The sequence below is a fragment of the Pogona vitticeps genome, chromosome 6 (assembly GCF_051106095.1).
Source record: "Pogona vitticeps strain Pit_001003342236 chromosome 6, PviZW2.1, whole genome shotgun sequence".
Lineage (NCBI taxonomy): Eukaryota > Metazoa > Chordata > Lepidosauria > Squamata > Agamidae > Pogona > Pogona vitticeps.
Genome location: NC_135788.1, coordinates 122,005,865 through 122,139,877, shown reverse-complemented (window position 1 = coordinate 122,139,877; position 134,013 = coordinate 122,005,865). Strand labels below are relative to the sequence as shown.

General features: G+C 52.2%; 11 protein-coding genes, 1 long non-coding RNA gene and 2 other non-coding genes across 31 annotated transcripts in view; 8 read left to right on the top strand and 6 right to left on the bottom strand.

The window, feature by feature from the left end:
* Positions 1-31,112: 31,112 nt before the first annotated feature.
* On the top strand, positions 31,113-37,864 carry GAL3ST4 (galactose-3-O-sulfotransferase 4). 2 transcript variants are annotated; one of them, XM_020790471.3, is made up of 4 exons: positions 31,113-31,252; positions 33,560-33,682; positions 33,921-34,230; positions 34,646-37,864. In XM_020790471.3, exons 2-4 carry the CDS (start codon positions 33,567-33,569, stop codon positions 35,459-35,461), a joined length of 1,242 nt encoding a protein of 413 aa, XP_020646130.1. In that variant the 5' UTR covers positions 31,113-31,252; positions 33,560-33,566; the 3' UTR covers positions 35,462-37,864. The 2 variants fall into 2 exon arrangements, with proteins under 2 accessions (XP_020646130.1, XP_072833456.1); XM_072977355.2 differs by lacking the exon at positions 31,113-31,252 and having other exon boundaries at positions 33,021-33,682.
* A 1,266-nt stretch (positions 37,865-39,130) lies between these two features.
* Positions 39,131-46,090, top strand: TRAPPC14 (trafficking protein particle complex subunit 14). Its single transcript, XM_072977354.2, has 11 exons — positions 39,131-39,907; positions 40,033-40,128; positions 40,223-40,352; positions 40,520-40,606; positions 40,914-41,034; positions 42,318-42,465; positions 42,717-42,799; positions 43,739-43,902; positions 44,234-44,388; positions 44,741-44,934; positions 45,127-46,090. Exons 1-11 carry the CDS (start codon positions 39,458-39,460, stop codon positions 45,278-45,280), a joined length of 1,782 nt encoding a protein of 593 aa, XP_072833455.2. The 5' UTR covers positions 39,131-39,457; the 3' UTR covers positions 45,281-46,090.
* A 1,468-nt stretch (positions 46,091-47,558) lies between these two features.
* Positions 47,559-50,694, bottom strand: LAMTOR4 (late endosomal/lysosomal adaptor, MAPK and MTOR activator 4). Its single transcript, XM_072977360.2, has 4 exons — positions 50,538-50,694; positions 50,159-50,242; positions 49,302-49,419; positions 47,559-47,849 (listed from the first exon to the last, which is right to left on the bottom strand). Exons 1-4 carry the CDS (start codon positions 50,607-50,609, stop codon positions 47,752-47,754), a joined length of 372 nt encoding a protein of 123 aa, XP_072833461.1. The 5' UTR covers positions 50,610-50,694; the 3' UTR covers positions 47,559-47,751.
* A 1,464-nt stretch (positions 50,695-52,158) lies between these two features.
* LOC144583717 (transmembrane protein 272-like) lies at positions 52,159-58,007 on the bottom strand. Of its 2 annotated transcripts, none has more exons than XM_078378189.1 (5): positions 57,893-58,007; positions 54,589-54,678; positions 54,452-54,502; positions 52,843-53,034; positions 52,159-52,488 (listed from the first exon to the last, which is right to left on the bottom strand). In XM_078378189.1, exons 1-5 carry the CDS (start codon positions 57,903-57,905, stop codon positions 52,268-52,270), a joined length of 567 nt encoding a protein of 188 aa, XP_078234315.1. In that variant the 5' UTR covers positions 57,906-58,007; the 3' UTR covers positions 52,159-52,267. The 2 variants fall into 2 exon arrangements, with proteins under 2 accessions (XP_078234315.1, XP_078234316.1); XM_078378190.1 differs by lacking the exon at positions 57,893-58,007 and adding an exon at positions 57,613-57,772.
* Positions 58,008-58,017: 10 nt separating this feature from the next.
* On the bottom strand, positions 58,018-65,684 carry MBLAC1 (metallo-beta-lactamase domain containing 1). Of its 5 annotated transcripts, XM_020790447.3 has the most exons (5): positions 62,111-63,310; positions 61,518-61,583; positions 61,014-61,174; positions 58,907-59,114; positions 58,018-58,244 (listed from the first exon to the last, which is right to left on the bottom strand). In XM_020790447.3, the coding sequence occupies exons 1-5, from the start codon at positions 62,291-62,293 to the stop codon at positions 58,230-58,232; spliced, it is 633 nt and encodes a 210-aa protein (XP_020646106.3). In that variant the 5' UTR covers positions 62,294-63,310; the 3' UTR covers positions 58,018-58,229. The 5 variants fall into 5 exon arrangements, 4 of the variants coding, with proteins under 4 accessions (XP_020646106.3, XP_078234314.1, XP_020646098.1 ...); XR_013537637.1 differs by lacking the exons at positions 58,018-58,244; positions 58,907-59,114 and having other exon boundaries at positions 61,118-61,174; positions 63,305-64,750; XM_078378188.1 differs by lacking the exons at positions 58,018-58,244; positions 61,014-61,174; positions 61,518-61,583 and having other exon boundaries at positions 58,998-59,114; positions 63,305-64,750.
* A 27-nt stretch (positions 65,685-65,711) lies between these two features.
* On the top strand, positions 65,712-74,288 carry TAF6 (TATA-box binding protein associated factor 6). The gene is made up of 14 exons (XM_072977353.2): positions 65,712-65,978; positions 66,328-66,414; positions 66,835-66,988; positions 68,518-68,574; positions 68,754-68,873; positions 69,557-69,699; positions 70,633-70,710; positions 71,840-71,941; positions 72,062-72,244; positions 72,339-72,413; positions 72,516-72,641; positions 72,916-73,089; positions 73,218-73,454; positions 73,535-74,288. The coding sequence occupies exons 1-14, from the start codon at positions 65,820-65,822 to the stop codon at positions 73,952-73,954; spliced, it is 2,115 nt and encodes a 704-aa protein (XP_072833454.2). The 5' UTR covers positions 65,712-65,819; the 3' UTR covers positions 73,955-74,288.
* Positions 74,289-74,772: 484 nt separating this feature from the next.
* On the bottom strand, positions 74,773-76,395 carry LOC144583718 (uncharacterized). The gene is made up of 3 exons (XM_078378191.1): positions 76,154-76,395; positions 75,801-75,861; positions 74,773-75,249 (listed from the first exon to the last, which is right to left on the bottom strand). The coding sequence occupies exons 1-3, from the start codon at positions 76,253-76,255 to the stop codon at positions 74,882-74,884; spliced, it is 531 nt and encodes a 176-aa protein (XP_078234317.1). The 5' UTR covers positions 76,256-76,395; the 3' UTR covers positions 74,773-74,881.
* Positions 76,396-77,118: 723 nt separating this feature from the next.
* Positions 77,119-90,785, top strand: LOC110077413 (paired immunoglobulin-like type 2 receptor beta). Of its 2 annotated transcripts, XM_020790437.3 has the most exons (6): positions 77,119-78,648; positions 83,694-84,089; positions 84,441-84,545; positions 88,565-88,592; positions 89,389-89,453; positions 89,604-90,785. In XM_020790437.3, the coding sequence occupies exons 1-6, from the start codon at positions 78,591-78,593 to the stop codon at positions 89,795-89,797; spliced, it is 846 nt and encodes a 281-aa protein (XP_020646096.3). In that variant the 5' UTR covers positions 77,119-78,590; the 3' UTR covers positions 89,798-90,785. The 2 variants fall into 2 exon arrangements, with proteins under 2 accessions (XP_020646096.3, XP_020646097.3); XM_020790438.3 differs by lacking the exon at positions 84,441-84,545.
* A 620-nt stretch (positions 90,786-91,405) lies between these two features.
* Positions 91,406-95,580, top strand: LOC110077435 (2-acylglycerol O-acyltransferase 2-B). Of its 2 annotated transcripts, none has more exons than XM_072977357.2 (6): positions 91,406-91,571; positions 92,344-92,522; positions 92,812-93,016; positions 93,206-93,380; positions 93,736-93,935; positions 94,892-94,932. In XM_072977357.2, the coding sequence occupies exons 1-6, from the start codon at positions 91,478-91,480 to the stop codon at positions 94,915-94,917; spliced, it is 879 nt and encodes a 292-aa protein (XP_072833458.1). In that variant the 5' UTR covers positions 91,406-91,477; the 3' UTR covers positions 94,918-94,932. The 2 variants fall into 2 exon arrangements, with proteins under 2 accessions (XP_072833458.1, XP_072833457.1); XM_072977356.2 differs by lacking the exon at positions 94,892-94,932 and adding an exon at positions 94,975-95,580 and having other exon boundaries at positions 91,411-91,571.
* Positions 95,581-103,420: 7,840 nt separating this feature from the next.
* Positions 103,421-110,856, top strand: MOGAT3 (monoacylglycerol O-acyltransferase 3). 7 transcript variants are annotated; one of them, XM_072977358.2, is made up of 8 exons: positions 103,421-103,594; positions 106,456-106,621; positions 107,008-107,115; positions 108,160-108,230; positions 108,580-108,784; positions 109,294-109,465; positions 109,949-110,151; positions 110,563-110,856. In XM_072977358.2, the coding sequence occupies exons 2-8, from the start codon at positions 106,552-106,554 to the stop codon at positions 110,715-110,717; spliced, it is 984 nt and encodes a 327-aa protein (XP_072833459.2). In that variant the 5' UTR covers positions 103,421-103,594; positions 106,456-106,551; the 3' UTR covers positions 110,718-110,856. The 7 variants fall into 7 exon arrangements, with proteins under 7 accessions (XP_072833459.2, XP_078234313.1, XP_072833460.2 ...); XM_078378187.1 differs by having other exon boundaries at positions 103,421-103,606; XM_072977359.2 differs by lacking the exon at positions 103,421-103,594 and adding an exon at positions 103,795-103,845.
* An 819-nt stretch (positions 110,857-111,675) lies between these two features.
* TRNAT-AGU (transfer RNA threonine (anticodon AGU)) lies at positions 111,676-111,749 on the bottom strand. Its single transcript has one exon. It is a non-coding gene; the product is annotated as a tRNA-Thr (tRNA).
* A 1,179-nt stretch (positions 111,750-112,928) lies between these two features.
* On the bottom strand, positions 112,929-113,000 carry TRNAW-CCA (transfer RNA tryptophan (anticodon CCA)). Its single transcript has one exon. It is a non-coding gene; the product is annotated as a tRNA-Trp (tRNA).
* Positions 113,001-116,361: 3,361 nt separating this feature from the next.
* On the top strand, positions 116,362-118,169 carry LOC144583707 (uncharacterized). Its single transcript, XR_013537628.1, has 2 exons — positions 116,362-116,889; positions 116,975-118,169. It is a non-coding gene; the product is annotated as an uncharacterized LOC144583707 (long non-coding RNA).
* Positions 118,170-127,910: 9,741 nt separating this feature from the next.
* NAT16 (N-acetyltransferase 16 (putative)) overlaps positions 127,911-134,013 on the top strand; it is a 13,778-nt gene continuing 7,675 nt past the window's right edge. Inside the window, exons 1-2 of one of the 4 annotated variants that reach the window (XM_072977349.2) lie at positions 127,911-128,087; positions 131,885-134,013. The exon at positions 131,885-134,013 is cut by the window's right edge and continues 1,526 nt beyond it. The gene's annotated coding sequence lies outside the window, so the exon portion shown is untranslated. The other 3 variants (XM_078378184.1, XM_072977351.2, XM_078378185.1) reach the window with 3 other exon arrangements.

The window sequence follows — 134,013 nt, the reverse complement described above, 5'->3', positions numbered from 1 at the left end:
GGGGGGGAATGTCCTAGCGCCCTCCTGCTTTTAAGGGGACTGTTCCTATGCTCCAGCCCAGCTCCTCCCAAAGAGGACATGCAGAACCCAGGCAAATAAAGATTGGGGGCAGGGCGCACAAGGGAGATGCCCCAACTGTGGCCGTCCTCCCCCCTCCCCGCTTGCCTCCCGCCGGACTGAAACCATTGGCAAGGGTGCTTGATTTTTAAGTTTAACACTGGAAATTTTATTTTTAGCCAGGAGGGGCTCCAGAATCACTGTCCCCTTGGAAGTTCAATAGTTGCTCCTCATGGTGTTGCCATGGATAATGAAACTGGAGGAGTGGGGAGAGAAAAACTAGGAAATCTATTTTTCCCCCAGATTTTCTGTTGAGTTTGCAAAAGCTGAGTAGCCCAACTGAGGAAGGGACATTTTGGAGGCTGGTTATTCAAGGGACCACCATGAGCCCTGGTGACTTGTAGGCACAGATACCTTAGACAGTCAGAAACCCACATCAAGCATGAACTCTTCCTAGAAGCAAAAATGACTAAACTGAAGCTGTCCTAGTTTGAACACATTACGAGAAAGCAAAACTCACTGGAAAACATAGGACTGCTAGGAAAAGTTGAAGGCAACAGGAAAAGAGGAAGGCCAATTAAGAGATAGCTTGACTCAACAAAGGAAGCCACGGTCTTGAGTTTGAAAGAACTCAGCAGGACAGTTATGAAAAGGCTTTCTGGAGGTCACTAATTCTTCAGGCAGCTGGCTAGATAGCTCAACGAGTTGGAGATCTGGCTGCAGGGCAAGAAACTGGACGTTTGAGTGGAGGAGGCTGAACCTGGTCAAGATGGAGGTCTTGTGGGTGGGTGCCCCTAGTGCCTATGGTTTGAAGGTCTTCTTTTCTTGTGTGTGTGTGTGGGGGGGCTACTCTATCCTCTAAGGATAAGGTTTGCAGTCTGGGCATACCTTTAGACCCAGCACTATCAATGGAGTTCCAGGTGGCAGCTGTGTTCCATTCCACCTTTTTCCACCTGAGGTGGATAACCCAACTGTATCCCTACTTTGACACCGGGTCCCTAACCATGCTAGCCCATGCGCGGGTAGTAGGCATCCTTCAGTCTCAAGAGACTATGGTATTGTGCCTGTATGGAGGACTTGGAACAGCGTCTATTGTGGCTGAGAAGGCCAATTCAAGAGTGACAATCTCTTCCACACTGAAGACAAATCCAATCTGTCCCCTGTCCAGCTCCCTGGTTTTGCTGCTTTTGTGACTTCCTCTTTGCCTTGGCCTGCTGGACAAGGGTCTCTTCAAATTGGGAGAGGCCGTGATGCAACAACGCCTGCGTCCAGGCTGAACGCTCAGATGTCAGAGTTTCCCATCTGTTGAGGTCTATTCCTAAGGCCTTCAGATCCCACTTGCAGATGTCCTTGTATCACAGCTGTGGTCTCCCTCTGGGGCGATTTCCCTGCACTAATTCTCCATACAGGAGATCCTTTGGAATCCGACCATCAGCCATTCTCACGACGTGCCCAAGCCAACGTAGACGTCGCTGTTTCAGTAATGTATGCATGCTGAAAATTCCAGCTCGTTCTAGGACTACTCTATTTGGAATTTTGTCCTGCCAGGTGATACCAAAAATCTGTCAGAGGCAACGCATATGGAAGGTGTTCAGCTTCCTCTCCTGCCGTGCACGAAGGGTCCAGGACTCACTGCAGTACAGGAGTGTGCTCAGGACACAGGCTCTATAGACCTGGATCTTGGTATGTGTCGTCAGCTTCTTATTGAGCCATACTCTCTTTGTGAGTCTAGAGAACATGGTAGCTGCTTTGCCAATGTGTTTATCCAGCTCGACATCTAGAGAGAGAATGTCAGAGATCTTTGAGCCAAGGTACACAAAGTCATGAACAACCTCCAATTCTTGTGTGGAGATGGTAATAGAGGGAGGTGAATCTATGCCCTGGCCCCTGACTTGTGTTTTCTTCAGGCTGATTGTTAGTCTGAAGTCTTGGCAGGCCTTGCTGAAACGATTCATGAGTTGTTGGAGGTCTTCAGCAGGGTGGACAACAATGGCTGCATCATCTGCGAAGAAGAAGTCCCGCATGCATTTCAGTTGGACTTTGGTCTTTGCTCTCAATCTAGAGAGATTAAAGAACTTTCCGTCTGATCTGGTCCGGAGATAGACACCTTCTGTTGCAGTTCCAAAGGCATGCTTCAGCATGACAGCAAAAAAGATCCCAAAAAGTGTTGGTGCGAGGACACAGCCCTGTTTCACTCCGCTTCGGATGTCAAAGGGATCTGATGTTGAGCCGTCAAAAACTACAGTGCCTTTCATTCCATCCTGGAAGGACCTGATGATGTTAAGGAGACGAGGTGGACATCCAATCTTGGGAAGTATTTTAAAAAGGCCATCCCTGCTAACCAAGTCAAATGCTTTTGTAAGGTCTATGAAGGCCACTAAGAGTGGCTGTTGTTGTTCCCTGCATTTCTCCTGCAACTGTCGGAGGGAGAATAACATGTCAGTGGTGGATCTATTAGCTTGAAATCCACACTGTGATTCTGGATAGACTCTGTCTGCAAGTACCTGGAGCCTCTTCAGGACAACACGGGCAAGTAGGTACCCTACAACGCTAAGAAGAGAGATGCCACGGTAGTTATTGCAGTCACCCCTGTCTCCTTTGTTCTTGTACAATGTGACGATATTTGCATCCTTCATGTCCTGTGGTACTCCACCTTCCCTCCAGCAGAGACAAAAGACTTCATACAGTTCGGTGGTGATGATCTCCTTACAACATTTCAGCACTTCAACAGGGATGTTGTCCCTTCCAGGTGCCTTGCCGGAGGCGAGGGAATCCAAGGCCGCTTTTATTTCTGCTAAGGTTGATTCGCTGTCCAGCTCTTCCAAGACAGGCAGGCACTCAATGTTATTTAATGCTTCTTAGGTTACTACATTCTCTCTGGAATATAGCTCAGAGTAGTGCTGAACCCAGCGTTCCATCTGCTGTGCTCGGTCCTGGATGATCACACCTGTAGCAGACTTCAATGGAGCAGATTTCTTCTGCATTGGACCTAAGGCCTGCTTGATACCATCATACATTCCTTTGATGTTACTTGTGTCCACTGTTATCTGTATTTGAGAGCAGAGCTGAAGCCAATAATCATTGGAGCATCTCCTGACAGCCTGTTGCACTTGGCTACGAGCAGCTCAAAGAGCTTGCAAGTTGTACTCGCTAGGACAGGCTTTGTATGCTGCTAGAGCTCTTCTTTTGTTCTCGATGGTTGGCATCAAATCCTCCGAATGGGCTTCGAACCAGTCAGCCATCTTTTTGGTCTTCTTGCCAAAGGTGGACAGGGCAGTGTTATACACAGCATTCTTAAAATGTTCCCATCGTTCGGGTGCATTTACATTAGCTGGACCTGGAAGGATTTCCTCAAGGGCTTGGGCAAATTCCTTCACTTTTCTTTGATCGCGAGTCTTACTGATGTCAATACATGGTCTTCCTTCCTTTCTCGTGTGATACAATCTCTTTGTTTGCAGTTTTACTCTACTACACACCAGGGAGTGACCAGTATCGCAATCAGCACTCTGGTAGCTGCGTGTGATCGTAATACTAGGAAGGCTAAAACGTCTAGTGAGGATCAAATCGAGCTGATGCCAATGCTTGGATCTTGGATGCCTCCAGGAAACTCTGTGTTGAAGCTTCGTATTAAAGAATGTGTTGCTGACACAAAGACCATAATAACAGCAAAACTCCAGCAAGCGTTGGCCATTTTCGTTCAGCTTTCCAATGCCAAAACGGCCTAGACAAGTAGGCCAAGAATTGTGATCAGCACCAACTCTAGCATTAAAGTCTCTAAGGATGAACAGTGCCTCTCTTTCAGGGACTTTTTTGATAGTAGCTGCCGGATCATCATAGAATTTGTCTTTCACTTCTGTAGTGGATAACAGTGTTGGTGCGTGTGCACTAATGAGGATGACTGGTCCTGCTGATGAGTGGAGCTGCAGAGACAGGATTCTTTCACTCCTCACAGTAGGTAGAACAATGCATCTCAGCAGAGTATTTCTGACTGCAAAGCCAACACCATGCTCCCTGGTCTCATTGGATGGTTTTCCCTGCCAGAAGACTGAGAAGTTTTTTTCTTTGACAGATCCCGAGTCTGGCAGTCTTGTCTCTTGCAGGGCAACAATGTCCATCTGCAGCCTACTCAGTTCCATGTCAATGACAGCTGTCTTGCGCACATCGCCTATTTCTTGCAGGTCATTAGGAAAGCCGTAGTCAGGAAAGCCAGGGGTCATTGTCCGTACATTCCAGGTGCCCAGCTTTAGGGCAGAAGTTTTCTTACGATTGTTGCATGGTGCACGGTTATCGATCTGCTTGTCGGGTTTGACCCTAAACCCCACGCACCCCGTGAGGTTAACAGACCGTGGTGAGGTAGCACCTTACTGGCTGGGGGCTGCCCAGCTTAAGGCGGGCGGTATCTACCTATTGAGGTGCAATGACCTCTCCCACCGTCAGAAGTAGCCCCTGGCGTCATGCTCTACGCCAATTGAGCAACGACTTATAACTGGTAACTGCTACTTCCCGTGTTGTTTCGACGCTGTACGCGAAGCTGGAGTGTCCTCTCCAGAGCACGAAGCCTGGGTAAGATAATATGGAGGATAGGCTGCTACCCAGGCAGCAAATCCCCCCTCTCCACATCACTGAAATAGTCCAGTGGAAAGACAAGAGCCAATACAACTGGTTCCAACGATGTTCGCAGGAGTTGGCAGAACAGCACGAATTACCTCCGGGACTCCAGCTCCGGATTTTTCCTCGAGGTTGACTCCTGAAGCCTTTTCCATCAGTGGATATAGCCACAAGGCAGTGGAGGTTTGAAATCAGAGTTTTCCTTCTCCTAGATGGGCTGCCTTCCAGGGCTGACGAGCCCCACCTGCCCGGCCTGATCTCTAATAGCACAGAAGTATGATCTGACCCTTTAAAAGTTTCCTCCCCCCAGGTGTGCGCAATGCTCATTGGCTTTCCTGTTTTCCAAATTAGGGTCAAAAATGGAATTAAGGATTTTCGTGCGCCGTTAGGCGCGCGCTCCTGCTCCTACTCCTTCAAAGCTGAAACAATGCCCTCTATCAGCCCATGTGCTCAGAAAAGAAAAAATAAAGGTCCGCCTAGAAAAAGATTCCCACCAAAACATCTTCCCAGACATACCAGCCTTAGCTTCTTCAAGGGGGGGGGGGCTTGGAGCTACTGCTCCTACTCCTTCAAAGCTGAAACAATGCGGCATATAAGTTAAATAAATAAATAAATATTGAGGACATACAAAATAACTCTGAAACCAAGCCTAGTTTAATAACATCTGGTGATTGATTCATTTCATTTTTTAATATTCTCTCTTTTTTTCATGTTTAATGCTACAATCAATGTTATATTATAAAGTTTATGAAGTAAAAAACAAGAAAAAAGCAGCACCAACAAATTTGGGGGCCTGGATAGCAGCTATTCCTTTTCTCAACAGCAGAGAGCAGTGCTGCAGCAAAGAACCAGTAGCACTAAGCTTAATTACAGTACTGTATTTGTGGCTGAGAAGTTGTTACCAAGCTGCCTCCGACTTATGGTGACCTTATGAATGAGTAATCTCCAAAATGATTGTTGTAGGATTTTCAGGCTGTTTGGGCATGTTCTGGGTGTTTTTCTTCCTAACGTTTCGCCAGTCTCTGTGGCCGGCATCTTCAGAGGACAGGAGTCAGAACTCTGTCAGTGTTCTGGTATAGTGTGTGGGATAGTTGAGTATTTGTAGCTGTGGGATCAGCTTTTTGTCCTAGTTCAGGAGATTGGGTGACAAAATGCTGATCCCACAGCTACAAATATTCAACTATCCCACACACTATACCAGAACACAGAGAGAGTTCTAACTCCTGTCCTCTGAAGATGCCGCTTTCCTGCTGCTTCCCAGCATCGTTATCTTTCTCATAATGTGCCCAAAGTAGGACAGCCTCAGTATCTCTGATGCTTCAAAGAGTTGCCATATGTCGGAGGTGGCTTGATGGCACATAACGACATAGCTAGAAAGAAAATTTAGTAAGTGGGTCCTAGATCAAATCAAGCCCGAACTATCTCTGGAGCCTCAGTATCTTATTAAATTTTCTGCCCATCTGCTCTAGGGTATCTGCAAAGCTCTCCTCCAGCACCACATTTCTAATTAATCAATTTTTTCCTGTCAGCTTTCTTTACTGTCCAGCTTTCACACCTATTTGTGGAAATGCAGGAGTGTAGATGATCTTTCTCTTGGTCTCCAGTTGCGCATCCTTACATTTGAGGATCTTTTCTAATCCTTTCATTGTTGTCATTCCCAATCCCAGTCTTCTTCTGATACCTGGAGCTTTTCCCCCCTAAGTTTTGATCAAAGTGAGTTTAACACAATCCCAATTTAACGTAATAAGACACACAAACGAAATGGTGAGCACTTACTTTAACAAGAATTGTAGTTAAAGTGGAACCACAAAGTAGGCATCTAATTTAGGCAGTGCAAATTCCCCTTGTTTCTTAAAAATTCCACCTGAGAATCAATTAATGTTTCCTTTGCCATTATTATTGTATTGCATTTAATTGTGTCATAGCTCCGATGTTCAGGAGAAGCCCCCCTGAGAAGGAGAGAGCAAAGACAATGCTCATTAACTACCCAAATGACCTGAAAATGGCAATTGCATCCTACCAACACATCATTTGAAATTCTGCCAGTGCCCATAGATCAGGAACTGTTCTGGTAATCCTTATAACATCCCACACACATTGATTAGGCATCCTTCAGTCTCTAGAGACTATGGTCTCCCCACACATAGAGAGGTAGCAAACAAGACTAATATTTTTTTAAAAAAATCAAAATTAGCAATAACACACATACAAACACTCATACCTGCATTATGGCACAGGAAGCAAGATGATGCCACAGTGTCCTGCACTGCTTCAGCCCTGAGGCACTGCCAGAAGGGCCTGATACAGGTGCTGTGGCTTGGATCCCTTCATGCTGCTCACAAGCACCATCCTAAGAACACAACAAACAAAAGGGAGAGCTACAAAGGATCCACAATAGTCCCTAGACAGAGTAGGTGCTGATGGCATACCTGGCTCCCTTCATGAAAGGTACATTGAGCTGAAAATTTGCTGTAAAAATGTATATGCCACTGCATGAATGACATCTCATTAACTTTGTGAGACCCATAAGTATAGAAAGAAGCTGCATCTTGCCTCCTCTACTTACCAGCTTATTGTTCTAAGAGTAGCTTAGCTGATAAGGCTCAAATGTGCTGAGCTGGAGAAGGAGCTTGTGCCAGCATATAATAATTTTTCTTCCCTGGAGAGGAAGGCTATGAGGTTTCATTGCTCCCTGTCAGTTTCAGTGTAGGGAAACTAGGCTATAAAGATTCTTGCTTGCCTAGCTCAAGGATTAGCCTCTCAGCTGTGAGACTAAGGGCTATTCCTCTGTGCAGTACTGTATCATGCCTCAGTAGGGACCATGCCCAGCTGGATTCTGGGGCCTCCTCAGTGTGTGAGGGCCTTTGCCTGCTTCCTTTCACTACCATGCTGCATCCCTGCCAACCATCCATGTAATAAACCTTCTAAGACATCAGAAGCTTTCTGTGCTTATTGGGACTGAAAGAACAATTGCTCATTGGAGTTCTAACTGACCTAAAACTGCTGATTTGCAGCAAGGGTTCAAGACCCATGGTCAAGGACCAGACACTGTGTTCTTGAGACCTTGACAAAACCTAGTAGTGCTGCCACTAAAAAGGTATCTCAAGGTGGACAAGATCCACCCACTTTAAGTCCTTTCAAAATGCCCTGTGAGAATACAGCCAAAGTCTTCTGATTCTTAGAAGCTCAGAGTTCATCACTAGCTGTGTCCCTTCATGCTGGGAATTACAAATCCAGTAGCTCTGCCCTTGTGGAATGAACACCAAACCTGCAATGTAAAATACAATCTCAGGTAATATAAATGGTAACAAATGTTAGCATATCCATCTGCAGTCTAAGGTAATTGAATTTAAAAGCAAGCAACCCAACCGCCAAGCAAGAAATATACCATGAGGATATTTTATATTTAATTTCAAAAATAAAGGAAGGACAAACCTAATTGAGAAGAGCAAAATACTTTTAAAACAACAACAAAAAACCAACTTAAGTAAAAAAATCACAGATACAAGAATCACACACCCATCCATCAAGGAAATAAGAAAGCTAGCTTAGCCTATGCTTAACACCAAAGCCTAACAGTGTAACCCAGCAAGGTTACTGAGCTAGGGCTAATTTTACCCCCACAACATGGCATGCCAGATCTCCAGGTAATGAGTCACATTGCATGGAGGCATTAGCCTAACATTACATTCTGTTGGGTGGGCTCTTGGCTGACTCTCCTTGGTGAATCAAATTAAGATTTCTAATGAAGTTTCAAGAAATTATGTGGACTATCCTGCACTTTTTCCCACATGTAGCTAGGGCAATTTACAACTTCATTTTGAAATAATTTCATCCTTAAATTCAGTGCTTATATTCCTCCATCTTCCTTTCCCTTCACAAATGTTTAATCCACTGTCCTACTACTCATGGTATCAAGAGAAGGAATGATGAATCCTTTTGGGGCCAGGACACAATCAGTTACTCCTTTGCTATTATCTAGAGCTATTCTCTGGAATGTTTCATGCCCACCCAGGGAAAGAAAGGCAGTTTGGGGTGGAGCCACATCTTTGGCTTATTCTCTTGAGCTGGGAGATGGCAAGTGAGAGACCAGAGTTTTAGCCTGTTCCAGACCAACCTGATGAGACTCTGTGAAAGGGGCCTTCTGAAGATATATTTATCTAGAAAGAAGTCAAGAGAGGAACAGTCGGTGGCCTCAGCCACAAAGAGAAGGAATCATTGTGGAGACTTGGCGGTGAAGCATTCTGCCTCATGTGGGATTCAGACCACCCCATATGAGAACTGTACCACTAGCCACTCAATCATTCTGCTGGAAATTCCAGCAAGTTAATGGTTTTCTTACAGTGGAACCAGAGCAGTGGGATAACTGTTTTTGGCTGTGACATTAAATAAATCAGTGAACCATGAGTTCTAATTCTTTGTGGTGAAGAGGAAAGAAGAGCAGATGGACTTTTGCCTGTGGTTGACAATATAACAAATCAGAGCCCCACCAGCAATAACAGAACTCACATTTATCCACAGGAATAGGTTAAGGAAGCGCTCAGGACTCAGACCCAAGCTGCAGGGTTATCTGGAGGTGTTCCCGAAACAGAAGCCCCAGGTGTGTTGTCTGTTCAAAGCAGAGGGCCTACAGGATGAGGAGCCCTAGCCAGGCAGAACAACAGAACAAATCCACTGTTCCCACATAGAGTATAATTCCACAAAAGTAAAAGTGGGGAGAAGTCTCTTTCTCCACCCCACATCACCCTGGACTTCCTAGGATGGAATATCTCTGCAGCTCACTGGGGAGCCAATGAGGAGCAACAGCATTGAAGAATGAAATATCTTTGCAGATTAAGTGTCGCTTCTGTTTCTTGCAGAAACACAACACAAAACAAAGCTATAATAGGACCTGTGGCTAAAATTTGTATGAGTGTTATATAATCTTGTGGGTTTTGGAGCTCTCTATATTTTACAAATGCAAACTTTGTGAAGTCTGTTGTGCCTGATACCTTGACTACTCCCATGACAAACTGAGGTGCTCTGTGATCATCTGAAACAACAACAGCAGCAACATCTGCTCTACTTACCTTGTTCTGAGTAATATTTTGCTAATTTCCTTACTGGAACTCTTACACAGTGGAATGGAACTATCCATTTTGGTTTATGATTGTATGTTTATGACCTAGTTTGTTTTTGGATGTTCAGTACAGTTCAGATTGTAGTCTCCTTAGCAATGGTTTTGTGGTAAAAAGAATTTCCGAAGAACTAGCTTTTCATTGCTTTTGTGCATCTAATAAGAGATTTTCCTCACTGATTCTCCTGTGGCCTCTTCACAGGCCAGTTGTTCCAATTCTGGGTGCCACATAATTAAAAATGGACACTGCCAAGGGTGTGGTGGTGGGAGACAAATTTCACTCCTGGTAATTTCCAAGGCATCAGGAATCAAGCATGGAGAATGAGAATGATTTGAACATCATGCATTTATTTTGGATCTTGGCTGCATTTTTGGGCTGCCTGCTTCTTTCTCATTATACACATCTTGGTTTTCTTAAAAATTGTAATATTCTTTTAAAAATATATTCAATATCTAATTTATGGATTTTACTGAGTAATCTTTGCAGATCAGATAAATTGTCAGCTGGTAATACAGTACTGTATTATCTGTATATTGGGTGTTGTTGATTGTCTCTCAATTGACAAGGATACCATCATTTTAATTGACAAGTGGTTCTCTGAAGATGTCCTCCAAGTACAAATAGAAAAATGGTAGCTAGAGAATACAGTCTTGTCATGCTCTTCTTTTCTTGGTTCCAATTATAGAATCACTAGAGTAATGAACAACATTAACAGTGCAGCATTTGCCTTTAAGAAGGGAACTTTTTGGCTACAGAATAGGATCATTCTGATACTGGCTAAGCCTAGAGTGACCATTTGGCCTCCTTTAGGAAGGATGGTCCTTTTATTGAAGAGCTCTCTACTCTGACCATTAAAGTGAGTACCCCCATTCTCCTAAGGGAGTTTCCTTGGCTAAGCAGGAATTTGAACCAAAGACTCCTGATTCTGCATCTGATGCTCTATGCACTACACCATACTGCAGACCTGGGCAAAGTGTGGCCCGCGAGCTGCTCCTGTCCAGCTCTCCGGTCGTCGCTTCAGTCCAGCAGTAAGCAAAACTCACGAAATTCGATGCTGGGATCTTGCGAGTTTTGACTGTTACTCTTGAGCCACAATCTGCAGAGCCTGTGGCTCAAGAAGCCAGAAGCGATCTTTGTGCAGGTGATATGATGACACATCACGTCGCCTGCGCGGGATAGAAGACAGTCGGAGAGGATGGCCGTGGGGGAACGGAGGACAGGTGAGTTAGCTCAATGTCAGGGTTTTTTTTTTAACTCCCCCCCCCCTGTGGTGAACAAATTACAACTTTGTTTCGGCCCCCAAACACAGTTCAGATTTTTCATGTGGCCGGCTATAGAAATTAATTGCTCACCCCTGACATACTGGCTATCAGATGATACCTTTATTTGTTGTTGTTTAGTCATTTAGTCGTGTCTTCATGACCCCATGGACCACAGTACGCTAGGCCCTCCTATCTTCTACTGCCTCCCAGAGCTGGGTCAAATTCATGTTGGTAGCTTCTGTGACACTGTCCAACCATCTCATCCTCTGTCATCCCCTTCTCCTCTTGCCCTCACACTTTCCTAACATTAAGGTCTTTTCCAGGGAGTCCTCTCTTCTCATGAGATGGCCAAAGTATTGGAACCTCAGCTTCAGGATCTGTCCTTCCAGTGAGCACTTAGGGTTGATTTCCTTTAGAATGGATAGGTTTGTTCTCCTTGCAGTCCAGGGGACTTTCAAGAGTCTCCTCCTGCACCACAATTCAAAAGCATCCATTCCTTGGCGGTCAGCCTTCTTTATGGTCCAGCTCTCACTTCCATACATTGTGACTTGAAAAATCATAGTTTTGATTATGCGGGTGTGATTGGGTTCATCTTCTGCTGAGGGCGGCCCCTGAATTTGTGCGGGAAGGATAGTCGGAGGCAGTTCTGTATTTTTAACATTTTTCTTTTTATTATTAAATAAGTTTAACTCAACAGTCTTGAATGGGTCCATCAAACTTAACTCGGGTAAAATTCTGTAACTTCTTACTTTTACATCAGGCATCCTCAGGTCACTCCTTACAGAGGGGCTGGACCAAACTGCTCTCGATCTGTCATTGACCTCAGCGGGGTGCTCCTCATGGCACAGATTGTCCCACAACATGGGTGTCTCGCCCAGTCCCCTTCGCGCGGTTGATGGAGTAAAGAGGGACTGGGACGGATCAGCCTCCTCCCCTCACGCTAAATGGTTGGGTACACAACCATAGTCCATTCTATGGGTTCTAGGTCTTCTCCTCTTGCGCAGCAGTCCTTGGGGTCTGGCAATAGTCCTCCCCCAAGCTGGAGGTTCGGAAAGTCCTTCAACAGTCCATGCAATTCCTCTTGCCCATAGCTTAGCTCTGTCTGCACCGTTTGGTCTCTTCTCTCGGGCTGTTCTCTGCCCGTTACAATTCTGAAATTCTTTACAACATCCTCCCAGACAATCAAGTCCAGCTCCTCCCCCTTCTCATCAGCCAGACACACCTCCAGTGACCCCTTCCATTCCTCACCCTCCTGATCTATCTCCACTAATACGCCTTCTATGCAGCCTTGACTTCCCTCCAGCTTCTGCTCAGTAGAGGACAGCACACTGGCCTTCTCACCTTCACAGTGGGCCTTTGTCAGCAAGGTGAGGTATCTGCTTTTTAAGATGCTATCTAGATTTATCATCACTTTCCTCCCAAGAAGCAGACGTCTTTTAATTTCGTGGCTGCTGTCTCCATCTGCAGTGATCAGGAAGCCCAAGAAGGTAAAATCTGTCAGTGCCTCCAGATCTTGCCCTTCTCTTTGCCAGGTCTTCCATCAAACCCACTGACCGTTTTTTCACCACAACCACACATTCCTCTCCAGTGCTTTAATCCCTTTGAAGGATTAGATGATGCAATTAGAAAGAGATCAGCCATCCAATGCCCTGCAAAAAAGTGGGACTAAAAAAAACCTTGCTGAGCAGAAGCCCTGTTGCTGTCCTGTTCCGGCTGCATAGCAAGCAAAGCACAACAAGGCAAGTCTTGCAGTGGGGACTTTGGGGCAGTTGGTCGCTCACAAAAGCTCCTCCAGATGGTAGAGCATCTCTGCTTGCCCCTAAATCCAAACTCTAAACTACCGTTGCCTCGCCTCCCTCCTCCTCCTCAGCTGCAGTCTCCAACTGTCTTCACCACGGCTAGAATCCATTTTCACCAGGATGCCATTTTCATGACAGAAGTGGTGGACAAAGAGCTCTCTGTCTTTGAGCCAGCTGCCTGGGGTTGTTCTCCATTAAGACAGACAGACAGAAAGAAAGAAAGAAAAAGAAAAGAAAAGAAAAGAAAAGGGAGGGGAGGGGATGTTTCGTAGGGTAGTTTCAAAGGCAGAAGGATAAGGAGCCAGTCTGGCCAAAATGGGGGAAGAGAGGGGACCTAAACAAACCATGCCATTCCAGTAGAAAGAGCCACCTATGGTCAGATCCCCAGGGAGGCCTGAAACAACTTGCAAGCAACTGTCCCCCCCCCCCCTTCCTGACTCTCATGGCTGAGACAAAACCCAGCTCTTTTGGGGCCTGTCTCTTTGTGCTGAGTCTAAAATGCGGAGAAGCTTTCCCCCACACCTTGGCCAGAGCATCATCAGTTACCTAGAAAACCGCTGGCTCAGGGCTCTGAGTGGCTGGCACAGGCCTCAACTTGTTCCAACTTGTTTGAGCTGTGGGAAGCTGGATGTGGTCAAACAGGAGATGGCAAGAATCAACATCGACATCCTGGGCATCAGTGAGCTAAAATGGACAGGAATGGGCGAATTCAATTCAGTAGATTATCATATCTACTATTGTGGGCAAGAATTCCGTAGAAGAAATGCAGAAGCCCTCATAGTCAACAAAAGAGTGGAAAAAGCTGTACTGGCATATAATCTCAAAAATGATTGAACAATTTCAATACAAATCCAAGGCAGACCTTTCAACATTACAATAATCCAAGTTTATGCACCAACCACCAATCTGAGGAGACTGAAATTGACCAAATTTATGAAGACTTACAACACCTTCTAGAACTGAAAACGAAGAAAGATGTTCTTCTCATTCTAGGGGATTGGAATGCTAAAGTACGGAGTCAAGAGATAATATGAACAACAGGGAAGTTTGGCCTTGGAGTTCAAAACAAAGCAGGGCAAAGGCTAATAGAATTTTGTCAAGAGAATTGGCTGGTTGTCACAAACACTCTTTTCCAACAAGAGTTGGATCCATCTATTCTCTTCTACTGATATGACCATCACTCCAGAAAAGGATCGATGCATCTTAGTCCAGTGTCTCACTTGTGATCATTCACCTTTGGGTGATCTTGCTAGACTTCCAGACTCATAATGGAGTGAAGCCTCCTGATGGCGTTGCTCTCAGCTCATCTGACTTCTCAAACCCTCTCATCATGTTAAGGTGTACATCCAAGAGAGAGATGCCTGATAACGAGGAAATAAGAGAGTCTAAAATCAGGACTATATTTGAATATTAATAAGACAAAAATCATGACTGCAGAAGAATTGCATAACTTTAATGTTCACAATGAAGAAATTGAAAATGGTAAATGCTAAAATCCAATAAGTTAAAACTAGAGTAGGTTCACTGAATCAGTGTGGATTTTGTGAGTAAACTTCTCCATAAATTTCCACTAATCCAATAAGCTTACTCCAGTTGCAACTTATTACTGGATTTCAGCCAAAGATTTTGGTGTACCTCAGTTCAGTTCTCTAAAAAAGAGAGTGCAGCCAACAAACTAGAAGACTGACACTTGTAGGGGCAGCAATGAAGGAACTAGAAAAGATCATTGGGTGTAAGGATGGGTCCCTGTAGGAGACCAACACCAAGATTATCCACACTCTTGTATTCCTCATCTCCATGTACAGGTCTGAGAGCTGGATAGTAAAGAAAAGTAACCCAAGGAAAATGATTCATTTGAAATAATGGTGGAGAGCTTTGCAGTTGCCACGGACCCCCAGAAAGATGAACAAGTTGGTCCTAGATCAAAGCAAGCCTGAACCCTCTCTATAAGCAAAAATGGCAAAACTGTGGCTGTTCTGATTTGGGCACATGACAAGAAGGCAAGATTCACTAGAAAAGACAATAATGCTAGAAAAAAATGGAAGTGCCTGAAGATCAGACATGAGATAGATTGACTCCCTAAAGCAGCCATTCTCAGCGAGGTCCATATGGTCTTCTGGGGGACTCTGGTACATTCAAAGGGGCCACAGACTGGAAACAATCCTTCACACACCACCTGATAAGGTTCATAATCTGATTCACACAACCCTGATCTAGCTTATATTTCTTTCATACTGTGTCTATGGCCATGGTCCAAGAAGTTGAGAACTGCTGCCCTAAAGGAAGCTGCAGGCTTGAGTTTTCAAGATCTAAGTAGGGTTGTAGAAGACAGAACATTCTGGAGGTCACTTATTTATAGGATTGCCATCAATTGTAGGTGACATGACAGTACATAACAACAGTGACGACAGCCACCCCAATTATAACCATAAGGTTAAGTTAGAAGCTGAAAGTTACAGCTCAGCGCATAAGTACTGGCCTGACACATTGGTTGAGACCCGCTGTCCATCTATGTTAGTCCTGCCAATGCAGTCTGGCTGTCCCTGGGCTTTGCTCAATTACAGAGCATGCAATTGGCATGCCAAAAGGCTCAGCTTCAATCCCCAGCAGCAGCTTGAGGGGGGAAGGGCAGCAGCAGCAGATGCCTAGGAAGCAGGTGGTGTGCTGTTGGGCAAGGACTTCCTTCCTTCCTTCCTTCCTTCCTTCCTTCCTTCCTTCCTTCCTTCCTTCCTTCCTTCCTTCCTTCCTTCCTTCCTTCCTTCCTTCCTTCCTTCCTTCCTTCCTTCCTTCCTTCCTCCCTCCCTCCCTCCCTCCCTCCCTCCCTCCCTCCCTTCCTTCCTTCCTTCCTCCCTCCCTCCCTCCCTCCCTCCCTCCCTCCCTCCCTCCCTCCCTTCCTTCCTTCCTTCCTTCCTTCCTTCCTTCCTTCCTTCCTTCCTTCCTTCCTTCCTTCCTTCCATCCATCCATCCATCATTTCCTTCCTTCCTTCCTTCCTTCCTTCCTTCCTTCCTTCCTTCCTTCCTTCCTTCCTTCCTTCCTTCCTTCCTTCCATCCATCCATCATTTCCTTCCTTCCTTCCTTCCTTCCTTCCTTCCTTCCTTCCTTCCTTCCTTCCTTCCTTCCTTCCTTCCTTCCTTCCTTCCTTCCTTCCTTCCTTCCTTCCTTCCTTCCTTCCTTCCTTCCTTCCTTCCTTTAGGAATCTCTGCACACCTGGTATTCATCTTATGCCTTGACAGGTTCTACAAGGATGGAAAGAACTGGAAAGAACTATGCATGCTGGCATCTAGCCAGTCCACCTGGGAGGAGGATCAAGCTTCTAGGAAGAAGATGGGTGCTCCTGCTTCAGAAATATCCGTGAATCAGCAGACCCTGGAGCTCCTGCCACCACTGGCATTTGCTCCCTGGGGCTTTAAAGGTGGCCTCATCACAAATAGTGTAGCACTTCAAAGATGAACAATTCTGTTTCACCGTGACCTTTCATGGATCAAATTTCACTTCCTCAGACAGTAAGAGCAAATATATGAATGGTATATTTAAACATATCTTCATAAGGAGGTAAGGATAGAGTTAATAGATAAAGAATAGTGGCTCAGTATCTCTACTCAAAGACCTTTTTTTATCCAAGATACACTGATAGCATCTTTAGCATCTTGACCTACAATAAGGAATCACTGTAGAAATTCCACCAGAACATCAATACCTTTCATCCTTCTATAAGGCTAAGCCTGGACCAGCCCACACAGGCACACTTTGTCAATGCACTTGGATAAGAAATGTATCAGCACCATATTACATCAAAAGCCCACCAATTGTTACTTATACTTCCATGCCTCCAGCTCCCTGCCCCCAAACATCCCCCCATTCCATTGTCTTAGGCAAGCCCTTGAACAGAACAGCTCTTGCTCAGAACCACATGACAGAGTCTAGAAACTCATGCAGTTAGAGGAAGCATTTCTTAAACTACAACACCCTTGTAACATAGTGAAACTGCAAATTGACAGATTCAGACTGGTGCCCAGGAGCAAAATGCTGCAAGAAAGATCTAGTAGAGAGAATGACAGAAAGCTACTAGTGGTCACCTGTAGCTCCCAGCAAAGAACACTAAGATGTATCATCAATGACCTGTGGCCCATTCTAGACAACTATACATTCATCTCTCTCCCAGATTTTGAGGGGCTGGTCCATATTTGCCTATCCCCTAACCTGAAAGAACTACTGACACACATCATTTTTATTTATTTATTTATTTATTTTATTAGATTTATACCCCGCCCATCTAGACAGATACTCTGGACGGCATTAAAAAATTTAAAAACAATAGAACCAATGAACATGCAAAAATGCAAGATGTAAAAATGTAAATATTAAAAAACAGCAGGAGGGAAAGCCTGCCTAAATACCCATGCCTTGTTTACTTCTAAAGACACCCAGAGAGGGAGCCAGGCGGATCTCTATGGGCAAGTTGTTCAGAGCCGAGGGGCCACTGCCAAGAAGGCCCAGTTCCTCATTCTTTCCTTCTGGGCCTCCCTCGGCATTAGGCCCCTCAATCGCCCAGCCTGGCTAGAACGAGTGTCTCTGGCAGAACTGGGTGGAAGAAGGCGCTCTGCCAGACATCGAGGTGGTGATAGGAGCAAGACTCTGTCACAGACCTAGGTAGGTGTCCATTGTTTCCCCCATATCTGCACTGACAGCACCATGAAAGCCAAAGAGTAGACTTTGGTCTAGATGGGTGGGATATAAATTGAATCAATGAACGAACGAACAAACGAACAAATGAACGAACAAACAAATGAATAAATAAATAAATAAATGGGCTGCAGCAATGTCAGGGGCCAATTGACTTCCTCCTTCTTTCTTGGCTTCCATGCCATCTTTTAATGCTTACTTATAAGGCCCTAAATGGTTTAGGACCTCGATACTTGGCGGAATGCCTACTTCCACCAAGGTCTACCCGGATCACCCGCGAGAGTCAGGAGGTGAGGCTGAGGAGCCTGACGCCGAGAGAGGCCCGGAAGGAGAAGACACGAAACCGGGCCTTCTCGGTGGTGGCTCCTCGCCTTTGGAACAATCTCCCTCTGGGAATTCGTGCGGCCCCTACACTGGGCATCTTCAAAACCCAATTAAAAACATGGTTATTTATTCAGGCCTTCCCTCCAGCCAATTCTTGATTCTCTTCTTCTTATTGTCCTATTTTTTAGTTTATTCTAGTTGTTTTGTATTAGCTATGTATCTGTTGTATTTTATTGTTTAATTTTATATTGGAAGCCGCCTAGAGTGGTCCATCGGTCCAGATAGGCGGGGTATAAATCAAATTAATAATAATAATAATAATAATAATAATAATAATAATAATAATAATAATAAGAACAACAACAACAACAACAACAACAACAACAACAACAACAACAACAACAACAATCATCATCATTATCATCATCATCATCATCATCATCATCGGTCAGCAGTGCCTCTCCACCTTTTATTTAAGACAAACAGGACAAATGAAGGGACACAAATCTCACAGTGATGGTAACATGGAGAGTGAAATCTGAGGATGTTGTCAGCCATGGCAGTTTTTAGGGAATCTTCTCCCAAAGGTCCCATGGAGTCCCTTTCATCATCTGGAAGCACTGGGGACTGCAGGATGGGAGAGGGCAGTCTTTTATTACAAAAAAATAATTGCCACTAGTAAAGTTATTTTGAGGACAGTGGTTTTCAATCATGAAATTAATGACCCAGCTTTCTGTAATATTTACAGCTTGACAGTCGCATTCCTGGGTTAATGAAGCACCACCACTTTGTCTATTCTTTCTATGTCATCAAACAGGGGAGACGTATAAACATACCAGTCATGAATTTGCCTCCTATTCTCTGGAGACTTTGATCCATTAGAACTCCCACTGAAACAAAAATAAATCTTGGTCAAGAATAGATATGATCTGGCTATCTTCAGAATTAAAAACTGAAATACAGGAAGTAGAAATAGAAACTAATACAGTGGTGCCTCACATTACGATGTTAATGCATTCCAGCGAAATCGCTGTAGAACGAAAACATCGTAAAGCGAAATTTAAAAGCCCATAGAAACGCATTAAAACCTGTTTAATGCATTCCGATGGGCTCAAAACTCACCGTCCAGCGAAGATCCTCCATAGGGCGGCCATTTTCGCTGCCTGTCTTGCGAGGAATCCGTCCCTAAACACAGTGGGGAGCCATTTTATTTACCTGGCAGCCATTTTGAAACTGCCAATCAGCTGTTGGAAAATGGTCATTTTGCGAAGAATCAGTTCCCGAAGCAGGAACCGATAATCGCAAAGCGAAATTCCCCCATAGGAAACATCGCAAAACGTTCATCGTAATGCAATTTCGTCATTAAATGAAGCGATCATAATACGAGGCACCACTGTATTTGGGCAGACCATAACCCAATGAAAATGCGGTGGAAAGGAGAGAGTAAAGAAAAGACAAGATGGACCTTAAACCAGGGAATATTGAAGGATAAAGAATTTGTGGAAAGAACTAAAAAAGAAATGGAACTCTTCTTCAAAGAAAATAAAAAAGAGGAAACATCCCTGCAAACAATCTGGGACACAGCTAAAGCATACTTCAGAGGATTGGCCATATCATATATAGCCAAAAGGAATAAAAGCAAAAAACAACAACTTACAAAACTGAAAGAACTTACAAAACTGGAGCTAGAGTTACAAAAAGAACCGCAGAAGAAAACTCTTAAAAATCAGATGGAGATAGTGAAACATAAATTAAACTTAATAGAATCAGAAGAATTAGCTCAACAAGTTAAAGGAGCTAAACAAAATTTCTTCAAGAATGCCAATAAACCTGGAAGACTGATAATGAAGCTACAAGATCAAAATGGAGACCTCCAATATCAAAAAGAGCAAATAAAAAAATAACTAAGGAATATTATGCTAATCTCTATGATACCCAAGAAATTTCACTTGAAAAGATAATACAATATATCAAAAAAGCAAATCTCCCTAAAGTACCAGAAAACATTAAAAATCTCCTAAATGAGAAAATAATAATGATGGAAGTAACAGAAGCAATTAAAAAAGAAAAAAATGATAAGACTCCAGGACCAGACGGACTACCAGCGGAATTTTATAAATCCTTCCAAGATATAATAAGCTTTCCAATAAAAGAGGTCTGCAATGAAGTTCTACTAGAAGCTAAAATACCTAAGACATGGCTAGAGGCAAATATCACTTTAATACCAAAAGAAGATGCGGACTCCACACATATAAAAAATTTTAGACCAATATCACTGTTGAATGTGGACTATAAAATTTTTGCAGTAATTATAGTGGAAAAACTGAAAACGTTTCTAATGGAGTTCATTCATTCAGACCAAAATGGATTTTTGCCAAAAAGACAACTAAGGTACAACCTAAGGATAATCACGGAATATTAGAATATTATGAGGTACATTCAGAGGACCAAATAGCATTAATCATTTTGGATGACCAAAAAGCCTTTGATAATATGAATTGGCAATTTATGATACAGCAAATAAAAGCTATGGATTTTTGCAAAAATTTTATAAATGTAATTGAGACAAGCTATAATGAACAAATACCTAAAGTAATTGTAAATGGTGAACTGACGGATAATATTAATATAAAAAAGGCACAAAACAAGGATGTCCGCTGTCTCCATTGCTATTTATATTAACTCTGGAAGTATTAAATAGGAATGTGAGGAATGACCCAGAGATTAAAGGTACCAAAATAAAGGACTAGAGTTATAAACTACAAGCATTTGCAGACGATTTGGTGTTTATATTGGAAGACCCACTGGAAACAACATCGAGATTACTGGAGAAAATCGATGAATTTGGAAAAGTAGCGGGATTGAAGATAAATAAAGAAAAAACTAAAGTTATATTCAAAATCTTCACAAACAAGCAAAAAAATCAACTCTCAAAGACGTCAGATTTACAAATAGTTAAGAAAGTCAAGTACCTTGGAATATATTTAACTGCCAGATGTGTAACTATAAAAGAAGATAATTATATGAAACTACTTAACCAAATAAAAATAGATCTAGAAAAATGGAAAAACCTGTAACTATCACTATTAGGAAGAATTGCAACAATCAAAATGAACATTTTGCCAAAGCTACTTTTTTTGTTTCAAACTGTGCCAGTAAAAGAAAGTGTGATGGCAAGAGGAGAAGGGGACAACTGAGGATGAGATGGCTGGACAGTGTCTGCGAAGCAACCAACATGAATTTGACACAACTCCGGGAGGCAGTAGAAGATAGGAGGGCCTGGCGTGCTCTGGTCCATGGGGTCACGAAGAGTCAGACACGACTAAACGACTAAACGAAACGTGCCAGTAAAAATAGAGAATAAATACTTTGACGATCTAAATAAAGTGATATTAAAATATATTTGGCAAGGGAAGAAAGCCAGAATCAAATTAAAATGCTTCAAGAATCCAAGGAAAATGGAGGATTTGGTTTACTGGACTGGAACTTATATTACCAATCATCTGTTCTAACTTGGCTGAAAGAATGGATTACACTGAAAAACAAAAGACTTCTGTATTTAGAAGGACATGATCTACAGTTGGGTTGGCATGCCTTCTTATGGTATCAGAAAGCTGAAATTCATAGGTATTTTCAAAACCATATTAGAAACTCCCTGTATATAAATGGGAAAAAAGAAAAATGAAAATGTATACAAAAATACCAGGATGGGTTTCACCCATAGAAGCATTTGTCCATCCCAACCTTTTGAATATTGGAAAATATTTGACTTATACAGATATTTTATACATAGATAGGAGATTAAAGCCAAAATAAGATCTTATAGACCAGGGATTAGATGCATCATGGTGGTCTATAATGCAAATAAAATCAAGATATGAAAGGGACTTTAAAATGTATGATTTTTTTATAAAGAACAGACAACTTTTGACCAAGTAATGTTAACATCAGATGATAAACTAATTAGGAAAATATATAAATGGAGGACGAACAGGTCAAAGAAACGATGGTTCAATGGGCATAAAATTTTGGATACAATATTGACTTTGAAAATTGGCAAGAGCTGTGGTCTAGAAACTATAAGATGACAATGGCAACATCCTATAATGAGAATTTATATAAAATGCTTTATTGATGGCATTTATGGCCTGACAGATTGTCTAAGATGTATTCTAATAGGTCAAGTAAATGTTGGAAATGTCATAAAAAAAACTGGAACCTATTATCATCTCTGGTGGACTTGTGATAAAGCAAAAAACATTTGGAATAAAACACATATATGGCTTGTTAAAATAATCAAAAAGCATGTAGACTTTAGGCCAGAGCTCTTTCTGTTAGGTATAATACCAAAAAGTATTGATAAATAAAATGTATATTTAATACTGCCTATTTTAACAGCCACAAGGATTATATATGCACAGTACTGGAAAAAGGAAGAAACACCTACAGATCAAGAAACAATTAAAAAGATATTGGACTGCGCCGAAATAGATAGACTAACACTGAAAATCAAAGGAAAAGAAGATACAAAATATTATCAAACATGGGACTTGTTCTATCAATGGTTAGCAGGACGTTGTATAGATTAGGAGCATAATATGTATGATAGTTGTTTTAACAAATGATTATAAGCTGTACCCAGGTGGCACGATGTTAAATAAACATGGATGGATTTTATATAATTAAAAAAAATGCTGTTGAGGTTTGTCATCGCTTTCCTCCCAAGAAGCAGGCGTCTTTTAATTTCATGACTGCTGTCACCATCTGCAGTGATCATGGAGCCCAAGAAAGTAAAATCTGTCACCGCCTCCATGTCTTCCCCTTCTCTTTGCCAGGAGGTGATAGGACTAGTGGCCATGATCTTAGGTTTTTTGATGTTGAGCTTCAGACTGTTTTTTGCACTCTCCTCTTTCACCCTCATTAAGTGGTTCTTTAATTCCTTCTCACTTTCTGCCATCAGAGTGGTATCATCTGCATATCTGAGGTTGTTGAGATTTCTTCTGGCAATCTTAATTCTGGTTTGGGATTCCTCCAGTCCAGCCTTTTGCATGATGTATTCTGCATAGAAGTCAAATAAGTAGGGAGACAATATACAGTGGTGCCTCGCTTAACGATTTTAATTGGTTCCAAAAAATTCATCGCTATGGGAAAACATCGCTAAGTGAAACGCGTATTCCCATAGAGATGCATTGAAAACCGGATAATCCGTTCCAATGGGAATGGATTGCCATCCTCAAGTGAAAATCACCGTAGGAAACATCGCTAAGCAAAATGCGGTTCCCCCACTGGAATGCATTGAAACCTTTTCAATGCATTTCAATGGGGGAGAAAAAAAATCACCAAAAATTCAAAAAGAGTCAGAACGAAGACAAATTTGGTTAACAAAGGGTTTATTAAGTGCACTAACGATTTCAAGCACTCTAAACCCTTTTTAAACAATTTAACACCTTTTAAAAATAGCAAAAACGGAGCTGTCAAAAACATTGCTAAGCAAAACAGGGGGACCTAAACTGTCATCGCTAAGCAAAGCAAGGTCCCGAACATCGCTATGTGAAATTCCCCCATTGGAAACATCGCTAAACGGAGTGCAAGATCGCTCCTAAAACCTCATCGCTAAGCGAATATATTGTTAAACGAGGCAATCGCTAAGCGAGGCACCACTGTACAGCCTTATTGTACTCATTTCCCAATTTTGAACCAACCAGTTGTTCCATATCCACTTCTAACTGTTGCTTCCTGTCCTACATATAGATTTCTCAGGTGGTAAATAAGGTGGTCAGGGACTCCCATTTCTCTAAGAACTTGCCATAGTTCGTTGTGGTCGACACAGTTGTAGGCTTTTGCGTACTCAATGATGCAGAAGTAGATTTTTTCTGGAACTCTATGGCTTTCTCCATAATCCAGCACATGTTAGCCATTTGGTCTCTAGTTCCTCTGCCACTTTTAAATCCAGCTTGTACTTCTGGGAGTTCTCGGTCCACATACTGCTGAAGCCTATCTTGGAGGATTTTGAGCATAACCTTGCTAGCGTGTGAAATGAATGCAGTTGTACGGTAGTTGGAGCATTCTTTGGCACTGCCCTTCTTTGGGATTTGGATGCAGACTGATCTTTTCCAATCCTCTGGCAACTGTTGAGTTTTTGAAACTTGCTGGCATATTGAATGTAGCACCTTAACAGCATCATCATTTAAGGTTTTAAATAGTTCAAGTGGAATGTCATCACCTCCACTGGCCTTGTTGTTAGCCATGCTTTCTAAGGGACACTTGACTTTGCTCTCCAGGATGTGTGGTTCAAGGTCAGCAACCACACTATCTGGGTTGTCCGGGACATCCAGATCTTTCTGGTATAATTCCTCTGTGTATTTTTGCCACCTCTTCTTGATGTCTTCTGCTTCTGTAAGGTCTCTACTATTTTTTTCCTTTATCATGTCCATGTTTACACAAAATGTTCCTTTAACATCTCCAATTTTCTTGAAAAGATCTCTGGTCTTTCCCTTTCTATAATCTTCCTCTATTTCTTTGTACTGTTCATTTAAAAAGGCCGTCTTGTCTCTCCTTGCTATTCCTTGGAAGTCAGCATTCAATTTTGTGTAACTTTCCCTATCTCCCCTGCATTTTGTTTCCCTTCTCTTCTCTGCTATTTGTAAGGCCTCGTTGGACAGCCACTTTGCTTTCTTGCATTTCCTTTTCTTTTGGATGGTTTTGGTTGCTGCATCCTGTACAATGTTACGAGGCTCCATCCATAGTTCTTCCAGCACTCTGTCCACCAAATCTAGTTCCTTAAATCTGTTCTTCACTTCTACTGTGTATTCATAAGGGATTTGGTTTAGATTATATCTGACTGTGTGTTTAGTCGTTTAGTCGTGTCCGACTCTTCGTGACCCCATGGACCAGAGCACGCCAGGCCCTCCTGTCTTCTACTGCCTCCCGGAGTTGTGTCAGGTTCATGTTGGTTGCTTCGCAGACACTGTCCAGCCATCTCATCCTCGGTCGTCCCCTTCTCCTCTTGCCATCACACCTTCCTAACATCAAGGTTTTTTCCAAGGACTCTTTTCTTCTCATGAGATGGCCAAAGTACTGGAGCCTCAGCTTCAGGATCTGTCCTTCCAGTGAGCACTCAGGGTTGATTTCCTTTAGAATTGATAGGTTTGTTCTCTTTGCAGTCCAGGAGATTCTCAAGAGCCTCCTCCAGCACCACAATTCAAAGGCATCAATTCTTCTGCGGTCTGCTTTCTTTATGGTCCAGCTCTCACTTCCATACATCACGACAGGAAAAACCATAGCTTTGACTATTCGGACTTTTGTTGCCAAGGTGATGTCTCTGCTTTTCAAGATGCTGTCAAGATTTGTCATCGCTTTCCTCCCAAGAAGAAGGCGTCTTTTAATTTCAGGGCTGCTGTCTCCATCTGCAGTGATCATGGAGCCCAGGAAGATAAAATCTGACACTGCCTCCATATCTTCCCCTTCTATTTCCCAGGAGGTGAGGGGACCAGTGGCCATGATCTTAGTTTTTTTGATGTTGAGTTTCAGACCATTTTTTGCACTCTCCTCTTTCACCCTCATTACAAGGTTATTTAATTCCTCCTCACTTTCTGCCATCAGAGTGGTATCATCTGCATATCGGAGGTTGTTGATATTTCTTCCGGCAATCTTAATTCCGGCTTGGGTTTCTTCCAGTCCAGCCTTCCGCATGATGTATTCTGCATATAAGTTAAATAAGCTGGGGGACAATATACAGCCTTGCCGTACTCCTTTCCCAATTTTGAACCACTCAGTTGTTCCATGACCAGTTCTAACTGTTGCTTCCTGTCCCACATATAGGTTTCTCAGGAGACAGATAAAGTGGTCAGGCACTCCCATTTCTTTAAGAACTTGCCATAGTTTGTTGTGGTCCACACAGTCAAAGGCTTTTGCATAGTCAATGAAGCAGAAGTAGATATTTTTCTGGAACTCTCTGGCTTTCTCCATAATCCAGCGCAAGTTAGCAATTTGGTCTCGAGTTCCTCTGCCTCTTCGGAATCCAGCTTGTACTTCTGGGAGTTCTCGGTCCACATACTGCTGAAGCCTACCTTGCAGGATTTTGAGCATAACCTTGCTAGCGTGCGAAATGAGTGCAATTGTTCTGTAGTTGGAGCATTCTTTGGCACTGCCTTTCTTTGGGATTGGGATGTAGACTGATCTTTTCCAATCCTCTGGCCACTGTTGAGTTTTCCAAACTTGCTGGCATATTGAATGTAGCACCTTAACAGCATCATCTTTCAAGATTTTAAATAGTTCAACTGGGATGCCATCACCTCCACTGGCCTTGTTGTTAGCCAGGCTTTCTAAGGCCCACTTGACTTCACTCTCCAGGATGTCTGGCTCAAGGTCAGCAACTACATTGTCTGGGTTGTCCAGGATATCCAAATCTTTCTGATATAATTCCTCTGTGTATTCTTGCCACTTCTTCTTGACGTCTTCTGCTTCTGTTAGGTCCCTCCCATTTTTGTCTTTTATCATGTTCATCTTTGCGCAAAATGTTCCTCTAATATCTCCAGTTTTCCTGAACAGCTCTCTGGTCTTTCCTTTTCTGTTATCTTCCTCTATTTCTTTGCATTGTTCATTTAAGAAGGCCCTCTTGTCTCTCCTTGCTATTCTTTGGAAGTCTGCATTCAATTTTCTGTAACTTTCCCTATCTCCCTTGCATTTTGTTTCCCTTCTCCTCTCTGCTATTTCTAAGGCCTCGTTGGACAGCCACTTTGCTTTCTTGCATTTCCTTTTCTTTGGGATGGTTTTCGTTGCTGCCTCCTGGACAATGTTACGAGCCTCTATCCAAAGTTCTTCAGGCATTCTGTCCACCAAATCTAGTTCCTTAAATCTGTTCTTTACTTCCACTGTGTATTCATAAGGGATTTGGTTTAGATTATACCTGAGTGGCCCAGTGGTTTTTCCTACTCTCTTCAGTCTAAGCTTGAATTTTGCTATGAGAAGCTGATGATCAGAACCGCAGTCAGCTCCAGGTCTTGTTTTTGCTGACTGTATAGAGCTTCTCCATCTTTGGCTGCAGAGAATATAATCAATCTGATTTCGATATCTGACTAGGCCAGTGGTTTTTCCTACTCTCTCCAGGTCTTGTTTTTGCTGACTTTATAGAGTTTAGTTGTTGTGGGTTTTTTTGGGCTCTTTGGCCGTGTTCTGAAGGTTGTTCTTCCTAACGTTTTGCCAGTCTCTGTGGCCGGCATCTTCAGAGGACAACACTCTGTGCTCTTTATAGAGTTTCTCCATATTTGGCTGCAGAGAACATAATCAATCTGATTTCAGTATTGCCCATCTAGTGATGTCCATGTGTAGAGTTGCCTCTTGTGTTGTTGGAAAAGGGTGTTGGTGATGACCTGCTTGTTCTCTTGACAACACACTATTAGCCTTTGCCTTGCTTTGTTTTGAACTCCAAGGCCAAACTTACCTGTTGTTCCTTTTATCTCTTGACTCCCTACTTTAGCATTCCAATCCCCTATAATGAGAAGAATATGTTTCTTTGGTTTCAGTTCTAGAAGATGATGTAAGACTTCATAGAAATGGTCAATGTCAACCTCTTCAGCATTGGTGGGTGGTGCATAAACATGGATTACTGTGATGTTGAAAAGTCTGCCTTGGATTCATATTGAAATCATTTTATCATTTTTGAGATTGTATCCCATTACAGCTTTTCCCACTCTTTTGTTGACTATGAGGGCTACTCTATTTCTTCTACGGGATTCTTGCCCACAGTAGAAGATTTGGTAATCATCTGAATTGAATTGGCCCATTCCTGTCCATTTTAGTCCACTGACACCCAGGATGTCAATGTTTATTCTTGCCATCTCCTGTTTAACCACATCCAGCTTACCAAGGTTCATAGATCTTACATTCCAGGTTCCTATGCACTATTTTTTTTTTTTTTTTGCAGCATTGGACTTTCCTTTCACTTCCACACACATCCGCTGCTGAGCGTCCTTTCGACTTTAGCCCAACCACTTCATTAGCTCCAGAGCAACTTGTACTTGCCCTCCGCTCTTCCTCAGTAGCATATTGGATACCTTCCAACCTGAGGGGCCCATCTTCCAGCATCATATATTTTAGCCTTTTGTTTCTGTTCATGAGGTATTCTTGGCAAAAATACTGGAGTTGCTTGCCAATTCCTACTCCAGGTGGATTGCGTTTAGTCGGAACTCTCCGCTATGACCTGTCCGTCTTGGGTGTCCTTGCATGGTGTAGCCTATAGCTTCTCTGAGTTACTCAAGCCCCTTCGTCATGGCAATGCAGCAATCCATGAGGAGACCCCACACACACATATACAGCAATAGAAAATAGTGTTCACCAAACAAACATGACCAAAGATGCAGAGTTATAACACGGAGGAATCAATGTGGCCATCACAATTGTTCTTTCCTTGGTTTTCTGAAATCCAGCACTACAGATAAAAATGACAACCTGCCTTTTTCTCCCCCCACCCCACCCCAAGGACAAACTACTTTCTCCACCTGCCCATCCCTCACTTTCCCTGTGGATGTGATTGTCTTCAATAGTCACAGCAACTGACAGAAAGAGGAAGAACTTTTCAACTGTGGGGTCCCACGGGGGTCAGTCATTTCCCCAGTGGTGTTTAACATCTATATAAAGCCACTGGGAGAGCTCATCAGGAAATATGGAGCTTCGTGACCTCAGTATGTGGATGACAAGCAGCTCAATATCTCCTTTAAATCATCTGCAGTGGATGCCATCCAGCACCTAGAGGGGTGGGCAGGTGCAAAACTGGACTGGTCTAGAAGGAACAGGTCAAAACTGCAACCAAAGAAGAATGGCTATCATAGTGTCTGTGTGTGTGGCGGAAATCCCTCTCCTTGTCTGAGGTGTTTCCCCCAGACATGATGGATTTGTCCTTCTGTTCAAGAATGAGGTGCACAGTTTGGGCATAATTTTAGATCCAGTGCCAACCATGGAAAGACAGGTCTCCTCTGTGACACATCCTGCATTTTTTCAACTTTGAGGTATTGCATAGCTGCGCCCCCATATAGATGCCAGGTCCCTAACAACATTGGTCCATGCACTGGTAGCCTCAAAAATTGACTACTGTAATGCACTCTACATTGTGTTTCCCTTGAGGCTGACACAGAAGCTTTAAGAGGCCCAAAATGTAGCAGTAAGATTCATTACTGGGGTGAAAAAATATGATAATATCACCCCAGTGCAGGCTAGCCTGTATTGGTTGCCAACCTGCTTCCATGCCAGATTTAAGGTGTTGATTCTAACTTATCAAACCCTGAACGTCTTCTACCAGGTTCGATTGCCTGTCTGATCAGAATCCATGCACCTATGTCTATTAATACCTTAAGAAGCCTGGAAAACAACAGCCAGAAGCCAGGCCTTCTCTACTGGGGTACCTTCCTCGTGGAATGTGCTGCCACAGGAAAGATGCCAGGCGCTTTCCCTCCATGCCATTGAAAAACAACGGAAAACAGAACTTTTCAAGGAAGCCTCTGGGGAGGTTCTACTCAATGGAGTGAATGTGCAGAGGAGAAAGGTGTGACTTTCTCAGCCATTTAACACTTTCTTGTCATCTGCCTTTTAATTTTTTTTTAATTTTTGTATGTTAGAACAAGGTTTCTTAAATTTTTGCTTTACTTTCTGTACACTGCTCAGAGTAGCAATTTGCTAGACAGGTGGTTTAAAAATTGAATGAATAAGTAAGTAAATAAATAAATGAAGGCAGCATGCTTAGTCCAGTCACTTCTGCTGCCTCTTTGCTGACTGTGGCTGGAAGCAATGGCATGGGCCTCGATGCTTCCTGCCTCTGGAGCATTATTTGGGGGAACCCTCATAAACACTGGGGGGGGGAATGGGTCTGGCAGCAGCCAAGGCCACCATCTGTTTTACACCCTTACCAGATGAGGTTTGATCCTTTTGCCTCTGAGGGATGACAGTAACATCATCCCAGGCTGACTCATGCAATTCTACCCCCCCACCTCCCTCTGGGTTGATCCTCCTACTCCCTTGGCCTGTTCGCCCCTTGAAGCAGGCAAACAGCTGGCAGGAGTCTCAGAGGAAGGGAAGCCACCAGTTTGGAGAGCCAAACAGGGCCTGAAAGGTCAGTGAAGAATACGCAAGGGCAGGGGTGGGGGAGCTGAGTCTGACTCGCAGGAGAAGGGGCAGATCCCTCTTTGGCAGGTCTTTCCAGGCCATGCAGCTGCAAGCCTGTTGTGCACCATATGGGGGGGTGGGGGCGGGGAGAGCAGCCTCTGAGGCCGCCGGCATGCCTTTGCTTGCAGAGATAATTTCTCCTCAAACATAGTTCTTGGGGTGGCTGTTTTCTGCAGCTGAGAATGAAATGGATGGTGGGGGAGGGGGAGGAAATGATGGCTTTCCCTCTGGTGTTTCATTGTCTGGTTCTGTTGCAGAAGTGTCTGTCTACTGGCTGTTCCCCCACCCCCAGGAGTTCAAGGGGCTACCAATATGAGCAGGCCAGAATGGGTTGAGGCAAGGCAGAAAGAAGGTGAAGCAAATGGACACCAGCCCTGGAGACACAAAGAAAGCTCGCCATCCTTCCCAGCATTTTCCCCTGGCAGCCGGGCATGGAAACACCTTAACCCCAGGAGGCTGCACGTCTTCAACAGGACCTCTCTGCCTCTTTCCCTGAACTTCCGCAGCCCCCAGAGATGGGATGGGCCCAAAGAGCGCAGGTGTAGAAGTAAAGAGAGGGGGCCGAACTTGGCTCTAATCTCTCGCTGCTCGGAGAAAAAGTGCTTTTCAGGACGATAAAATGGGTATCGCGGAGCCTTAGCAAAGGCTTCTTCGACGGGGGCAGCGCGCCCAGGCAGCAAGGAGCGCGCGTTCGGAAGGAGAGCGCCAGCGGGGAAGGAAAGCGCGCTGAGTCAGGCCGCTACCCCCGCGGCCGCCACCAGACCCGCCTGCGGTAGGACCGGGAAAGAGGCGCCTTCGGGCAGAATGGAGGACGGGGCGGGGGCGGGGGTCTCAGTGGTTGCTCTGGACGAGGTTCCTGGGGAACCTCGGCCCAGCCGCCTCGCCGGGCAGGGAGGGCGGGTGGGAGCGGGGAGGGGAGGGGGCTGGGGCGCGGGGCGGCTGAGAGAAGCACACAAAAGGCCGCGAAGGGAGGGCGGGAGGAGGAGGAGAGAAGAAGAAGGGAGAGCGAGGGGGGAAAGTTGGGAAGAACGAAGGGGCGGAGTAACCGAAGGAGGGGAAAAGTTGACCAGAAGAAAGGAAAGCAGTGGAAGCGGGGCCCCGGACGTCGCGAGAGTGGGCCCTCCTGCCCTCCTCAGATAGACCATCCCCGGAGGGACCAGGGGGTTCCCTGTGCCTTTCCATGGAACTGGTGCGCCGAGGGAGTCACGGGGGACGAATCTGACGGAACCTCCTGACGCTTCTTGGGTAAGTCCCTTTCGGAGGGCGGCCGGCTTCTTGCCGCTATAGGATGGGGAGCTGCCGTTGGGGGGGCGGCGGCGGCGAATGTCCCCACCTTTGGAGGATGGAGGGAGCAAATGTGACCTTCGCTCCTCGCGGGGAGCCGTCGGTAGCATCCCCGAGTTCGCAGTGGACCGGGCCGGAGCGAACAGGGATGGCGATGGAGGCGGGAGTGGCGGAAGCCAACGCGCAAGCTGGGGCTGGGAGTGAAGAGGGCCCCGCCTCGACCAAGGCGTTCCAGGCAGGCGGGTTGGGGGGCCAGATCCGAATTTGTTCAAGAAGGGGCTAAGACCCAAGATGGGGTAGCTGGAACCCTGACGGAGCCTGAGCGAGAGCGGCGGCACTCTGCACGCGCCCAGAGGGCTCCCCACGCACCTACGACTCGCCGTCTCTTTCTTCTTCGTAAACAAGTCCTGGCGCTGAGGAGGAGAGCGCCCGAGCAGCCTCGCCACGGGAGCGGAGAGGCAGGAACGGGCTGCTGGCCCAGGCAGGCGGGCGCGGATCCAGGCCCTTGGAAGACCTGGTGCTTGCAGGACAGCTGACCAGCAGCTGTTCTGCTCTGCCTGCCAGGGAAGCCGCAGCGATGGAGCCACGTGTGGGACGTCGGCCTGCCGCCCCTCCTCCGCACCCGGGTCACCCCGCGGACTCTGGGCAGGAGGGGCAACGTCCTCCCAAGTCCAGACGGTTGCTTCGCGGCTAGGAGGGGAGAAGGACTTGCCAGGCGGAGGTGTTTCCTGGGGGGGGGAGGGTTTGGGGCCTGGGACAAGGTGGCCGTAACGGGGCGAAGTGCGGGAGCCGGCCGGCCTGCCTGCGATCCTCGCCCCCTCTCCCGCAGAAGACAGCGCTGGAGCCCCCCGACCCCACCCCAAGAGCCGCGAGGGAGTAAATGCAGCTCGGTCAGCTGAGGGGATGGATGAATCGATGGGGCTTCTTCCTCCCGCGACGTCGATGCCCGCCCCCCCCCCAAATATTCCCTCCCCCGCCCCCATGCATCACTGCAGGGCTCCGCCATCTGGTGCCGGGCCTCCTAATCCGTTTGGTTGCTAATGAGGAGCGGCAGGCGCAAGGAGGCGAAGGGCCAGGCTTGCAGCCGGAGGCGGAGGCGAGCGGGGGAGAGGGCCGGAGGGGACGCCCCACGTGGTGCGGAGGCGGGAGGGAAGCCCTCGCCGAGAGCTACCCTATTCAGCGCTGCCTACCTGGCTGGGTTGGTGTGCTGATGCCTGGGGCAGGCTGGCGTGTGGCGGGGGGAGACGCTTCTTTCCACCCTGCCCACGAGTAAGGCGTGCGGGGGAGCCTCACGGGTGTCTGGGGAAGGGCTGAGCTTGGGAGGGCAGGGGCGGTGTGGTGTCGTGGAGGAAAGCTTCCCCTCCCCGGCGCGGTTCAGGACAGAGGACCGCGGAGGAGGCTGAGAGAGGCGCTTCTCTGCGCCCGGCTCTGCCTCTGCCCGGATCCGTCTCTCCTGAGCTCCTGACGTCACTCTCATGATTATGGGTAGGGTTAGGGTTGGGCTGTGTACAGTGTAATGAGCGGGAAGGGGAACGCTTCCCCTTGCGGGCCAGCCAGCGGGTCAAGGAGTGGCCGGCAGCTTCGCTGACTCTGGGCGCAGCAGGGCACGGGAGCGGGCGGCTGCTCCTCCCGGTCCTCTCCAGACCTCTCTCGCCTTGAGGGCAGCACAGAAAAGTCCCGAAAAGCTGGGATGGCTGGAAACCATGAGGCAGTGGGGTGAGGAAGGGAGGCAGGGAGGGAGGGAGGGAGGGAAGGACCTACGGTGCCTGACTGGATCGTGATTTTGGCCCTGGAGCCCCAGGTTCTAGTTTGAAAACACACAAGATCCTATCCGGCCTTTCACAGCAGGTGGCAGGCGGCAGGCAGGCAGGCAGGCAGGCGCCACACCCTTTGGGAACAGAGGACTCGGTCAAAGGGCCTGAAGGAAAGAGGCCTCCATGCCTTGAGCAGAGGCAGTTCCCTTGGGCCTGACTGAATGAGGGCTGTTGAGGGGAACATCCACCCACCCAAACACCCGCCCACCCATGAACAAAGACTCCAAGGACATCCCTGGGAAAATTGCTGAGAGAACACCAAAGCAGCTACTATTTATTCTTCGAGGTGGCCAAGTCATCATTAGGCTTTGGGCAGGGCAAGGGTGCTGGCTGGCTGCGTGATCTCTCGAAGCCATAGCTGAAGGGCAGGCTCAGGACAGGTCCCACCTTCAGGTTCTGAGTTCTAATCCCATGGCCTCTGCTTTTTTCCTGTTACACTGCTCCTTTTGCCCAGCCAAAGGATGAAGGCCCTCTCTGGATGCTGCTGCTGCCGCTTGCATGTGCTCTGGGCTGCTGTGGCGACGTCCATGACCATTGGCTTCACCATCCAGCTCTTAGGGGTCTCCTTCCAGAAGAGGTAACACCCTTACTGCCCAATGCTCTGTGCCATCCCTGATATACACAGGGCGCCACAGGGTGCCATGTGGTCAGCAGGGCCACACTGTGGCCAGTAATGATGAGGGAGGAGGCAAAACAAAACTGCCTCCACCCTGAAGCTTTTTTTTGGGGGGGGGAACACCAGAAGGGAAGAATTTTCTGCAGCCGCATGGCTACGTTCTCCCTGCAGTGCTGATGCCTTTGCTGATTTCCTCCAGGGCTTCTTTGTCTCGACTTCTCCCAGCCAGAGCTGAGGCCACCACAGCAGAGGGAGACCCACCCAACCGGACTCTCCTATGTCAGCCACGGCAACACCTGGTCTTCCTGAAGACTCACAAGACAGGAAGCAGCACCATCATCAACATATTGCACCGCTATGGGGAAGAACACGCCCTGCGCTTTGCTCTCCCTGCCCGTTACCAGTTCAGCTACCCTAATCTTTTCCAGGCTCGGAAGGTGAAAGGTTGGCACCCCAGGGGACGTCCCTTCGACATCCTTTGTCATCATATGCGCTTCAACTTGCTTGAGGTGTGTTGGGGGGGCAGTCAGGAGGAGTAGGGATGAACATGGTCCTGAAGAAGGAGAATCTGGGCCTTTAAAATCCATCTAATGCTCCCTAGATTTCTTTGCTTCTTTTTCATGACCAGGGCATGGGTGGGCAGGGGCATAATGCACAGCTCTGCACTCTGTTCAACCAAGATCATTTCAAGATCAAAAAGAGTAGAGGCAATTATAATGAGTTAGAACATGTGCAGAGACATGCTCCTTGGCAGCAAGGAAACTCTACCACAGACCCGTAAGACTCAGGGAAGTCTTACATGCCCTGGCTTCTGGAGAAGCCTGTGCCACCACCCCCCAACTCTGAGATTAAGAGGTAAGGAGTCCACCTTTTTGCACCCTCTGACGATGGTGTCCCAGTTCACTGCCATCTCTCCCTCACCAGGTCCAGAAGGTGATGCACTCTGACAGCTTCTACTTCTCCATTGTGCGGGACCCCGTTTCCCTGGCTGAATCGGCCTTCTCCTACTATCGAGGTGTGGCCCCTGCTTTCCGTCGTGCTGGCTCTCTGGCAGAATTTCTAGCCTCCCCACAGCGATTTTACAGGTTTGGTGAGCGAGGCAACCACTATGCCCGCAATCTGCTCTGGTTTGACTTTGGTCTTGATCCGCCAGCAGTTCCAGGGTTGGCCCCTATCAAGGACGCCCTGTTGGAACTGCAGCGAGTTTTCCATCTTGTACTGCTGATGGAATACATGGATGAGTCTCTGATCCTGCTACGTGATGCTCTTTGCTGGAGCCTCGAAGACGTGGTGGCCTTCCGACAGAACCTCCGCAGCCCACAGGCTGTGCGCACCTTGGAGCCTTCTGATGCTGTTCGACTCCGGGCGTGGAACAACCTGGACTGGCAGCTGTATACACATTTCAACCAGACTTTCTGGGCACGAGTGAACCACTTTGGCCGTGCCCGCATGGCCGAGGAAGTGACTCTTCTCCAAAAGCGCCAGGCAGAGCTCATGCAACATTGCCTTCAGGGCGGGGGGCCGCTGGAGCCTGGCCACATCACTGATGAGCGCATCCGTCCCTTCCAGTTTGGGCAAGCACCAATCCTGGGCTATGCCCTGCGGCCCAGCCTAGACCCTAAAGCCCGGGAGATGTGCCAGCGCATGGTTACCCCTGAACTACAGTACAAGGACATACTAGATGCCAAGCAGTTCCCCCCACTCCCACCAAGCAATCGGTCTCAGAGTGGACTGAGATAACCAGGAATGGCCCAGGGCCTCAGTGGGTGGCATAAAAAATGCCAGTTCTGCAACGGCTTGTGCATGGTTGGGGAGAGGGGCTTCGACTACTGGCTCTTGACCGTATTGTATTGTTTGAAGCACTCAGGAGAGGACTATGCACTGGATGCATACAGAGGGTAGAATATGAGATGTTCCATCCAATCAGCTTTTGCTAACTTTTTCACATTTTGACTTTTTAAAAAGTCAGATCTGAGGAGGCTGAAAAGAGTGCTAGAAATATTTAGATCCAGAAAACAGCAACAACATTTAGTTAGGTAAAGGTAAAGGTTCCCCTTGACAATTTGTCCAGTCATGTCCAACTCTAGGGGATGGTGCTAATCCCCATTTCCAAGCTGTAGAGCCAGCATTTGTCCATAGACAGTTTCCATGGTCACGTGGCCAGCGCGACTAGACACAGAACGCCGTTACCTTCCCATTATGGTGGTGCCGATTTATCTACTCACATTTTTACATGCTTTTGAGCTGCTAGGTTGGCAGGAGCTGGGACAAGCGATGGGAGCTCACTCCGTAGCGTTGGATTTGAACTGCTGATCTTCCATCCTTGCAGTCCAGAGTCTTTGCAGTTTAACCCACAGCACTACCACGTCCCTAACATTTAGTTACATGACACTATTTGCAATGGGTCTAACTCCCAAAGCAGAAGGTTCAGAATTAGATGACCATTTGGTTCCCTACACCTAAATTTGGTGGAGAATTTCCTGTGGCTCTTCCAGGGAGAAGAGGGGCACTATGAGATATTCTTTCGCACAGCTTGTGCTGGCTTCCTTTCCAACTCAGCCCTGGCATTGCACCAAACCTTAAACAGGGGTGGTGCTAGTCCCAGGCTGCCTCCTGCTGGAGCACAAGGTTTCTGCAAGAGGGGAGACGTAAGTGTTTAAATGGCAGCTAAGAAACGGCACCATGACGAGAGTCCATATTCTTGAGACTTTGCTTGCTAAACGTTCCCTGGTGCTCAGGGTGGTAAAATACCTTGCATACAAGTATGCACACATATACAAACCTACATGGCAACAGCTATGTCCCCTTGGAAATGGTTTGTGCTCAGTTCTGCTTCCTTCAGAGGCTTCTCTCCATTTGTATTTGTCCTGTGGTGCTCACATGTCCTTTTTTGCCCAGGAGAACCTCTCCACACGGAGGTTGCTGGCCAGGGATGTCTCCACAGCCTCCCCCGATTGGAAGAACACTTCAACTCATGCAGAGTGCAGGGAAGCAGTCTAGCAGGCTGGCCTGGTACTGTTTGTACAAATGCCTTGCCAATAGAGGCGCACGGTAGCAGCCTTGTTCTTGCCTTCCCTCAGCTCTGTTGTTCACAAGGAGCAGTCGGTGCTCCATGCTGCCAATTTAGTGCTGTGTGTCCCAATCTCTGTCTCGCCACCTCATTCTCAGTGACAATCAAATCACAAGGAAAACGTATGCTGTATTTACAAAGTCGCCAACAGTATGCAGATCCCGGGGGAGGGGGGGAGAACTCCACGGGCTCAGCCAGGCCTAACTGGGAGGGGAGAGAAGGTGACAGGTCTCTGTGTTCCAGGAAGATGCATGTAGGCTTAAGCTGCAAGAGGGTGAGCCCGAGTGGCCAGTTTTGAGCTTTTCCTGGGCCACAGATGTGGATGTGGCTAGTGCTTCTCCCAATCTCAATCTGTTCTTCCACCCCACTCCCATAATATGGCTGCTTCACTTGTAGGGCTGTTGTGACGTTCATAGAGATAGCCACTGAGTCCTTTTATGGGGAGAAAGGGCGTTTATAAATGAGACTTTAAAAAAAATACCGTAATTAAATACATGGAAAATGTCTTGTGTTCCAAACAACAACAAAAACAACAAAACAAACCTGCCTGAGTGGAGTTGGGAGGACAGGCTAATTCTCACTGTGAAGAAAAGGGGTGGCCTTGGAATGTTTCTGCATAAATTGAGAAGCATTCTCAGTGTCTGGAGTACCAAAACCTTCAAGAACCACAGCACTAGTGAATGAACAATCCCTACTGAAAAAAGGACCGTACAGGGAATCTAGACTAAAAATCATTTTGTATATTAAGCACACAGGACGAGAAACCAAGTAACGGAAGGCCCCCTGTCCTCTGAGTCTCAGCTATCATCAATCCCCTCACCCTCGCCATGCAGTGGCCATTGAAAAAACTGGCATCTGGCCGCATGGTGGGGAAAGGCCTGCCTGCAAGGACAATCAGTACTTACAGAGGTGAACGTGTGGAGCTCTGTGGAGCCAGCACTAGGCATCGGCACCTTCTGCCAACCTGGGCCCATGAAATCTCCAATGGCAAAACGTTTGTGTTTGTAAAATAATTTTATTCTTAATTTTTTTTAAAAATATATTTTAATAAAAATGGATGAATTAAAAACATACCAACTGCTTGGTACATTTTTGTTTTGAATTTTTAAAATGCATATCTATGCATTTCAACTAGTTTAACCTGAGATTTGGAAACAGGTTAAACATCATGGTATTTTCCCCTGAAAACTTTTAAATATTTTATTCTGATTTTAAATGCCCAGAAACGTATTTGGTTCTTTGGCCACTGACAGAGTTAAAGAGGAAAGCGAGTTAATTGAAGTGATGACTTACCAAATATGAAAATGACATAAAACAAAAAAACTTACCAGAAAACCCAAACCCCGCAGAATCTTGAGGCGCAGCACAAAACCGGAAAGCTCCCCGTGCCGGTCGGTATCAGGTCACAATGACTGGAAAGGCCGTTGGAACGACAGGAGACGACGTGGAGGTCTTTGTCCGGCAAGGAAACGCAGCACGGTTCTGGGCGAGGGCCGCTGGTCGCTCGCTGCACCACCGCCGGAAGGCCCCAGGATCCCTAGAAGGCACGTTCCTGGGAAGGCCCGGGCCCTGCTCCAGCTGGAGGAGGTGCCCGGAAAAGGCTGGATCCCTCACCCATCGCTGTGCCAGTCGGGCCCGGAGGGCGATCGAGGGCCACCGTGGATCGAAGGACTTACCTACGGACACCCCGCTGACGGTCCGGGCCGAGCCCAAGCGGCGCCTCCCGCCCCCGCCCCGGGGCTCCAAGGGCCAGCCTGCGGCCCGCCTGCCCGCCCGCCCGCCAGCAGCGGAGAGCCAGGGAGTCGTCCCCGGCGGGTCCCCGGCGCCCGGGAGCCTCGCACGCTGCCTTGACCGCTGCCCTCGGACCCGGGCCGGGTCTGGTCCACCCAGGCTCGCCCTCCAGACGCACCCCAACCTCGACCCCGCTCAGCTTCCAGAAGGAGGCGGGCGGGGGCGGCTCTTCCCCGGGAGAACCGCAGCCCCCGGGCTGCTCTGCAGAGGCCCGTTGCTTTCTTGGGGGGCATCGAGGTGGCCATGAAGGGGACCGAGGAAGTCACCGCCCTCCTCCGCGCACCTTCCGAGGCGGGAGGCGAGCGCATCGCATCGCAGCGCCCGGTCAAAGGGAGCCCCAACCTGGCGGGCAGCGGCCACCTTGCCCGTCGGTGACTCAGGAGGGGAGCCCGCGGACGGGCAGGCGGGCAGGCGGGCAGGCAGGCAGGCAGGCGACTCTCCACGCAGCCCAAGGGGGAGGGACAGAGCATCCCTCCTCCCTCCCTCCCTCCCTCCCTCCGTTCCTCCTTCCTTCCTTCCTTCCTTCCTTTTTTCTTCCCACACTCCGGGCTCGCTCCGCCCCGTCCCTCCCCTCCCCGCCGCCGAGGCCAACGGAGGGAGGCGAGGCCCTCGTCCTCCGCTTCCTCTCCTGCTGCGGCCTCCCGCCCCCACCCCACCCCACCTCGCCCCGCGTCGGCGGCCCAGGCGCCCCTCCAGCACCCCTTCCCGCGCCCTTCCTTCCTTCCTTCCTTCCTTCCTTCCTTCCTTCCTTCCGCTGGCCTCCTCCCGGTCCCTCTCTCTCTCTCTCTCTCAGGCTGCAGCCCCCCCTCCGATGCCGGCCCCCCATCATCCCCCCTTTGAGCCCCCACCCTCTCGCCGCCGCCACTGCCACCACCATGGAGTCCCAGTGCGACTACTTCATGTACTTCCCGGCGGTGCCTTTCCCCGCTCGGGAGGTGCTGCTGGGCGAGCCCGGCCGGTACCGGGCCCTCCCTCGGCGGAACCACCTCTACCTGGGCGAGACGGTCCGCTTCCTCCTCGTGCTGCGCTGCCGGGCGGGCGGCGGGTCCCGCCCTCCGTGGGGCGAACTGGCGGGCTCGCTCTCTGCCCTGGCCAGCGTCAGCCCCGGGGGGAGCCTGGCCGCGGGCGGCGGCGGCGGCGGCGGCGGCGGCGGCGATGAGGAGGAGGAGGAGGCGCCTCCCCCGGCGGGCCCCGGCGAAGCCGAAGGAGACGCGGAGGCGCCGGCGGACGGGGAAGGCTCGGCGGGCCCCAACGGGAGCCGTTTCCGAGATTGCCGGGCCCTCCTGACCCACGGCCACGGACCTTCCGGGAGGCCCGCCGCAGGGGTAAGGATGGCCGGGGGGGGGGGAAGAGAAGGGGCTCGAGGCCGAGCTGCCGAGGGGGCTGCGCCTTGACACACACACACACACACACCGCCCCGCGTGTTTCTCTTGCCCCCCTCCCTTCGCAGGTGCCCATCGAGGAGCCGATCGTCTCGACCGACGAGGTGATCTTCCCCCTGACCATTTCCCTGGACAAATTGCCCCCCACGACCGTCAAAGCCAAGGTGAGCCTCCAGCGGCCGGGCAGGATGCGGGGGGGGGCGGGCATGTTGGCCTAGGGAGGAGGCCCTGAAGGTGAGGCGGGCTTTCTTTCCCCAGATCGTGGTGACGGTATGGAAGCGAGACCAGGAGAAAGCGGAGGTGCGGGAACGCGGCTACCTGAGCATCCTGCAGGATCGAGCTCCCTCCCAAACCTTCCGGGAAGAACAGGGGGCCTTCAAGGCTCAAGGTGTGCACCGTGCCCGCCCTGGCCCCAAGGCCAGCCACCCCACCTCCCTCCCTGGGCGAGGCTTTGAGGAGGGGTTGGCAGGCATGTCCCAAGCGGGGTCGGGGTCGCGGCGGCAGCCGTATCAGTCCCTCCTGGCCTTATCACCTGTGCTTCCCTCCCACCCCCAGTGAGCACCATGCTGACTGTGCTGCCACCTCCGGAGCTAAAGTGCCAACAGCTCAACGTGTCGGGAAAGCACTTGACGGTACTGAAAGGTGAGCGAGGGAGCTGTGGGGGGGGCGCAGGGCAGGGGGCCTCCCCTGGACAGACAGACAATACGGTAGGTGTGGAAGGAAGCTTGTTGAAGGGACCACATGCATCCTGAAATAGTGGCAGGCACCCACGGGCAAGGTGTGCTGGGAGCTGTGCCAGGCTGGGTGTCTGGCGCCTTTCCCTTTCATGGCTGCTCCCAAATGGGAAGCAGAGGCAGCTGCCTGACTCCATCCAGGAGGAAGGGCCCAGGTGGCTTTGGGCTACGTGACCTTACCCTTCATCTTTGCCCACTTCCTTCTTCCCTTCCAGTTTTGAATGGAGCTTCCCAGGAGGAACTCTCTGTATGGGATGTACGGATCCTTCCCAATTTTAATGCCAGTTACCTTCCCATGATGCCTGATGGGTCTGTCTTGCTTGTTGATGATGTCTGGTAAGGAGAAGGGGAGCCAAGAAGGGGACGGTACTACATTTCCACACATGACCTACTGCTCTGAATTACAGGTTCTTGTGCTTAATTCTGGGCTTTCTAGAATGAAGAAGGCCTTCCTTTTGTCTTCTTCTGGGTGGTGAAAATGGGTCTCAGCACAGGTAAAATGCCTTTCCCCCCTCAATCCCTTAATCTGGCTTCTTCTGCAGCTCTCTCCTTGCTCTCCTTCTTTCTGAGCTGAAGGGCATCAAGCACTGTGGCTTTTTTTTTCCATTGGGGAGTCATGCATTGACCCCTTTTTTCTGTTACCTTCCTCCCCTGCCAATATGTAGCTTAAAAGCTCTACACAGTCGAGCAGGTGCATTCACACTGTCAGCTGATATAACAGCTCGACAATATGGCCAGTTTTAGTTTTGACTTTGTTGCTGATGATGCCCCAAGCAGAATTCCTCTTTTCTTACAGCCACCTCTCACATGGTCAGGGGTCCCCCCCCCCATCTGTGACTTTTTGACTACAAATCCAAGATCCCCTTTTTGGTCAGTTGCTAACTCAGACTGACATTGTTATATAATGTTGACTCTGGGTTTTCTGTCTTTTGCTGAGTGTCCATTTTCACTTGCTTCTCTTAAATCACACTTCCCTCCCACCCCCAGTGAGCACTTTTGTGAGTGGGCAGTCCCTGGCAGCTCTCCAGGTGTGTGGTTCCTGTTCGTATGCATTCTTGTCCTGCTTCTAAAAATAAGATCAGGCTGGATGGTGGACAAAGGCCAGGAGGGGAAAGGGTTACAGAGAGTGCTATACGCAGCAACACTGTTGTACGTGTGTTGCCTTAGCAGCCTTGTGAAGCCAGCCAGTGAGATGGTGCCCTTGATCTGGACAAGGACCTGAGGCAAAGAAATTTCCAGCTGAGAGGGAGGGAGAGCTTGAGAAAGAGAGAGGAGTGTGTGCTTGAATGCATGTGAAAGAGACAGAAGGCTCACATAGATATCTATACACCTCTCAAGTCATACAGCTGCAATAGGAGAGGAGAGTGAGGCGAGGCACTCTCTTGCAGGTCTTCCTGAAAGGTGATGGTGATAAGGTGCTTCAAGCAGTGTGTGGGGGGGGACTGGGACCCTGCAGAGCTCTGCAGCAGTGCCTGCATCTGGCCTGACTTTTCAGCTGGCCTGCGTGGAAGACCCCTCAGTGAGACACTGGCAGAGGAGAGGGCTCAGAAGGCTGCCTGGGTGGAGGGTGCAGCTTCCCTCCTCAACTCCTTGCTGCTGTTCTCCTCCTCCTGCCACAGCCACCAGTCAGGTGAAGTCTCCATGGCCTCCTTTTGCCGTGTCCCTTCTGCAACCTCTTCGTGCCCATGTGCCCTTCGTGCTCTTGAGGAGCAGAACTTCCTCTTCCAGCTGCAGGCACCAGAGCAACCCCCAGAAAGTGCCAAGGAGGTAAGTAAGGCTTGTGGGGAAATGCCTGGTGCATCCAGAGAGGGCAGGGCTCAGGCCCTGGTTTGCATCCACACAGGACAAGGCCTGGTGACGGCCCCGTGGGCAGAGCAGGGGTGGTGGGGTGGGAGGGAGCCAAGAGCGATGGAAGGGCTCCTTCAGAACCCCAGGTGGCCAGGACTGCAAGCAGAGACATGACCGGGGTGGAACCTGGGCAGATGTACCTGTCAGTCCCTCTTAATTGCCCATTGCAGGGTCTAGAGGTCCCGCTCATTGCAGTGGTCCAGTGGTCAACCCCCAAGCTGCCCTTCACCACCAGTATCTACACACATTACAGGTGAGCTAGTCCTGGTTTTGGCTGCCCTCCCCCCAAATACTTCAACACCTCCTGCTGAAAACAAGCCTCCTGCCCCATGAGCTGCTCCTCAGGCAAGTGTGGTTGATCCCACATAGAGGCAAAGTGATATGATGGGTGGGGGGGGGAGGAGAGCAGCATTTGTGAGCCCCATGTGGCTTGCTTGAGACCCCTTCAGCTCTCTTGCAGCTCCCAGGTGTGAAGGAGGACTTTGTGCCATTGGCCAGGGGTAGGAAGGAAGTCAGGCTCCAGTCCGGTCACTTTTTGCCCATGCACTGTGAGGGTCAACTTTGCTCCTCCTCAGGCACAACTGAATGCTTTGGCTTGGCTGTTTTCAGACAATGGCAAATAGTGTGGGACTGCGCCACTTCCTCTCGACCTGTGACAGGAGGCATTCTGAGTGGATGCTGTGGCTGGACAGCAGGCCTTTAGCATAATGCGGATGTCTCTCCTCGGGTTTTCTATCACCTCCTCCCTGGTGGTGTTCTGGGCAAGAGCCTGCTGTATTCCCTTGCACAGAGCTCAGCCAGTTGACCCACTTGTGATCCTCCCTGTGGAGGCTCTCAAACCCAGGAGGTGCTGGTTCAACAGAGTAAAGCAGGCAGCCTGATGGGGGAATCTGTCCCTGGACTCCATGGGTGCATGTGTGTGCACAGACACAGAGCCGTCTTTGGCTGGAGCGACGGAAGCTGCTACCCTTTGCAGGCACCAAGAGGGTGTGGCCCTCTTGCAGCAAGGAGGCATTTCAGGAGCAGAAGGGTGCCCTGCAGCTTGTGGTGGATGCTTTGGGCCTTTAGCTCATTCTCCCAAGCATAACAGGCCGGGTGTGGAGCATTTTGTTGTGTGTTGTGTCGTTGCTTACATCTACAGGAAGCCAAGAGGGCCACCCAATCTCAAGACTTCCCTCTCATTTCCCCGCAGGCTACCTAGTATCCGCCTGGCTCACCCCCGGTTTGTGATGACCGCAGAATGCCCCTCGCCTGTCACCCTCCACCGCCGCTTCACCGTTACCTACACCCTCATCAATAACCTGCAGGACTTCCTAGCTGTACGTTTAGTGTGGACCCCAGAAAGTGCTGGTGCTGGTGAGTGCTGGTAGGGGGAAGGGAGGTGGATCGGACTGGAGGAATTTGCTGCTCCTGGCTACAGGAGGAGGTGTGGGAGAAGAGAGAAGGGCTGCTGCCAGAGAAATCTGACTCCTCGGTGGGTGCCCATACCGAGGAGGCAAAGCCTACTTTCCCTGTCCTGGGAAAAGTTGCCTTTTGCTGTCAAAAGGCACAGCGGGGAAACACCATGGGTAATGGGGCTACCTGTGCCCCTGCTCCCCAGGCCTCTGCTCGGGAGGGAGGGAGAGCGCAGCCCAGAAGGACAAGGAGGGGCTCCTACTTCCTTCCCTTTTGCTTCTGGACCCTCCAGGCAAGAAGCTCTCCTGTGAGGAACGGCGTGCCATACAGGACACCCAGGAGGCAATTGTGTGCCACACCCCACTCAACAACTTGGGGTTCTCCCGCAAGGGCAGCGCCCGCACTTTCCGGGTCACATTCCAGGCTCTGCGTGCTGGCTTATACGAGGTAAGACCCAGACCCACGCCTCCATCCCCTTTCCCTCCATGAGTGCTGGTGTTTCTGGCTTTCACAGCCTGACTCCCTGCCCAGCTCCCACCGCACTCAAAAGCCTGCTTCCTCAAGCCTACAGGAGGACGGCCTCCTTCTCAGTGGCCAGAAACGAGCAGGCCGGAGGAGACTGCTTGGGCCTAGGACTCTGCCTGGAGGTGTGCACCCTTTTTGGGTCCTGCACCGTGAAGAAACCAGTCCCCCATCGCCAAAAAGGGGTGGGCAGCCAGGGGACACAAGCGGCCGCAGCAGCAGCAGCAGCAGCCTGCCTCAATTTCCTTTCTGCGCTCTCTCCTTCCCTGCTCCCAAGTTGTCCCAGCACATGAAGCTGAAGCTGCAGTTCACCGCCAGCGTCTCCAACCCACCCCCCGAGGCCCGGCCCGTCTCCCGCAAGAGCAGCCCCGGCAGCCCTGCGGTCCGCGAACTGGTCGAACGCCACCAGGCCAGCCTGGGCCGCTCCCAGAGCTTTTCTCACCAGCAGCCGGCTCGTGGGCACCTCATGAGGTGGGTGCTTTGGGAGCGAGCTGCCTCCCTGTGACTTCTTGGGGGTGGGTGGGGGGAAATGAGAGTTAGCCCAAGGGGAAGGTGCCACCGCAGCAGGACAAGTGTGAGGGGGAGGAGAGAGGCTGGGAAAAGGCTCGTGGCCTGAGCTTCCTCTGAGGTTTTCCTTTCCTTTCCTTTTTCCATCCCAAACAGGTCAGGCAGTGTAATGGAGCGCCGAGCCATCACACCCCCGGTGGGGTCTCCAGTAGGGCGTCCCCTTTACCTTCCTCCAGACAAAGCAGCTCTTTCCCTTGACAAAATTGCCAAACGAGAGTGTAAAGTGCTGGTGATTGCACCTGGAACATGATGGTCTGGGGAGAGGGAACCCCGCCCTTGGAAAGGGAGCTGCTTCCTGCCCCACAGCAGAACAACTGTCCCCCAGCGCAACTCTGACTGGCCCCCGTGAAAATGTCCCTTGGCTGCTGTCCCCACATTGCCCTCTCCAGCCCATGGTGTGCCTGGCAAGCAAGGATCTTTCTGGGCATGGCAGCGGTTCACTGCCCTGCCTGTTGCCCACCATTCTCCACTGCTCATGCCAGGGAGCTCAAAGTGGCTGGCACCCACTGCCAGGAATTCTCCCCCCCCCCATCCCCACCCTCACCCCGCATCAGCTCTGGCACCTCTTTTCCTTCCATTCTTTTGGGTTCAGAGCAGGAATCGGCACGGAAATGGAAGCGCTTGGCAACTTCTTGTCTCCTAGACAGGAAGAACAGTTGCAGCTACATCCTGGTGGGATCCTGGACTGGACAACTGGGCTGCTCCCTGCTGGTGAAGGGACTGCTTTGCTCTCCTCTCAACCTGGATTGCACCACTTTCTGCGACTGGAAGGAACCAGGCTTCTTCCTCTTCAGGCTGAGCAACCGTTCCCTATGCCTGACACGGCTGTCTATGTCCTCCTCCTCCTCCTTCCTGCCCCTACTGGAATCCAACCCATTCCATGGACGGAAAGATCAGGCTGACCTCCTAGCCCTTCGCCACCATCTCAGGCCAAAGTGCCTCCATTGCACTTTATTTAATGCTTGTTATTTATATATGTATATATTTAATTTGCCTCAGAAGCAGCTCCAACAACCTTTTTTGTATGTCTGTGAATAAACTGGGCTGGCTGGAAACCGGATTCAGATATCTGTGACAGTACCTCTTCAGGCACTCAAGGAGGTGGCATGGGAGTGAGACGAGGAAACTCTAACCCACCTCCACTTCTCCCCATTCTCTTTGCTTATAAGACACTGAGCTTACCAGCCTCTGACTCTGGAAAGGTACCGGGCCCCTCTGCTCCTCTCCCTCCATTGCTGGTCAGAGTTTTGAGTGACTATGCTAGGGATGCTTAGCAGAAGTTCTCCAGGTCTTAGCAGTGCCATGCAAAGGAAGCCAGTGGTCAGTCACAGGTATGATTTCCACCTGAAAAAGTGAAAGACGGCACCCAAATGTCCTGCCCGTTAATGTGTGCGTCTTCCAGGCACAGCGACCTTACTTGCTACTACTACCACCACCACCACTACGTTGGGCATGCTGGACCAACAGGCTGTTCGGACGTGTACAAAACAGGGGAGATTGGGTGTTCCTTCCCCCAGGTGATGAGAAAGGGCAGCAGTGAAGTTAACGAGCAAAGCACAAGGAGAGGCTGGCCTTTGGGAGTAAGTGACGCAAGGGATGCCCAGATGCTCATGATGTGTCAGTGAGGAGAGGCCCCCAGGTGCCCTGCAGCCCCTCCCAGGAAGAAACAGCAGTTTATCAACTTAGTCAGGCGGACACATTGCATCTACGCTAAGGGGAGACAATGGAAGGGGAAGGAACAGTCTGCAATCCAATGTGATGGTGGGCGGGGTTTTCTAGCAGTTGGACTTTCAGATATCAGCAACAGGAAGGATGTTCTTGAAGATGGGGTGAGGTGCAGCTTCGTCTGTTCTCTTCTCCACCCACCCCTTATACTTCTTTCCTTGGCAGAGACACCAATGCTCAACCCCCTGGGGGAGAGGAAACCTTGCTTTCTGAAGAGTTGAATTGCCATCAAAGCACCCACCCACCCTTTTTGTGCCCGAGGAAGAACCAGGTGTCTGTGGCATGCCAGGAAATGGCAGCCATGGCAGGAGTTTTAACACTGAATCCTTTGTGCTTAAAAACCAGGCTTGAGGCTCTGAGGTCCATGCAGATTTTCCCTGATGGAACAAGAAAGGAGAGGGTTTACCCTCTCATCAGCCACAGATGACCTAGCTGTTTTATAAATCTCCTTAATGGTGCTAAACAAGCACTGTGTGCAGCTCGTTATGCTGCATATTACCCTGTTTTCCTGAAAATAAGACTTAACCTGAAAATAAGACCTAGTATAATTTTTCGGGATGCTTGTTATAGACGCTCTACCCCCAAAATAAGCCAGTTAAGTGAAACCCTGCCCTCCACCATTGTGCAGCAACCAGAAGATGAGGACATGACTGTATTTGAATAAATGTAGCTTGTTGTACATGAAAATAAATAAATAAATAAAACATCCCCTGAAAATAAACCCTAATGTGTTTTTGGAGCAAAAATTAATATAAGACCCTGTCTCATTTTCAGGGAAACACGGTATGCAGCTGACAGAAGACTATAGTTTAAAAAAAATGTTTATTCCACATGATACAGGTCTATGTCTTTAACTTATGAGTGCAAATGTCTTCCACAGTAAGGAAAACACGAACCATTCAACCATCAGCCCCATCCAGGAGGAGCCCTGCCCACCAAAGACAGCGGACTGCTCCTTCTCTCCCTGTTCCAGCCACTGCAGCAGGTGGCTCTGCCTCAGACCACCAGAGGTTCCCGGACACTGTTCTGTCTCTTCACCACAAACAGCTTCTGTCCTGAGACAGTCACAAGGAAGGAGTGTTCCCCAAACACCACTGGGGGATAGAGGAGAGAGAACACATCTAAGCAGGTTGGCAGAGAGCAGGGAGTGTGCGAGGAACCCATCTGTCTACTTCGCTGTTGCTCCCCACTTGAGGGACTGAGCCATCTAGGAAGCCACTATGAAGCTAGTAAAGCTCTGAGATTGCACCACAGCTGTCTCAGAGGACCCCTGAAGCTGCCTCACACCCAAGGACCACCAACTCCAGCTCTCTGTTCCCACCATGGGCAGCCATGGGAAGCCCACCTCCTGCCCTTCTGTGGTTTGCAGGGACAGATATTGGCACACACACTGTTCTGGCTGCTGAAGGGAACGCATGAACAGTAACAGCAGCATTTCAATTTCTGTATCCCTTCCTATGGAAGTACAACAAACATACAACTAAAACATCAACATACAAAGTCAGAAACACAAACATTAGGCAATATAAACAGCTATCAACTAAAATATCTGAAACCTGAGCCTCTAACAAGAATTGCCAAACTGGGCAGCATAGTCAGTTTGGGAAGCCCTGTGAGAAGAAGCAGAGCTTTAACAAGTGCCTAAAGCACAGCACAGCTCCTGAATACTAGGGGTGGGGCACCAGGAAGAAGCTCCCCTTCTCAGTTGCCATCAGATGGCTTCTCTGCAGGAGATCTCCTCCTCTAAGTAGGAGGCCCCTCCCTCCATGTCTCTGCAGTGTCCCTTGATCCTCCCTTTTCCTTCCACTGCCCTGGCAACCTCCTAAGGAACGGAAGAATGGGAGGAGGCCTAGGGTACACCAGATGAACCTTGAATTCAGGCCAACTTGGATAGGATATTTAGGAGACCAGTGCCATATAGATTAGGGAAGAGGAGCCCAATCAGGAGCCCTAAGGTAAATCAGAACTGCCCACAGCTGTAGGTGCTTTGGGGCAAAGAAAAGAAGGCCCCTCCATGGTCACAGAGAGAGAGAGGAACAGATTCCTTCTCTCCTTCCAACAGCTGGTAAAGCACATGAAGTAAGGAGCATCAGCTTCTCAATGCCCTCCTTACAGTTGTTTCTTTCAGTCTTTTCAATACTATCTGCTGCTCCTCCCTCATTTGAACTAGTTCTTCTTCTCATAGACTGCAAAATGGCACTGGATCCAGGGATCTGCAAGCAGTTGCCCCCTCCTACATGGCAGCCTTTGGCTTTACTTTGCAGCCCCTTATGAATGAGGGAAATGCTGCCTTCTCAACTAATCCCTCCTCCACAAACATAGACACTCAATACATCTTAGACTACCACATTTCATTACACTGCCCTATGGTGTCCTTAGCAGAGGAATGGCAGCTGTTCCGGGGGGGTAGTGGGGGGAGTGTTTTTTGTAGGGAGGGGGCACAGGAATGCATTTTAAAAACTGAATACTACTCTCAATACTTGATCTGTAAGGGCGAACACCTGTAAGGGCGAACACCTTTCAAGGTTATGAAATCTTGGTCTTACCTGAGATGCGTCGGAAGGGCACCTCTGCACAGCGGGGCAGGCGGAAGGCATAGGCTGTGTTCACCAGCTCTGAGATCACCCCAGCAGTGCGCTCATCATTCTCTAGGTCGCCGGCAGACTGCAAAGGACGTAGAAAGAAAGTTCAAGGTGTGTGGGGCCATAGCCTGCACCCTGCAGGACCTATCCTCCCCTCCCCCCACTCCTCTCTTGCAGGAAGCAACCTACAGCACCCGCCAGAGGTTGCCCTTTCCTTAAAGACAAAATACTTCCTCTGTCCATCCAGAAGTGGCAGCTGCTCCTCCCTCAGTCTACAGAGAGGAAGAGTTCCAAGTAAAGAAACAAACACCAGTCTTCGCGAATACATTAAACACCAGAGAACTCTGAAACAGGCCTATGCGAGTGCCTTTGAAAGAGAAATCTCCGCTAAAGCAAAGGCAAGGGCTTCATCTCTTTGTGTCAAGTCAGGACTCACCTTTGGCAGCCCTAGCTGAGGTTTCAGGGCACCATTTTACTACTTTCACACCCTCGAATTTCTAGGGTCGACCAAAGAGCTGGCGACAGGTTTGCCCAGTCCGAATGACGGAGGCTCCGCGGGGAAGGGAGGCTGCCGAGGTCCAACCGGCGGGGGGGGGGGGGAGGGAGCCACGCCTCCTTCCCAGAAGAGACTCTCTCTCTCTCCCGAGCGAGGCAAGCCCACAGCCTCGGCCTCGGCTTGCCCGAAGGAGAAGCACCGGAGGGTCCGGGCAGGCCGAGCGCGGACCCTTCGCTTGGCATCCCGCGAGGCCAACCGCGGAGGCGGGAGTCCCAGCCAGCGCTGCCCCACCCCCACCCCCGCGCGTGCCCTCGGACCCACTCACCGCCAGGACCGCCCCGTCGCAGATCACCAGGTAGCCCGTCTGGTCCGGGACCCGCTCCAGCCCCTGCGTCAACGCCATGGTCGCCTGCGGGAGGAGGAAGCGGGGCAGCGGCTTAGGCGCCGCGGGCCGGCCCGGGCCCCCCACAACGGACGGCGTGCGGGAGGGGGCGGTCGGTCCGCTGTCGCCCCCCCCCCCAAGGGCCCGCGAATGGCCGCAGCACTCAGGCTTGGGACAGAGGGCGGGTTTGGGGGGCCGCCTCGGCTCCTCCCTCCCCCCCCCCCCCGGGTTCCGACAGAGGCGCTTGGAGGGGGGCAGGCGCTCTCGTCTCTCCGCCCCGCTCCCACCCCGAGGGGCGCCCCTCCCCGCCGTGCGGACCCACCATTTCTCTTCGTTGCTCCAGGAAGCAGCGGCCAGAGAAGCTGCAGGGCACGTCACGTGACCCGGCCCACATGACGAAGAGCAACAGCGCCGACCCCCAACTTCCGGCTAACTCACACAACCATTCTAGGCTTCTGGGACTCTATGGTAGCAGTCCCTCCAAAGCGGAAAGGAAGAAGAGGGGCTCGTGAGCCCCGTCACACCGGAAGCCTTGGTCTCCGCGCGCGGCCGGCCGTAGGAGCCAATCGCTCCCTGAAAGCCCGCCTCCCTGCTCCCATTGGTCTGCGTTCTCTGCGGAGGCGTGGCTGACATAGCCTGGGACTCGGAAGGTCATGTAGTAGTGGTCCACCCCGAGGGCGGGGCCTGAGGCTGAGCTGCTCAAGCGCAGGCGGAAGGCCGCAGCCTGTCGCCAGCTCTTTGGCCGTCTTGCCAGCGGGCGCCTCCGGTGGCCGCGACGGAGCAGATCCCCCGGGCAGGGCCTCCCGGCGGCTGCGCCCTCGGGGCTCCTTCGCAGAGCAGAAGCCCGCGGCCGGGCCCTGGCTCGCCTCCTCCGGAAGCCCTGAGCCGGCGACGCCCAGCGGGGCAGCTCTCTCCCGCGGAAGGGCCCACCGGGCGGAGGAAGGCGCCCCCGGCCAGGCAGGAGCTTTGGCCTGAGCCCTGGAAGGCCCCGACACCCTCCTTTCCTAGCCGGAGCCCACCTCGCAGGGAGGGCGGGGGTGAGGAGCGAGAGCCGGTGGGCAAACCAGGACAACATTTCTTCTCCTCGGCGCTCCAGGACCAAGAGCAACGGGAGTGTGGCTGGATCTGGTGGGAACGTGAGATGGCAAAACAGCCTCTCCGTGCCCCCTTGCCATGGCTCTTACAGGTGGATTGCTCTACGGGACCTGCAGGCACGATCCAAATAAATGGAACTAGAGGCAGGCATTGAGAAGGCTCTGGGCTGGAACGGGTCGTGCTCAGAGCAGGCCATGTCTCTGTCTAGGAGGGCCAGATATCAGGGACGGGATACTCGATGGGTATGATTGCAGTTACCCCATTTAGCACAATTCAGACTCCCAGTACTTGAAGCTCATGCTTGGGCCAGGCAAGGGGAGAGAGCAATGAAAACCGTCTCCTGGAGCAACAGAAGGCAGCCCGCCAGAAGTTCTGACTTGGACTGCGTCCAGGAGGCGGAGACCCCAAAGCTTCAACCCAGCCCTGAAAAGTGAAAGCATGCCCATCAGCCTTCACACCTACAGGGCAGTCATAAGTGGAAAAAGATTTCTACAATATACACTGTCACAGCATATGTTGCTCGTGTTTCTTTTCCAGGGAAGAAATTAGGAAGGGAGGGTGGTGGTGGCAACCAGAAGCCAAGGACGGAAAGATTCGCCCACCTCTTCACCCCTCAGCCGCAGAGCCCTGCTCTCAAAAAGACATCAGCACTCTTGCAGCAGATTCGTCAGGGCTGGCCACACTTCTTCATGCTGGGAGGTCCATGGGAGTGGTGACAACCCGGGAGAGATTGAAGAGCAGTGCACACAAGGGGCTGTGGCATGGCCCCAGCACTCCAGTGGGGCAGGATTGCCCCTGAGGTCTCACAGCTGCCCCTGCTCCACCCCTGCCAATATTGGAACATTCCGTGCAGCACAATCCACTTTATTGACAAAATGCCCCAGCATCAGTACCAAAAAAAAACAACCAACAAAAAAACACCGCCAACGACTACCCACCCATGTTGCACATTAGCTGCTATGGGCCCCCACGACTGCCATGTCCACCATAGGGTAAGACAGCCTTGAAAATGAAGATGCCCACAAGGATGCTGAGGGCAAGCAGAAGTGCCAGTGCCAAAGCCACATGAAGGGTGGTAGTGACCCCAAAGGCGAAAAGGAAGAGGGTGCGGTGGCAGAAGCTCGGCTGTCCAACAGACTCGTAGTCAGGGGGATAAATGGAGTAGACCCACACGCTGCCTAGGGAGCAAAAGAGGCAGAAATGTAGTGAGAAGGGGGATGTCCACAGCAGATCACAGCCCGGATCACACTGGGTGGGGGGAAGTTGGAGGTTGCCCCCCCCTTTACCCTTCTCCCTCCAGCTGTGCAACTACACACAGAGTGGAAGAGGCTGTCCAGGACAAGGGTAGCCCAGCAGCTCAGGGCCTGGTGAACTTGAGCTGAGGTATAAACCCCGGGGATGTTTGTGCTAGCCCCAGGCCTCCCCCAAGTCCCATCACAAAGGGCAGCCTTTGGGGTTCCCTCGGATGGTTCCCTCAGATGGCTCAATAAAAAGAGTAACCCGCAGGCCGGAGGGGGGGAGACGGTGGTCACCTGCAATGAACCAGGCACAGAGGAAGAGAAGGGTGACGGCCCGGAGGTGGCGGGTCAAGGCGCTTTGCTGATCTGTGCCATTCCCACAGGGAACGCAGCTGAGGCCAAGAAGGAGGAGCACAACAATGCTCAGAAGCATTAAGTAGATAGGAACGAGAGGCTGTCGTGGACATTGGTCAAGATAAACGGCTCCTGTTGGTGAAGGAGCCAGAGAGCAGGTTTAGTAGCTTGCGTTGCTGGTTCCCTTCCCACCCATCACCCAGTGGCTTACCCTCTCCTGGACCTGCTTGCCCATCGCCTGAAGGCCCTGCCATACCAAATCCCAAAGAACAAGGCTCTAGATCACAGGGAACCCCCCCCCAACTTTTCCTTGTGGCAGGAAAGGAATCCTTAGGGGAGCACAGCACCAGGCCACCAGCTTTGAGGCACCTCTGAGGCAGGAGTGGCAGTGGCCAGAAAAGGAACCGGGAGGGAGCTTGAAGTTAGCGAAGTGGGACCAAAGTTCTGTGTGGGAGAGTTGTTCCTAACTCAAATAGGAGATGCTCACGTGACAGCAGGGAGACTCGGGCTGACCGTGCCTGCTTTTTGTTTCCATGCTTCTACTCTTCCAATTGGCAAGAAGCCAACTTGGCTTCAGCAGAAGAAAAGAAACAGCCATTTGGGCAGCAAGGAGGCACCGATGGAAGGACCACGACGAACCTCAAGCTGTTCCCCAACCCCATCGGACAAAGGAAGGAAGAGGGGGCAGCTACCTGCATGTGAATTTTAGGCAGAAGGTGATATATTACTGCTTTGACTGGATTTTTAGTAATAATTGTGTTTTCCATTTCTCAGAGTGACTTTTTTAAAATGTTTGTATACTTATTGATCTTTGCCTTAATATTGCCTGTTAATGATAAACGATGCCTCCTTATTCATTGTTTGTAGTTTTAAATACTGTCCCTTAATGATATTAACCACTGTTGTATACGCACTGTTTTCAACTTTAGCTATTGCCTTTCATTGTTGCAAGCTGCCTTGGGTCCTTCTCAAGGAAAAAGGTGGGGTCAAAATATTTTAGACAGTCACAGACAGACAGACAATCAGAAAGCTGTGATGAAAGCCAGTGGCAGGACAAGAGCTTTCACCCTTTCCAGATGCAGGTCAGCTCCAAGAGTGAAGCATTTATCAGCAAGGGATCTCCTCCTGCCCCTTGCAGTTCCTGGATCTTGGCCGCTTCGAAAGAGACCCCAAACACCCTGAAGACATTCCAGAGAAACTGAATGGAAACACCTCCTTTTAACCTTGTTGTAGTTTGGTATTTAACCCTTCCTAGTATTTGTATACTTACTGTTTTTTTGTTTTTTTTGCTTTAGATATTTATTGTCTTTTAAGGATGTAAGCCACCTTGACTCCTTTTTAAGGAGAAAATTGGGGTAAATATATTTTCAATAAATAAATAACTTTAGAGCAAGAAGAAGATACCATTTTACTAAACAGCTGGGCAGGGAAGAAAATCTCTCTCACACACTTTCTCTCTCACACACACACAAAACAAAACACACAAAACAAAACCACAGTTGGAGCACCGTTGCCCTGCCTGTCTCCCCTCCCTTCCCCTCCTACTCACCAAGAACGATGCCAGAAATGGGCAGCCCAGCAAACAAGGTCTTCCCCAGGACTAAAGGAAAGAGATTTTGAGAGTGTTACAGCGCAAGAGTGGAGCAGCACAAGAGCAGGACTGGAGAGGGAGGGGTAGCAACTTACCCACCAAGAGGGAGTGCATGTAAGACTCCTCCTCTGTGGCTGGCAGAAGCGCCTCCGTGGCCACAGGCTCCTGGTCCTCTGACATGGCAACTGTGGATGGGTGGGGTGGGGTGGGGAAGAGAGGGTCAAGTCAGGGGCAAAAAAGAGGAGCTGGAAACATACCTCACCCTTCAGTCACTGGCTGTTCCCCCCTGCTTAAATAGTCTTTGCCTCTTAGCATCCCCTCACACCCAATGCACAGCTGTGTCTCTTTCCCTGTCTGTTCCTGAGAAGCTCCATTACGGGCTTGGCAGGACCAGGGCTCTGGGTTTCTGCCTGCACTGAAAGGAACGAGCAAGTGGGAATGGGGAGTGGACCCTCCCTCCTTTCTTCAGAGGCACCTGCTCAAAGGTGAGGGAATGAAGGACATGTTCCAGGTGCGCTTGGGACTGCTGTTGACCTTGAGCCCCAGTGCAGGGAGGACAGCCTGTTTCTTACTAGGGATAGTGTTTGCCCTGCAGCATCCCAGTGACCTGTATCACAGGAAAAATATATATATATATATATATATATATATATTTTTGAGGGGGAAGGTACATGCACTCTGCAGATGCCCCTATTGCCCTGGTTGTGGTTATCCTGCACAGCCAGTCTCCAGCCACTGCCTGGCCTAGCCTACCAACTCCATTGGAGCCATGGCTGGCCTTCCCAACTGACTCTGTTGGGAGACCCTGGAGTGGGGTGGGGTGGGGTAGGGTTTGGATTAGCCTAAGCCTCCTGCTTGAGGCAGGAGATAGCCAGGCCTGGGAAGGGACACCAGCTTGGCCTGGGGATGAGGGGTGGCCAAAGGTTCCCCAGTGCAAGCTGATATTCCCTCTTTTCTCACTCCACCCTTCTTGGGAAGAGAGACGTAAGGGTGGGAGGACACCATGGATGCTGGCAAGTCTTTGGGTCTGAGTCCCAAGTCCAAGTCCAAGTCCAGAGCCTTTGGATCAAGTCTCAAGTCCCAAAACCAAGCCTGAGTCCCTATGAAAAAGCAAGGTTCCCCCCAAGGTGGTGGAATGGGTTCTGAGTCATGAGTCAAGTCCGGGTTCTTGGGAGGGGGGAAAAAGTCAAGTCCCCGTCCAATTGCCAGTGTGACCTGAGTCCGACTTGACAACAAGTCTCAAAACGCGAGTCCCCATACCTGGAAGACACACCTGGAAGAAAGGTCCCCCCCCCCAAGGATGGCTGGCTGCTGTTGCCGTGTCTTTGGGCAGAATTCCTTGACTGCAGAGAATGTTTGTGTTCAGAAAATAAAATATGGGCTGGTAACAGTAACGAAGAACAACAGGAAGTATAAACGGCAGCTTTTGTTCCATGTGAAGGACGTGACAAAATCTGACAGGAACGGCAACTTCCCATCTGTCAGGACTGGCCAGTGGCATCTCTTGGCTTACTAGGGCTGGCCCACTCCAGTCGAACTCCCCTCCATGGGGCCTGCTGTATGCTGGGGCCGCAGCCGTGGCCCTTGCTGGCTGCGAGGGCCCCATCCATGCTGAGTTCTCTGGCTGACATTGCCTCCCCCTCTCCATAGAAAGCTCTCCTTCCCAATGCAAATCCAGCGTGTGAAGGACAGGCAGCTGAGAGCAGGGGGGGGAAGCGGGGGTGGCACTTGAACCCCCCCCCCCAAGCTGGTTCCACTACTAACAAGAGCAAGATTTGTCTCCAGCTCAACAGAGCCACATCACGAAAGGCTCTCCTTATAAGAGGATGGCCACGCTTCCGGGCAAAAAAAGCAGTCACATCCTCCCGCACAAGGTTGTGGAGAATCCACAGACTGACTGGCCCCCTCTGTTTGCCACAGAATTGATTTTATAGCAAGCCTCCCTCATAGGGCTTTCCAGGTAAGTGAGACAGGTAAGGAGTGGTTTTGGCAGCCCCCATTCCATCCTGTGAATCTCCAGGTCAACCACGGATTCAAACTCAGATCTCCTGAGTCCAAACTCAGATCTCCCCACCTCCAAACCTCTTTGGCATGACAAGTGCACAGGAGCTACACAGGTGGGATGGAAAGTAACCTGTGGCTTAATCTGAGGCAGGGGCCCAGCTAGGAACTGCATCTTACATGTGGAACAAGAGAGCCCTAGAAAGACAATTGGCTGCACTTCCTGAGGTGAAACCTGACACAGGACTTAACACTAAACTCAGGCTTGAGGCTCACCACCAGGGAACTTTGCTTTAAGCTACGAATCCTCTGGGTTCAAAATCCAGCCAGGACGGTTTCTGGATGTCTTCCTTTCTCCCCGCACGGCGCTTTGGAATACGCAGCCCTGCGCTCACACTCTCTGATATTTATGGATCAAAGCACATGGAAAACGCAGTTACGACTGTTCGCTTCACAGGCACAGGACTCCGACAGTCTCTCCTTCACGCGGCGTGACTGAGCCTTTGCTTGCAAACAACTCCTAGCAAGGGCCCCTGCCTGAAATTATGGCACCAGTTACTGCCCACCAAAGCTGGGTGACATAAGGAGGTGGCCTGGTGGGTGGGCATCGAGTGAGGAGGCAGTAGCACAGGGTACAGAAAGAAGCCCTCTTTCTGTTTTTTGTCACAGAAGGGCGCCACAGGAATGCCTTCCATTTTATATGGGGTGGTGGTGCATATGAGGTGGGAGGGAGAGATAATGACCAGAAGCAGTGAGGGGTGGGGCTGTTGTTAGGTCAGCATGGCTGGAGAAATCATCATGGGGAGGAGGCAGCAGGCCCCTTCCCAGAAAAGGAAGGGACCTCCAAATGCCAGAGGCAGGAGAGGGGTATCAGGCGACAGGTATTTCATTGTCTCGTGTGCTCCCAGAGGCATCTGGTGGGGCCACGGTGAGATACAGGGAGCTGGACACTAGAAGGGCCCTTGGCCTGATCCAGCGCACGGCTCTTCTTCTTATGTTCTTAAGCCAAGGAGAAGCTGTAACAAGGGAAACCACCAATACAATGCCAGAAAGTGAGCCCAGCCCCACACTGCAGGGAGGGCCATGTGGGGGGGGGGGGGCGAGGGCTCTCTCCTTACCTGCCTTGTGGAAGTTCCAGTCAGCGGGACGGAATCCCACCCAGACTCAAAGGCTGGGAGCCGAGGTCTCTCTTTGTGACCCCCTCCCCAACTCTTCTCCTGTGCTTGCAGAGGAACAAAGGCCTCCCCACTTCCTGCCCGTGATGACGCCTTCCATGGGACCAAAGTCCTGGCCAGGAGGCCGGGCTAGCCTTGGGGAGGGGGGTCCCCTCTGGGAGTCAGAAGCTCCCATGCAGCTGCAAGCATCACCCACCCTCCCTGGGCTCCCATCAGCACTTGCCTCTTATCTTCATTGGCCTTCAGGAAGCAAAGGGTGAATCATGGCCATGTGGGGGAAGGTGCATGTGGGGGAGTGTGTGTGTGTGGGGGGGGAGGGTCCAAAAAGCAAAAGAAGCCACCCAGAGAGAGGGAGCAGGAAGAGGTTTATTGCTGTGGCTTTGCCTGGGGGGGGGGGGGCTAGTACAGAGGCGGCAGTTTTCAGGCTTCTTCCTCTGATAGGGGAGAATCTTCTGAGCAATGAAGGCATATCTCGAGATGAGGCCGCTGCGTGTGTGCGCAACCACAAGAGGAGCACCAGGGCAACAAGGCCTTGAGAGGAGGAGCAGGTCTCCACGGACTCAGTTGTAGGTTTGCTAGGGAGAAGATAAAAACAAGGCAAATACTGTTGCCGGAAAAGAAGACATCACCCACAGGGCTCAGGGGGCAAAATGCCTGGAATTAACCTGCCTTTGCAAATCAAGTGCTGGCCTTAGCTGGGTTACATAGATAAGGGGAGCTTTGTATTCATATCCCCGGGGATAAGGATACAAAACTCCTGTGTCTATGAACCCCCCTGTAATGCTAGCCAGCGGAGGGCTTCCCCAAGGGCCCTTGGAAAAGGCCAGAGTTAGGGCTCTCTCCATCCACCTACAGACCTTGCGCACCTGACAGGCTTTCCCTCTGGTGCCAGGAGGTCTCCAGGGCACATTAATGCCTCCCTTAGCCCCCTTAGTGGAGAAAGAGTGGCGCCAGGCCACCAGAGGGCTAAAAAGCCCTGCTTCCCACACTGAATGCCCAGAGGTGGCAGCAAAGGGGCCAGACTTCTGCCCTTGTTCCAACACAGGAAGGAAGGAGGGAAGGAAGGAAGGAAGGAAGGAAGGAAGGAAGGAAGGAAGGGAGGGAGGGAGGGAGGGAGGGAGGGAGGGAGGGAGGAAGGAAGGAAGGAAGGAAGGAAGGAAGGAAGGAAGGAAGGAAGGAAGGAAGGAAGGAAGGAAGGGAGGGAGGGAGGGAGGGAGGGGTGGGGAAGGCGGCTCACCGGGGCCCTTTCCTCGTTCATCTTGTCCTCCCTGCAGGTCCCACAGAGGCACCCAAAGAGCCCGTTGAATATCTGGATGAAGCAGAGGCCAAGCTCCACCAGGCTGGCACAACCAATGAGGGAGAAGAGGATCACGTTGAAGCGCGTGACTCCAGGAGGGTCCAGGCAGGTGTCCCACAGCGACGTGTCAAAGAGGTAGCTCTCCTGGCTGGCCGGGGGAAGGGGAGAGGTAATAAAAGAGGCGGGCTGGATCTGGTGAACCTTCCAGATGTTAACTACACACACATGTGGCTACATGACTCTTCCCACCCATGGGAAGCCTCAAGAGCTGCCAAATATGCAAGCTGTGCTCTCCTCTCCTGTGCACACGCAATGTGTCCTTCTGCCCTCCCCTCCCCTGGCACTCCCTCTCTGAAGAGATTCCCCAACCTCACGGATGATGACCTCTGCTAAACACCAGCTTGGCTGTCATGAAACCCTCTATATGGGTTTGCTTGGAAGGAAGCAGCAGGCTAATCTCCTATGCATGGCTGGAAGCCGAAGTCCATCTGTTTGAGGCTCCTGGGTTTTAGGGGCTCTTCTGGATTACCTTTTTAAAACTAACTGCGCTGATATCTACCTCTCCCAACACTTGAGTCTCCTTTCCAGATATGTGGGGTTTTTTGTGTTTCGTTGTGCATAGGAACGGCTTTGTGGGAGCTCAAGAGCTGAAAAACCGGACAGCCACCTCTCAAGGGTGCAAACTAGTCCAGCCTTCATGGCAAAGTGGGCCTCAGGCCAGCCCTGGCACTTCCGGAGCCTGTGGTATGAGATGCTGGGGCCTTTTGGCTTGGAAGCCCCACCTCCAGAAAGGATCGGTTCTTGGCGGAATTCCCAGGCTGGCCAGCTGGAGCCCTGCTTCCTTTCATAACACCAGCTCTGACAGGGGAATATTCTCTTTGTAAGGAATGCCAAACTGCTAACAAGAAGCATTCGAACAAGTGTCCAGCTGGACCGTTCCCCACCTCACTGGTCAGATGGCTTGCTGGTTAATCATGGGGGATGGGGAGATTGGATTTGTGACTGATGGCCATTTTAAGGGAAAGCTTCTCGATGGGGGGAGAGGAGTCACATCCAAGAGGTCTTTGCCTCCACTGACACTCTTGACTTTGCCATAGTCTCTTGAGACTGAAGGATGCCTAATCGCTCTTGACAGCTTATTTCTAAATACGTACTTCCAACACTGGAAAAAAAAAAAAGACACATTGCCAGAGTTGCCCTCCAAAGGACACCATCCAGCCTCACGCCCCCTGCATAGAGGACTTCTAGCTGCTCTGAATGACTAGGAAGGGCAAGCTGGCTTCCCTCAGGACAGAGAGGAGGTGACTGTGAGGGTCCTGACAGGAAGCAGGGGGAGTGGGCTGGAGTCCTGGCAGCTGTTCTGCCGTCCCCAGATGGACAGACTGGCAATGGACCTTCACCGCCGGGGCAAAGACCCCTACCCCCACCCTTGGAAGGCGTCCTGCCCCAATCCGTGGCAGGAGCCACTGGGCTGTCACCCAATTCAGGTGCCCTCTCTTCAACTGAGCCTTTCCGAACGGGCAAACCTGACTGGTTTGAGAAGCTTCTTTCCAGGCTCTGACCTTCCAGATTCTAACCGACCACCACTTTAATTGATGACCTAATATTCTGTACACAGTATTCCAATGGGGCTCACATTTTTAAACCTTAAATATGTTTATCAAAAGCATTCTCAGAGACAGCACTACCAAAAATAACTACAAACTGGTGGTGACTACATTCACAGTAACCATGGCCACCTACGCACCCCTAGGATACCCCATTTCAAGAAATCCGTACCTCCTGAGGAACTGGGGCGGGGGGGGAGACATGCAACAAAGCACTCAGGTGAAGTCCCCCCCCAGTTCTGGATCCCCCCCAACCCCCCCTCGCTGCCCCATCCCAACACATTTGCTTAATCTTTGCCAGGCAACCAAACCAAGCCTACCTGCATTGTTCTTCCTGCCCCTGCCCGGGACAAAGCCCCCCCACCCACCCACCCACCCCAGCGTCCTCTTTTCTCTCTCCCCTCCCCCCGCTTTGTGGCCTGCAAGTGGCCCCCTCCAACCTGGAAGACTCCTCGTGGTGCTCGAAGGGGCGGCCCCACACCAACAGGGTCCCATTCAGGTACTGGCAAAAGGGCCCATGGACGAGGCCGAGCATGGAGACCGTGAGGGCGTACAGCGCTCCCAGGACTCCCACCGCCGCAAACAGCACAGACAGGAGCATCTACAGGGAGGGAGGGAGGGAGGGAGGTGCCATCAGGAAAGCGAGGCGAGTGCAGGGGAACCCCAGAAAGATCGGGAGAGAGAAGGCACTTGACAGCTGGGGCAATCCCCTGCACAAACACACACACCCCGCAAGTGGAACATGTATGGGTTTGCAAAGGGGCAGCGTCGGAAGAGGCGCCGAGAGGAGACCTGGGTCTTGGTGGAGATTTTCTTGCAATAGCCATGCTAGCTGGCCGGCCTTCTCTGGCGTTGCCCCAGCCCCACACTGGCATGTGCAAACAACCAGCAGGGAAAGGGTCAGAATCCAGGAAAAGTACTGAAGGGCTTGCCCTCCACCTCACCCCGCAGCGGTTTCCACAGCAGCCACGGCGTCCAGTTGCCTGGATGTGGATCGCTGGCACGAGGACCTGTGACAAGAGAGGTGCCCCTCAGCACATGCAGGACAGTGCCTCTGTGCCCTAGACTGGCCCCCTCCCTCCCCCAAATGCAGGGGCCCCTGACACACTTTCTTGGCTCCCCTCCCAAACTGGCAGCCCTCTTGCATTCAAGCAGAGATCGGGGCTGAGGAAGAGGGACACGGACATGAGGAATCTGGCTTCCCCCAGTACTGTACTGTATGTGGACCTTGACCTTCCACAGAGAAGGTGGTATGGATGGCCCACCTCACAGAGATGCTGCTGTTTAACTGCATACGGATTCCCTTCCATGTTTATTTTCTTTAAGCCATCTCCTTCCAAAGGCACATAACCTCCTGGGCTAGTTTACCATCTAAAGCCCACAACAATATCTACAAGTAGACGGTAGTGGGAGAGTTTCTCAGGGTCCCCCTCTCTCCCTTCCAAGCTACAGGGCTCCTGGAGTCAGCCCCCCCAGGAGTCTCTGCCTGGCTTTCATCCCCGTTCGTTATCAGATGCCAGCCAAGCTGGATCCTTACCATGACGCCGCCTCCTACCAGCCCCCCCAGGTACAAGACCTCAGGGGTCAGGCGTTTGCCCCAGCCATGGACGTATTCAGTCTTCCAGTCTGGAAAGGCCAGGAGGATGTTGGCCACAATGCCCAGGAGGGCCAAGGGCCAGAGGGCAGCCCCCACCACTCGGGAACAGGTCCCCGTGCACATCCTGGCAGCAGCTCTGTCTGAGGCTCTGCCGGGCTAGGAGGGGCTTATAGGGGGAGGCAGGGAGGGGCTCCGAGGCAAGGGGGGGCTGGGAAGCGGTGACGCCAGGTCTCCTTGGGACTTCTTCTCACTCATTAGCCTGGCATTACTCACCTCATGAGGCCCATAAACCCCACCTTTGCTCCCAGCACCAGCAGGTGGGATGGATGAGTGCCAGGGGCAAGGTATGGCTAGGCGGGTCGAGGTGCAGCCCGGCACCCCTTGGGCCAAGACGTGGACCCACCGGGGCACACTGTGGCTTCAGAGGAACAGAGCTGAGCTCTCAGCCGGCCACTTGCCAGAGAAACATCAGGACTCAAGATGGCACAGCCTCCAGCCTGGCAGCAGTTCCTCTCCATGCCTCCACCCTCCCCTCAATACGCTGGTTACGGAAGCTTCCACCAAAGCAAAGCCCAGAACAGCCTGAATGCTCTGCCCGCCCCACATGGCCCCACCCTCTGCCTTCTGTGGGCAAGGCACAGGCCACAAAGCGGAAAGGTGCCCTCGGCAAGAGATTTCAAGTGAGACTGGGTAGCTCAGTGGTTAAGGCATCCAGCTGCAGAGCCGAGCATCGAGAGTTCCCCACGGTAGTGCTTCCTTGACATGGGCTGGATTCAATGTTCCTTCCAGCTCTGCCGTTGTGAGGTCATGAGGGAACGTGCAAAGCCATGCACAGAGGCAGGAGATAGCATGTGCGTGCACACCCAGGTTTGGTCAGGACGATCAATCTGGACCCCAGAGAGTCGGAGGGTTGGCCTTCTCTCCCTAAGCAAGGCTGCTGGCCATCCCTCTTCCCCAAGTGGGCTCAGTTCCAGCCCCCTCCCCTGCTCCTCAGGTGTCAGTGCATGGCTGGTCCATCCAGCAACTCTTCAAGTCCCAAATGGCATCCAATCCGGGGTGTCCTCCTCCAGTTCTTCCAACATGCCTGTCCCCTCCAGCCACAAACCAATCCTTTCCTCTCTTCATCACACACACCTCTCAAGGGGCATCTGTGTCAGGCAAAGAGGCTTCCGATCTCCTCTGTGCTTGGGGTGGCGAGGGCTGATCCAAGGCGCCTGGCCTAAAGACCTGGAAAGCCGGCCCATGCCCAGGCACAATGACATCTGCCACGGCCAAGGCACGAGCCCTGCTCTCTGCCTGTCGGGCCGGGTCTTCGCTGAGAGGCTGCCATTCTCCATCATCTTCACAGTGCTCAAAAAGGTCTCCAGCCACCAGGACATCCCCCAGGGTGGTGCCGCGCACCAGCAGGCTGACATCGTTTCCCGTGTGACCGGGGGTGGGCAGCACTTCCAGGTGCCCAGCATGGAGTACGTAGGGACAGCCCTGGCGCAGCCCTGTAGGGAGGTACAGCCCGTCAGGCTGGCTGACATCCATGCCCACCAGCAGCTCCGCCTGGGGGAAGAGGTTGAGATTGCCCACGTGGTCTGAATGGCCATGGGTACAGACAACATGCCGGATGTCACTCGGAGACACCCCTTGCTCTGCCAGCCTTGCCAGAAGCTGCTCCCGGCCCCATGGCCCCCCTGTGTCCACCAGGGTGAGGTGTGGCCCTATAACCAGAGACACTGTCCCATCTGCCCGAGTGGTGCCATCTGGCAACTCTGTGGAATAGCCCTCCTGGAGGACCAGCACTGAGTAGGGGGAGCCTGGGATGAGTGGCTGGGTCAAGGCAGCTGTTGATGATTCAGCCAGTGGGGGGGAACAGGCCATCCTGAGCAAAGCCTGGCATTCAGGGGCTCCGCTGAGGTCCTGGACAAGAACGGCTTCCGCCCTGTCCTGAAGAGTGAGGAGGCAAAGTGAATCCAGGACTCCAGGATACCCACGTTCCAAAAGCCTTCAAGAAAGAAAAGACAAGATAAAGTGAGGCTGCAACAGAATTATGCTCCCTCCTGCTGCTCCACTGCTATCCATCACCTCTGCCTTCCCAGGGGGGCACATGGGCAGGGGGGTCGATCCAGAAGGAGCTCCCCCCCCCAGCCGGAAAGTCCAAGAGATGGTTTCCTGGCCTTGAAGGTGGACGTGGAGGGAGGAGCCTCTTTCATCCTCCTGGGATGCAAAGAGGTACACGTGGCACTTCCTCCCACAGAAAGAGAGACTGAGGTCCCCCCCCTCCTGTCCCTGGTCATCCAGAGAGGTTGATCTCATCTAAAACCAAGGCACACTGGCAGAACAGGAGAAAGGGCAGGCAAGAGGGTCCAGGCACACAAGCCAGTGAGGGCGGCCGGGTCCAAAACAGAGCAGCCGGAATGGCCCTGACACATTTCTACATACGCATAACAAACATTCAGGTCCTGCTCCTGCCTTCTTGGTAGCTCTCATGTCTTCCTCCAAGACTGAGCAATTTTGCCTGGGCCAAGGCCTGCCCTGGGCGGCTGCAGCCCATTCCCAGCCCCTTAAGCAGGGCGCCAGCTCCATGGAGGGAGGGAGGGAGGGGGGGAGGGGGGGGAGGGGGGCCCCTTTGGCAGCCCAGGACGGCGGGGGGGGGAAGCTCCCCTCAGAATGACCAGTCCTGCTCATTATCCTCCTCCCATGGGAGGGCGTTGGGCTGAGGCTGGGTGATTGGGGGGGGGGTTTGGACTGCCACCCCCACCCCAGCAATCCACTGCTCAGCCACGGGCGTAGTCGCGGCCAAACCCCTTCCCCGGCAGTTAACGGGCACAAGCTAACGGGCAAAGGGCCATGGGGTGGGGGTGCTGGACCGACCGACCTCCCTCCTGGAGGGGCCCTCCCCCCTCCCCCCCCCACCCCCGCGCTCAGCATCCGGAGGGCTGCCGAGGGGGCTGCCGAGGGGGCTTCAGGCCAGCCGGCCGCAGCCACCCTGGAACGGGCCTTGGAACGACACGTTACTTAACGCGTTCTCCCAGCTGGCTACCTCGTTCATAGAGCCCTGCGGCGTGGGCGGGCTCCTACCTCCGGCGGGACGGGGGCCTGACGGGGACCTTCCCCTTCCCTCCCCCGACTCTACCAGGGGGCCTCCGGGACGCGGGTCCCGCTCTTTCCGGGCGTAGACCCGTGTCTCGGCCAGCCAGGCCCCCTCGTTCACACGTGCAAGCTGAGCGAGCAGGCTCTTTCCAAGGTTCAGGCGGCCACGCTGCCCTGCCGGCGCGCTCGGGCGTGAGCGAGAGAGCCTCCTGTTCCCTGGGAAGCTGCAGCAAAGACTGCCGCGAAGGCTGCTCAGCCCCCGTGAAGCCCCGGCGGGCGGACCAGGGGAACGAACCCCCCCCCCACACACCCCCCAAATCCCACGGCAGGCGCCGAAGCCAGACACCTTGGTGCCGCTCTAGGAAGCCCCAGCGTGCTTCCTCTCACTGGTCGCGGGTCCCGTCTTGCCTCCGCAGGTCCTGGCAGGGGATTGGGGGCGCATGCGCGGAGAGAGCGCTGGCCGTGTGGACGCTCTTCGTGTCCCTGCAAGGACCTGCGGCCTCAGGGTCGCCGGGAAAGCGGGTCGGCGGGCGGGTCGGCGGGCCGCCGGAACAGCCGCGCGTTCGCGATGGCGGAGGAGAAGAAGGCCAAGGCGGGCGGGTGCGCGCAGCTGCCCACCGAGTCCATGAAGGCGATGGCCGAGGCGATGGGCATCGGGCAGGTGCCCGAGGAGACCTGCCAGATGCTGGCCGACGAAGTCAGCTACCGGATCAAGGAGATCGCCCAGGTGGGGGGGGGGCGCGCGGGGGGGCGGGGGCGGGGGGGGACGGGCCAGCCTCGCCGGGGGGGGGGGGAAAGGGCCCTGCCAGGTTGCGCCTCCCCCCCGCCCGCCCCCCACGGGGAGCAACCGGCAGGCGGGCGGCCTTCCCTCTTCAGGGCGGGGGGGCCGAGGCACACACACACACACACACCCGGCACCCCCCTCTTTTCTTTTTACCGCACCTTCTCCCCCCCCCCCCGACGTGGTCCCTCGAGGTGGGGCCGCAAGGCGTTCCAGCTGGAGAGCCCCTGGCAAGCCCCGTTCTGACCCCGTGTCGTCGTGGCTTCTGCCCCCTCCCTCCCCCCACCCCTTTCAGGATGCCCTGAAGTTCATGCGGATGGGGAAGCGCCGAAACCTCACCACGGGGGACATCGACTTGGCTCTGAAGCTGAAGAACGTGGAGGTGGGTGGGCGGGTGGGTGGGTGGGTGGGGAGGGAGGGAGGGATGGCTTCCCTCCCGGACCTTCCCAAGGGAGCCTGCCCTCTAGCTAGGCTCCTCTCCGGGAGGGAGGGAGAGAGAGAGAGAGAGAGAGAGAGAGAGAGAGAAAGAGAGAGAGAGAGAGAGAGAGAGAGAGAGAGAGAGAGAGAGACACACACACACACACACACACACACACACACACACACACACACACACACACACACACACACACACACACACACACACACCGGGAGTGGGGAAGGGAATGTGTGTGGGGGGGGTCTCCGTGTGTCAATCCCTTTGCTTGGGTCTGACAGGAAGGGGAGGGTCTGGGTTGGACAGTGGGGGGGGTGCAAGGAGGCAGGGAGGTCCTTCACCACGTTTGCTTGTTTTCTCTTGCAGCCACTGTACGGCTTCCACACTCAGGAATTCATCCCTTTCCGTTACGCCAGCGGTGGGGGCCGTGAGCTCTATTTCTATGAGGAGAAGGAAGTGGACCTGAGTGACATCATCAACACCCCACTTCCCCGCGTCCCCCTTGACGCCTGCCTCAAGGGTAAGAAGAGTCGGGGCTGGGGACTTTGGGCCCAATAAGGCTAGACCTAAGTGGAGCCCCCAGGCCCCAGTATGGCTGAGAGGAAGGGAGCTCCACCTGTCCAAAGCCCCCCTCCTGCAGAAGGCTGCTCTCCTTCCATTTGTCCTGGTGGGGGCAGGCCAGGTTTCTCTGCAGGGCCCCTCGGAGTCTCCGGAGGTGCCTTCTCTGGCTGGTTTGGGGGTCTTTTTGCAGAGCCATGAGCCAGATTGGGCGGTCCCGGCTTGGGTGGACAGAGGGAGAGGGCCAGTAGCCTGAGGAAGCTGGTTCTGCTCCTCAGGGTTTCTCTGGGGCTTGCCCTTGAATCTTTTTTTTTTTTAATATTTATTTATTTATAATTAAAAAGTACAAAAAATAATAATAAAAAAAACCGAAAAATACAAAATACCTACTACTACAAAAAAACAAACTGTAAATTACGAGACTATAAATTACAAAACATAACAGTGAACCCATCACCCTCAGGACTAGCATTACACTTCTTTCCATCCATTTTCATTCCAAAATTTCAATGTTTCTTCACTTGGTGTATACCCCCTCCCTCTCCGAAATACATGTTCTAAAAATACGTTCCATATTTTTTTAAAGTCATTATTTTTCATTTGGCCCCTGCTTATTTTCATATCGCATGTCAGTTTATCATTAATAGCCATATCCCACAATTCTCTATACCATTCCTCAAGGTTAAATTGATTTTCATTTCTCCAATTCCTTGCCATAATTATCCTTGCAGCCGTAATCATTATTATTATTAAATCCTTATTTTCATTCATCAATTGCTCTTTACTCAAATTCAATAAGGCTGTTATTGGGGACATTGAAATATTCAATACCATAATTTCAGTTATTTCCCTAAATATTACTTTCCATTCTTTCTTTCTTTTTTCTTTTGCCCTTGAATCTCGGAGAAAACCAGTTATTCTGCAGTGTGGCTTGAGGTGCAGAGGCCAACACCCCATCCCTTCTGAAATCTCTCTCTGTTGCAATATACCTGTGAAGATTCTTGGTCATCCAGATGAGCTTATTCTTTCTTATTAGGTTGAAACGTTTGGCTACTCAACCAGACTGAAGAAGCTACCTGTAACTGGATGAGTAGTGAAATATTTCAACCTAATAAGAAAGGAATCTAGTTGCCGTGATCCAACTTCCAGGAGACTCTCTCTGTTGCCTTTGAGAGGCCACACACACACACACACACACACACACACACACACACACACACACACACACACACACACACACACACACACACACACACACACACACACACACACCACCCCCAATATCAATATAAGATGATTGTATGAGTCTCTCTGCAGGAGACCGAGCACCCAGGAAGGACCATTGTTCCTTCTTGTTGCTGCATTCTATGCTTTTTGCTCTGTGGTGCTGAGGACTAGTCTCTTGAGGCTGAACTGCAGCTCTTGAGACGCCTTCAAGTCAGTGGGTTGGGGGGCTGAGACGGATTCTGCCTGACTCTGTTTCTTCCTCAGCTCACTGGCTGAGCATCGAAGGAGTTCAACCTGCCATCCCAGAAAACCCACCCCCAGGTGAGTGCTGAGCCTGTACATCTGCCCTCTGGGTTATGAGGAGGGGGGAAGCAGCTGATGGACCTACAGCTGTGCCAGCACTCCTGAGCCCACACCCACTCATCACCCATGCTTGTCAGAGGGCAGAACAGAGCTAGCTCCTGTCTCTTTTTTTTCTCTCCTCCCCACTACCCTGACAGCCCCCAAGGAGCAGCAGAAAGCCGAGGCCACAGAGCCCCTGAAAGCTACGAAGCCTGGCCAGGAGGAGGACGGGGCCCTCAAGGGCAAAGGGCAAAATGCCACAGCACCTGAGGGCAAAGGTCAGACACTCCAGAGGCTGGGGGGGGGGGACAGCACCTTCTATCAAATGCAGGGCTATAGTGTCACATGGGGGGGTTGGTTAGCTGATTATCTGCTTAGAGCAAGGTGGCAGTTTGGAAGCTTTTGCAGACAGTGGAACAGATACTTTGAAAAAGCAGTAGCAGTGTCTGAAACTGGGCAGGAAGACTGGCTGGCTTCTGAATGGAGAGGAGGGTGGCCAGGGGGTCTCTGGTTCATGCCTGTGGCTACAGCAGCTTGTCCTTGAGAGCAGCCTTGCAGTAGCAAACGGCAGCTGCTGGCCCGTCCCACGTGTTGACTCTGGCTCATTTGCGTAACAAGGCCTGTCTTCAGCCATTTGTCATTGGTAGAGTGACACGATGAAAAAGAAAACATGGGTCCTGTACCTTTAATAATTGTGCAGACCAGAAACCTTCAGCAGATGTACCTTGCGTTAAAAGCTGCAGGTGCTGAAAGTTTCCTTTCCTAGCCACCTGCTGAAAAAAACACACTTTTCTGTTTTCTGTTTGGTTGTCCTCGTTGTGGGTGAACTGTGCGCCCTCTCTCGGCTCCGTGATAGCAGATGGACAAATCAGAAGAGGACAGGTGGGCTGCAGTCAGTAGGTGGTACGGGGACATTGCCCTGTTGTCACATCACTTGCCTGCCTTCCTCCCACCCCTGCAGGGAAAGAGAAGAAAGGGCCCCTCTTGGAGGGAGCCCCCCTGAAGCTCAAGCCACGCAGCATCCATGAGCTCTCGGTGGAGCAGCAGCTGTACTACAAGGAGATCACGGAAGCATGTGTGGGCTCCTGCGAAGCAAAGCGGGCGGTGAGGAGCCAGGGGCCTGCAGAACTCTGCCTCCCCCAAACAGACAAACAAACAAGCCATTGCTGGAGCCCAGAGAAGCCTGTCTTAGCTGGCTTGGCCCCATCCTGCTCCTGCCTTCTCCCCACTTGGGTGGCCACCTTAAGCAATTCACACAGCTCTTGGGGCAGGGAAGGGGCTGGGCCTTGCCTGGCATGAAGAAGGACCCAGGGTTAGTCCCCAGCAGCTTTCTTAGGTAAAGGTAGGGAAAGCCGTCTCCCTGGCCCACTGGGCCTTTGGAGGCCCTAGAGAGAGTCACTGCTCTCGGTCTGTCTGAGCCAGACTGCGTGAGTCAGACCCCTAGAGTGGCTTGGTGGAGAGCAGATACCTGAACGTCCTCTTCCTAGCGATCTACCCCTGTGCTGCAGGCAGTGAGTCTATTTATTTATTTACTTATTTAAGCTGCTTATATCCCACCCTTTACCTATGAAGCACAGAAGAATGTGAGGTGTATTGGTAGCACCTGTTTTTATGCATAATGTCTTGTGTTTGGGTGCCATCTGTGCAATTATTTGGTGCTCCCACATTTTTGCAAGCTTGTGTTCAGAAAGGAATCCTTAGGTATCCCCTAAGGGAGGATGGGTTTGCACCCTGCTGTAGAGACCCAGCCTCTGGGGCATGGCCAGTAAGTGCTGTGCTGTGCTGTCGCTCGCTCTCTGGTGACTGGCCTGCCACCAAAGCCACCTAAATGAGTGGCTCTCCCCTTGGCCAGCCGGCCTTCTCTCTCCACCCTTCGTTGGAGAACCAGTGCTGACCTCCTGGCCTGGTTCTTTCGCTCAGGGGTGCTGAGGCTGGTGGCTGGCTGAGGAGTGACACCCCAGCTCAGCTCAGCCCCCTCCCAGCCGCCTCCTTCAAAGCCACAGGTGCTGATCTGCCTTCTCTCTCTCTCCCCCCCAGGAAGCCCTCCAGAGCATTGCCACTGACCCTGGCCTGTACCAGATGCTGCCCCGCTTCAGCACCTTTATCTCTGAAGGGGTAAGGAGAGACAAAGGGGGCGCACTCTGCAGGGTGGCCGAGGGGAAGGTGCCTGCTCCAGAACTGCTCTCACCCAAAGCCCCAGATGGCCGCACAGATGCCCTTCACCAGAATGGACCTGCCGCTGGACGGCTTGCTGGATAGTTTGACCTAGTGGGGAATCCTTTCCAAGGCCTGGAAGGTTCCCCTTCAGCTTGGCTCATGTTCCTTTGGCTCCTTTCCTCCCTCCCTGTCCAGAGACCCACTTCGCCCCTGGCTGTGCTTCCTCCACAGCCCTGTCTTAAGGAGGCTCGGTTCCCACCAGTGGGGGCTCGGCCATCTCTTCATCTTGTGCTCCGAGGGAGGAAGAGAGGGAGGGGGAAGGGAGGAAGCCAGCCTCTGTCATAGCCTGCCAGCCCCCCCCCTCTTCCCGCCCCACCCCTGAAAGGCTTTTGGCTCTTGGCATGTAGCACAGCCACAAATGGCTTAGCGAACTGAATGGTGCACCACTTTCCACATGGGAAGTGCGTGTTGCTCCCTTGTGGCTGTTAAAGTTTTCCGTTTGGCAGCTGGTCTCGAAAAGACTCAAGGCAGCATTTCTTTGAGTAATTTGTTTATTCTCCAGTAGACATGGAAATGGGCAGAGCCGTGGTGCAGCCCGAGGGCACGCGCCACATGGAAACAAACCCATTTCTAAAACATGTCAGTAACACGCAGGCTCACCCTCAGGTTTCCAGGAACCTGAAAAACCTCCCCGTGTGCAACAACAGCCGAGGGGAACTGTCCCACGGACAAGTTAGGGTTCAGGAGCTGCTTTGAGAGCTGTCTCTCTTGACTCACAGTTGTGGTCACCAGTAGCATTTAAGAAGCAGGAGAAATGTTTAGACAGCATTTTGCTCCTGCATATCCTGGATGAGACGCGATCTCAAGCAGCGCTTATCGCTTCCTATCTTTTGCCGCATCCGTAGAGCTAGTTATTGCGGACCTCTTTGTTCCTTTTCATACGGTGGACGCAACGTCTCTGGGGACAGTTTCATCATCTAGTGTAGCTCCCTGCTGATCCTTTGTAAACTTAGCCAACTCTCGCCCCTTGACTCAGCCCCATCCCTTTTTCTTGTCTGGATCTGCACCCCTCCTCTTGCCACCCCAGGTGCGTGTGAATGTGGTGCAGAACAACCTGGCCCTCCTGATCTACCTCATGCGGATGGTGAAGGCCCTGATGGACAACCCCACCCTCTATTTGGAGAAATACGTGAGTGGACCTGTCTGGAGGGGGAGGGGGAGGGCCGTGACGTGGGGCCCGCAGACTGACGGGGCTGCTGCTCCTGGCCCTCCCTGACCCTCCGCCTGTGCCGCGCTTTTCCCTGTGAAGCTTCATGAGCTGATTCCTGCCGTGATGACCTGCATTGTCAGCCGGCAGCTCTGCCTGCGGCCAGATGTGGACAACCACTGGGCCCTCCGCGACTTTGCTGCCCGTCTCATCGCCCAGATCTGCAAGAACTTCAGCACCACCACGAACAACATCCAGTCACGGATCACCAAGACTTTCACCAAGGTGAGCATACGGGATCATGAGTGGCAGCGAGGGAGCCCCTCGGTCTTCCTCTTGCTCCCACGGGCCCTTCTCTTTCCTCTCTTTTCTCCTCCAGAGCTGGGTGGATGAGAAGACCCCGTGGACCACACGGTACGGCTCGATTGCTGGCCTTGCAGAGCTTGGACATGATGTGAGTGGTTTGCCGTGGCCAGGCCAGGCCAGGCAGCAGCTTGGGGCTAGCAGTGGCTAGAGCTGGGGCTGAGTCTTGGCTGGCCTGTGTTCTCTCCCCCAGGTGATCAAGACACTGATCCTGCCTCGGCTGCACGTGGAAGGCGAGCGCGTCCGCGCTGTGTTGGAGGGCCCTGTGGTCAGCAACATCGACAAGATTGGGGCTGACCATGTCCAGAGCCTCTTACTGGTGAGGGGAGGAGGGAGTTAAGAGCCATCCTGCTCCTCTTGGGGAGGGGAAGGGGTCAGCCCAGATGGGCCAGCCTGGCAGGATGCCTCTGCACAGCACCCAGACTCTGGGAGGGGGTGGCCCGTTCCCCTGCGTCTTCTGTTGCTAGCCTGATGGTTGGGGCTTGGACTTTAAGGGTGAGGGAGGACAGGAAAGAGGCCTTTCGGTTTTGCCAGCATTGCCTTACCCTCCTGCTCTCTGCCACACACTGTCTTTCTTTCCCTTCCTTCCACAGAAGCACTGCGCGCCAGTCCTAGCCAAGCTGCGCCCCCCACCTGACAACCAGGAGGCCTACCGGGCGGAGTATGGGTCACTGGGCACCCTCCTCTGCACTCATGTGGTCAAGGCGCGGGCCCAGGCTGCCCTGCAGGCTCAGCAGGTGAACCGTACCACCCTGACCATCACTCAGGTAACCACACCTGACCCTCCTTTCTGCCCTGCACCCCACCCCACGGCACTCCCTTTGTGGGTCAAGGGCCCCTTTCTTTCCTGAAGGCAAGCTCTAGAGTGGCTGTCTGTCTTTCTGTCTCCCTCCAGCCCCGCCCAACGCTGACTCTCTCCCAGGCTCCTCCAGGGGGTGGCAGCAGCAGCAGCAGCAGCAGCACCTCCTCCTCCTCCAGAGCCCCCAGCATCATCAAGGTGCCCAGTGCCATTACGCTGCCAGTGCAGACGCTGGTCTCAGCCACTCGCCCTGCCACTCCGACACAACCCTCCCCACCACCCACCAAGTTTATTGTCATGTCCTCGGCCTCTGGCACCTCCACCTCCCAGCAGGTAAGGAAGGTGGGGCGGGGAGGCTCTTCCTCCTGGGGCTGGGGGAAAGAGCTGCCCTGTGACTTGCGCCTCTTTTGCAGGTAATCACGCTTAGTGGGGGGCCCACCAGCACCTCCACCTCCCCAGTCACTACGACAGTCCCCAGCACACAGCCCCTGGTGAAACTGGTCTCGGGTGGGCAGGCAGCCCCCAGCCCTCCGGTCTCAAGCAGCGTCCAGAAGTACATTGTTGTGTCCCTCCCACCAGCCACTGAAGGCAAAGGGGGAAGTGCACAGCTGTCGCCCTCCTCGTCCTCCTCTTCCTCCGCTTCCACCCCACCCAGCCTGGCCCTTCCTGGCAGCGGCAGCAGCGTCAAGCAAGAGCCGAGCGACAGCCCCCAGCCCCTTGGGAACAGCACAGCCGCCAGCATCACGGCCACCACAGCGGCCACGACCTTCCTGGCCAAAGCGAATGGGGGCCCCAGCATGCTGCCCCCGGGGTCACCTCAGCCCACCCTGTAAGGAGCCAGGAGGATCAGAGCAGCTCTGTGCCAAAGGCCAGGAGGGGACCTCCCTTCTTCTGACATGGCTTCTTAACACCTCGGCAAAGGTGGTTTGGGAGAGGGCCAGCAGTACGTGGGCTCTGTGTTCTGTGGAATCCCTGCCGCCGGGCCATGTTGGACTTGGGCGTGTGTGGCAGGAGCCCCACAGCCCTGTCTGGGGGGGGGGGACAAGGGACAGACCATAGGGGTCTCTGGATACTGGACATCTTTGTCTTGCAGAGCACAGCAAGAACATCACCCTCCCCTTGCATATCTGAACTTGTCAATAAATGTAAATAGATGTTTTCCAGAAATGGGGCTTTTCCATTCTCCTTGCTCACGGGGTTAATAGTGGGGTTCCTCCCCTCCTAAACAGCCCATGAATGGGGCCCGTTGCTTCTTCAGAGCTCCTAAGGGAGGGTGCTCCTGTTGTAATGCTGGGGGCTGAGCACCCACGGAGCCACAGCCGACCTCTGCTGGTGCTGGGGGGCAGGCCCACGGCTCCGATTGGGTGGCAGCTCCCAGACCTCAGGGTGCAAGGAGGCCCGGGCACCCACAGGCAGCTCCCCCAACTGCTCTTGGGCAAGCCCCAAGTTCCCCCTTTCCCAGGAGGAAGCAGGGAGCTGGTGGAGTAGATGAATGAGCGGCAGGGGGGAAAGGCTCAGGTCTTCCTGGGGGAAGAAGGAGGCCCAGAGGCGCTGCTGGCCAAGGCAGGGGCAGGGAGGGCTCTTGGGGGGTGGGGGACCAGCACCCCCAGAGGGAGGGAGAGAGAGGAGCAAGGAGCCCAGGCACAGTCTCTTAAAAGGGGTCGGGCCTCTTTAATAGTCTCTTCCGCTGCCGCCTCTTTGGGGGGGGGGGCGCCTTTGGAAGGCCAGAGCGGGATGCCGGCCTCCAGCTGCCCTCCGGGCTAACGGGCTAACGGCTTGGCCGGGGCCGCCCGACCCACCACACAGCGCAGCCTCCGGACATCGTAGAGCACCTGCCCCCGAGCAGGACCGTCGGGGTGCTGCATGGCGGCGCAGGCAGAAACCGGAGGCCGGGCACTCGGGAGCACCAGGCGGGGCGGCGCTGCTTTCTTCGGGGCCGCTTGCTCGCTTACCGGCGAGCCAAGGCAGTGGGCCGGGCGCCCCTCGAAGCGCGTGGGGCTGGTCGGCTTCTCGCGTCGCTTGTCCTCCTCCGGGCTGCCCGCGCGCTCCCACCGGGTCTTCGCCGCCGCCGCGGCCCTGGAACCCGGGCTGGCGGGGCGCTTGAGGGCGCTGCGAGGGCGCCGGTCTTCTGCAGGGGGGAGAGGGGCGCGCTGGAGAAACCGAGGGCTCGCCCCCTTTCCCGGCGGCTCTCCTCCCTCGGGCAGCGCCCCGCGGACTCTCGCTACCCGCCCTCCTCGGCGAGGCGAGGCGCAGCTCGTTGCGCGGCCCTGCCGGCGCTCGCAACTCCCGGGGCTGCTGGGCGGCTCCTGCGGCTGCTTCCCACTCGGGCTAGGAGCGAGCGAGCGAGCGAGCGGGCAGGCCGTCGGAGGAGCCGGAGCCCGCCCTGTTCTCTCGCCGGTGGGGAGCCACTCTTCCCTGGGGGCGGGAGGCGAGCCGGGCTCTTAAGGATTGAAAGCGCGCCGGAGGCTTGGGAAGAGAGGGCGCCTGCCTGCCTTGCGCACAGAAACCGGCCCCGACCACCCCCCACCCCCCCTCGACCAGCCTGGAAGGATCCTGCTGCGCGGAAGAGACGCGCGCAAACACGCAGCTCCGCCGGCCCGGAGCCGCTCCCTGGGCGAAGGCGGCTCCTCCGGTTGCCCCGCCCCCCCCACACACATAGCGCTGCCCCCACCGTCCTACCTGGGCTGCTGGCGGGCTCTGGCAGGCGGCTCCCGGCGCGTCTGCTGCAGCGAAGGCACACCTGGACGGTAGAAAGAGGTCGCGCGTCAGGGCGCCCAGCTCGCAAGGAACGCGCCCGGCCGAGGGGAGCTTACCCTCTCGGGGACTCGGAGGAGAGGGGGCGGCTGCATCCGAGGAGAAAGCGGGTGCGTGGGTGGGCGGTCGGCGATTCCACCGCCTGCCCCACGCGTGCCAGCCGTCGAGGGGCCGCTGTCTTGGAAGCGGGTGGTGATGCGAGAGCGAGCCCCTGCGATCCGGCCCCGGCGAGAGAGGCCCCGGGCACCCCCCTCCCCAGGCACCCCACCCCGGCTCACCAGAGAGACGGCGTTGGCGGCCACGCAGAGCAGGGCCAGCGCGCCGAGGAGCTGGAGCGCCAAGTTGCCGACTTCCTCGCAGGAGGCTGGCACGGAGCTCATGGCTGCGCGGCGGCCGGAGGCGGCCCTCGGCTCTCTGCAGGCCGGCAGAGTCGCGGTGAGGTGGGCGTGAGCTCACAGTGAGGCGCGAGGGGGGGGCATCTCTCGGGGGCAAAGGCGCGTGGTGGCGGTGGTGGTGGTGGTGATAGGGGGAAGGGCAGCCCTTCTGGGGAACAGCCTGAGGCTTCCCTGCTTGTCCTTAGGGTTCCAGAAACTCAAGTGTACGTCCTCGCCCCCCCTAACCCTAGCCGAATCCTGTCTCTCGCCCTGAGCTGAGAGTTTAGTTCCCCTCCAGGAACACCAGAGGCATCCAAGCTGGCAATGGAAGGCGGAGCTGTGCTCAGAGCTAGCCTACTTCCAAATGCCACAATCCGCGGGGAGCACATTCTTTAGCTTCATGGCTGTTCCCTCCTGGATGTACCAGAGGCTTTGTGTCAGCCATGGACGTAGGGCGGGAGGGGGCAGAAGCAGCATCAGCCAGTGGGGTTGGGACCCTCCTTTCACTCTCACCAGCCGCATGGCCCTTCGAACATCCTTACAAACTGGGACACGTACATGAGGCTAGCTAGGGCGTATTTGTGCCTCCGCCCAGATCTCTCCTGGGAGAATCTCACCAGGGTGTCTTTCTACTCCCATAAGAGGGCAGAGAGGGGACATCTAGCTCTCCCCAGCCCCACTCCCTCCAGCACCCGATGCCTACATGAAGGCCTGCTCTGAAGGCAAGGAGGTCAGCTCCTGCATCCGAGACACCACCCTCAGACCAGACTTCAGCTTCAAAGCCATTTTCTGTCATTGGCGCCTCTGCAGACCTATCCCTGGGCACACGGACACAGACAGACTCAGGCAGGCACCCATCCTCTCCGGCCCTTTGGGCTAATGTCTCAGTCCGCTGCCTCCGATCAGCTTAGATCTGCCCAAGGATGCTCCCTCTCTCCTCCCTCTCCTCCCTCTCAGCCTTCCCTCCCATCCACCCGGCCTGTCTTTCTGGCCCAGACTTCCTGATCTCCCCTTCCCTGCGGGCTCTGCAGGATCAGATTGCAGCCACTTTCTATGCTCCCCTCCTGACCTTTACCCAGGCCAGGTCAGGGTCACGCATTTCTTGAAGGTCAAAGAGTCAGCAGAGGTCCCCAGGCAGAGGTGCTGCAGCTGGAAGGAACCCCATTGGGAGGCTGTCCCTTGGGCTCCGTTGTGGTGGGGACGCAGAGTAGCGCCAACATCCTGGGTGGGTGAGAGGCCCCCACTTGAGCAGGAAGGAAGATGGGGCCCACTCAACCTCAGCACATCCTTCAAAGCTCCTGTCCTCAGCAACAGTTCCTTGCTCAGTTGCCAAAGAGTGGCCTCCATCCAGAAGGAGGTTTCTGTGTGCCAGCAGAAGGAGGTCAGGGGGTTGGCCAGTCTAGTCTCCCTCAGCAGGACGTTCTGTAGGGAAGCCCTTCTTGCAGATCGTCACCAAAGACATGCCAGAAAGGCAGTGGGACAGAAGGACAGCCCGCCCCACCCGCCCTGATCTTAAAGCCTGGCCAGGCTTTACTGGCTGGGAGGATCACGTCCTTCGGGGAGCTGAGGTGAGAGTCCTGGAGGGCTGTAAAGGTGACCATCAGCCCATAACTAGCCCTTCGAGTGGTGTCTGGAACCAGAGGGATGACCACTGAAGCTGAGGTTACGCAGGGCCGTGGTTCTGTCTGCTGCACGCCAGCTCTCCTGGTCAGCAGTCCGGCTGCAGCGTTTGGGGCCAAGAGAAGGTCCCCAACCGCCCAGGGTGCCCAGGAGGAAATCCTGCAGCAGGCACACCTAGCTCACAACCCTTGCCGTGTGTGCCCCACTGGGAGCAGCCTGGGTGGTGCCTGTGTGTGTGTGTGTCTCTGTGCTCAGCCAAGGGCCGTTCCGGGCCGACACAGAGGCCCCAAGAGTCTGTGCTTACCACCTGGAGGCTGTCTCAGCAGGTAGCCCCCCATGGCACACTGAGGCAGGAAGAGCCCCAGAGACATCCTTCCTCCACAGGCATCTCTTCCCCTCCCCCCTTTTTTTTCTTTTCTTTTCATAGCAGGCTCTACTTCCTCAGTCTCGGGACTTGCAGATACTGGGGTGGTGGGTGGTGGAGGGTGAGCGGGGGAGGAAGGATAGCCAGACTTCCCTCTTTCACGCCCATTGCCATTGCTCAATTTCCTCCCCCCCCAACACACCCCAACCACTTCCCTGAAGGCTGCACCCAATCCCTGGCCTGGCAGTGTTGCATTTGCTCACTCCACCGCTGCTGGTTCCTGGGGTGGGGTGGGGGGCCACCCTTTTCCCCTGTGGTGCCCAGAGAGTCCTTCCCCAAAACTTCAAAGCCCAAGAGATGCTGCCTGCCTGGGTGCTGACCCTCCTGCTTCAGGCCCTTCTGTGCCTGGGAGAAGGTAAGAGGGCTGGGGTGGGGCTGGGGCCAAGGTCTGCTTGCTAGCAGCTAACCCTAACCCTAACCGCTCCCCTGGTCCCCGTTTCTGTAGCCAGCTGTCTTGGAAGCTGCAGGGCGTATTCTTCAGTTCACACCTGCCCATGCAGCCCCACGAGGGGAGCCCCCAGCCTTGTCCTCTTTCCAGAAGACTCCCCTTAAAAGAAAGGGGGGCGGAAATTGTTGCTCCCTGTGTCCTCCGAGTTAAACACCCTCCTTGGGGGAGTATGGTGCGGGGGTAGTGGTTAAAGCATCACACTCCAAAGCCCTGTGGCCCCTCTTCTCCTGCCGCCTGGTCAGCTCCTAATCCCACATGAAACAGAGGGGACTGCTCAGGGGGAGAGGGCATCGGGTCTGCCACCCAAGGTCCTTAATGGCATGAACGAATTCGCTGCCCAGAAGGAACCCCTCTTCCCTGGTGAACTGACTCGGCTCTGCTTTGATGGGCGTCTCAGTTAACCTTGTGTGACTTGAGTTTCCTCTTGCCCAAGTGTCGCAAAGGGCAGGTGGCGGCGAGGGGTGGCAGATGCCCTCAAACCCCTGACCAACAACTTGCCCACATTCAGAAGATGGCAATATCGGGGAGGGGTGTTATTATTTGGGGAAAAGTTGAGCTTAAGAAGACTGACTGCTGAGCTGCAGTAGCTCATGGGGGTGGAGCCAAGGCTGGGCGATGGAATCGTCCTCAGTGGCCTCCTAGGGAGGGGGTTTGGCAAGCTCTCCCCCAGGGCATGTGGCTGACCACCTGGACAGCCCTGGGTAAGCTGCAGAGGGGTGCCAGAAGGTAGGACTCTGAGGCACTACTTTACACCTAGGAAGCACTGGGAGAGCCAGCATCAGCTGGAATCAGTTTGATGGCACATCATTATTATTACGCATAAACAGAATTGTGATGTGTTCCTCACAGCGGAAGCTTTTCCGGATTAAGGGTCTGCATCTTCATAGCCAGCAAACTTCTCCAGAAGCTTAAGCCTCTCTCCCTAGGCCGGACATGAGCCAAGGGGCTTTTATCCTCTCAAGAGCTACCAACTTGCTTGGCGACAACACAAAACCGGCTCTCTCAGAGCATCTTTGTAAAGGGTCGCTGTGCTCACATTGCCTGCCTGAAGTCTCACCCCCGTCTGCCTATTTTTCATTTCTGTTGGCTTTGGCTTCCCAGCTAACCTGACACACCTTGCACTCTGCCAGTTGGAAAGATTATGCAAGGCATCTGGCTGGGGCTGTCTTGTCCTCATACACTGCTACCAGAACATACGTTTTTCTCTTTAAGGTTTGTCTTCCTTTTGTGGCAACAAATTAATCAGCTGCCTTTCCTGGACTGCCTCACTGTGGTCATAAGAGTACATGCCACTCCTTTTGCAGTGAGGCAAAAGCAAAACGAAATGAAAAAAAATAGAGGAGATAAAAGTATTGTGGCATCTTAAGAGAGTAACTCCATTTCTTCAGACATGAGAGTGGAACTGCATGGCAAATATCTATAAAGTTATACAGGGCCCCAAAACAAAGACACATAGTGATCTGAAGAAGTGGACTTGATCCACAAAAGCTCACATTAAAATATAGGTTTGTTATTAAAGGGTCCCAGGACTAATTCCTGTTTTTTGCCTATCTCTGACACATTAATCAATCAGCCAGACAAAGAGAGATTCAATAGGTGTTTTTCTATTTTGAGCTGAAAGCAAGCAAATAGGCGCAAACTTCACCTGCAGAAAACATGCAGAGAAGAAGCGTGCCCGCGATACAAAATGTATACATTTTTATAAGGCATAAATAACATGAAAGAGGGGCTAAAGGGGTTAGGAGAAGTTGGAGAAATGGGAGGGGTTTCTATAATTGGTAGACATTCCTGCATGTGGGCAATATTTCACTTCTCCCTGTCAGACACTCCTGCTTCCCAAGGGCAGACTTCTCATTAAGAATTACCTTTATTGTAAATTGGAAAAAACGTGGATGGACACCCCCTCCTCCTCCTTTGTTCATTCTTGCCTGCCTAAGCAGAACATCCATGTAGCAAAACAAGTTACAGAAAGCAAGATGGTTACAGTTCTGCTAAGATATATAAATATATTTTCATATGTATTAACTGGACCCCTTTAGTACTCTTTGGGGTGATAATGGTTTTTGTTTTGTTTTGTTTTTTTGCTTTTGCCTGACATGCTAGCACAGACTAACATGACGACCTCTTCTAAATCTACAACCTTTAAAGTGAGGGGTTTTTGTTTTGCTTCCCGGAAGAAAGCACACAAGAAATGGGATGCCCTCATCCCCAGCCTTTGCTCCATCGTACTGTTGACTGGATTTTGTGGACAGAGTGCCTGAAGAACTATGGATGGAGCCTCGTAACATTGTACAGGAGGCAGCAACAAAAACCACCCCAAAGAAAAGGAAATGCAAGAAAGCAAAGTGGCTGTCCAACAAGGCCTTACAAATAGCAGAGAAGAGAAGGGAAACAAAATGCAAGGGACACAGGGAAAGTTACAGAAAATTGAATGCAGAGTTCCAAAGAATAGCAAGGAGAGACAAGAGGGCCTTCTTAAACGAACAATGCAAAGAAATAGATGAAAATAACAGAAAAGGAAAAACCAGAGATCTGTTCAGGAAAATTGGAGATATTAGAGGAACATTTCGTGCAAATATGAACATGATAAAGGACAAAAATGGGAGGGACCTCACAGAAGCAGAAGACATCAAGAAGAGGTGGCAAGAATACACAGAGGATCTATACCAGAAAGATTTGGATATCCCGGACAACCCAGATAGTGTGGCTGCTGACCTTGAGCCAGACATCCTGGAGAGTGAAGTCAAATGGGCCTTAGAAGGCTTGTCTAACAACAAGGCCAGTGGAGGTGGTGGCATTCCAGTGGAACTATTTAAAATCTTTAAAGATGACGCTGTTAAGGTGCTACGTTCAATATGCCAGCAAGTTTGGAAAACTCAACAGTGGCCAGAGGACTGGAAAAGATCAGTCTACATACCAATCCCAAAGAAGGGCAGTGCCAAAGAATACTCCAACTACCGTGCAATTGCACTCATTTCCCACGCTAGCAAGGTTATGCTCAAAATCCTCCAAGGTAGGCTTCAACAGTATGTGGACTGAGAACTCCCAGAAGTGCAAGCTGGATTACGAAGGGGCAGAGGAACTCAAGACCAAATTGCTAACATGCGCTGGATTATGGAGAAAGCCAGAGAGTTCCAGAAAAACATCTACTTCTGCTTCATTGACTATGCAAAAGCCTTTGACTGTGTGGACCACAACAAACTACGGCAAATCCTTAAAGATATGGGAGTGCCTGACCACCTGATCTATCTACTGAGAAATCTATATGTGGGACACAAAGCAACAGTTAGAACTGGATATGGAATAACTCATTGGTTCAAAATTGGGAAAGGAGTACGACAAGGCTGTATATTGTCTCCCTGCTTATTTAACTTATATGCAGAATACATCATGCAAAAGGCCGGACTGGAAGAATCCCAAACTGGAATTAAGATTGCCAGAAGAAATATCAACAACCTCAGATATGCAGATGATACCACTCTGATGTCAGAAAGTGAGGAGGAATTAAGAAACCTTGTAATGAGGGTGAAAGAGGAGAGTGCAAAAAATGCTCTGAAGCTCACCATCAAAAAAAACTAAGATCATGGCCACTGGTCTCATCACCTCCTGGCAAATAGAAGGGGAAGATATGGAGGTAGTGACAGATTTTACTTTCTTGGGCTCCATGATCACTGCAGATGGTGACAGCAGCCACGAAATTAAAAGACGCCTTCTTCTTGGAAGGAAAGTGATGACAAACCTCGACAGCATCTTAAAAAGCAGAGACATCACCTTGCCAACAAAAGTCCGAATAGTCAAAGCTATGGTTTTTCCTGTAGTGATGTACGGAAGTGAGAGCTGGACCATAAAGAAAGCCGACCGCCGAAGAATTGATGCTTTTGAATTGTGATGCTGGAGGAGGCTCTTGAGAGTCCCCTGGATTGCAAGGAGAACAAACCGATCCATTCTAAAGGAAATCAACCCCGAGTGCTCACTGGAAGGACAGATCCTGAAGCTGAGGCTCCAATACTTTGGCCATCTGATGAGAAGAAAAGACTCCCTGGAAAAGACCCTGATGTTGGGAAAGTGTGAAGGCAAGAGGAGAAGGGGACGACCGAGGATGAGATGGCTGGACAGTGTCTGCGAAGCGACCAACATGAATCTGACCCAGCTCCAGGAGGCCGTAGAAGACAGGATGGCCTGGCGTGCTCTGGTCCAGGGGGTCACGAAGAGTCAAACACGACTAAATGACTAAACAACAAATACAATAACAACTGTTGACTTAAGGCACCTGTGTTTTAATTCATTACAAGGTGAAATTCATTTCCAGGACTCAGTCCACCACGTTTGCCCTCATACGGGCCCTCCTCTCACCACCATCTGTGCATAGCTCAAATATGGGAGGAGCAAGGAGACCCCACCTCCACCTCCACGCAGGCCTTTCCGTAAGTGCCCTGGCTTTTGCCACATGGTGCGGATGGGAGAGCTGCAAACCGGGCCGGGAGCGAAGGTTCCTTCTGGAGGTCACCAGGGCCTTGGCTGAGGAGGAGGAAACATGCCACCAGGAAAGCTTCCCCATTAGGTCATCGGTTGGGATTGTGAGGTCCCAGCTCTGTTACGTTTTGACAAAGGCATTCCTCCCACTGATTCCATAGGTCCAGATGGTTTTTTCTGACCAGCTCTGTGTTGATGTGGCTTTTCTCTCAGAGACACTGAGTTTCGAATGAGAAGCTGGGCTTTTTCTCCAGTAGAGTCCTGTTGGCCCTCTCCATGCATATGTGGCCAGGTTCAGACCGTGTAGGGCTCGGTAAACGTGGCTGGGCTGGTCCAGGATGAGGGGAGCTGCAGTCCCACAACAACCAGAGAGTCACAAGTTGACCTCCCTTGTGCTTGTACACCCAGAGGGCGAAGCTGGCTTCCTCCTCTCACCTCCTCTCTTTGTTCCTTTTCTCCCCTCCTCGCTTTCTTCCCAGAATGCGGCGTCGGCACCATTGGAGACACATTTTCGATCTGGCAACCATGTCACCTTTCTGCACAGGCCAAGGAATCGATCACCCTCCCTTGCAAATTCAGCTACTCCTGGAAGGTTCCCCCAAATCCAGACATCTGGGTCTACTGGCGTTTGGGATCGTTTCACAGCCAGACCTACCTGTTCAATCACACGTCACAGAAGCTGTACACCCACAAAAACTTCTCAAGACGGGTCTCTCTGGTTGGAGATCCAGAGAAGAAGCATGAGGCTTCGATCCAAATTGGCAGCCTATCGGAGTTGGACAGCAATATCTATTTCTGCCGTATTTCTGTACAGACGGAAAAAAAGAGGAAGACATGGCAGTCCATCAAAGGAACAAACCTCACAGTCACAGCAGGTGATTGCATACCACACCTTGATCTGGACCCCCCCTCTCTATGCAGCCCCCTGCCACTCTCTCCATAAGTCATTCCCAGAAGGGGCACTTTCCTCCCAGGCCAGTTGGCTTGAATCCCAGCCTGAGAGGGTGGGTGGGTGGGCTTAGGGAGCATGTGTAAGCTGCAGGTCTCCCCACCCATCTGAATGGGCCAGCTGTTGGAAAGAGAGTAGAACTGACCCTTTGGTACCATCTGGATGCCTGGCACTGTTTTGGGCTGTAGGATGGAAGATGCGTTTTCTCACACGTTATGTTGAGTAAGTCCTGGTTTTAGTTTGGCTTGCGTATGTTCTCTCTCTTTCTCTGTTCCAGCTGCCCCGACACAACCCTACAGCATTCTTGGTCTGGTGGTAGGACCAATTCTCTCCATAATGGCTATCTCTCTTGTGCTGATGATGTACCTCAGCTGGAAAAAAGGTAGTACAGACACAGTCACTGGGAGACATAGAGAGAGCGGGGATTGGGGTGGGTGGAGACTCTGGTCCTGGAAATCCTTGTCCTTCTGACCTGGACTTCACAAGAGAGCTCTTCATCCGGAGCAACATGTCCTCATCACCAAGAGAAAGGTGACATTAAAATGAAATAAATACAAGTCTGCTTGGCCCCCCCAGACTAGCCATAATAGACTAGAGTGGTCTGGTAGTCCAGATAGGCGGGGTATAAATCAGATTATTATTATTATTATTATTATTATTATTATTATTATTATTATTATTATTATTATTATTATTATTATTATTATTATTATTATTATTATTATTATTATTATTATTATTATTATTATTATTATTATTATTATTATACGAAAGGTTCAGCCTTCTTCGAAAGAAGGCTCTACATCTGCTAATATCTGAACATGGAGCTGCTATTCTGCCCACTTGCTTTGTGAGAAATTAGCCAGTTCCCATCTTCTAATGTTTTAATTAATGAACAAATTCAGAGGAGTGCCTGCCTTATTCAATTATTTATTTACAATATTTGTTCCCTTTTGACAAAGTGCCCCATGATATTCTGATTAGCAGGCTAACTAGGTATGGACTGGATAGATCAACTGTCAGGTGGATTCAGAATTGGCTAGAAAATCTTACGCAGAGGGTGATGATTAATGGCTCCTTCTTTAACTGGAAGGAGGTAACAAGTGGGGTACCCCAAGGCTCAGTACTGGGTCCAGTGCTCTTCAATATTTTTATTAATGACCTGGATGAGGAAGTGCAAGGAATGCTTGTCAAATTTGCAGAATATATGAAATTGGGCAGAATAGCTAACAACCTAGAAGACAGAAACAAAATTCAAAATGATCTTGATAGGCTGGAGTATTGGGCTGGAAACAACAGAATGAAATTCAACAGCGATAAGTGCAAAGTACACATGGCATCCTTCAGTCTCGAAAGACTATGGTATTGAGGACTTGGAAGAGCGTCTAGTGTGGCTGAGAAGGCCAATTCGAGAGTGACAATCCCTTCCACACTGAAGACAAATCCAATCTGTCCCCTGTCTAGCTCCCTGATTTTGCTGCTTTTGTAACTGCCTCTTTGCCTTGGCCTGCTGGACAAGGGTCTCTTCAAATTGGGAGAGGCCATGATGCACTACCTGCCTCCAGGCTGAATGCTCAGATGTCAAGATTTCCCATCTGTTGAGATCCATTCCTAAGGCCTTCAGATCCCGCTTGCAGATGTCCTTGTATCAAAGCTGTGGTCTACCTCTGGGGCGATTTCCCTGCACTAATTCTCCATACAGGAGATCTTTTGGAATCCGACCATCAGCCATTCTCACGACATGCTCAAGCCAATGCAGACGTTGCTGTTTCAGTAATGTATATATGTTAAAAATTCCAGCTCGTTCTAGGACTACTCTATTTGGAACTTTATCCTACCAAGTGATACCAAAAATGCATCGGAGGCAACGCATATGGAACATGTTCAGCTTCCGTTCCTGCCGTGCACAAAGGGTCCAGGACTCACTGCAGTACAGGAGTGTGCTAAGGACACAGGCTCTATAGACCTGGATCTTGGTATATGTCGTCAGCTTCTTATTGAGCCATACTCTCTTTGTGAGTCTTGAGAACATGGTAGCTGCTTTCCCGATGCGTTTATCCAGCTTGACATCTAGAGAGAGGGTGTCAGAATATGTCATGAGTGCATCCGAAGACCTGGAACCAGCAGGGTTAACTGTGGCTGAAGAGAATGCTGAGAGATCAGAAACACCTGAACCGCCTCCAGATTCTCCTTCCACAGCAGACAAGCTTCGGGCCAGGCTTCAGGAAAGACTTAGGTCAAGGAGATCAGAGGATCGCTCGAAGGCTGTCCACAGAAACCTACGTTCATCTAGTCCTGAGTATTAACAGGATAGAAAGCTTTCCAGCAACTCAAGGAGCTGTTTTACTATAAAACAGCTCCCAGTGAAGCCAGAAATTCTGTGGAAGCAAGGAGTCAAAACCTTGGCTTGCATCCATGCTTCTTGAACCGTGTTCCTGACTCTGGACTCTGCCCCTGGACTACACTGGTATTGGACTTTGGACTCTGACCCTGGACTATGCTGTGTATCAGACTCTAGACTTTGATGCTGGACTTCATTCTGTGAGTTGATTTATGGACATTGGCTTTGCATTCTTGGTATTCTTGACCCTGGACTGGTTTATTGGACTTTGGCTGTTGTAACCCCCGGGAACGTGACAGAGTACTGCAAAGTACTGCACCTCAGAAAAAGAAACCAGTTGCACAGTTACAAGATGGGGGATGCCTGGCTCAGCAACACTACAAGCGAGAAGGATCTTGGAGTCATTGTAGGTCACAAGCTGAATATGAGCTAACAGTGTGATGTGGCTACCAAAAAAGAGAGAGAGAGAGAGAGGAGAGAGAGAAAGGCAAATTCTATATTAGGATGCAGTAACAAGTATAGTCTCCAAATCTCTATTTGCCACTGGTTAGGGCTCACCTTGAGTACTGTGTCCAGTTCTGGACACCACAATTTAAGAAGGATGCTGACAAATTGAAATATGTTCAGAGGAGAGCAACAAGGATGATCAGGGAGCTGGAAACCAAGGTCTATGAGGAAAGGTAGAAAGAACCTGGCATGTTTAGCCTTGAGAAAAAAAGACTGATGGGAGATATGATAGCACTTTATAAAGACTTGAAAAGCTGTCATATAGCGGAAGGGCAGGATCTGTTCTCAGTCATCCCAGAGTACAGGATACACAAGAATGGGCTCTAGTTACAATAAACCAGATTCCAGCTGAATATCAGGAAAAATGTTGTAACTCTAAGAGAGGTACGACAAGGCAACCAATGACCTCTGGCAGAGGTGGTGAGCGCTCCAGCCCTGGAGGCCTTCAAGAGGAATTTAGACAACTACCTGGCAGATATCCTTTGATTTGTATTCCTGCATTGAGCAGGGGGTTGGGCTTAATGGCCTTAGAGGCCCCTTCCAACTTAATCATTCTATGGTTTTATGATTCTACCCCATCTTTCTTGTTAAAAAAAAAAGGTGTCAAGGTGGCCTTAAGCCTTGTCTGCAGGAACATTCTCCTTCATTTTGATCCCTTTTAAACCTTTGTTTGTTTGTTTGCTGGCTGGCTTTTGGGTCTGCCTTGGAGATAAAGCGCTTTGCTTCCCCGTGGAAAGCCACTTCAGGGTTTGTGCTGGAGGTCATCCCAACATTTTGTTCCCATAACAGACCGTTAGGTCTTCCCTCTATCCTGGGAAACCCACAAGCGGGACGTCAGCAAGTGCACACTCCTGGTCGTGTCGCTTTGTGACCACGCTCAGAGAATGGAAGCACGGTTCGGTCCCCATGACTCGTGGCTGTGGACATCTTGAGGCAGGAGAAAGCCGGGCTTGGTCCCCTCCCGTGTGCCCTGACCACCACCATCTTTGGGGGGGCCCTGAACTCTTTGGGGTCCCATGGTGCAGTAGTAGCTAAATTGGAGTCCAGCCTCTGTTCATGAGCTGAGTTTGATCCCTGCAGATTCAGGTAGCCGGCTCAAGATGGGTGCGGTGTCCAGAGCTGGCTTGCTGGGTGTGTGTGTGTGTGTGTGTGTGTCAGAGCTCTTGTTTGTAGAATCGTGCTCCCAGATTCTACATCTTTAGTCCGATGGGGTCCTAGAGTTGTCGAAACAACAATGACTCTGTAGTCATGCGTGAGAAGGAAGGAGGATGAGGGACGGCCTTCTGCCTACCCATTTTCTCAGCCTCAGGCACCCTTCCATTCCTGAGGGTTTGCACTGCTTCCCTGAAGAATCCCACCCCCACCCAACCTTGGGGCTTCCAGTCAGGGGGTCCTCGTAGTGCCCCCTCTTCATTAGGTACAGGTCTTCCAGGGCAGCGGGGGGGGGGAGAGAGAATGGAGTGCCTAGCCTGCCCTGCAGCTCCTTGGCTCTCCACCCCCCTCCCCACCCAACCGTCTCTCTGACACAGACCTTCCCCTTTCTCCTTTTCCAGGTCATTGCCCAGGCTGCCTTCAAAACACGTGAGTCCTTGCCCATCTGGCCTTGCTGCCCTCCTCGGTTCTCTGAAATGTCTCTGCTGGCCCACCTTCCCACTTGGATCCCGCACCCTGTGCTGTTGTGGCTCAGCCCTCCAATGCTGGGTTCCCGAGCTGTGGAAGCTCACAGGCAAAGCACAGGGCAAGGATCAGCCCCGGCCCCACTGTTGGGTTGGGCTGGCTGCCATAGCAGGACACAGGGGCCACGGCTACTTTCGCCTGAACTGGCGCCCTTCCCAGTGTCAGGAGTGGCTGCAGACGTACAAGATGCCTGAGTGAACCTTCTTCCTTTGAGCTGGCCATGCAATGTGACCAGGTGAGGCAGGAGGCAAAAGGTGATACGCAGAGCTGGCATCTGAAGGTACAGGCAGAACTTCAGGCACTCAAAGCCCTGGAGTTGGCATGTGGTGGAAGGAAGGCATCGTTTGGCCTTTGCTCCAGGAACAATCTGGCTGGGCCGGCCAGCATTCTTTGAGTTTTTTCATACCTCTATGGCCTCTCTGGTACACCCCCACCCCCACCTGCATGGTTTTCCAAGTTGTATTTCATTCTCCCACAACTGTCCTGCACAGAGTCACCTTGCGGGCAGTGCTGGAAGCAAAGGTGGTGAGCCACCAATGGAACTGGATGGGTGGGGGGCAGTTGAGGTGGGGTAGTTGCCAAGATGCCACCTGGTTCCAGTGGCAAATCGAAGCTCCGTGTGGGCGGGCAGCTCCAGATGACCGGTAGAGGCGGCTTTAGCAGGTGCCAGTCTGAATGTCTGTCTGTTTGTTTTTCCCAGGAGAGTTGCAGGCAAAAGCAAGAAGAGACCAGGGACGATGGAACATAAAGAGGTTGGCTTCCAAGGTAAGCCTGGCTGGGCCTTTCTGCCCACCTGTCCTTGGCCAGCCAGGAGGACTTCCAGTGGAGGGGGAAGGGTGTGGGGCTAGCTGTGAGGGTGGCAGCTGTGTCCTTCCTTCTCATGGATGAGTGTCTCCTCAACTCTTTGCCTTCCAGAAGTCAGAACCCCCCACCCTGGCCCTCCTGCTACCCCCCAGTCTCCACCCTGCCCACTTAAACCCCCTGTGGAGCCAAATCTCCTCTATGCCACCTTAATGCTGCCAGATGCCAAGAGCCAGACCCCAAAGCCACCACGGAACAGGCCAGGCCACGGAGGCCAAGAGACAACATATGCCGTCATACGACACTGAGGAGGGGGCCTGCCATCAGCGGAGCTGGGGAGGAGCCTGCTTGGCCACCTGAAGCCTGGACCCAAGGCCCCTTCTTGGGACAGCAGCCTCTTGAGAGGGCACCCAACTGCTGTATCTAAGGGCAGTCCTCAAGGGCAGTGAAGCCTGCAAACGGTGACCTGCTGGCTCTCCAGAGGCTTTTTGAAGGTCGCCTCTGGGAAAGGGTTGCCAACCTTGATCCTTAACACGCTTTTGCTTCCACAGAAGAGCCTCCCAAAGAGCAGCCGAGGTGATCAGAACTCTCTCCAGGGGAGGGCTGATTGGCCAGTATCAGGCAGGGACACAGGTTCCTCGCCTCTGGAACAATCTACCTCCGGCGATTTGCGCGGCTCCCTCACTGGGTATCTTTAAAAATCAACTAAAAACGTGGATGTTTCGGCAGGCTTTCCCTCCAGTTAATCCCTGATGTTTTCCTTTCCTCTCTTCCCCTACTGTTTGCCTCCCATCTTGTGGAATGTGTTCATTACATAATAATTTTTTCCTTTTATACATTTCCTGTGTATTTTTATGATGTAAGCCACCTAGAGTAGTCGTAACTGACCAGATAGGCGGAATATAAATAAAATAAATAAATAAATGTGGCAAAAGAGGAAGTACAACTGGGGAGTCCTGGAACCAGAGAAACCAGGAGGGGGGGGGGTGTAGGCATCTTCCCTTCTGTATCCCTTCTGTATCCCAAGTACCAGAGGGGCTGGAGAGCAGGGCTTGGCAGGGCTTCTTGGCTACTCTTTCCTCCCTCCTCCCCCCTCTGTCCTTTGCTCCCTTCTACTTTTCCCAGACTCTCAGGAGGAGGTGGTTATTACCTTGTCACCCCCTGACTTCCTTTCTTCTTGCCTCTCCTTCTGTCAGGTGGGCTCCATCCCCCACCTTCCTTTTACAAAGACATAGGGCTGAGGATGTTCTGTACTAAGTCTAACTTTCTCAATAAAGTTTGTTGTTTTTGTTTTAACTGCTTTATGTATATTTCCATGTGTCTCCTCTGGGACTGAGCGCTGATTTAACTCTGCCAAGCTAAACACAAATAGACAATGGGGCGGGGGGGGGGTCTGGGGGAAGGAAGCAGGAGACGAAATTCCCCGCCAACCTCCTTTTGGGGGGAGCTCTGGAGGGCCAGAATGTGGGCAGCGACCATCAGCGTCCGCCCCGAAGCCGCTTCGGCACCCTGAGCTCTGCTCCTGGATGGAGGGGAACCGTAGAGGGAAAGCAAGCGGTCTTCTGGCCTGCTCCTGCAGCGTGCCTTTCCCTCACCCCCGCCTGCCAAAGAGCTCTGGCCGAAGAGAGCACGGGACGGTTCTGTTGTAACCGCTGGGACGCACCGACAAGCGACCCGCCCGGGACTCTGCTTCCCATCGCCGCCGTCGGGTCCAAGGCCAGTCGGCAGCGACCCGTCGGAAGAACGCCTTCGAGCCTCGCGCCTTCCCGGTCCCGCACAGCTGCCGGCCAGGCACGCGCCCCACGCGCGGCCCTGGAAGGGAGGCAGTACCGGCTGAACGTCTGCCTTCCTCACCTCCGCCTCCTCGGCGTGGGGGACGGAGAGAGCCGGGCGGGGCCAATCCGAGTGCGGGGCGTGGCTCTGCCGTGATAAGCTCCAGCGCTCGGCGAAGGCTGCCAGGCTGCGGTCTCGGCCCCGCTGCGCTCGCCATGTGGGTTCAGTTCGCCCCGCTGCGCTTGCCCCTCCGGCGGCGTCTCCAAACCGCCGCCGTCCTCCAGTGGGTCTTCTCTTTCCTGGCCTTAGGTGAGGAAGGGAGGGAGGGAGGGAGGGAGGGAGAGGGGCTCTTTTTGGGGAGGGGGAGAAGAGAGCTCTGGCGGGGGGAGGGTATGGAGGGTCAGCCCAGGCGCCTGCTTTCCTCGAGGACAGGCCTTGCGGTGGGTCCCCACGCATCCCTCCTCCTCCGATGTCAGCACGAGGGGCTCCCGAAGGCGAGCAGGCGCGGTTCGGTCCTTTCCTTTCGCGGTGCCGCACTTTTTCTCCCACATTCCTTGCTTCCCCCCCCCCGCCCTACTCCGAAGAAAGCCTAGCCTAGCGGCAAGGAGCGAGGGCTTCCCTGGGGCTGCCCTGGTAAGCGAGCGTGTTGGTCTCCGACCGCCCTCTGCTCGTGGGCCGCTCTCGGCGAGGGCGGTTTGCCGAAGCCAGGTCGCGCGTGTATCTTTTGGGGGCCAAGCGGGTCTTTCCTACCCAGCTGTGTGTGTGTGTGTGTGTGTGTGTGTGAGAGAGAGAGAGAGAGAGAGAGAGAGAGGAGGACCCCTAGCTTGTGGGGCCGAAATGGGCTGGAGGAGAGGTCTGCAAACAGGTTCGCTCTGAAGAAACACATCTACCCCAGTGCCTCTGGGCGTGTGCAGAGGGGAGGCTGCTCAGTGGGCGCTGTGCAGTGTTTCCCCGCGCGGAGAGGGAAGGCGCGGCCCGGCGACTCCTGTCCGGGGTGAGGGACCGTGGAGGGTCGCGAGTAACCCAGGCCCGCCGGCGTCTTTCTCTGCCCCCTTGTCTCTCTCTCTCTCCCCCCCTCCAGCGCAATGCTGCTTGGTGCTGTACCTGGTGCTGCTGCTGGGCGAGGGCTGGGCGCTGGCCGTCCTCTACGCGGCCTGGCTCTACCTGGACTGGGACACGCCGGCCCGCGGGGGTCGCCGATCGGCCTGGGTGCGCCGCTGGACCCTCTGGCGCTACTTCCGCGATTATTTCCCTATCACGGTGAGAGCAAGTGTGGGCGGGGGCGGGGGAGCTGCCTGCCTGCGCCTGAGTAGGGAGTGGCGGGGGGGGGGGGGTCGCAAGGACAGTCCTTGCAGGGCCCCGCTCCGGCAGGCTCCTTTTTCTGCCCGTATTGCAGGGAACAGCAAAAATGCCCTCTCCCCTGCATTCCCCCCCTCGTTCTCCAGCGGGGGGGGGAGGAAGGGGAGGACCTGACAGTTTCTCTCACCATCTGCTTGCGTTTTTGGGTGTTTGCTTTAACCTGACCTCTTGTCACCTCCTGCTCCTCCAGCTGGTGAAGACAGCCCATCTGGATCCATCCCACAATTACATCTTTGGCTTCCACCCACACGGGGTGCTGGTCGCTGGTGCCTTTGGGAATTTCTGCACGGAGGCCACGGGCTTCTCGGAGCAGTTCCCGGGCCTCACCCCCCACTTGCTGATGCTGCCCTTCTGGTTCAAGGTGCCTTTCTTCCGGGACTACATTATGTGTGCAGGTGAACCTTGTGGCCCTCTTCCTGATGGGAGGGATGGAACTGGAGCCCCCCAGCCACACCTCTGTGGGAGCAAGGCTGGCAGGAGCCCCGTGGAGCCCCTTGGAGCTGTGTGCAAAAGCCCCCCCGCCCCTCCCTCGGGGCCTGGGCCTGCCGCAGCCCTGAGCCCACCTCTGCGCTCTCTCCCCTCAGGGCTGGTTTCCTCAGAGAAGGCCAGTGCCTGCTACCTCCTGGGCCAGGAACGCCGGGGCCAAGTTGCGGTGGCCGTGGTCGGAGGGCCCCCAGAGTCCTTGGATGCCCGCCCAGGCGCTCTCACCCTCCAGGTCCTCAGCCGCAAGGGGTTCATTAAAACCGCACTGCAGCAGGGGTGAGCAGAACAGCTGGATGGGAGTGAGTTCTCTCTGGGCAGGATTGAAGCACAGCTGGATGGGAGGGACTGATGGCCTCCAGGGGCATCTCTTCTGCTTTGCCTCTCTCCCTCACAACACCTTGCACCTTGGGGTGTTGGGTGTCCGCGGCAGAGTGAAGGTAAGGGTTACGGGAGGAGAAGTGTTGCTTGAGGCAGCTGAGAACTCAGGCTGCAGGTTCCACGGGTGAACGGGTTCAGCCCCGGGGTGTCGGGAACAAGAGTGTGAATTCTGAGAGCACAGCCCCCTCCCGACCCCCCGACTTGAATGCCTTCTCTTCTCTTCCCTTGCTTCTTGCATCCCACCTTCTCCCAGAGCTGCCCTGGTCCCTGTTTTCTCCTTTGGGGAGAATGAGCTGTTCCACCAGGTCTCCAACCCCCAAGGTTCTGTCATCCGTACCATCCAGGAGCGGCTTCAGAAGGCCATGGGGCTGGCCCTGCCCCTCTTCCATGCCCGCGGCGTCTTCCAGTACAGCTTTGGCCTCCTTCCCTTCCGGAGGCCGATTCACACCGTGGGTGAGTTTGGCTGCTCAGGCCGTCATCGACTCTCACGGGGGCCAGGATGTGTGCCAACGGGCTCGTCCTGCATCCTAACGCAGGCCTTAACCACCAAAGGGGCATCTTGGGGGAAGGTGGCTTGTCAGTGTCCTCCCCTGATTGCCACAGGTCTTGGCTCTCTTTCCCAGCAGCCCGGAAGGGGAAAGGCGACAGCTCTCCTGCTCCTTCAGGGAGTCCATCCAGTGCCTTCAGGCACTTGTGATACCACCCGTCTCTCCTTTCTTCTCGTTTACTGCCAAGCTCACCCTTTGCCTCTTTGACGCAACTCCTCCTGCCTGGCCAGCCGGCCCCTGGTCTCCCGTCTCTGTTTTCTCACTCATTTTTGCAAAGAGCTCTAAATCTGTATTCTCGGAGGCTTTCATGGCCAGGATCCGATGGCTGTTGTAAGTTTTCCAGGCTGTTTGGCTGTGTTCAGAACACAGCCCAACAGCCCGAAAAACCTACAACAGCCAGCTCTAAAGCTCCCTGTGCCTGCAGCCTCGGACTTTGCTCTGCGGTGACTGTGGGGCCCCGGAGGCCTGGCAAGGCAGCTGGGCCTCTTGCAACTCCCGGGGGTGTGTGTGTGAGAGAGAGAGGCTGGCCGAACCCTTCCCCACCAGTGTGTTGGAGGCCACTTTGACACAGTCCACAAGCAACTTGCAAAGCCAGCCCCACTTCCATAAAAGGAGGTGCCACCCCATTGACTATCCTCCTTCCCAGTTCCCAGTAAGTCTTGGGGGGGCAGCGGCGGAGGGAGAGGGCCACTGCTGGTTGCCTGCAGAGCTTCCCTCCTGGGCAGTCTGGATTTCCGAGGAGGGGTGCTGCTGCTCTCTTTCTCCCAGGGGTGCAAATGGGGGGGGGCAGCAAAGGCCTGCAGAGGGTGCTCTGCTGTCTCTTCTGGAGGGAGCCCAGGTTCTCCTACCCTTTTTTCCCAGTGAGCCTGGCCCATTCCCCAGCTTGAAGAGGGGAACCTTTCACACTTGAGGATACTAACTGCCTGCCCACATCTCTCCTGCAGTGGGGGCCCCAATCCTTGTGACCAAGACCCCACACCCCTCCCGGGAAGCCATCGATCACCTGCATGCGACTTACCTGGAGAAGCTGGTCCAGCTCTTTGAGGAGCACAAGGGCAGGTATGGGCTGGCCGAGGACAAACACCTGACCCTCATTTAGAGGAGGAAGGGAGCCCCTCCTCCCTCCTCTCCCAGGAATCAGGGCCCCATGGATGACGATGCGGCTGAAGGGCTGATCCTTCCTGAGGTCTCTGTAGCGGAACAGTTGCCCTGCCCTATGCTTTTGCTCACCCGCTGGAGGGAGGAGGGAACGAAGCTTCACCAGCACAGGGGACTCTTGGGGGGCTGTGGTGGCAGGGAAGACGCCTACACCCTGCGCGGAAGGACAGGCACGTCCTGCCCTTCCAGGAGGGGAGGGGGCGAGGAGTCTGGGTGCCTGCAGGCATCATCCTTGTTGGGGAAGGTCTGCTTTAACGATCCTCCTCCTCATTTTGTCATCCTCAACTTGACTCCTGTGTCGTGCTGCCACCCTTCCTTCTGTACAAAATGCTGGGTGCCTTGCTTTGTCTTGTGCAGAAATAAAACGGGGAAGAACTTTCTGTATGTCAAAACGTATGTCATTTTCTTTGTGGGTGAGACCGAGTGGAAAGGCTGCTCGGAGGGAGGACTGCAGACCCGTCCTGCTTCCCGCTGCAGGAAGCACACAAGTGTCCATTCCGTCTCTTTCTCTGCTGCTCACGTTCCTGGGGTGGTCTTTGGTTCCTGGCCTAGTGGGCTTCGGTCCCTCTGGGCCCCTCTCTGGAGGGCACGGGGGCAAAGGCAGCAGCCAGCAGGGAATCTTTGCCAAACAGGAGGAAGGGTTGACGGTTGCCCTGGATACGACCCAGGCCTTCCTCAAGTGCTGTTGGCCAAGGCTGCCCTCAGGAGAGCTGGGGAAGTCGACCGGGGGGGGGGGAGGGGAGACCCCTTTTTTTACGTTTAGAACTGGCCAGATTTGTCTCTGGGCACTTTCTGAAAGGCCAGCTCTATCCGGCGACGCGCCTTGAAAGATTCCAGGGCCATAATGTCCTTCACAAACAAAACCTCCTGTGTAGCTTAAAAACCCCTCCAAGTGAATGAGCAGCGGCGGGGGGGGGGGGAGAGCGGAGGGAGGCAGCTCTGCACAAGCTCAGAGGCACAGTTTAATCAATCTGCTCCAAAGGCAGGCTATTTCAGAGGTCAGGAGCAATGGCTTGGGCCAAACAAAAAACAGTCCCTTGTGCTGGCTGTGGAAACTTGGCTCGTGGTTTCAAAGAGTCCAGGATGGACCTGGCGAAAAAGAGAGCTGCCCATGAGCGCCTGGCCTGCTGACCTGCAACTGGAAACCCCAGCCTCTTCCTCCCCAAATGTTTCGGCCCTCCCATTGCTTAACTGGGGAGAAAGCGGTGGGGCCTTTGGAGGGAAGGCCTCCTCAAGCCTGGAAGAGTAAAATGAGGAAGACTCAGCCAGATGTTTCCAGCTCACAGTGGGCTCACAGTAGCAAAACATCCCAGAAAGCAAAGGCTTCTTTGTCCTCCAACATGCCCATTGCAGTAAGCCAGAGCTGCGAGGGAAGCCTGACGGGATCTATCAGTAGCCCCTGCATGCATGCATGCATGCATGTATGCATGTCTGCTGCCTGGGCCTTCCAGCTGCATGCTGGTGCTGCTGAGCATCCTATGCGTTGCAGCATCTGAATCTCCCACCACCAGCACCCTGCACCATGCCTTGCCTCTCCTGACCAGCGAGAGACCTAAGCCATAGCTGGTTGGATTTATTGGGATGGCCACATACACTTCTGGTACACTCAAGGCCAGAAGCATTTGCTCTGAAGGGCTGCCAAAAGCTTTTCTGGATTTATCAACTCACCAGTAATTTCCTGTACCAGCCTTTGAAGTATGGTTATCTTTGACTGTTTTTCTTTTTTTTAAATGGAACTTGTAAAGGCTGAAGTCAGATGCATGTTGTCTTGGAGAATATGTCTTATTTAGGGTTGTTGTACTGTGTGGTTTGGGTGGACGTTACCTGGAGTCCAGCCATGCCATCTAGTGCCCATTGAGGCTCCTGCCTACCCATGGAAGGAAGGAAGAAAGGATTCTCTAGTCCTCTTGCTGCCCTAGGAGAACTAAACATACAGCATGTGTCTGTTGCCCAGTTGTTTTGAAATCAGCCTATCCTCCCCCCCCCTTTTTTTTGCTTCAGTGTGCTTAGCCAATGGATGATGTTCCAAACCTTTGGACGACCTTTTCCAGGGCCTTGCCTTACAGATAAAACCCAAGCTGCCTTTGGCCATTTGTCTCAAAGGGTTCCCAAAATGCTAAGAGCTAGAAGGGTGGCATTTTGTGGTGATTTTGCTGGGGTTCCATCTTAAATAACAGAGTGGGTAACCTTTCAAATGCTAGAAACAAGAAATGTATGTACCACCACATAGAAAATTCTTCTACAGAAAATAATGATTTTCCCATCTTAAATAATGGGATATGCTAAAGCTTAGCTGGGCCAAATAGCCCACCCTGTTGGGTGGGGTATTCCGGGTTAGCAGACCAGAGAAGGTACCTGTGAAGACTGAAGGTAGGTAGATCAGCTGGCCCGCCACTCTAAAATTGATGCTGTTAAATGCCAGGTCTGTGTCCAATAAATCCCAGATTATTCAAGATCTTATTCTGGAGGAGGATGCAGACCTGGCGTGCATGACCGAGACTTTGATGAGCAGGGAAGGGGGAGTACCCCTGACCCTGTCCTGTCCTCCCGGTTATGCAGTACAGCACCAGGGTAGACTGGAGGGGCGGGGGGGAGTAGCCATTGTTTATAGAAATACTCTTGAGGTTACTAGGCGCTCTACTGTGGTTAAGCCGGGTCTGAAGGCCCTCCAAGTGTTGGTCGGGGCCAGGGACGATATTGGGATCTTGCTGGGTTACAACGCTCCCTGCGACCCAGCCACCTCCTTACCGGAGCTGGCGGACTTTGTCTCCGCAGCACTGTTGGAGTCCCCGAGGCTTTTAGTCCTGGGTGACTTCAATATCCATGCGGAGGCAGAGATTTCTGGTCCAGCTCTTGAGTTCTTGGAAACCATGGCTTCCTTGGTCGTGTCCCAACATGTCAATCGTCCCACACACGTGGGCGGCCATATGCTTGACCTGGTATTTCCCACAGAGCGGAGCGACCGTGTTCTGATGGTGTCACTCCCCTTGTCATGGTCAGATCACCACCTAATAAAATGTAACCTCTCGGTGGCACTCCCTCCCCGCAGGGAGCATGGACCTATTTCAGTGGTCCGCCCTTGAAGGTTACTAGATCCTTTATGATTCCAGGATACCACGAGAGGGATTCCAGCTGACCTGTCTGGCGCTCATGTCGAAGCTCTGGTTGACGGCTGGCTTGCCGCCGCCACTAGGGCTGTAGACACAATAGTTCCCAAACACCCTCTCAGGCGCAGAGCTCGGCCAGGGGCCTGGTATAATCGGGACCTACGAGCAATGAAGCGAAACAGGAGACGGCTAGAGTGCATCTGGAGAAAGAAACCGACGGATTATAATAAGAAAACTGTCAGGATCGTAACTAACCATTACCTGGCTAAGGTCAAGGCTGCTAAACGATCACTTTGCTGACCGGATAAGCGAAGCTTCCAATCAGCAGGCGGAATTATTCCATATAGTTCACGATCTGTCTGGAATTGGTTTGGGTGATGGGCCTCACTCTCTCACCTGACCAATTTGCAGCATTTTTAAAATCAAAAGTGGAGGCCATCCGCCGGGATCTCCCTCCTTCTTTAAATATAGTCAATCGAGTTGAGATGTCTAGCGCTCCGCCTTGCCCAGTGACACTCGAGTGCTTTCAGCCTGTGACACCAGATATAGTGGACAAAGCGCTTGATCCATGTCGGGCCACCACTTCCTCTCTTGAGTCTGGCCCGGCTAATCAAAGCAGCCAGGCCTATAACAACGGAATGGGCCACAGCGATAATTAATGGATCTCTCCAGGAGGGCAAGGTTCCTCTTGCCCTCAAGGAGACACTCATTAGGCCCATTAGGAAGAACCAAATTTGGTGGCGGACGAAATTGGCAATTATAGTCCTGTCGTCAATGTTTCCTTCCTTAGCAAAGTGGTAGAGAGGGTGGTGGCTAATCAGCTTCAGGCACTTCTGGATAAAACTAACGCTCTGGATCCATTTCAGTCAGGATTCAGGCCGTGCCACGGTACAGAAACGGCACTGGTCGCACTGTTGGATGACCTGCTGAGGGAGGCTGACAGGGGCAATATGTCCTTGTCGGTCCTCCTCGATATCTCAGCCGCCTTTGATACCGTCGAACCCGATATCCTCCTGGGGAGGCTCTCTGAGCTGGGGATCGGTGGCCTGGCGCTTGCCTGGCTCCGTTCCTCCTTGGAGGACCGTCCCCAGAGAGTACAGCTTGGGGAGAGTATCTCGGCCCCGTGGAGCCTCAATTGTGGGGTTCCACAGGGGTCGATCATCTCCCCAATGCTGTTTAATATCTATATGAGGCTGCTGGGCGGGGTCATCAGGGGGTGTGGGGCTTCGTGCCATCAGTATGCTGATGACACCCAGCTTTACATATCCTTTTCACCTACTTCAGTGGATGCCGTTCTGTCCCTTCAGCGCTGCCTGGAGACCGTACTACAATGGGTGCAGCTGAATGGATTGAGGCTGAACCCGGACAGGACGGAGGTCTTGAGGGTGGGTGGCCCCCCCATTTGCACTTTGGGAGACTCCTTCTCTTTTGGGGGGGTGTCTCTCACCACATGGAGTGAGGTCCGCAGGTTGGGGATACATCTGGCTTACCATGGAAACCCAGGTGGCGTCTGTGGCCCGCTCCGCCTATTTTCATCTATGGTGGATCGCTCAGCTGCGAACCGACCTTGATGGGGAGTCCCTCACTACTCTCATCCACACGCTCGTAATCTCGCGATTAGACCACTGCAATGCACTCTATGTGGGGCTACCTTTGAGATTGATGCGGAAGCTTCAGATGGTGCAGAACGCGGCGGCCAGACTTCTGAGTGGGGTGAGAAAACACCAGCATATCTCTCCCACTCTGGCTGCCCTACACTGGCTGCCCATTCGCTTCTGCATCGACTTCAAAGTGTTAATGATGACGTATAAAGCCCTAAACGGTTTGGGACCTCGATATTTGGCAGATCGCCTTCTCCCACCCAGATCTACCCGAATTACTCGGTATAGCCAGGAGGGTCGGTTGAGGGGCCTAACACCGAGAGAGGCCCAGAAAGAAAGAACAAGAAACCAGGCTTTCTCGGCAGTGGCCCCTCGACTATGGAATAGCCTTCCATCAGAGATCCGCCTGGCTCCCTCACTGGGTGTTTTTAAGAGCCATTTAAAAATTGGCTCTTCAGGCAGGCTTTCCCTCATGTCAATTCTTGAATTCTATCTTTTCTGTTCTTTTATTCCCCATCTTGATCACGCTATATTAATGTTCAATTTTTTTATTAAGAATGTTGTTTATTTGATTGTGAAGTTTTTGTTGTTATTTTATGATATTTTATGATTTTGTAAGCCGCCCCAAGTAGACGCTGTCTAGGGGGGTGGGGTATAAATAAATAAATAAATAAATAAATAAATAAATAAATAGATAGATAGATAGATAGATAAATAAATAAATAAATAAATAAATAAATAAATAAATAAATAAATAAATAAATAAAATGAAAAGTCCTCAGCCTTTCACCCAAAGGATGAGAGCTAAGAACATGTGAAATTGGGCACAAATACAGCTGATTTTCCATCTTAAATAACTGGAGTGCTTCAATTCCAATTGGCCATGCAGGCTGAGGGTGTGCAGGAGTGGTGGTACAATGAAATTACATTTCTGTCCTTTAGGTACTAAGGTGGCAAGAGGAGAAAGCACAAGAAGGGGGTGGAAAGGGTTGGGGTGACAGGGCAGAGAAAGACGACGGTGGCATAAGGGAGTGGGTGGCATGAATGGCATTCTAACCCTGACAAGCTGATTGAGTAAGAAGCAGAGAAAAAGAGAAATAATTGGGGGGGGGGGTGGGGTTAAAGAAAAGAGAGGAGAGGGGACTCCTGATTCCTTTCCATTCACTTTCCTATTCCCAGACTAAAAGCAGCAAAATGGCAGGGAGGGCGCTGGTTCCTTTGGGTGGTGGCAAAATGCCTGTAGACGGCAAGGCAACAGAGCCACGGGAAGGGCAGGGGAGGCAAAGGCTAGCTAAGAAAGCGGTCGGGGACACTGGAGCACAAGCAACTTGTGCTGTAATAATTCAGTGGCAAGCAGCCAGGAGGCCCTGTTGTTTTGCTGCCAGAGAGCGGATGTGGCCAAGCTATGCCTTTGGACTGGGCAGCAGGAAGGATCCTAGGAGCTGAGCTGAGCTGGGTGCTCCTCTGCAGCGAGGAGATGGTCAGAGGAGAGGAGAGAAGAGAAGGAGCTGCTTTGGGAGGGCAGCCAGCTCAGGTCATTAAGGTTCCTGGACTCAGACAGGTTTCAGACAGTAATTAAGAACAGATAAAATATTTTGGGAAGGACCATTTCCTGATTGGTTTCTCCGAGTAGCATCCAAGGGTCTCCAAATAGTTTATTCAAATGTGCATCCCTTGTACATTAAATGGAAGCTGCACCTAAGGGAATGTGACAGTAAAATTCAGATTATTAACTCTGGCAGCTCATTTCCTATGGAAGTGTAACTCTTACTAGAAATGAACACACTGGTGTAAAGAGGATTTTGACAGGAGCAGTGAAATCCAAATAAAAGAGGTTGACCCGAAGGGGTGGGAGAAACAGGTCAGTTACCCTAGATTAATGCTGGGTTTGAATTTTCTCCCTCTTTAGCCATCTTTCATTAACGGCTGCTAAAAGAAAGAAGTGTGTCACGACAATGAATTGTCCTGATATGAAACCTGTGTTCTGGACAAGGAATGACCCTTAGGGCAGAATATAGGGGCAGAGAATGTTTTCCCTTTGGCAAAGGGGTCAAGGCGAGGCGTATTTTGTCTCCTTTTCTGTTCAGTCTGTTTGCAGAACATATGATATAGAAAGCTGGGTTGGATTCAGACACAGGAGGTGTGAAAATTGGTGGAAGAAACACCAGTAATTTAAGATATGTAAATGATATAATATTGGCAGAAATCATTAATGACTTCAAGTGATTATTAATGAACTTAAAGGAAGAAAGTGCAAAAGCAGGATTTCAGCTAACTATTAAGACAAAAATAACAGCTAGTGGTTAAAGTTTTTCTATACTTTGGTTCAATCATCCATCAAAATACAAATTGCAACCAAGAAATCAAAAGACCAGGAAGGGCAGCGCTAAAGGAACTGGACAAGACCCTTAAGCATAAGGATGTAAAACAGAGAATAAGACTAAGATCATCCATACTGCGGTATTCCTGATTACTATGTACGCATTGAATGGAAACTGGAAAATGAAAGAAGTTGACATGGGGGGGGTGAGCTTATTTGAAATGTGGTGTTGGAGGAGAGCTTTAGAGATGCTACAGACTGCCAGAAAGACAAATAGGTAGATGCAAAATCAAATCAAGCCTGAACCCTCCCTAGACGCAAAATAGCCTTCCTGAGGCTGTTGTACTTTGGATATACAGTGAGTGAATGGGACCCGCTGGAAAAGACAATAAAAGTGGGAAAAGCTGAAGGCAACAGGAAAAGAGGAAGACCATATACAGTATATGATGAACTGACCTGCTCAGGAAGCCACAACTGTGAGGTTGAAAATCTATATTTGAATTTTCTTTCTCTTGTTTTTAGTTTTTAATAGATATGTGGGGGGAAAACAATACAGTGGGGTCTTGACTTGAGAACTTAATCCGTATTGGAAGGCGGTTCTCAAGTCAAAAATTCTATAGGTCAAGTCTCCATTGACCTACAGTGCATTGAAAACCGATTAATCCCGTAACAGGCCGTTTTTGTTCCATTTTGTTTTTTTCCTGGTCTGTAAGTCAAATCTCAGGCTGCAAGTCAAACCTAAATTTTGCGGCCAGAAAAGTCTGTAACTCAAAAAGTCTGTAAGTCAAGCCATCTGTAAGTCAAGGGTCCACTGTAATAAGGACATGTAAGGATATGACAGGGGTAAAACTGGATTTATATAATACAAAACAGAGTGAGACAGGGAGAGAGTTGCGGTGGATTGGGACAGACGCGTTCCCCCCCCCCCCCAGGGTCTGTAGAAGAGACCAGTAGAGTCTATTAGCACTGTGACACACCAACCAGGACTAGTATTAGCTCTTTAAAAAATAAGTAAATTGGAATATGGTTAAACATTTAAAGTTTCGAACATGGAATGTTAAGGGTCTGGGGTCTAACATAAAGAGGGCTAAGATACAGAATGCTCCCCCTCTTCCCATCAACCCTGCAAGGACAGCTCGGGCCAAACAGAAGCCGACGGCCCCAGGCCAGGCCAGCCAGGACGCTTGGCAAGTGGGCAGAGGCTGGGCTTTGGGGGGGGGGGGGGCGTGTGCCAAACCGAGCCTCCCAACCCTCTCCGGTTGCCCTTTGCACCTCTCGCGCTGGCTGTGCAGGCGGTGGGAAGGCCAAGAATCGCCCCGTCCCGTCCCGTCCCGGGGAGTCTCCCCACCGCATGGCTGGGAAAAGCAAGGAACACAAAGCAAGGAACGGGGTGGGGTGGGGTGGTGGAAGGGGGGGCTTGCACCGGCCCCAGAGCGGCCATGTGCCTCATAGGCGACTTCCTGCCTGTGGGTGTTGGGGGGGGGACTGGAATCAAGGAAGAAGGCAGTGTGGTTGGAGGGAGTGCGGGTGGGGGTGGGCGGGGCAGCTCACACACACACACACACACACACACAAGGCAGTGACTCTCTGAAGGGGCAGAATGTCTGAGGAGCCCCCCCTTTTTTCTGGGTGAGCGGGGGTGGGGTGGAGTCTGTTTGCCCATGCGGGGGGGGGGGGGGAAATGCGGACCAGCAACCTTTGCCTTGATGCCAAAGGTCACCAAGATCACAGGCACAGGGGCAAAAATGGACACCCCCCAAACCGGTTGCCCAAGAATGCCCATGGGGGGGGTGGGATGGGCTGCCTGGCCTGAGGCCTGGATGCCACCCTCCCACCAGGAAGTGTGTGTGTGTGAGGGGGGGGACAGGGGCAGCCGCTATATCCCTTGAGGCCCAGTTCTTTCCTGGCCTTGGGGAGGTTCGGGGGGGGGGGGGGAGCCCGGCCAGAGGCCACCAGCACCACCAGCAGAGGTAACCACCTCGAGGGCTCCTTGTGGAGAGGGAGGGGGAGTGGCCCTCCCCTTGGACGGGGGGGGCTGCGTTGAAGGCTGGCATAAGCCCAAGGCCGGCCCTCACAAGGCCCCAGACCTGGGCGGGGCTGGATACGTCCATGACAGGATCAGAACAGCCCCCTGAAGTGGGTGGGGTGGGGGCTGGAAGGCAAGGGCCTAGAGCTATAGGAGACACCCCCCCCCCACACACACACACAGACACATACACTCACAGCCCCCTCCCCATATTTTCTATTGCGAACCCACTGCTATAGAGGGAGGGGAAGGGGTACGGAAGAGGGCGAGCCCACCCGGGCCAATGGTCTGGAGGGGCCCCTTCCGGAGCCCAGAGAAGAAGCCAGCCCCCCTTCCTCTGTGCTGACACTGGGGGGCGGAGGGGGGGCGACGGCAAGAGTCAAGCTCATGGGGGTGGAGGTGGCGGCGCTGGCCCTACCTGGTTTTGGTCCCCCCTGGCTTTATCTTATGCTTCTCCACGCCGCCCCCCCCCCCGCATGTGATAACTGAGGGGTGCATGTGTGTAAAACTTGGCTTGGTGCAAGGAAAGTGGAGAGAGAAGAGCGGGACTCCAAGGGGTCACTCTGCCCTTGCAGCTGGGGGGGTGGGGGTGGGGGGTGGGGGTGCAGGTCAAGGGCATGAGTGCTTGGCTCCTTGCCACGGGAAGGAATGGTGGTGGCCAACGTGGAGATGCCTGTGGGGCAGTGAGGTTTTCAGCAGCCCCCTATCGGCAACACTCTCATCAGGCAGGCTGAGGAAGGGGAGGAGGGAGGGGGGGTTCAGCTGCTCTGCTGGCTGTGCCCCCCCCCAGGGCCTCTGGCTGGCCTTTTGGCCCAAGCCGGCTTCCCCTTGAAGTTCAGCCTAGAGAGGTCAGGGCCAAGTGGAGGAGGAGGGGGGGCTGTCTTGAGTAGGAGGCCAGAGGGGATAGACAGGCACCCCCCCCCACCCAGCCACGTTTGGGGGCTCAGCTGTGGCCGGAGGCGGTGCCTTCTCCCTCCCACCAGCCTGCTTGGGAGGGGCAGGCCTGGCTGGGCCCACTGACCTCCATCTTGACTGAAGGCCAAGCCTCAGCCTTTCAAGGTCTGCCCTGGAGGTGACAAAGCTGAAGGCTCTGCCGGCATCACGAAAACTGTGTGAACGCAGTAGTGCCGGAGCGAAGCCCCTCTAAGCGTGGAGTAAGTGCCTGCCCCTTCCGAGTCAGCTCTCCCAGCTTCCAGGCCCATGCAGACTTTGATTTTGGCCCCATTCTGTTGATGGAGCAAATGTGCCAGTGGAGAGCAAGCAGAAAGCCTGCCCCCCCACCCCCCTGAAATCGGGTGTGTGTGTGTGTCTTTCTGCTTTCTCAGAGAGCCCAGGAGTCCTGCCTTGAAGCATCTGCTCTGAGGAGCCAACAGCTGGCCACACACCGGCTGTGGCATTGGAGGACCACCGGTGGGTGGGGGTGAAGGAGACGGCCGTGCCCAGTTCCTCTTGCCGGGCTGCACTCGGGCGCTCTTGTGCTAGCCGTACACTTTGAGCTGCACCCCCCCCCCTCGTTGGGCTGGTGGGAGGAAAGGCCCTAGAAAAGAGGACTGTGGACCTTGCCCTAAGCTCTCAGCCACAGAAGATAAGAAGGAGAGCCTCCATAAAACACCTTGGCTTGCTGAAGGGTGAAGGGAGCAGCATCCGGCCACCCACTGCCTTCCTCTAGGAAGGACCCAGACGAGTGGGGTGCCCGGACAAGTCTTGGCCCGCTGCCTTTCTCCTTATCGCCACAGTACCTGCTCTCCTGACTCTGCCGGTGGACAAGGGGCCAAAGGGCAGCCAGAGTGGCCAGGCAGCCAGAGGGGTGACGTGTGTCTTGGGGCAGCTGTGGGTGGCTGCCTGAATGCGGGAGGCTGCAGGAGACCCTCTTCTCCCCTTCCGCTGCTGCTCGTGAGCCCCCCTCCCCAGCCTCTTCACTGGGTCCATCCTGGCCTTCTGGTTGGGGATTGGGCAGGTGGAAATGGGAATTGTGGGGGGGGGGGGGGGGGGCGAGGCGAGGAATGCTGATCTTCTAATTCAGAGGGAGGGGGCTGCTGACTTCCTCAACTGCCCACAACCCCATGCCTCTACTTGCAGCCCCTCCCCCCATTTTGCCAAGGGCTGCCTCTCCCTAGACCGAGCTGCAACTCCACACTGCTCCCTCCTGGGTGGGAAGGAGGTTGTGTGGCGTGGCATGGCATTTATACATTTTTGTGCATTTTCTTCTCCAGGTCACCTGCTTCTCCTTCCTTTCTTGGTGTCCGTTTCTGGGCTGGCCACAAAGGTGTTGATGCCCTTTCCTTCTCCTCCTCCTCTTCCTCAGAAGGATGATGGCCTTGCGCAAACACCTTGAGGCCCTGAGTGTCTTTCAGTGGGTGCTAACCTTCCTCTTCTTTGGTATGTGGGGGACCTCATGGCGGGGGCAGGGGGGGGAGGATTGGATCTTTTCATTTCTGCAGGACTAGGGAGCAGGTGGAGGAGGGTGTAAGCTGATTCGCTGACACTTTGGTTGCCAGGAAATTGGAAAGAAGCTCCCGGAGGAAGCAGATAAAGCTAGAAACAGGCAGGCAGGCAGGATAAGGCTGGCTGGAGATCACGTTCCCCCCAAATGTCATGCGGGGTGTCGATGTCCCTCTGCTTGCTTCTGCTTCTGAGGATATGCCCCGTGGCGGGGTGAGGGGAGGGCACTCCAGCCGGCTCCACTTGCGGGAGGGGAAAGCAACCCCGGGCATTGCCGTGTCTCTTGTCTGCAATCTTTCTCTCTCTCCCTCCCCCCCCCCCAGGTCTTTTTTTCACGTCTCTCCTCACCTACCTGCTCTTCACCTCCTACTGGTTCATTACGGTCCTCTACTGCATGTGGCGGATTGCTGACCGGGATACTCCAGAGCAAGGTGAATGCCAGGTTTTCCTGTCTTCCCCCCCCCCCGCCCCTACAGAAGAGACAGTCTTTCAGGGGGGAGGAGATACTGAGCCCCCGATCCAGCTTGGCAGGCTGACCCTCCGTGGACATCTTACAGCAGCACTTTGGGCCAGCGACGTGTATCCCACAATATGCGGGAGAGCGGTGCTGTGCGCTGGGCTCCCTCTGCTTTTCCTCCCTTTTCTGAAAGACAACAGGAAGGGACAGCCCACCCCCACCCCAGCCGCCCCAGGACCACCTGGCAGCATGGACAGCGACAACGTTGGGTCGGCTCAGTGCCAAACCTGCTTCCCCTCCCGCTCAAGCACTCATGTTCTCTTGAGGTGAAGGAAGGGAAGGGTGAAGGAGAGCGGGTGAGACAGAGGAGGAACCGGAGGGACCGGAGAACCCTGCCCACCACCACTTACCCCAGAGCAGCCCTGTGGCCTTTCTGTCGGGAGGAGGGCGCCACTCCACCAAGGGAGATGGAGCGGGAGAGATTGCTGCCCGCCTGGCCACCCGGCAGGTGCACGTAAAGCCAAAGGGCAAAGGAGGAGGCTTTGCCGAAGGTCCAGCCTACCTTTTGAAGCCTGCGGTTTTCCTTGCATGAGGGCAAAGACTTTTCACCTGCATTGGTTTGCAAGAGAAGATGTCACCCTCTCACTAAAACTTTGGACGGGAAGACTTTGCAACGGATCCCCTGAACCTTTTCACAGCCCTAACTGGCCATTTTGGCCCCCCTGGTCAAGGGGCACAGGCTTTTCCACTGTACCTGTGAGGCAGGGTGTAAGCCCCTCCTCCCATGAAAAGGGAGGCGGGGCATCAGAGAAGGAGAAGGTGGTGCTTCCCCACAGGGAAGACAATGTTGGTGCTTTTTAGGTAAGCAAAGCAAGTAAGGCAGGGCAGGGAGGGGTTGTGGCTAATATCCTGAACCTTCACCAGGAGGTGTCCCCCCCCCCAAGATTTTGAAACAGCCTGCCATGTGAGGGTCTCGGCCTATCAGGGTCCACCTCTGGTGACCTTTGCCCCTTTACAGGTGGCCGCCGAAGTGACTGGATGAGGCGCTGGAGGATCTGGCGCCTCCACCGGGACTACTTCCCCATCAAGGTATTGTGAGGTGGGAGAATGGGGGTGGGCAGTGGGGGTGTGTATGTGAGTCAGGGGAAGTGCCTCCTCTTTCTACAGGAAGCCAACCGTTTCCTACTGCTTGAGGCTCCTCCACTAAAGCAGGCCCAGCTCGGAGAAGGAGGGGAGCCCATGGTCAGTTCTTGGGAGTGCAAACAGCAGTGGGGCGGGAGGCCTGGTGTGTGTGCGTGCGTGTTTGTGTGTGTGTGTGTGTGTGTGGCGGGGGGGGCAGAGCCTTCCAGAGGCCTTGGCCTGTAAGCCACAGTGGGAGGGGACCCTCCTTTTCGGATGCCTTCTCCAGATGGGGCCCACATTTTCAATCCCCCTGCAGCTGGTGAAGACGGCTGAGCTGCCCCCGACCAGGAACTATGTTCTGGGCTCCCACCCCCACGGCATCATCTGCGCCGGGGCCTTCTCCACCTTCTGCACTGAGGCCACCAGCTTCTCCCGCACCTTCCCCGGCCTTAAGGCCCATCTGGCGTTACTTGCTGGCCTCTTCCACCTCCCTGTCTATCGGGAGTACATGATGAGCTCAGGTAGGTCTTCTTCCTTGCTTGCTTTGTGAGCCTCTATTGGGGAAGGGGGGGGAACGACATCAGAGGGCAGAGAGGGGGCTCCTGGGTGCCAGACCACCTACGGTCTTGCAGAGGAAGGACTTTGGAGGACACTGCGAAACAGGGGCAGAAGGCCTTCATGTCGACTTCCAGGCCTTCTCAGTGGGTTTATCTTCCCCTAACCAGCACTGTTTAAAACACAATGGGAGGTGTGGGGTGGTGGCGGCGCCTACAGAAAAGACCCCCTTCCATTCAAAGCCCATCCCCAGTAGACCTGGGAGGTTTGCGCAGGTTACAAAACAAGCCGAAAAAGGAAGAGCCAGACCCCACCCCATCCCTGTCTGCACACTCTGAGCAATGCAGTGCAGTATGGGGAAGTTTATAAGTTGAAACAACCAGTTGGAAAGGCTGACCACATGGACAGACAGACACACCCCCTGCAAGCCACAGACCCAAAGATGTGGGTTTTCTTTTTCTTTTTGCTTTCCCAGGGATGATCCCTGTCAGCAAGCGGTCCCTGGACTTTGTGCTCCAAGGGGGCCCTGGCCATGCTGTGGTCATCGTTGTGGGTGGAGCATCTGAATCACTGGACTGCACCCCCGGGGAGCAGCGCGTCCATCTTCAGGGGAGGCGAGGCTTCGTGCGCTTGGCGCTGCAGCATGGGTAAAGTAGGGACTGCGGGGTGTGTGTGTGTGTGTGTGTGTGTGTGTGAGAGAGAGAGAGAGAGAGAGAGATCATTTTGGGAAGGTCAGGTAAGCACCTTTCTTGTATGTTCCCACAGAAGACAAACGTGCGTCAAACTGCTCTGCACAGAAAAGGCACTGCAGTCGGCATCTCCCCTGGGGTGCTAGCTTTCCACCTGCAGGTGGCTGTTGTATCCAAGTGTGCTGTTCTCCACAAGCAGAGTCAGCGGTGCAGTCCAGACTTCCTTCCCCTTCAGGACTCTACCGCCCTGCCTGCCTGCCTGGCTCACTCACGAGGCCTCGGTACCGCTGCAGGAGGGATGGGCGGATCCGGTCCCGTTTCGAATATCCCGACCAAGTCTATCTGACGGCTGTCTGTCTCGCTTTCTCTGGAGTGCCTCCCTCCTGGGAGGGCGTCGGGACCATGGTCTCACCCCTGCCTCTTTCCTTCCCCTCCCTCCAGGGCTGACCTGGTGCCCGTTTACTCTTTTGGGGAGAACAGCATCTTCTGGCAGGTGCGCTTCCCAGAGAACAGCTGCCTCCGTCGGCTTCAGCTCCGCTTCAAGCAATGGACCGGGTTTGCCCCCTGCCTTTTTGGGGGCCGAGACCTCTTCTGCAGCCGCTGGTGGGGGATCCTGCCCCTGGCAGTGCCCATCACTGTTGTGGGTAAGGATGATCCATTTCTCTCCCCCCCCCCAAAAAAAATCTGTTCCCTGCCCCTTGAACAACAGCCACTGAGGTCGCAAAGGGTGAGGTGGAATTCAGGCTACCTGTGAGGTGGCTAATGGCCACCCCCACCCCCAATGAGTTGAGAAGTGAGTTGGAATGGGCCGGAGGAGGAGTGTTGCCACAAAGCCGGTGTGGTGTGGGTTTTCCTTCTGGGCCTTGAGTGGGCTGTTAAGAGCCATTGGCTTTACAAAAGGCCTCCTCCCTCCGGCCTGCCTCAGCGCTCCTGAGGTCAGGCCTGATCAGTCCAGCTGAAGCACGGGGGGCGGTCTTCGACGGTCTACGGGGAGGGGGGCAGACCTAGCCCCTCCTCGGCCTTCCTTTCACCCTTCTTTCTTCCCCCGCTTTCAGTGGGGAAGCCGATCCCAGTCCCGCGCCGCCCGAGCCCCACGGAAGAGGAGGTGGAGCACTTCCACCAGCAGTACGTCCAGGCCCTCCGGCAGCTTTTCGACGCCCACAAGGTCAGCTGCGGCCTCTCCCCCTCGGAGCAGCTGGTCATCACCTAGCCCCCCCGCCCGCCGGAGCGGCAGCAGCCAGGGACAGAACAGCAGACAGCTTTTGAGCGAGTAAGGGGCTTCCCTGGGAGCGTCCCCCCAACCCCCCCCCCCGTGTCCAGCAATAAAATGACCTGGAGCCTTTCGCGCGTCCCCCGTCTCGCTGCCTTCTGGCTGGGGCTGGAGGGAGGCGCCTGGGGGTCTTGGGTGGTCCGGCCCGGGAGGGCGGGCAGGCGGGCGCGGGGGCTTTGCTGTGGTGGCCCCTCTGATCTCTGTCTCAAGCCCGGCTGACAGTTTCTCGGCCAAACAAGCAAGGGGTCAGCACAGGGGCAAACTGTGAGGGGGGTCGGCGGGAGTGCCCCTGGGTGGCATTCTGCCCCGGACTCTCGGGGTGCCGGGTATGGACGGGAAGGCGCGAAAAAACCCCTCCCCTGCTTTTACGCTACAACCTTTTCAGCCCCAATTCGAGCCATCGGCCGTGCTTGCTCCGCCGACCTCCCCGGATGCCTTCTTCTTTGCGCTGCTGCCTTCTCCAAGAGGAATTGGGGGGGGGGCGTCTGCCCGGAGGGACCCCGATGCCTTATCCGCCCCCTCCAAGTTAGGCCAACTCCGGAGATCAGAGTGGAAGCTTTCCCGTGAAGGCTCCGCTGGGTTGCGGGCGAGGGGGAGGAGGGGGACATGCATGGGGTGGCGGAAAGCCGCTCCTTCCGGCTCCTGAAGCGGGGTCCCTGCAGATGCCGAGAAAGTTGTCGCTTCCTCTGCGTCCTTGCAGGAGGACCGCTGCCCCCCCCCCCACGGTCTGTCTGTGGCGGGAGGTGCATCGCCTCTTCTTCCCGTAGAGTTATCCACTTTCAGTTTCCTTTTGTTTGCAAAATGCGATCTTGAAGCGGCTGTGGACGGAGAAGGGGGTTCAAAATAGAAATTCGTGGGGCTAGCTATAAAATTGGGAACTTTTCCCAAATCCAGTCGAAGGCACCGCTGGGATTCGAACCCAGGATCTCCTGTTTACTAGACAGGCGCTTTAACCAACTAAGCCACGGCGCCAAGCGGTGGCGGTTTTTCTGCTGGCTGGAGCCCTTCAGTGCAAAAGGCTGCTGAGAGCGGGCGGCAAAATCTGGCTTGGATTTCCGATAGAGGACGGGAAGGCGGCGTCTACAGGCGAGAGAGAGGGGGGGGTATCCTGACGCGCCCCACTTGGAAATCTCGTGACACGAGACACCTAAGGGAAGAAACTGTTTTCCTACTGAGCGGTATTACAGTAATGGGCTAGAGCGGAGGCTGGAGGCTCTGCCCCGAGGAGGGAGCCCACAGGCTCCGTTGCGAGGAGAGGAGGCCGGGGACCTTCCAAGGGGAGCAGGAATGCCCACGCCCCCCCTTGCCTTCGTGGGGCACACATTTAAATGAGCAGATCGCTGCTCTCCCTCCTTCCTCCTCTGGCGGGGGTTCTGCCTGGAGAATCATTTGGCTCCTCTCTTCCCCCCCCCCATCCCTGCCGTCGAGTTTATTTCCGCGCCGTTGCCTGATTTTAATGAGGGGGTGCTTTGGGGCCAACCGAGGGAGACAGGCGGAGAGAGAGGCGCCCCAGCCCCCTCCCGCAGGCTCAGACCACACGTGGAGATTCAATGGGGCGTTTGTCACGGACGGAGGGGGCGACTGCGTGACGCGGCGGCCCCTCCGCTAATGGCTTTCTTCCTGCCAAGGAATGCGCGGGGTGGGGGGGGGATGGGGGGTGCTCGTGACTCCATGGCCACCCACACGGAGGGGGCTTCCTCCTTCGGCACCCCCTCTTCGCCGGCACGGACACCAGGAAAAGTAGCCGGAGCGAGGGAGCGGCCGTCCCCCTTTTCCGGCGCCTGGAGTCCGGTGGAGGGGGTGCAGTCGCCGGGGCGCTTTTTCGGCCTAGTGATGAGAGTGGCTCTGAACATGTGCAGAGAGCCCGCACCCCGCAGAACTCAGGAACTTCCAAAAATCGGCTGGCGCTCCGGTAAGGCCGCGAGGAGTCCCTCAGGCCCCGGCAGGGTCGTCGTCGGGACTGGAGCGCGGACTCTCCCGGAGCGCAGAGCGGCGCCTTAAGTGCAAAGCTGCCCACACCGTCGGCAGAGCTTCTGGCCGCGGGTCGCCTTCACGCGTGGGTGGGTCGGTGGGAGTGAAAACGACACGCTACACGATGGGTAGGGAGGTCCCCCTCGGCAAAAGGGACCCCTCCTGGCCCGGGGTTTCTAGTGACCTCGACGTGATTCGAACACGCAGCCTTCTGATCTGGAGTCAGACGCGCTACCGTTGCGCCACGAGGTCGACGCTCAGGCGGCCCCGCCTGCGGCCCTTGACTCTCGATCCGCTTCCATTCCGAGCCCAAGGGACAGACGGCCGGAGTCGGGCCGCCCGCCTTCCCCGCCGCGCCCGGTCTCCCAAGGCGAGAGTGCGAAGCGAGGCGAAGGAGAGTCTCCGGGAAATCTCAGAAGGGAACCTATGATGGGAAAAGAAGCGGAGAAAGGGGGCATGGCGCGCACGCCGGGGGCCGGGAGGGCGAGAAGGCCAGGCGGGAGGTCACGCCTAGCAGGCGCCGGCCGTGGAGAGCGAGGGGAAGCCGGGGAGCCCGCGGGAAGGAGCAGACCCGGGCGGGGATGCGCGTCCGGGTGGGAGGAGTCCCAGGTGAGAAGGGCTCTTGCACACGTGCTCCTCTTTCCAGCTCGCGGAGGACCCCGGTGAGCCTGCCTGGGAAGCAGATGCCGCCCTTTGCCCTCCTCCGGCTGCTCCTCCTGGCCAGGAATCCGTTTGTGGTTCTTGTTGTGTGCTCTCCAGTCGCCTCCGACTTGCGGCGACCCCATGAATGAGGGTGGTCCTCCAAACTGTCCTGTCCTCGACTGCCCTCCTGAGCTTTTGGAAACTCAAGCCCCTGGCTCCCTTTTAGAGAGTCGGTGCATCTCCTGTTGGGCCTTCCTCTTTTCCTGCCGCCTTCCATCTTTCCCAGCATTATGGTCTTTCCCAGAAAACTCTCCCTTCTCATGATGTAGGGCAGCCTCAGTGTCAATATTTTCACCTCCAGAGAGAGTTCAGGCTTGATTTGATCTCGGACCCACTTGTTCGTTTTTCTGGCAGCCCAGGGAATGTGCAAAGCTCTCCAGCACCTTATTTCAAAGGAATCATTCTCCCCCCCCACACACACACACACACAAATCCTTATGTGGTGATTGCGAATACAATCGTCTGAATGATCTTGGTCTTGGTTGTTGTGTTTTTTTCAGGCTGTTTGGCCGTGTTCTTAAGGTTTTTCTCCCTAATGTTTCACCCGTCACTGTGGCCATGGGCATCTTCAGAGGACAGGAGTCAAAACTCTGTCTCCCGACTCGGATCCCAGCCATGAAAGCCTTCTAGGATCTTGGTCTTCTTCTCCAGCGACACCACCTTACACTGGATGATCTTTCTAATTCCTTAGAGAGACAAATCTGTAGAGAGACAAAAAGTGGAGGTGCCTCTGAACACGAGCCGAGGGCCTTTGGTAATTGCATAATTACTGAGTTTTGGGGGAAAGAGAAGCAACTGCTTCCTACCTCGCATTTGGGGTTCACCCATCCTTTCCCTAAAGGTCTGCCCTGCCCTGCCAGGGAAGTGGGGAGAGCGAGGCCAAAGCAGCTTCTGCATTTCTCCAGTGCTCTTTGTGCCTGGGACCTGCACCGGTTAAGGTCGTCCAGGATGATGTTTGTAAAGAGGTCTGGACTTGATTCTAACCAGAAGAGAAGACTTGGTGGAGGAAGTGGCAGTAAGGGGAACTCTGGACAAGAGGGACCGTGTTCTACTATAATTCTTTATTTCAAAGGAAACCAAAGCAGATTGTAGCCACGGACATATGCTGCATTTTTTAAAAGCCAATTTTAATAATCTCAGAATGAGAAAGAAGTTCTAAAAGCACAACTACAAACAATTCCAACAAGAAAAAGGGTTGGAAGGCAGCAAAAAAGGCCAGTGTGGCTTCACAAAAAAGCTCAGGGAGTACCTGAAAACAAAACAAAAAAAACGAGACATGTGTAGGAAGTGGAAAGAAGGCCAGGCCACCAAGGAAGAGTGGCAAGTCCTGGAGCAAGGAAATGTAGGGATGGCATTTAGGAGAGCAAAAGCTGAGAAGGAGCTGAGATTAGCTAGAGACACTAAAAGCAATTCTAAAAAGAGCCTTCTTCAGGTATGTGAGTCTCAAAAGACCAACAAAAGACATGGTGGCACCGCTCCGCAATGGAGATGGGAAAATGGTAACAGAGGACAAAGAAAAGGCAGAGGGGCTCCATTCCTGTTTCAGTTCCGTCTTTTCCTATAAGACAGACGATGAACTTCCAAACAAATGGGAAGTGCAACTGGGGAAGACCCGATTGCAGCTGGAGACAGATAAACAAAAAGCCGAGAAATACCTTACCACCTTGAATGAGGGCAGATCTCCAGCACCGGATGAATTGCATCCAAGAGGACTGAAGGAATGGGCCGACCATTTTTATTAATGACTTTGATTAGGGAGTGCAGGGAGTGCTTGTCAGATCTGCAGATGACACAAAAGTGGGTGGAATAGCTAATACCCTGGAAGACAGAAACAAGATTCACAATAATCTTGAGAGGCTGGACTATTGGGTCATAAGCAACAGAATGAAATTCAACAGAGATAACTGCAAAGTACTGCACCTCGGAAAAAGAAACCAATTGCAGTTACAAGATGGCTCAGCAAAACTACGAGGGAGAAGGATCTTGGAGTCATTGTAGATCACAAGCTAAATATGAGCCAACAGTGTGATGTGGTTATAAAAAAAAAGAGGCAAATGCTATTTTAGGCTGCATTAACAGAAGTATAGTTTCCAAATCCTGTGAGGTGCTGGTCCACCTCTATTCAGCACTGGTTAGGCCTCACCTTGAGTATTGCGTCCCGTTCTGGACACCACATTCCAAGAAGGATGCTGACAAATTGGAACAAGTTCAGAGGAGGGCGAAAAGGATGATCGGGGGGGGGGCTGGAAACAGAGCCCTATTAGAAAAAGATCTAAATAATTGTGTGTTTAACCTCGAGAAAAGAAGACAGAGGGGTGATATGATAGCACTTTTCAAAGACTTGAAAGGAGGACTTACAGAGGAGAGGTAGGATTTGTTTTCGATCATCCTGGAGTGCAGGACATGCGACAAGGAGCTCAAGGTACAGGAAGCCAGATTTCAATTGAATGTCAGGAAAAACTTCCTAACTGTTAGAGCAGTACAACAGTGGAACCAATTACCTCCAGAGGTGATGAGTGCTCCAACACTGGAGGCATTCAAGAGCAACTTAAATAACCATCTGGCAGATATCCTTTGATTTGGTTTCCTGCATTGAGCAGGGAAGTGGACTTCACTATGGATTTCCAACTTCACTATGCTCTGATTCTATGATGAGAAGGAAGAGTTCTGTCTGTGTTGCTGCCCCGACCCCACCCACCTCCTGCTTTGGAATGCCCCTGCAGAGTGTGTGTTTAGTCGTTTAGTCGTGTCCGACTCTTCGTCACCCCATGGACCAGAGCACGCCAGGCCCTCCTGTCTTCTACTGTGTGGGGAAATTGTATGCCTTTACAATGTATATATCTATGGCAGTAGCAAATGTATATTATAAATGTATATAAATGTATATATCTGTATGCTACTAGCAGACATCATGCCCTAGCTGCAAGACACGTACATAACTGCTAACTTCCAGTAATGGATAAATCATTGACCTGCTGTCTATTGTCTCTGGGTAATGTAGTTAAAATGTCTACCTGAGGAATGTTTACATTGGCTGTGTATTTGAAGTTAGCTGTGTCTGTTTACTGTTGACTGTCTGGTTACCAGCCTGTCTGTTTACCAACTACTGTGTTTACTGATGCCTTTGTATTCAAGGAAATTAGCTGTCTCTAACTCTGGTTATTCTGCTGTGTATTCAGGAAATTAGTTACCTCTGTATTGATTAACTAGAGCAAATGTAGTAGGGGGATACAATAAAAGAAGAGGGGGTGGGGGAACGAGAGATTCCGCCTCTGAACAGCTGCCATACACTCGAGTGTCCCGTCTTTTCTTTTCCCCCTTGCTGGTCAAGGAGAAAGATCCCTGCCCCTGAGGCTTCATCTGCAAGACCCCTACTTTCCTCTCATCTTGCAGATCCCGACAAAATGGTGCCCTCTCTGAGGTAATTCACCTCTCTGAGGTATCCCTGCCCCTGAGGCTTCATCTGCAAGACCCCTACTTTCCTCTCATCTTGCAGATCCCGACAAAATGGTGCCCTCTCTGAGGTAATTCACCTCTCTGAGGTCCATTCTCGAAGACCACCTACTCATCACGCCCGGTGTGGAAGGGCTACAGCGCGCGCACGCATCCTCTGGATCCCGATGAGTAGGACTGAGGTCAACTTTCGACAATTCGCACTCATCTCGCCTGGCACAGGCCCCAAGACGCGTCAATCATCCGCAAGGATCCCTCGGGTGAGTGGAATTTGTCAAGTAAGACACCTACACTTCTAAGAAATATGGGGACTTCGTTATCAAGTCTTCAGGAACAATTTGTAGTGTGTACTTGCCTTAAAGACACGCGTAACATCCTTTCCGATCCAGAATTCGAGGCTAATCTAATCAAACAACTCCCTCAAATTCTGCCTCCGCTCCCTTCAGCCTCTTTGGCTTGCCTGGAGCAGCATGAGAACATCTCCTGGGAAACCCAGGATGAAGCACTGACATCTCAAGCAACTGAGATTGCTAACCATCCTTCAATGGATGCAACAGGTGCTTGTGCAGAAACTGGTGTCATTTCTGCCCCTCCTGTCATTGAGGGAGCAGCAGAAGCACAGAGAGATGTGCCAGCTGTTTCTGCTAGTTGTGAACTGCCCCCATCTCAAGGCATTCGCAAAATGCAGCTCAGTCTTAAAGACACAGAGACAGAGGCTCTCCCAGACTTCTCATCCGTCCAATGGCTTGTCTCTAACGACTGCAAGGCCTTGATAAAAGATTTTTTTCCACCAGCAGAAGGACTCATTTGCCCTAAGCAAGTGGAAATTAATGCTGGTGCATCCCCTGATGGTCCTCTAATGTTTATGGGAGGAGCTGCATTTGCTACTGCTGTTCAGCAAAGCTTCACGACAACAGCTTTAACTCAAGCAGCAGAAGTAGCTATAAACGCATTCCAATCAGCAAATCACACTGCATGCCTGACTCCCTTCCTTGCTGGTCTGAAAGAAGCAGCAGCTACCTCAGTGTCTCCGCCTGTTCAGCCAAAGTTGCAGGATATCTCATGGAATTGGGACCCAGGCCCAGATTTCTTTGATATCATGGACTGGGGTACAAAAGCAGCTTTACAAGCATTAGATGCATCATATAAGGAAGGGGAGGAAGAAGAGAATCTCAGGGGGGTAACTGTTACACACCAACATGAAGCTTGTTTTGGACTGCTGTTTCCATGTGCTAATGCTGTTTGAATGAAAAATCCTACTCAGCCAGACTTGGCAGTTATACAGATCACCAAAGAATGCCTCCCACCTGGACAGTAGAGAGACTAATGCTGCATATTGGGGTGGGAGGAGGCGAACCAGAAAGTTTTCCCCCATCACCTTCCAATTTGGAGAAAGCATTGTTTACACTCAAGCCACTTGTAAGGATCCAAATGATGTCCTGCACACTCATGGGACTTCATACAAGCCTGCATTCCTGTCTCTGCCTTCCAGGAGTACCAGTGTCACATCCCTAAGAAAATGTTTGTTGCAAATGCTGTAAATTGTCAAAAATGTTTGTTTTTCTTTCTGCAGGATAAGGTTGATAAGAATTTCAGAGAAACAATTCTTAGTTTTATGCTCAGAATTAACTGCAATTAGCCTTTGAGTTTTTCCTAATATGAATTTAATTTTGTTGTAGACACTGTATGTTTATTCTTTTACATGTCACAGTTTTCCTTGAAAATTATTTTCTAATGTAATATGAAAACTTTGTCTGTTTATCCCTGAGACAGAGAAACATAGTATTCCCTACAAATAGGCCCCACAGTAGGCAATTTTGTACACTGTGATATATCCATCTGACATGCTTGCCTGTAGAAACATATTTTCAGTCCAGGGGAAATTTAAGGGCACTAGCAGGCAACTTTTTAATTCAGTCAGTTGTACAGTTTAAGAACTTTGCCCAGGAGCCAGGCAAATGCATACCAGCATCATTCTTTACTACTCATCCCTCAAAATAAGTTGCTGTTCTTTTTGCTAAGCTGTATACCTGATAATTGCCTTTTAATTAGTGAACCAGAAGTGAATTTACTGGGATATGTATGGAAGCTATTGCTCAATTCCTATTTACCGTATGCATTTCTCCAATCAAGTATCATACAAGGAATTCATGGTGTGTGTGTCTTCAGTGGGGAAGTTGTCTGTGTCACATATTTCTATGCAAAAAATCTGTATACCTTAAAAAATTTTTGCTTTTGCCTCTTAGCAGTATATTGTGCTTATATATCTGAATAATATGTTTTCAATGTTTTCTTTTCCTGAAAATTGTTCAGTAATCTTGTTATGCAAACATTATTGTAATTGTAATTTTAATTATCCAATATTGTGTTTTCTTTAATCTACACTGTAATATTGATGTCATCAGAATATGCCATCTCATTCTCTTGCAAGATTCCAGGTTTATTCCATCTGAACAATGTTTTAAAGTTGTAAAGAATGAGTTTTGCCTCTCAGTGCAACAAGGAAGTAGGTTTGGCTATTTGAATGCTTCCCTTATTCCCTTATTCCCAGTGGCCTGGAACATGCTATTCTGCCCTCTGCTGACTTCATACCATCATACCTGGACGACAGCCATTGTCTTCAACAAAATAAATAAAAAACGGTTGGGATGTGGGGAAATTGTATGCCTTTACAATGTATATATCTATGGCAGTAGCAAATGTATATTATAAATGTATATAAATGTATATATCTGTATGCTAGTAGCAGACATCATGCCCTAGCTGCAAGACACGTACATAACTGCTAACTTCCAGTAATGGATAAATCATTGACCTGCTGTCTATTGTCTCTGGGTAATGTAGTTAAAATGTCTACCTGAGGAATGTTTACATTGGCTGTGTATTTGAAGTTAGCTGTGTCTGTTTACTGTTGACTGTCTGGTTACCAGCCTGTCTGTTTACCAACCACTGTGTTTACTGATGCCTTTGTATTCAAGGAAATTAGCTGTCTCTAACTCTGGTTATTCTGCTGTGTATTCAGGAAATTAGTTACCTCTGTATTGATTAACTAGAGCAAATGTAGTAGGGGGATACAATAAAAGAAGAGGGGGTGGGGGAACGAGAGATTCCGCCTCTGAACAGCTGCCATACACTCGAGTGTCCCGTCTTTTCTTTTCCCCCTTGCTGGTCAAGGAGAAAGATCCCTGCCCCTGAGGCTTCATCTGCAAGACCCCTACTTTCCTCTCATCTTGCAGATCCCGACACTACTGCCTCCCGGAGTTGTGTCAGGTTCATGTTGGTTGCTTCGCAGACACTGTCCAACCATCTCATCCTCGGTCGTCCCCTTCTCCTCTTGCCGTCACACCTTCCTAACATCAGGGTCTTTTCCAGGGAGTCTTTTCTTCTCATTAGATGGCCAAAGTACTGGAGCCTCAGCTTCAGGATCTGTCCTTCCAGTGAGCACTCAGGGTTGATTTCCTTTAGAACTGATAGGTTTGTTCTCCTTGCAGTCCAGGGGATTCTCAAGAGCCTCCTCCAGCACCACAATTCAAAGGCATCAATTCTTCGGCGGTCTGCTTTCTTTATGGTCCAGCTCTCACTTCCATACATCACGACAGGAAAAACCATAGCTTTGACTATTCGGACTTTTGTTGGCAAGGTGATGTCTCTGCTTTTCAAGATGCTGTCAAGATTTGTTATCGCTTTCCTCCCAAGAAGAAGGCGTCTTTTAATTTCGGGGCTGCTGTCTCCATCTGCAGTGATCATGGAGCCCAGGAAAATAAAATTTGACACTGCCTCCATATCTTCCCCTTCTATTTCCCAGGAGGTGATGGGACCAGTGGCCATGATCTTAGTTTTTTTGATGTTGAGTTTCAGACCGTTTTTTGCACTCTCCTCTTTCACTCTCATTACAAGGTTCTTCAATTCCTCCTCACTTTCTGCCATCAGAGTGGTATCATCTGCATATCGGAGGTTGTTGATATTTCTTCTGGCAATCTTAATTCTGGCTTGGGCTTCTTCCAGTCCAGCCTTCCGCATGATGTATTCTGCATACAAGTTAAATAAGCTGGGGGACAGTATACAGCCTTGCCGTACCCCTTTCCCAATTTTGAACCACTCAGTTGTTCCATGACCAGTTCTGACTGTTGCTTCCTGTCCCACATATAGGTTTCTCAGGAGACAGATAAGGTGGTCAGGCACTCCCATTTCTTTAAGAACTTGCCATAGTTTGCTGTGGTCCACACAGTCAAAGGCTTTCGCATAGTCAATGAAGCAGAAGTAGATATTTTTCTGGAACTCTCTGGCTTTCTCCATAATCCAGCGCAGGTTAGCAATTTGGTCTCGAGTTCCTCTGCCTCTTCGGAATCCCGCTTGTACTTCTGGGAGTTCTCGATCCACATACTGCTGAAGCCTACCTTGGAGGATTTTGAGCATAACCTTGCTAGCGTGTGAAATGAGTGCAATTGTGCGGTAGTTGGAGCATTCTTTGGCACTGCCTTTCTTTGGGATTGGGATGTAGACTGATCTTTTCCAATCCTCTGGCCACTGTTGAGTTTTCCAAACTTGCTGGCATATTGAATGTAGCACCTTAACAGCATCATCTTTCAAGATTTTAAATAGTTCAATTGGAATGCCATCACCTCCACTGGCCTTGTTGTTAGCCAGGCTTTCTAAGGCCCACTTGACTTCGCTCTCCAGGATGTCTGGCTCAAGGTCAGCAACTACATTGTCTGGGTTGTCCGGGATATCCAAATCTTTCTGATATAATTCCTCTGTGTATTCTTGCCACCTCTTCTTGACGTCTTCTGCTTCTGTTAGGTCCCTCCCATTTTTGTCTTTTATCATGTTCATCTTTGCGCAAAATGTTCCTCTAATATCTCCAATTTTCCTGAACAGATCTCTGGTCTTTCCTTTTCTGTTATCTTCCTCTATTTCTTTGCATTGTTCATTTAAGAAGGCCCTCTTGTCTCTCCTTGCTATTCTTTGGAAGTCTGCATTCAATTTTCTGTAACTTTCCCTATCTCCCTTGCATTTTGTTTCCCTTCTCCTCTCTGCTATTTCTAAGGCCTCGTTGGACAGCCACTTTGCTTTCTTGCATTTCCTTTTCTTTGGGATGGTTTTCGTTGCTGCCTCCTGGACAATGTTACGAGCCTCTATCCAAAGTTCTTCAGGCACTCTGTCCACCAAATCTAGTTCCTTAAATCTGTTCTTTACTTCCACTGTGTATTCAAAAGGGATTTGGTTTAGATTATACCTGAGTGGCCCAGTGGTTTTTCCTACTCTCTTCAGTCTAAGCTTGAATTTTGCTATGAGAAGCTGATGATCAGAGCCGCAGTCAGCTCCAGGTCTTGTTTTTGCTGACTGTATAGAGCTTCTCCATCTTTGGCTGCAGAGAATATAATCAATCTGATTTCGATATTGCCCATCTGGTGATTTCCATGTATAGAGTCGCCTCTTGTGTTGTTGGAAAAGAGTGTTTGTGATGACCAGCTTATTCTCTTGACAAAACTCTATTAGCCTTTGTCCTGCTTCGTTCTGAACTCCAAGGCCAAACTTCCCGGTTGTTCCTTTTATCTCTTGGCTCCCTACTTTAGCATTCCAGTCCCCTAGAATGAGAAGAACATCTTTCTTTGGTGTCAGTTCTAGAAGGTGTTGTAAATCTTCATAGAATTGTTCAATTTCAGTCTCCTCAGCAATGCTGGTTGGTGCATAAACTTGGATTATTGTGATGTTGAATGGTCTGCCTTGGATTCGTATTGACATCATTCTATCATTTTTGAGATTGTATCCCATTACAGCTTTTCCCACTCTTTTGTTGACTATGAGGGCTACTCCATTCCTTCTACGGGATTCTTGCCCACAGTAGTAGATATGATAATCATCTGAGCTGAATTCGCCCATTCCTGTCCATTTTAGTTCACTGATGCCCAGGATGTCAATGTTTATTCTTGCCATCTCCTGTTTGACCACCTCCAGCTTCCCAACGTTCATAGATCTTACATTCCAGGTTCCTATGCAGTATTTTTCTTTACAGCATTGGACTTTCCTTTCACTTCCAGGCACGTCCACAGCTGAGCGTCCTTTCGGCTTTGGCCCAACCACTTCATTAGCTCTGGAGCTACTTGTACTTGTCCTCCGCTCTTCCCCAGTAGCATGTTGGACGCCTTCCGACCTGAGGGACCCATCTTCCAGCGTCATATCTTTTAGCCTTTTGTTTCTGATCATGGGGCGTTCTTGGCAAAGATACTGGAGTGGCTTGCCATTTCCTACTCCAGGTGGAAAGAGTAGTCCATGTGAAGTATCACATCCCTGCAGGGATTTGGGAGGGGTGGGGGTGGGGGGGCTTCAGCAAGGCCCTGGCTGTTAGAAAACTGCTATTCCGCCTCTTACTCTTTATGTCGACGTTGTCGTGTATATAAGATAAAATTGCCCAGTAGGCTAATTTTTATTTCCATCTCTCATTTTAAAGTGTTTTATTGCTTCTTCATTGTAATTGTATTGTGGTGTGTGCCATTCTGGGTATCCTCAGGCAGAAGAATGGCACACAAATTACAGTAAGATGGATAGACTGACACACCAGCTCTGTCCCCTGTCCTGTAAACAACTGTTTGCATTCTTGTCCCCACCGAGATAGGAGCAGACTGGTATGTGTTGTGCATTTGGATTCCTCTATATTGTCCCCCAGTTTATTTAACTTAAATGCAGAATACATCATGCGGAAGGCTGGACTGGAGGAATCCCAAGCCGGAATTAAGATTGCCGGAAGAAATATCAACAACCTCAGATATGCAGATGATACCACTCTGATGGCAGAAAGTGAGGAGGAATTAAAGAACCTTGTAATGAGAGTGAAAGAGGAGAGTGCAAAAAACGGTCTGAAACTCAACATCAAAAAAACTAAGATCATGGCCACTGGTCCCATCACCTCCTGGGAAATAGAAGACATGGAGGCAGTGACAGATTTTATTTTCCTGGGCTCCATGATCACTGCAGATGGAGACAGCAGCCACGAAATTAAAAGACACCTGCTTCTCGGGAGGAAAGCGATGACAAATCTTGACAGCATCTTAAAAAAAAACAGAGACATCACCTTGCCAACAAAAGTCCGAATAGTCAAAGCTATGGTTTTTCCTGTCGTGATGTATGGAAGTGAGAGCTGGACCATAAAGAAAGCAGACCGCCGAAGAATTGATGCCTTTGAATTGTGGTGCTGGAGGAGGCTCTTGAGAATCCCCTGGACTGCAAGGAGAACAAACCTATCAGTTCTAAAGGAAATCAACCCTGAGTGCTCACTGGAAGGACAGATCCTGAAGCTGAGGCTCCAGTACTTTGGCCATCTCATGAGAAGAAAAGACTCCTTGGAAAAAAACTTGATGTTAGGAAAGTGTGACGGCAAGAGGAGAAGGGGACGACCGAGGATGAGATGGCTGGACAGTGTCTGCGAAGCAACCAACATGAATTTGACACAACTCCGGGAGGCAGTGGAAGATAGGCGGGCCTGGCGTGCTCTGGTCCATGGGGTCATGAAGAGTCAGACACAACTAAACGACTAAACGAACGAACGAACGAAAAGGCTTCAGAAAAAGGACTTCCCCAACGAGTCCAAAATAAACTTTGTGGTCATACTAGAAGAGAAGAAACTATGAGCAGGCTGAGAACTTGTTAACAAGCAGAAATAAGAGTCAGACTAAAAGAGAGGTTCTCACAACCGGGGGGGGGGCCCGGTACCATCCCCTGTGGGGGGTCTGCACGGGACAGGTGCTTTTTTATGGGTGTTTTGATTTAACAAAATGCCTGGAGTTAAATGTAAAGGAGTAAAATGGCCACATTTGCCAAGAATACCAAAAGATGTGGACAAGTAAGATCAGCAACAATATGGGAGATTTTCCACAAGGACCTCTCTCAACAGAGGGAGCTGGGAGTGAAATGGCAAATGAGGCCCAATGCCAAATGCCAGCAAGAGCAGAGCGATCCGGGTGGGGGCGACAAGTCTCCCGTTCACAAACTGGTCCAGGAAAGCAAGCAAGCCCCCTTTCCACTTTGAAGAGAGAAATCTTTTAGTTGTCCCCTTGGAAATGTTACCCGAAGGGTTGGGTGTCTATACACATGCTGAAGGAGGGGAAAGAAAAGTGCAAAAGGCACAAAAGCAGATTACGGTCTGACACTCACTCTTTCCATGGCAGTGGCTGGGAAAGGCCAAGAACATCCTTAAGCAGATCTTAAGCAGATCCACCATCTCTGTGCTGAGGAGAAGCCTTTGTTCAATCAAGAAACAAAAGAGAGAGAGAGTGTGTGTATGTGTGTGTGTTTAATCTCTAACTAAAGAGACAGAAGGGACAGGACAGCAAAAGCTGCAGGCCATGAAAAGGGCCTAAACCTTGGCCATTAAATAAACTGAATCACATGGTGAGGCAATCATCTGAGTTGATTAACACATGCAGCCAGATAAAAAGCCTTTGTCCCTGTTCAAGCAGCAGGCGCGCCTGAACCAGGCCTCTTGATCAAATCTTGTTCGGCTGTTCCATGTTGGACTCTGTCCTGGAAGCCTTCTTTGTCTCTGACTGGTGACCTTGGAGTCAAAAGAGGAGTTGTCCTGGGAAACCTTTTCCCCACACCCACTTTTGTGAGTCACTATTTCTGGTGTCTGCTTTGCTTCCATGTTAGGACAACTGCTACAACACACTCCCACCATGGCAGGGAGGGAGAAGGGGGAAAGCAACCATCAGGCTGGAGAAGGGCTGCCTCATCCTCAGGCAATGGGGAGAGAGAGAGAGTGGGGCATTCCTTGAACAATGCTGGTCGTCCTCCCAGCCTAGTGGCTTTTAAAATTTCCTCCACCATTGGCCCAGGGCCGCAGGGAAGATGGTGGGGAAAAGGCCAAGCCAAGTCTGTGGAGTGACCAGCGCAACCCCTTTCCCCAGCACATTCTGAGGAAAGCTGGAGGTTGGTTAACTTATAGCAAGGGTTGACGGGGAGTGAAGAAAAGGACAGTACAGCCGAGGATAAAATAGTGGTCCACCATGAAGAGAAAGTAGGCAGGGAAAGAGGTCCTTCTCCCACCCCCTCCTCAGTCATATTGACAGAGAAGACGGAAGGGAGGGTGAGAGGAAGGGCCATGTTCAGCTGTGGAATTCCCTGCCACAAGAGGTAGGGAGGACTGGCACAACGGAGAACTTTAAAGGGGGGGGGGGGTTGGAGAAATTTGCGGAGGCTACAGCCATCACAGGCTACTTGTCAGGAAGGCAGTCTTGGGGGCCTTCCTAGGAAGGGGTTTTGGAGGTCCTGTTTTACGGTGGTTCCAATCCTTCCTGGATGGCCAAATTCCAAGGAAGCTGTTCTGTGCTTAGACTAGTGTCTACTGTTGATGATGATGGACTGGACGGGTACCATTAAACTGAGACTGAATCCAGACAAGGCAGGGGTGTTCCTGGTCAGACACAAGGCAAATCAGGGGATCAGGATCCAGCATATGCTGAATGAGGTGACCCTTCCCCCTTGAACAATTGGGTCCACATGTTGGGTGTGCTGGTGGACCCAACCCGTAGCTTGGATGCCCAGGTTTCAGCAGTGGCCAGGAATACATTTGCACAGTTAAAACTGGTGCATCAGCTGCACCTATTCCTTGAGAAGCCTGATCTGTCTCTGATGACACATGCCTTAGTTACATCTTGTCTGTATTACTGCAACATGCTCTATGTAGGGCGCCTTTGAAGAGTATTTGGAAGCTTTAGCTGGTTCCAAATGCTGCAGCCATTTGATAACTGGGTCTAGTTACAGGAAGCACAGAACTCCTTTATTCCAACAGCTTCACTGGCTGCCAGTCTGCTTCCGGGCCCAATCCAAAGTGCTGGCTATTGCCTGCAAAGCCCCCTATACATCTGGGGTCCAGGCTATTTGAAGGCTTAGACCACCCCATATGAGCCTTCTCGGCTCTTAAGAGAGGCCTGGGGAGGCCATTCTCTTGAGCTCCTCCACCTTCACAATCTGGCTTGGTCAGGACACAAGAGAGGTCCTTCCCATTCTCAGGCTTCGGAATGAGTTTCCCCCAGAAGCCAGCTTGCCACCCCCTCCCTCTTGCCCTTCTGTCCTCAGGCAAAGACTTTCCCCTTCAGGCCAAGCCTTTAATCAGTCAGTGATCTCAGGAAGGCTTTGTTTATGAAACTTAGAGGTTTTTAATTGCTTTTAATTTTGGCTTTTAATTTTAATATCTAATTGTTTTTAATAGAATATTTATATAGATTTTTAAACTCTTCGTTTTATAGTTTTTGTTGTTGTGAGCCACTTTGAGTCCCCTATGAGGACAAAGGTGGCATATAAATAATATATATAAATACAGTGGACTCTTGACTTACAGACAGCTTGACTTACAGACTTTTTGAGTTACAGACTTCTCTGGCCGCAAAATTTAGGTTTGACTTGCAGACTAAGATTTGACTTACAGACCAGAAAAAAACCAAAATGGAACAAAAACGGCCTGTTACGGGATTAATCGGTTTTCAATGCACTGTAGGTCAATGGAGACTTGACTTACAGACTTTTTGACTTGAGAACCGCCTTCCAATACGGATTAAGTTCTCAAGTCAAGACCCCACTGTACATGAAATAAATAAAGGCATTCGTCGCTCTTGGTAAATGTGACCTTCCTAGAGCCATCGGCAGGTGGGTGCTGTGGGTGAGAGGAAGCCTTTGCGTTGGCCTTAAAGACATGACACTCCCCCCCCGCGCCCCCACTCCTCATTTCCCCGGTCTTTGCAAAGCAAAAGCTTTTCTGGGCGCTGCGCCTTGGGGACCCTTTCTGACGTGCAGCGGCCGGGTTGGGGGTGAGGGTCTGAACCGGGCAAACGAGGGCGCTCTAATGACCCCTCCCTCCCTCGCCGCCCCCCTTCCACCCGCTGCCCTTGTCCCCAAATGTCCTTTCCTCCCGCTTGATCCTCCTCGCTGACGTGTGTGTGTGTGTGGGGGGGGGGATGGAGCTAACCGCCCATGTGATGGACCCCCCCTCTCTGAGAAGCGGGGGCGCGGCCTATCTGAGGTGGGCGGAGCTTTTCGCCATCCTTCAAGAGGGAGAGAAGCGGCGGTCTCTCTGCTCGGGGCCTCGGGTACACGGACCGGGCAGCGCAGCAGCACCGGCGAGGCACCAAGGGGGCTCTCGCTGTCCGTCGCGCCGTTGGTCTCCTGTCCGACCGCCCTTCCCCGTAGCAGGTACCGGAGGGAGCAGCGCAGAGTCCGGACCCCGAAAGAGAGAGCGCAAGCCGGCTGGGGATGCGGTTGGGGTTGGGGCCCGGGGAAGAGAGGGGTGGTCCCTTCGGGCACCATCCTCCCTCCCTCCCTCCCTCCTCGAGGGAGCGGGGCTGCATGGGACGCGCGGAGGGAGCGATCTCGGTTGGAGGATGAGGCCTCGGAGGATGGAGCGGGGGGGGGGCGCCTGTGCGAGCGCTCTCTCCCTCTTCTCCCCATCTTCGCCCGCGGCCACATCCTGCTGCGTTCTCCTGCCAGCAGCGCCCTTTCGCCAGTTCGCGGCGGGTGTTGCGCGTGGCCTGGGGGGGGGGGGATGTTTGGGGCTGCTGCCCTGAGGTCGCCGCTGCCGCGGCATGGAATGAAGCGGGAGGCACTCCGCCGCCGCGGCCGCCCCCCCCCCCGGCAGTATGTCTCCTCCCGGCCTGAAAGAGACAAAAGGAGGGAGGGGCGCATTTGGCCCTTCCCCAAGTTTCCTCTTGCCTCGACCCTCCCGAGGGGGGGGCAGGGGAACATCTTTTCGCTCATCCCCAATTTCCCCCTCTTTTTTTCCAGGGAGAAGAAGGGCTGTATTTGCACCCCCTCCCCCTCACAGTGTCCTCAGCAGGGAAGAGTTCCACCCCCACCCTCCGTCCTTCTTAACTCCGGGACCCCAAGTCCCTTCCTGGTCTGCCTCTGCCAATGGCTGTTGGCCTTCGGGGAAGACACCAAGGAGGCCCGGTTTTTCTAGAGATGCCGCGCACCGGCTCCTCTTTTGGACTCCGCACCCCCCACCCCACCTCAACCCGTTTTTCTCAGGCCAGGAATTGGTGTTACGTTGCCTTCTCTCCAGACTTTCTATTTATAGGGTGGGCATGTGACTTGGTACGGCGGGGGGGTCACAGAGCTCTGTGAGCGGTGGGTGGGTGGAGACGAGGAGGGAGAGGGAAGAAAGGAAGATGCGGGAGACTGCCTCCTATGCCCCCCCCCCAAAACCCAAATTTCCCAGTCAGAGGCGCGGACTAGTTTTTGAGCCTTGGTTGGCGTTTGGGGCTGGTTCGGCCCTGGGGAGGAGGGGGGGGGGACCTGGTCCCAGCGAGGGCGGGAAGATGGAATGGGTCTAGTCTCACCCCCCCCCACCCTGCCGCCGCCGCCGCCGCCTGTTAATTTCCGTTCTAAGCTTTGCGGTTCCTGATTAAAGCGGATCGATGGAGTTTGATTGCCGAGCATCATCGCTGCCAGGGAGCCTGTGAAGGGCTGGAGGGAGAGGCGTTGGGGGCAGAAGGCAGAGGTCATGCCAAGGGCATTTGGCTGTGACGTCGCCCTCTTCCGTCTCCACGGTCGAAAGGAGCTGACCACCCCACCCCACCCCACCCCGCCTCCGGCCCCCGCAAGGTTTCGCCCTCTCGGCGGGAGAACGTGGACTCCGTTCCTCTTGGGCTCTTTGGTCAAGCATCCCCTTCGGGGGGGGGGCAGGGCTGGACGTGGGCTCCGGAGGCTGCCTGAGCTGGAAGAGCACCGGTGGAGGGGAGGGGGTCGCTAGGGAGACAAAGGACGCCCGAGTGTGAATGTGTGCAAGGGAGGGGGTGTGTGTGCGCGCGCTTGGGAGCTTTCCCCACCTGGACTCCTGTGGGTTCCCTGGATCGGTCAAGGGGAGGGGGGGAGGCGTTTGCCCTGGGCGACTCCTGGCCGGAGCAGCTCTTTAGGTCAGTTCTTGGATTCTGGGTTCAACCTATTCTCCGGTTTTGCTCCCTGCCTCCCCCACCTTTACTCCCCCCCCCTCACCCAACCCCCACATCGGAGCTTTATGGGTTGGGGAGATGGGAGCCCACCCTCCTGAGATGCTTGGTGGGGGCAAGGCTCTCCAAGGGAGGCTGGGGGCCGGGGGCGGGTGGGTGGGTGGGAGAATCCAGTGCAGTTACCAAGTTGATGTGGATCTCTGGTTGGGGGAGGGGCATCTCATTGGGGCTATAAACAATGGGCAGGAGTCCCTTTAGGCTCTTTGCCCCCCCCAGTGGGGGGCAGAGGTCTGCTCCCCCCCCCCCAAGAGGGATGGTGCTGCTCTCTCCCCTCACAGGAATGCAGAACTGTCTCTTTCCACAAAAAGGAGAAAGTTACCTTACTGTACATGGCTGGGGGTGTGGGGGGGGCAGAGGCCTCATCTGGATGGCGCTCTCTTTCCCTGCCCTCCAGTTATACACATACCCTAAGAGAGGAATGTGCTGTGCATTGGGACAAGCTTCTGGGTCCCTCTCATAACACTTCCTCTCTCGGGCTGGTGGGGGCTCTTCTGGGCCTTCGGCAAGGGGAGACCCTACCTTGGCACCCGCTACCCCGACCCCTTTTCAGCTTGGAGACACCTGCAGCAGAGCGATGGATGTCTTTCTCAGCCGCAGCCCTTGACTGGGCGCCATGCCTGAGAAGCAGACCTGTATTCTGGCAGGCCCTCCTCAAAGCGGGTGGCATGAAGGAGGTGTCATTCGGTGGCCACTGGTTTCCCCTTGTGCCCCTGGGGCATGACTGTTGCCTCTCTCGCACATGGGTATGTCACTGTGTGCTGATGTGCTCACATGCACCCCTCATCCTTCTATGGGCCCCATGGTTTGACTGTGGCCACCTTGGTAGATGCAGGTGAGCTGCCAGGAGCATTTGGGGCAGAACAACCTCAAAAGTCATTCACTCCTCCCTCTGCTGAAACAGGAATTGACATCTGAAGCGCTCCTGGCAGATGGGCGTCCGGCCTGTGTGTCAGTGAAGATGGCCATCCAAGCCTCTTCTGAGGCTGTGCGTTCCTTCCTCAGGTGGCTCTTCGTGACGGCCACTCTTCTCTTTAAGCTCCCTGTGTAGTCTGGGGATGGGTTACGTTAGGAGAAAGTGTTCTGCACACAAGCAGAGCTGGCTCTACCTTGGCTAGTGTGCTTAACCGGCCGAGCACTCAAAATGAGACAGGAGTGGGGGTGGTGGCAACTAAAGCTAGTTCTTGTGTTAGATCTCTCATTCAGTGCCACCACCCCACGCTGGCGCTACTGTATTTAATCTGTGCATAGCTTCTGGAGCATACAGGGAACTCAGTGCTGTAAAGTTTCCAGTGGGTTTTATGTTCCAGACTCCTGTGGCCTCCTCATTTCACCTCCTGGGTGAAGATACCTCCAGTTCCATCACATGGAATATTAATAGCCAGTGGCTGAAGAAACCTGATGCCCACAGCTCAGGTGCGGTCCTTACCTGGGTCAAGGACGTCTGGGGCTGAGAGGCTCATGAAGCACGGACTTTAATTTACACAGTCTTTTGCCGTCCTTCATGGCCTGTCCTGAAGCAGCCTTACGAAGCGGTCCACTCTGCTGCACCACAGCTGCTTCCCTTGCTTTCTAATGGGCCCTGATTCCTAAACCTATAAGCGGGTTGCCATCTATGCCAAAGGGCAATGCGAAAGCAGCCCCACATAGTGCCAGGGTGGAAGAGGCACAGGGTGCTGGTGATGCAGGAATGATGATGTCAGCCTCTTGTAGGACAGGAATAGCTGGTCTCTGGCAGGATGAAAAAAGGTGTGTGCGTTTACTCATGGAAGTGCACCAGATAAACACGTCCTGTTCTGGAGGGGTGGGTGGGTGGGAGGGAGGAAGCCCTTCTGGAGAAAAGCTGATTGACCAGCATGTTGCAAACCCTGTCTTTTGGTGTCAAAGTAAAACAAGCTGATGTTGTTTCCATTGCCTCCCTTTCCCCCTCCCCCCCCCTCAGCGGACTATATTTAGTCTCCCTTAATTGTCCTAATTTTGTCTCCAAAGTATCTGTGGCTGGATCCCTGGGTGAGGCCAGAGGGAGCCTGAGCCCCACAGGCACACCCGCCGTGACCTCCGCCCCATGAGCGACAGCATCCCTGAGAGCTGAACGGCCCTGGAACGCTCGACCTGTAAAGCCGTGGTTTTCTTTTTCCCTCTCTCTGATGATGGATTTCTCTTTAATGCCTATAGCTGGTGTGGGGACTGCTGGGTTTGGACCCTTCCTCAAGGAATGTGGGTTTGGGAAGAGCTTTTGGTGCATGTGCAGAATAACGAGGAGATGCGCGTGGTTTGGATGGTGGGAAGGCTCAGAGCACCCTGTGGAAAGATCAGAGATCGTGGACCTGGGACCTGCCAGGGGCTACTGCTCCCCTTTTATGTAACCTAATTCTTGGCAAAGAACATTTTGGGGTGCAAGGGCTGTGTCTCCCTCCCTGCAGCCTCAAAAGGCGCTCTAGAGGCCTGTAGGTATGGACACCCCTTTAATCCCCAGCCACTGGGAGCCTCACGGAATATGGAACTTTGGGGTATGTTCCTGCATTTGGGGGTGCAGGTAGTTTGTTAGCTCCCCAGAGTTTGCCTGGAATGAATGGGGTGGTGAGATGGGGGGCTGCTCTTGGTACATCTCTGTATTGCTGAGTGAGTGTGGGGATGGGGGGGGGCAGACTGCTAGTGTCTCTGTGCTTTCCTTTTCTCACCCCACCACTTTTGATGGACATGATCAAGACAACGATTCAGTGGATGCACACTTTCTGTATCACAACCTTCGCCTCCTGCACCTCTCCAGAGAATGCACAGCCCTCCACTCCTGCAGCAATTGCCAGCCCCTCCTTAACCAGGTTGTGCAGGGGGCAGGTGTGGTGAGGCAAGCAACACCTTTGCTGGCCTCTCAAGCCCCCGCATGGGGGGGGGCACCAGGCTCCTTCTATCCTTCACCCTGAGGTGGACTTTCAGGGAGGCCCTTTGGGAGACCAAAGAAGTCCATGTTCAGCTTCAGCCTGATCTGCTCCCTTAATTACCCTGACCAGTTCTTCTCTAATCCTAATGTAAGGCGAGGGTCAGGACACCCCCACTCGTGGCAGGGTGGTTTGTTGTCCTTTTCACCCCACATGTGAAGGTCCGAGAGAAGAACAGTTGATTGCATTTGTGAAGAAAGGAGAAAAGGGGTCTGGCAGGGGCAGGGTGTGGCTTTCTCCCTGGGCATCCAGTCATCTCCTTGCTGTGTAAGTCTTCTGTTCTGGGTTGGAAAATGGGTCGATCCCATGGAATTTACATTGTACAGAAATTTCAGTTTTCACAACAGGGGTGCTGTAGACAAGACTCTCCCTGTGTGTGACACTTCTGTTTGGTTCCTGTTTCTCTTTGGCCCCTTGATGCCTTGAGAAACATGTTTCCCCCCCACACACACACACACACACAGTTCTGACAAAACAGCAGAGAGGAGTTTGTTTAGACACCCAGCTCTGCCTTTACAGGCAACAAAATACAAAGGTCTTCCCCAAAGACCATTTTCATTTATGAGCGTGCTTATGTTTTGCAAAACATTTGTTTCTTGAAGCTGTTCCTTGTGGTTCTGTCTTCTGCTTGAAGCTGCTGAAAGGGCCTGCGTGGAGTCTTGGGGTTCAGGGCTTCCAGTACGTGGCTGACACTGGCTGCTCGTTCGCCTTGACGTCAGACTCCCAACGAGTTCAACACAAAAGCTCTACTCTAGTCAAGGGTAGCACATTGGCTGCCCCGCTTCCTGATCTGTCAACTGTGATGCTTTCCTGGGTGGCTTTCCTGGGTGTCTCATTCTAGCTGAGGCTGCCTTAGAACGGCCTCAAATGCTGCAGCTAGATTGTTGACCAGGACGAGTTACAGGAAGCCCACACAAACTCTTGGTCCATGACCGCTTCATTGACAACCGCTCTGTTTCTAAACATAAGGCAAAGGGCTAGTTAGAGTCTATGCAGCCCTGCAGGCACAGGGTCTGGGCTACCCAAAGGGCCATCTTGTGTCCCAGACAAGTCCGCCCTGGCTTTGAGCTCTTCAAAGGCAGCTGTTCTGTCAGTCCCACCCCCTTCTCAGGGATGCAGGGCAGAGTCTTCTCAGCAGCTGCTCCTCGGTTGTGCAACGATATTCCAGGGGAGGACAGT

Excerpts from the sequence above, each read along its gene's own strand:
- GAL3ST4 (XM_020790471.3), top strand. The coding sequence starts at position 33,567 with ATGAAGGCCCTCTCTGGATGCTGCTGCTGCCGCTTGCATGTGCTCTGG. Across the intron at positions 33,683-33,920 it reads GGGGTCTCCTTCCAGAAGAG|GGCTTCTTTGTCTCGACTTC; the intron begins GTAACACCCTTA and ends GATTTCCTCCAG. Across the intron at positions 34,231-34,645 it reads TGCGCTTCAACTTGCTTGAG|GTCCAGAAGGTGATGCACTC; the intron begins GTGTGTTGGGGG and ends CTCCCTCACCAG.
- TRAPPC14 (XM_072977354.2), top strand. The coding sequence starts at position 39,458 with ATGGAGTCCCAGTGCGACTACTTCATGTACTTCCCGGCGGTGCCTTTC. Across the intron at positions 39,908-40,032 it reads CCGGGAGGCCCGCCGCAGGG|GTGCCCATCGAGGAGCCGAT; the intron begins GTAAGGATGGCC and ends CTCCCTTCGCAG. Across the intron at positions 40,353-40,519 it reads GGGGGCCTTCAAGGCTCAAG|TGAGCACCATGCTGACTGTG; the intron begins GTGTGCACCGTG and ends TCCCACCCCCAG.
- LAMTOR4 (XM_072977360.2), bottom strand. The coding sequence starts at position 50,609 with ATGTGGGCCGGGTCACGTGACGTGCCCTGCAGCTTCTCTGGCCGCTGC. Across the intron at positions 50,243-50,537 it reads TGGAGCAACGAAGAGAAATG|GCGACCATGGCGTTGACGCA; the intron begins GTGGGTCCGCAC and ends CTCCTCCCGCAG. Across the intron at positions 49,420-50,158 it reads GCGACGGGGCGGTCCTGGCG|TCTGCCGGCGACCTAGAGAA; the intron begins GTGAGTGGGTCC and ends CGTCCTTTGCAG.
- LOC144583717 (XM_078378189.1), bottom strand. Across the intron at positions 53,035-54,451 it reads CATTTCTGGCATCGTTCTTG|GAGCCGTTTATCTTGACCAA; the intron begins GTGAGTAGGAGG and ends CTTCACCAACAG. Across the intron at positions 52,489-52,842 it reads CTGTGCCTGGTTCATTGCAG|GCAGCGTGTGGGTCTACTCC; the intron begins GTGACCACCGTC and ends TTTGCTCCCTAG.
- MBLAC1 (XM_020790439.3), bottom strand. The coding sequence starts at position 64,039 with ATGGCCTGTTCCCCCCCACTGGCTGAATCATCAACAGCTGCCTTGACC.
- TAF6 (XM_072977353.2), top strand. The coding sequence starts at position 65,820 with ATGGCGGAGGAGAAGAAGGCCAAGGCGGGCGGGTGCGCGCAGCTGCCC. Across the intron at positions 66,415-66,834 it reads TGAAGCTGAAGAACGTGGAG|CCACTGTACGGCTTCCACAC; the intron begins GTGGGTGGGCGG and ends TTTCTCTTGCAG. Across the intron at positions 72,642-72,915 it reads ATGTCCAGAGCCTCTTACTG|AAGCACTGCGCGCCAGTCCT; the intron begins GTGAGGGGAGGA and ends TTCCTTCCACAG.
- LOC144583718 (XM_078378191.1), bottom strand. The coding sequence starts at position 76,255 with ATGAGCTCCGTGCCAGCCTCCTGCGAGGAAGTCGGCAACTTGGCGCTC. Across the intron at positions 75,862-76,153 it reads CCGCCAACGCCGTCTCTCTG|GTGTGCCTTCGCTGCAGCAG; the intron begins GTGAGCCGGGGT and ends TCTACCGTCCAG. Across the intron at positions 75,250-75,800 it reads AGAGCCCGCCAGCAGCCCAG|AAGACCGGCGCCCTCGCAGC; the intron begins GTAGGACGGTGG and ends TCCCCCCTGCAG.
- LOC110077413 (XM_020790437.3), top strand. The coding sequence starts at position 78,591 with ATGCTGCCTGCCTGGGTGCTGACCCTCCTGCTTCAGGCCCTTCTGTGC. Across the intron at positions 84,090-84,440 it reads AAACCTCACAGTCACAGCAG|CTGCCCCGACACAACCCTAC; the intron begins GTGATTGCATAC and ends TCTCTGTTCCAG. Across the intron at positions 84,546-88,564 it reads GTACCTCAGCTGGAAAAAAG|GTCATTGCCCAGGCTGCCTT; the intron begins GTAGTACAGACA and ends CTCCTTTTCCAG.
- LOC110077435 (XM_072977356.2), top strand. The coding sequence starts at position 91,478 with ATGTGGGTTCAGTTCGCCCCGCTGCGCTTGCCCCTCCGGCGGCGTCTC. Across the intron at positions 92,523-92,811 it reads GCGATTATTTCCCTATCACG|CTGGTGAAGACAGCCCATCT; the intron begins GTGAGAGCAAGT and ends CTGCTCCTCCAG. Across the intron at positions 93,381-93,735 it reads AAAACCGCACTGCAGCAGGG|AGCTGCCCTGGTCCCTGTTT; the intron begins GTGAGCAGAACA and ends ACCTTCTCCCAG.
- MOGAT3 (XM_072977358.2), top strand. The coding sequence starts at position 106,552 with ATGATGGCCTTGCGCAAACACCTTGAGGCCCTGAGTGTCTTTCAGTGG. Across the intron at positions 108,231-108,579 it reads GGGACTACTTCCCCATCAAG|CTGGTGAAGACGGCTGAGCT; the intron begins GTATTGTGAGGT and ends ATCCCCCTGCAG. Across the intron at positions 108,785-109,293 it reads GGAGTACATGATGAGCTCAG|GGATGATCCCTGTCAGCAAG; the intron begins GTAGGTCTTCTT and ends TTGCTTTCCCAG.